The 144179-nt window shown below is 32.4% G+C and overlaps 3 protein-coding genes across 4 annotated transcripts; 1 reads left to right on the forward strand and 2 right to left on the reverse strand.

Annotated features, from left to right (window-relative positions):
• Positions 1–17656: 17656 nt before the first annotated feature.
• LOC143065309 (transient receptor potential cation channel subfamily V member 5-like) lies at positions 17657–80193 on the reverse strand. Of its 2 annotated transcripts, none has more exons than XM_076238817.1 (16): positions 80068–80193; positions 72908–73373; positions 67435–67678; positions 64322–64477; positions 54187–54341; positions 53479–53622; positions 47223–47304; positions 44523–44638; positions 43700–43816; positions 43164–43271; positions 40458–40609; positions 37747–37856; positions 37101–37207; positions 33339–33500; positions 26076–26288; positions 17657–22518 (listed from the first exon to the last, which is right to left on the reverse strand). In XM_076238817.1, the coding sequence occupies exons 2-16, from the start codon at positions 73184–73186 to the stop codon at positions 21670–21672; spliced, it is 2994 nt and encodes a 997-aa protein (XP_076094932.1). In that variant the 5' UTR covers positions 73187–73373; positions 80068–80193; the 3' UTR covers positions 17657–21669. The 2 variants fall into 2 exon arrangements, with proteins under 2 accessions (XP_076094932.1, XP_076094939.1); XM_076238824.1 differs by lacking the exon at positions 37747–37856 and adding an exon at positions 39823–39932.
• Positions 80194–80422: 229 nt separating this feature from the next.
• Positions 80423–100485, forward strand: LOC143065368 (cysteine-rich DPF motif domain-containing protein 1-like). Its single transcript, XM_076238904.1, has 4 exons — positions 80423–80542; positions 93152–93260; positions 94858–94941; positions 96348–100485. The coding sequence occupies exons 1-4, from the start codon at positions 80448–80450 to the stop codon at positions 96366–96368; spliced, it is 309 nt and encodes a 102-aa protein (XP_076095019.1). The 5' UTR covers positions 80423–80447; the 3' UTR covers positions 96369–100485.
• A 13266-nt stretch (positions 100486–113751) lies between these two features.
• Positions 113752–117400, reverse strand: LOC143065324 (thromboxane A2 receptor-like). The gene is made up of 2 exons (XM_076238837.1): positions 116450–117400; positions 113752–114209 (listed from the first exon to the last, which is right to left on the reverse strand). The coding sequence occupies exons 1-2, from the start codon at positions 117389–117391 to the stop codon at positions 113868–113870; spliced, it is 1284 nt and encodes a 427-aa protein (XP_076094952.1). The 5' UTR covers positions 117392–117400; the 3' UTR covers positions 113752–113867.
• Between the last annotated feature and the right edge of the window lie 26779 nt (positions 117401–144179).

A 144179-nucleotide genomic window follows, 5' to 3' on the forward strand; every position in this document is an offset into this window, starting at 1 on the left:
TACCCTCTACAATTCATAAATATTTAAAAATATCTTGCTATGGAATTTTCTTGAGTCTTAATTCTTGAAAGATGGTTTTAACAATAAAAACTTTCCCAGTAAGATTTAATAAACGTCTCCAAGTTGTTTTTTTTTATCGCTAAAATACTTTTTTTAACAGTCTATGGTAGAGACCAGAATCTTTTTTTAGTTGAAAATGAAAATTTGGACAAATACTGCAAAACAACATGTATTTTCAAATCTCTATGGCACAATTCATAAATCTGGAAGAATAGCTAATCGGAATAATGGCTTTTACTAGTATTTACCAGAATCAATAAGGCTGTCAATATTTCAATGTTATTACACAAAAAAAGCTTAATCATTGCTTAAATGTCAACAGTTTAAAAAAAAACGTCATTAAGAAGTTACAATGTTTTGATTTAAATTTTTTTGAATGGCAAACTGCATTAAAACTGGATTAACAAAACACTTAATCAGTTCTGCTTTATTCCAATAAACATTACTTTACCTTGCAAAAAAAAGGAGAAATGACCATGCTGTCGGAGTTGCTACAATTAGCAATATATCTTCTACATATCGTAACCTCAGAAAGCGGAATGGTATACACGCCAGCAGCAGAACACATGACAATAAATATAACGTAAGAGCTGGAGCATGTCTCTGTAATACAAAATGTTACATCATTAAAACGTAAGTTGAAAACCTTTAAATGAATCTTACTGCAATATGAGAATTATTAAAAATGACACTAACTCTGAGGCAACAGGTTATATACATATATATATAGATGCTTCTTCTGCCAGATAAAATTACTTCTCTAGTTCAATGTATCAACCCCAAAAGGAATAAACTGTTTAGGATAAGAAATGTGTATATATAGAAAAAAAAAATTACATTTGTACAAGACTAAAATACTGAGCAAGATTTTTAATGTGGTAGTACACAGTCCATGGGATAACAAATCCCCCCACTGAAACACATTATTCTTACTCAGAGCAATTTTTAAGTCCTAGATTTGACAGAGCCAGGAATCTTAACTACAGACCTACTTTTTTTTACTTGTGACCATTGACCTACACAAATAAAGTCTGTCCAAAACTATAATTAACTTTAAACTATAATGTGTATACAGTTGAACAATACTTACACAATTATTTACAAAACTCCAGAATCCCTGAGCTCCTATTTCAAAGCAATCTACAACTAATGTTACTATACATCCTAAAACGGTTAATATTTCAGCTACAAATCGAATCTGAAATAAAGAAAAAATTAAATTGTGAAAAAAAGTCATCAATAAAAATGTGATTTATTTTCTTACAAACTAAATTAAGTTTTTTTTAATTTATAATAGTTCAAAAGAAAAAATACAAAAATGTTAGGTTTTTTTCAAAAATATGTAAAAATTCTCAAAAATGAATTGTGACTTTTTGTCCTGTAACTTTTAGTCCTACATTATTGCAATACTGGAATATAATTTGGTTACAGTCTTGTAAAAAAAATAATATTCATAGATATTACAATACTGATAAGATATTATACTCGGCTGGACAATACTCTCAGAAATCGTTTATACTGGACAATATTATTTAAAAGTTTTTTTTACATAAAATAGTTTTATTATAGTTTCATAGAATTATAATTGCCAAATACATACATATTATTGAGTATTTTTTTCGGGGGAGAGGGGGGGGGTATTTATTGAAATACTTCTATATGGAGTGAAAGGTTACACATTTTGGGATTTTCTAGCTTTACATTGAGTCAATCAATAGTTTAAAAAAAGAAATTTTATTTTAGTTCTGACTAAACCATCAGTGAAAACAGTTTCTAGTTTAAATTGAATAAATATTTCATGTTAATAATTCGTGACGAAAAACAATAACTCACCAATTAGCTTTTCCTTCTGAACTTGTAGATATCAATTATGAATCTGATGAAGAAATTAATTTTGAAGGTTTTAAGTACTTATTTTGTTCTTTCAAAATTATGTTATGGCATTACACTTCCTACGTGCATTTGACACCTTTTGTTTTTGTTTATTGCAATAACAATAGGTGTCAATTATGATTGTTTATTGAAGTCTTTTACCTATCTCTATCTATGGTAACAGTATAGGACTACCATTAATTAACTGAAGCCATAATGTGCCCTATGTAATGATTTCACCTTGTGTCAATCAGAATGCAAGTAGCCCATAAGTCCCACCCTTGTTTACACAAAAAGAAATATTTAGTCAGTTTGTGATTTTACTTTTCCCTAAACAAATTAAGCGAAATATCCTTAAAATGACAAATATGATTTTTTTTCCTAATTGGAAACCGAGTTTAGATTAGCCCGGACAAGGATATTCCCATTTGTTTACAAATTTCAAACATTAAATATGAAAATCTTGTAAATTTGAAAGCCGATACAAAATCTATTTATCAAAAGTTATCTATTATCTACTAGTTCTACCAACATTTAGAACACTCGAAATACGATTCAATTCAATTCAACATTCTATTCAAGTGTAATCTCTCAGTAATATCAAAGACATATATACACATATGTGTATATATGTCTCTGGTAATATATAATACAACATTTCTTTTAGTGTAAAAAGATACATATAGATAAAAAATAAAATAAAAAAAAGAGCCATTCTGTACAGAATTATAAGAGACTATAACATATATAAAAACATTATACAGAATTCGTTTATTATAAAACATATGTATAAGAACATTATTTAACGTATAATACATTTCTGCGTCTATATAAAATAAGACAACAGGCTTTAGCTTAGCTATACGAATCATAATTATTAATATCTGAAAATTATCATCAAAATACATAAAATCACTATAATTATAATATGTTACTTCATCATTTTTTTTTTCTAAAATCGTCATATAAAGGACACGCTAAAATAACATGGGCTTCATCTTCTAAAATATCCTTACAATTATCACAGACTCGATCCTTTAAAAGTAACTTTTCAAATCTCCCCGATTCGATTCTTTGGATCTACACCACATTTACTATGATTTACAGCTTAGCAGTTACATTATGATCTAAAGATTCACTTAAAACGAAATCTGAATATGTATAAGTAGTAGAATATTCAATACGTCACTTGAATATAAAGAAATAAATAACAATATGGAGAGAACCATATTTTTTCATTCGATTGAAAAATTCGTGGAATATATAGTAACTTGAAACCATCAAATGTTCACGATTCTAAAAGTCAAAGGACAGAACGTCACAAAACGTTTGGGTCAAAAGGTGATCATCCTTTAATTAACATCTTTAACATAAACCAGGGAAATTAAGCTGAATAAAATACAAACCCTGACAGGAGTGTGTCAAAAGTTTGCTGAACACACTCCGTTCTACTTTGTGGTTTAATGGGCTTCAAAAGCTTCAAAAGCTTAGCCACGTGATCTGTATTTTGATCAGTTTGGGTTTAACACTTTGTCATATGACATAGGGACATAGGGAACTACCTGATAGCATTATAAATTGAACATCAGTAGACTCTTTCAAATCTTCAATTTCAAAGCATCAATATTAACTCAACTATTACATCAAGCTTATTATACATACATATCATTTTCATTTTTCCTTAATTTTTTAATTTGTAAATACATTTGTATATATCAATCTATGTATTTTTGTAAGTTTCCTCCCGTGACATAATCTACAATTTGTCAGTGAACGCGGTCACTCTACAGTAGAAGTAAAAGTAGAAGATATTAAAACCAACCCGAGTTAAAATTCGTTTAAAACAGAGTTGATATTTTGAAATTCTACATGCTGATTTTTTATAATTTTATTTCAGGTATCAAATAGTTGTGCTAATCATAGCTATAGAGATTTCTTTTTAAGTCAACCCATTATCTCTCATCCGGATTAATTGCTTATTCCTTTTACTCATACTCAAATTGTGTATATTATTTGTAAAAATAAAATCTTTGCACTATTGATCTGAAAAAGAATGTTGGAATCTTGATAAAGTTCTTCTTCTTCCCAGCTGCTTTACCCTACCACAAAAGAAAACAAGTGTTTTGCTATAAATTGGGCCGTTAGTTTTCTCTTTTGAATAGGTTCGAATTATTCTTTTATAACCAACAACACCATAGGACTTTTCTCATTGTTGGACTGATGTTAATAGTTCTCTAGTAATAGTTATTAGTACAGCTTACATATATGAAGCTCAGTGAGGATTCCCAATATAAAACTCAGTACAGCTTACTGATACAGTACAGTTTACCAATATGAAATTCAGCACAGCTTACCAATATGAAGTTTAGTACAGCTTGCTGATATGAAGCGCAGTACAGCTTACCAATATAAAGCTCAGGACATCTTACCAATATAAAGCACAGTACAGGTTACCAATATAAAGCTCAGTACAGCTAACCAATATGAAGTTCAGTACAGCTTACCAGTATAAAGCTCAGTACAGCTTACCAATATACAGCTCAGTACAGCTTACCAATTTAAAGCTCAGTACAACTTTCCAATATAAAGCTCAGTACAGCTTACCAATATGAAGCTCAGTACAGATTACAAATATAAAGCTCAGTACAGCTTACCAATATAAAGTTCAGTACAGCTTACCAATATGAAGCTCAGTACAGCTTACCAATTTAAAGCTCAGTACAACTTTCCAATATAAAGCTCAGTATATATATATACAGCTAACCAATATGAAGTTCAGTACAGCTTACCAGTATAAAGCTCAGTACAGCTTACCAATATACAGCTCAGTACAGCTTATCAATTTAAAGCTCAGTACAACTTTCCAATATAAAGCTCAGTACAGCTAACCAATATGAAGTTCAGTACAGCTTACCAGTATAAAGCTCAGTACAGCTTACCAATATACAGCTCAGTACAACTTACCAATTTAAAGCTCAGTACAACTTTCCAATATAAAGCTCAGTACAGCTTACCAATATGAAACGCAGTAGAGCTTACCAGTATAAAGCTCAGTACAGCTTACCAATATGAAGTTCAGTACAGCTTACCAATATGAAACGCAGTAGAGCTTACCAATATAAAGCTCAGTACAGCTTACCAATATGACGCTCAGTACAGCTTACCAATATGAAGCTCAGTCCAGATTACCAATCTGAAACGCAGTACAGCTTACCAATATAAAGCTCAGTACAGCTTACCAAAATAAAGCTCAGTACAGCTTACCAATATGAAGCTCAGTCCAGATTACCAATATGAAACGCAGTACAGCTTACCAATATAAAGCTCAGTACAGCTAACAAATATGAAGTTCAGTACAGCTTACCAATATTTAACGCAGTAGAGCTTACCAATTTAAAGCTCAGTACAACTTTCCAATATAAAGCTCAGTACAGATTACCAATATGAAGCTCAGTACAGCTTACTAATATAAAGCTCAGTACAGCTTACCAATATAAAACTCAGTACAGCTTACCAATATGAAGCTCAGTAAAGATAACCAATATTAAGCTGAGGACATCTTACCAATATAAAGCTCAGTACAACTTTCCAATATTAAGCTCAGTACAGCTTACCAATATAAAGCTCAGTACAGATTACCAATATAAAGCTCAGGACATCTTACCAATATAAAGCTCAGTACAACTTTCCAACATAAAGCTCAGTACAGCCTACCAATATGAAGCTCAGTCCAGATTACCAATATGAAACGCAGTACAGCTTACTAATATAAAGCTCAGTACAGCTAACAAATATGACGTTCAGTACAGCTTACCAATATTAAACGCAGTAGAGCTTACCAATATGAAGCTCAGTACATCTTACCAATATAAAGCATAGTACATCTTACCAATATAAAACTCAGTACATCTTACCAATATAAAGCTCAGTACAGCTTACCAATATAAAGCTCAGTACAGCTTACCAATATGAAGCTCAGTACAGATTATCAATATAAAGCTCAGTACAGATTACCAATATGAAGCTCAGTACAGCTTACTAATATAAAGCTCAGTACAGCTTACCAATATAAAACTCAGTACAGCTTACCAATATGAAGCTCAGTAAAGATAACCAATATTAAGCTGAGGACATCTTACCAATATAAAGCTCAGTACAACTTTCCAATATAAAGCTCAGTACAGCTTACCAATATAAAGCTCAGTACAGATTACCAATTTAAAGCTCATGACATCTTACCAATATAAAGCTCAGTACAACTTTCCAAAATAAAGCTCAGTACAGCTTACCAATATGAAGCTCAGTCCAGATTACCAATATGAAACGCAGTACAGCTTACCAATATAAAGCTCAGTACAGCTAACAAATATGAAGTTCAGTACAGCTTACCAATATAAAGCTCAGTACAGCTTACCAATATAAAGCTCAGTACAGCTTACCAATATAAAGCTCAGTACAGCTTACCAATATGAAACGCAGTAGAGCTTACCAACATAAAGCTCAGTACAGCTTACTAATATGAAGCTCAGTACAGATTACCAATATAAAGCTCAGCACATCTAACCAATATAAAGCTCAGTACAGCTTTCCAATATAAAGCTCAGTACAGCTTACCAATATGAAACGCAGTAGAGCTTACCAGTATAAAGCTCAGTACAGCTTACCAATATGAAGTTCAGTACAGATTACCAATATGAAACGCAGTACAGCTTACCATAAGAAGCTCAGTTCATCTTACAAGCTTACCAATATGAAGCTCAGTACATCTTACCAATATGGAGCCCAGTACACTTGCCATTATGCTTAGTACCGATTACCAATATCAAGCTAAGTCTTATTGCCAAAATGAAACCAAGTTCACTTTACTGATATAAAGCTCGGTACAGCTTAAAAATATAGAGCTTAGTGCAGCTTAACAATATTAAGCTCAGTACACCCATCAATATGAAGCTTAGTACAGCTTGCCAGTATGAATCTAAGTACAGCTTACTAATATGGTTTTTGGTATATAGCTGTTTCATTGCCATATACCCAACATTTCCATGTATTGATACTTTCGAAGTCATAATGGTTGAATGTTTTGGTATGTTGCTGTTTTGCTACATGTAGTTGAATTGATAAAACAAAAAGATGTTCGCTTATAATGATTTGCCCGATATTTGGAATCCTCTTGTTTAACCCTTGCAGTAAAATTTTAAAAATGGCTGATAACCCCTTTTTCATAATTTTATTGCATATAGTTTAAATGCCATTTTTGAAAATCTTTCTGTAGACCCTCTCTGTAACCAATTGAATAGTATAATTCTACATCGCTAGTAATAGTAATCATTTAGTAATTCCTCTCAGTGTGTCAGTATTGTGAGAGGCATATAATACAATATTATTATACTTTATGTCTCTGGTATTGCACATGATTGCTAGGTGAAGTATTTGGAAAACTTGGAACACTTGCTTTATCTTGATTAACGCCAGAAAGACATTTCTTTAATTTAATTTATTTTTTTCTTCCCTACACTTAAAAAAAATAGTTTGACAAATTAAGTATACAAATTCATATTTACAATATACACATAAGTTTATACAATACACATTTCATGTCCTGCACAGCTTATTTCACAATATTTACAGTAGGTGTTCAATTCTCTTTTATTGGCTGAAAACAATTTTATTACCGCCACTTACATTCAATTTGTATGAATGCAACTTAGTTGTATGTACTTTGCAACCATAACTATATTTTCTAGCGTTTGTTGTTGTAATTTGTGCGAAATTGAAAAATAAAAACTATTTAAGGATGTTCGCTCATCTTGTTTTCTAGTTTTTGCCATATTTTCGGAATCATATTTAAATTGAAGTTTTAATAACAAAAATTGTCTACTAACCCTTACTTTTTTTTTATAATTTTATTACATCTAGTTTAAAAAGCCATATTTGAAAATCCTGTAAAACTTTTGTGATTTTTTTCATAATTTTGTAAAGTGAAATGATGCGATGTAAATGTATGAATAGTCTAGATAGAATAATTTCCCAACAAATTTTCAATGGCTTATATCTCGAAAACAAGCCCACGGACTCTTCTTTTTTTCTGCGTTTTTACTTCCCTTATTCATATACTATCAATTCATAACAGGCTTGATATTTTGAAACAGAGTAGCAAAAATGTTATCAATTGATAGAAATATGTTATATAGATACAATGGGTAAGCGTTGATTCGTGAAAGAGGAACATAAGTCCGGAGGGCGAATTATTTGTTTTTCATGTATCAACTTTTATTCATTTAACAATTTATCACACAAGGAAATTAATAGTTATACAGTTAATAATTCTTTCCACAAATTGTGCTGTGGATGTATTTGATCTTTAAACTAGTGTCGCTATCTCATATATTACTTAGGGGATAAATGAAATCAGAAAAACAGATGAATTGACAACGAAACAATCTAGTATGATGCTAGGAGGAGACGAAGTATAAATGTCTTAATTGCAACATTATCCCAATTTTTGTTGTTGATTTTATTACAGGTAGAACTACAAATTGTAGGAACATATTGCAATCAACATACAGTTTCATTGGATGTGATGTCCCAATCTAAATTATATTCTATTCATATTTACACATGTTGTGATCATGCTTTACTTATACGTTGTACACGATACTAAAATCTGTTTTTTTCTTTTCTTCTAAAAATATACAAAGATGGCTTGTATACCTATGGTCCTTCTATAATTTTAATAAAATTGAAATAGGTAGGTTCCCATATTAGGTCAGTGACTATACAGTGCAAAAATCATAATACAAGGGTTAAGTTCTCGTTAATTCAACACTATGTGATATCTTAATAGGCATGTCAGTGTGGTCAGTGACAGATGACATTTGATAATCTCGATACTGCACCAGTTATATTATGATCATCAAGCTGAGCAATACGTTGAAACATTTGTCTGGCTAAGTCTGGTTTGTCCATTAAGTTGTACGCTATGCCACAAAATATTGGGAAACTCATTAAGTCATACGAATCAATTATTATGCCTCTCGTTATTGATTCAAGTTGCTGTAAAGAATTGCTACATGATGTTGTGTCGTGTAGATGGTAGTTACATAAAAAGTTAAGGAAATGTCCAAATGCTAAAGGATTATAGATGTGTATGACGAATGTAGCTTTCATTTGTAATTCTAGTGGAATTATATATGAGTTCATGTAAAAATGAACAGGATTAATTGATAACGTTTTTAATACTGTGTACAGTTTTTCTTTTTTCATCAGATTCAGCTTATGTTTTTGGATAAGTGTGAATTCAGATCTTGTTGAATCAGTGAAAATTTTCTCATCTGTATATTTTTGCAATGCATAATGTATTACACTTAATGAGGCAAAGTATTGTTTGTGAACATAGAAGAAAGAAGCCAGCTTCAGCCATCCTGATACTGCATCTGCTTGTAAACCTATCAATAAATGGCTGAGATCATATTTGTACTTGAAGTATTGTTGTTTGTTTTCTAAGTTATAGATATAAGATGCAACATCTGGAGCAAACCGACATATCTTTGATAAATATGAAGCAAACAGGGCCTTAGATAAACCAGTTTTGGAACGACGTAGATTAGTATGTAGAAGATGACAAAGAAGATGTATATCTGTACCGTGAGGCATCAAAGGAGGTGATTGTTGTAGTACTAAATTGACATTCACGTTTAAAGATTCAGTGATTTTGTATGATTGTTTTTTACAATACTGCAGTGTATCAGAAAATATGAAACAAGCAATTCCTTGCTCATATAAGTTCTGGAGTATGGTAGTTAATTTTTCTTTTTTCTTGACATTGAACCTTAATTTGAACAAGTTGTTATCCGGAATAAAATAATGTGACAAGATTGAATATCTTACACAGTACAACAGTCTTTGTAAGCATGCTTTGAAACAAGGTATAATATTATCTGGTTGCCATAAATGTGGCTCTGTTTCTTCTGAAATCCAAAACATCAGAGATTTTAAGAAGTATGAACACAGTAGTCCTTTTAAATCTTCATGTTTGTCTACTAATTCCTTCATTAAGATCTTTAAAAGAGCATAACATAATAATTGTGTATGGCTGAAGGAAAAAACAAGAAACTTTTCTGGAATAGAAAATGAAATTCTCCATTCTAGATTTTCATTTCTTGATCCTTTGCAGCCAACTGGAACAATTAACACCCCACAAGATATTATTTTGGAAACGATTTCACTTGTAGGCCATGCGTTACGTGGTCTACAAACCCAAGGCTGTGCTTGTGACACCCATTGGTCACATTTAAGGCAATATGCTAGATCGAGTCTATCTTGTGTATCAGATATACAGGGACCATGAATTTTCAAACCATGAACTTTCAAGAGCTTGGCTGGAACGTTAAGAGGAAGCCTCTGGCGATGGAAATGTTTATACTGTTCACTCGAAAGCATATATCCGAGATGAGTTTTTATCACCAGATTTTTCATCACTCTATGATGATTTATGATACATAATTGTGTATATCATGATGGGGTCTCCTCAGTATTCAAAATTAAGTGAGTTGTTCGTTTATCATGAACAACTTCCTCTTGTGATTGATACACTTTTGGAAAAGTGCCCACAAACATTAAATCCAAATCACTGCTTTTAAAATTAAGCCCTTCGCCTTTACTTCCGCTAGTTACCTTGACATCTCCAATATCCTTAATAGTTGATTCCAATCTTCTAATTTTCACGACTTCCTCAGATCCTATCTTTTGGCATAGATAATTGTAAAAATTCAGCGATTCACTTTTCTCTATGGACATTCCCGCCATTTTTGGTATGTCAGGCTACAAAAAAGGTTAATGATTCATTAATTATATTTAACAGTAGAATCAATTTATTTATTTTGCAATATCAGTAAAAAATAATAAAGAGCAGTTTTTTAAGTGGTACATAGTGTTGACTGATAAGAGGGACTGAACATAGAATTCCCACAAGAGTGTTGACTGCTGAAAAGAACTGGAAATAGTGTTCCCACAAGAGTGTTAACTACTAAGAGGAACTGAACATAGAATTCTCACAAGAGTGTTGACTGCTAAGAGGGACTGAACATAGAATTCTCACAAGAGTGTTGACTGCTAAGAGGGACTGAACATAGAATTCCCATAAGAGCGTTGACTGCTAAGAGGAACTAAACATAGAATCCCCACAAGAGTGCTGACTGCTAAGAGGAACTGAACATATGATTCCAAAAAGAGTGTTGACTGCTGAGAAGAACTGAACATAGAATCCCCACAAGCGTTTTGACTGCTAAGAGGAACTGAACATAGAATTACCACAAGAGCGTTGACTGCTAAGAGAAACTGAAAAGAGAATTCCCAAAAGAGTGTTGACTGCTAAGAGGAACTGAACATATAATTTCCACAAGAGCGTTGACTGCTAAAAGGAACTGAACATAGAATTCCCCCAAGAGCAATGACTGCTGAGAAGAACTGGACATATAATTCTCACAAGCGTCTTGACTGCTAAAAGGAACTGAACATAGAATTCCCACAAGAGTGTTGACTGCTAAGAGGAACTGAACATAGAATTCCCACACAAGCTTGTTGACTGCTAAGAGGAACTGAACATAGAATTCACACAAGAGAGGTGACTGCTAAGAGGAACTGAACATAGAATTCAAACAAGAGCGTAGACTGCTAAGAGGAACTGAACATAGAATTCCCACAAGAGTGTTGACTGCTAAGAGGAACTTAACATAGAATTCCCACACAGGCGTGTTGACTGCTAAGAGGAACTGAACATAGAAATCCCACAGGAGCGATGACTGCTGAGAGGAACTGAACATAGAATTCCCACTAGAGAGTTGATTGCTTAGAGGAACTAAACATAGAATTCCCACAAGAGTGTTGACTGCTAAGAGGAACTAAACACAGAATTCCCACAAGAGTGTTGACTGCTAAGAATAGGGATTTTATTAAGAGAAGAAAGGCGGTGACTGTTCGATACTTTGATTTGGTCAGATCACCTGGTAAAATAAAAACTGTTTTCTTTTTTTCTTATATAATAAGAAAAGCTGTTCAGATTAAAATGTATCCCGGTGACCAACACTTATTGAAACCCATGACCAGAAGTCTCTTCTCTGTAGGAAGTTTTCCTTTTGTGTAGTTAAGTTGTTTCTCGTTGGAGCCTTTCGTCTCAAGCCAAAGGACAAACTGGTAGATTCATTCATGTGACCATAGAGGTAATATTACTTCCATGATTTGACCAACCAAGTGTTATTACCTCAACTTGTGGTACATTTGGTATGCCAATCTGATTTTTCTTTCCATTTTCAAAATATCCCATGTTTTAAATATATCTTTTGAACTTAATAAGAAAATAAATGAGTTGAGATATTTACAAAAACTGATAGGATATCTTATATATAAAGTAAAATATCTAATATGAAACCGTTTATAAATATATCTTATATAGTTTGTAAGATATATTATTTAGTTTATAAGATATCTTAGCTAATCTATGCAAACATAGGCATATTCATGTTGTGATTTGATTTCAAAGATCTGAAGGGTATCTTATAATCTTATAATTACACAAAACATCTTATAAACTCATATGGATATCATCTGAACTTTTAAGGTCATATAAAACCTGCCATATAGATGTTTACACATTACAACCATTCCATACATCAAATATAGTTGACCTATTACTTATGGTATCTGAGAGTGACCCAACTACGGTTACTTAGCATTGACCAGTGAATCATGAAAATCATGTTAAGGACATATGTGATAATAGGCAAAAACACACAAACAAAAACAGTAGACCAATGAACACTTAAAATGAGGTCAAGATCAGATGAAACCTACTAAACTGACATGAACACCTTAAAATAATTCCACACATGCTTATAGGTTTTAGAAACGGACCTATTCACCCTGATCACCAATTCCATAAATTGCATCTAGAAGGTTGCATACACTATTTGTAATAGATCTTCATGATTGATGAACTCTACAATGCTGAAACTAACGAAATGAAAATTGTTCAGATTTTCCCTTTTTTCTAAAATCTATCTTATGGAATAAATGAAGGTATCCTCCAATATGGTGGTGAGGGGGAATAAATAGTTATCAAAGGTACCAGGATTATAATTCAATACGCCAGACGCGCGTTTCGTTTACATAAGACTCACCAGTGACGCTCAGATCAAAAAAATTGCAAAGCCAAACAAGTACAAAGTTGAAGAACATTGAGGACACAAAATTTCCAAAAAAAGTTGTGCCAAGTACGGCTAAGGTAATCTATTCCTGGGATAAGAAAATCCTTAGTTGTGGAAAAAATTCAAAGTTTTGTAACAGGAAATTTATAAAAATGACCATATAATTGATATTCATGTCAACACCGAAGTGCGGACTACTGGGCTGGTGATACCCTCTGGGACGAAACGTCCACCAGCAGTGGCATCGACACAGTGGTTTAAATAGTTATCAAAGGTACCAGGATTATAATTGAGTACGCCATTATTTGATAACCTTTCCTCTATGTTTTTTTTAAAAGAAATGCTGTCTTTAGAACCCAGATTGCATATGTCACTGAACAAGGATACGGGAGTACCGGTAGATAAGTTGAGCAGGACATGGTGTACTATTGACAACATTTTACTTTCTGTCATGATAAGGGAATGCATCAAATATCTTTGGAAAAGTGAAAACTAACAAGCAAGATTGAGCATAAAATAAGTTTAAAGTTCTAAGCTGCTTACCTGTAATTTTTTCTTTTCAATTATCTAAGATATTATTGTCTTCTTCCAATTTTGATTTCCAGGCTCTACAATGTCATTGAAGGTTAAGTCAGTTTTTGTATTGTTTTCTCTGACTGTATTGTATTCCATGTTTCAATGATTTAAAGTAAAGGACTATTTTACTTCGTGTGACTTTATATAATTATGAACATGCGAGATGAACAGATAAGGCAAAAATAAAAAATAATATGTGTTTCCTATAACATCTGAAAAAATATAGTAGGAAAGGATTTTTTTTTTATTCTACCATTTATTTTACATTGAGTATATGAAAGCGACATTCTGACTTTAACAGTGCTTAGAATCATACTCAAAATAGTGTGGTTGTGGTCATTGATTGACGACCTAAATTATCCCATTGACTGGGATAGATTATGTGAACGTTTGTCTGTAAATTACTACTGACCACTGCTCACTACTTACTTATTATAAAATTTTGTCTGTAATGACCATTGTTCACGACGTACCTACGATAGACATTTAAACTGTGGGGTCACCAAAGGTTCTTAACGCCTTTAATATTAAAATAATTCGAAAAATTAATCAGGAATAACTTTATGTTTTGATTTATATTATTGATATAAATCAAAACATCGTGTTATTCCTGATTAATTTTTCGAATTACTTTATTTAGGTGTTGAGAACCTTTGGTGACCCCAAAGTTTAAGTGTCTTTAACAAGTACAGAGTGAGCAGTGGTCATTACAGACAAACGTTCACATAATCTGTCCCGGTCAATGGGATAATTTAGGTCGTCAATCAATAGCCACAGCAACACTGTTTTGAATGTGATTCTATTGGAAAATTACCATTTTTTGTTAGTGTTGGCTATTTTTAAGATTAAAAAATAGATAGGGTAGTGTAAAAGGAAACACACATGTTTTTTTTATTTAGCCTAAGTATGTACATGTATTCCTAATGCAGATGAAGGAGATAAGTGTAAGTGTAAAAGGAAACACACATCTTTTTTATTTAGCCTAAGTATGTACATGTATTCCTAATGCAGATGAAGGAGATAAGTGTAAGTGTTATAGGAAACACACATCTTTTTTATTTAGCCTAAGTATGTACATGTATTCCTAATGCAGGTGAAGGAGATAAGTGTATGTGCCGGAAACAAGAATTCTTTACAACAATGGAAAGTTTGAAGTATATGTCAGAAACTGAAACAAACAATTCAGAATTTTATTTTAATCTATCTAGCACTCTCAAGGAAAGAGGAAAGTCGCAAAACTTCTTGAGGAAATAATTTTCTTTTCTTTTGTTTAGTTTCTAATGGGTATTTCCTTTTCCTTTAAACGTTATTGCTAATTTTAAACTGAAATCTTCACTAATCTTTCTTTGAAATTGTCATTATCAATTTATCAGTTAATCGGGCCCTAAGTACAACTAGATATCATTGAGATGGGAGCCATCTCTGTGGGCCCCGCTGTGAATAATGTGCATTAAAAAATTGTATCTTTACCATAGGACATGGGTTTGTCAACTGAAATCAAAGTTTTTGACCTTGACCTTTGACCTAGGAAGTTGTAAATAAATTATGACACACCCTTTGGTGTTGGTTTATAAACATGTCAAGTATAAACTTTGAAATGATAACGGTTCTCAAGATATAGAGCGGACACGATCTTTACCATAGGACATGGGGTTGTCAACTGAAACCAAAGTTTTTGACCTTGACCTTTGACCTAGGAAGTTGCACATAAATTATGACACACCCTTTGGTGTTGGTTTATATACATGTCAAGTATAAACTTTGAAATGATAACGGTTCTCAAGATATAGAGCGGACACAATCTTTACCATAGGACATGGGGTTGTCAACTGAAACCAAAGTTTTTGACCTTGAACTTTGCCCTAGGCAGTCGTTCATAAATTATGACACACCCTCTGGTGTTGGTTCATATACATGTCAAGTATAAACTTTGAAATCATAACGGTTCTCAAGATATAGAGCGGACACGATCTTCACCACAGGACACAGGGTTGTCAACTGAAACCAAAGTTTTTGACCTTGACCTTTGACCTAGGAAGTTTTACATACATCATGACACACCCTCTGGTGTTGGTTAAAATGGATGTCAAGTATAAACTTTGAAATCATAACGGTTCTCAAGATATAGAGCGGACACAAAGTTAAAGTGTTACGGACGGACGGACAGACGGACGGACGGACAGACGGACGGACAGACAGACGGACGGACAGACGGACGGACGGACAGACTGATCACTATAGGGCGACCCGCCTCAGGCGGGGCCCTAATAATATTTGGACTCTTTAAGTAAGTTTCCAGTTTCAGTTTAATCATCTTCAAGTGTTTTGGGTAAAGAATAAAATAAAGAGAAAAATTTATCCATGATATTTTTTTTAAATACAGCTGTATATTTTTAAGGATCAATCAAATAAAAGAAAGAAATAGTTTGTCCATCGAGCAATGAATGTTGTGAGAGCCACTTAACATAACACACATATAGGTTACTTTAAACATCATTAATGCATTTTTGATACCCAGTATAATTCATTAGATTAAGTAAAAAAAAAAAAATGCAAAAAGAAATGATAGGATCCAGCTGATTAGTATAATAAATACCACAAATGATTTTTTTTAATATATGTTGCTGCTGTCAGCCAACACAATTATTATCTTTCATATAGAGAATATAGAGCTTAGACAAGAAAAGCACATATGTTGATTATTTTTCTACATTTAATAAAAACAAAATACTGCAAAAATTTAATAGCTTTTTTTACTCTACCTCAAGATGACCGAATGCCAGTTTTAATAGCTTTTTTTACTCTACCTCAAGATGACCGAGTGCCAGTTTTATTCTGAATGATATAATTTTTATCATCAAGGATATGTACGTGTTTTTATGCATTATGGTTCATTGACCACATTTTTGTGATAAAATTGAAGCTTTTGAAGAAACGAGTTACCGTGACTAATAGTAGCCGCATTGTGAAACAGCAACCCTCTATTAAAAGTGTCCTGTAATCCATTATAACTCTGTTATCCCCCCCTCTTTTTTATAACTGTTTTGTCATCTGAATTATAATGTGACGATATAATGCAGTGAAATGAAAAGGGACTGTTTTAAGTTTTAACCTGCATTGTGTATGTGTAAGACTGTCATACAAGTGCTAGCTGTAAAACTATTTTTATCCACCATTTTTTACATAAGAAAATGCCTGTACCATGTCAAAAATACAACATTTTTTTTCTTTGGTTTGATGTGTTTGAGCTTAAGATTTTGCCATTTGAAAGACTTCCCATTCTGAATTTTCCTTGGAGTTCCAATATTTTCTGTTATTTTAATTACCACTATTGTGATTATGTTTGACATACAGTAAATAAATTTAAATGCATTAAAAAAGACGGAAATCAGGATTTAAATTCTGGTTAAAAGAGCATTCATAGTTTCTGCAAGAGAAGCAAAATTGATAAAAACCTTCTTTCTAGAGCAGTAATTTCTACAAAAGTCATTTGATTCATTAGACCATGATGAGGTACTAGTAAGATTTACTTTGGAGAACTATTTTGCTAATTACAATTTCTCTTTAAGTTTCATTATATTTGGCTGTGGCAAAGTAAAGTTAGAGAATTTAAAGATGTGGAAATAATTCTAGAATTGAAAATGTTTTTTGTCACATTCCCTTGCCCCTTATAAATTCTGTCTCTCTTATCATTTAAATGTCTAAAAATACAGGAGCCTCTGGCATTTGTTAGTCTTGTAATTTTTTTTAATTAAGTTTATTTATATGTTTTGATGTTAAGTATGACATCTATTTTCACTGAAATAGTACACGCTTTTTATAGGACAGCTTAACCTGTATTCCAGGTGCGGAATTTTCTTGCTGTGTGTGGGTTGGGTTGTTGTTTCTTTGACATATTCAACATTTCCATTCTCAATTTTTAAGTAGGCAAAGAAAGTTAAAACATGTTGTTCCTTATTTTTTTATTAGTTGGTTAATAGACAATATATACAGGGTACTTGTCACTGAATGACATGGTTGGGTGATTATATTTACTACAACTGGAAGATTCTGGGATTTATGTGCTGAAAACTATACCTTCAGATAAAACAACCAATATATCTACATATAGTCCAGTTTTTGAACTCTGACCTAAATAACATACTATGATAAAGAGAAAAGGCAATGGACATTGTCAGATATTTTAAACACTATACTGTTTTCTCTTCATTTCTGACAAATAAATGATTTCTTCTTATTTTCATTCTCAACCTTATTGATCATAATATCAATAATTGTTGCTTAAGGAGACATTCAGTAATATAAGGAAAACTACTTTCAAACTAAAAAATATAAGTATGGTTCTTCATGAAAAATAAAAAAAAAAATTTTGTATTAAATTTATGAACCAATTGTTATAACAGTTTATTTTGTAAAGGTTACTTGACAAAAATTGAAGGCTAAGGCATTCACTATCTGGTTTTATTAGAACCATAAAAATAATGCCATTCCTCTAATAAAATTTCAGCCATACTGTTTTCTCTTTATTTCTTACTTATTTAAAAGGTATTTAATAATTGCTTGATAGATTTGAACACAGAATAAAAGGTATAATTTGACAGCACATATCAACATGAAGAATATAAATGTTATAACTTATTTCAACAACAATTCTACAAACAAAATTGTTTTCTATAAAGAACTGAAACTTCTTCACTAGACACAGTTCTCAACATTAAAAAAACAATTTCTCATTCAAATTGCAAACAATATGATGACAAAGAACTGCATATTGATTGAAAATGTGTACATGATTTTACACAGTGATTTGCCTTTTCTGCTTTACAATAAAACTCAAGACAACAATTTGATGGTTTTTTATATTATATCACATTTCTTAACTATTCCAGAAAGAAATTAAACAAAAAAGAATGGGACTGAAAAGGTGAGAAAAACATTTATTAAAACAGGAAATTTCAAGTTTAAATTCTTTTTTTAGATTAACTCCAAGGGAGATAATTCATTCCTCTCATAAACTGTTTTGAAAATAAATATATACATAAAGCTAGTTTTGGTGGATTTTGAGGCTAAAAGTGATATGTGAAATTAAAATTGCAAAATACTGCAGATGTTGAGCCAGAATTTATAAAAACCACTATCAACTAAAAAAATTAATTAAAAAAATCTTGAGAATCCAGGAAAATTGGAAACACCATAACTAACAAACTCTTCAAATATTCATTTGTGCCCCATGGTTTGTGGGCTACATAATGGTGTTATGAGGTATATTTTTAAGAATAACTGTTATGGCCCTCTAAATAAGCAGAATGAAATACTCTAGTAGAAAGTGTCAGGATAAGTCTTTTCCAACCCCAAACCCTATTTTTTCTGGAATAGTTAAATTGTAAATTCTTTTAAAATATCAATTTCTCATCCTAAGTAATAAAGACCATAAGCAAGCTAAAATTATATAAATTAAAAAACTAAAAATACAAAATTTTATTTGTAATTTGTATTTGTTCGACCTTATGCTTTTTAACTTGCTCAAGACCTTTTTATTGTAAAATCATGATTCATGCTAAATGCCACATTGCAACTTCACTCTTTTGTTATTACAGATAAAAGATTATCACAGTTGCTTTTATGTAAAAAATATTTACACTTATAATTCTAACATAAGACAGATGAATATTAAACTGAAATAAATGGAGAAAAAAAACAATGATATGTCATGCTTTCACTCTCAATATTACTTAATGATACAATCTATCTTTTACCCATATACATCAGCTGTACAATACAATCATTCTTTTATTCAAACAAAATTTACAGTGAAAATTAACTGTGACATTTTAACATCTGATATTGCAATGGGGACTACTTTCTTGGCACAAACAGACTAGTTTATCATGTTTATACAAAAATTAAATTGACATATTGCACGAGACATCAAAACCACTGAAATCAACTAAAACATCACAACACGAAAAATTTGTAATTTTGATTTTTGAAACATTTTTATTTTTACAATAAGAATTTCTTAGCTAAGAATCTAATAATTTGAAAGTACAATATAGATTCATCATTTCTTTCCTTTAACATAAAAAGTAAATAAAATGCTATAACAGGTTCTAAAGACTTTGATATCTTAAACTTAAGCAATTATTGTGATAGGTTTTATACATCAAAATCAATTGAAAATACATGAATTAAGATGACCTAGCAATGAAAGACAAACAAAAACATTAAACCAAAATATATGTTAGACAGCTAATAACCAGAATGACTGAGAATTAAACAACTTGAAATTAGTTTTATTCATAAAAAAAATTGTAAGGGTTATGTGAACCTCGTGTCTTGCCTACTTTTGCTGTTAGTTGAAGGATCAACAAAAATGGGGAAAGAATCATTTTTATTTTTTTTTCTCTGGATACTATCTTTTGATTGTAAGATGCTTCTGACCAAGTTTGGTAAAAATACAGGATGGTTTATGAATCTAATAATGTTTTAAAAACTTTAACTGCAGACTGTATGTATTGCTAATTGGAAGAAAAATTAAGTTCATATAGTAATAAAACTAAAAGAAACATGATACTCTCCTTGTAATTGTGTTAAAAATACATTTTGTACTGTAAATTCACAATTTTTTTAAGTGTTTTTATTTTTTGGAAAAATTGTGATGGAACAGGCTTTTGAAGAAAAAATATACTTATTTTAAATTTTGATAGCATGAATTCTAAGCAGAATTTCCAGAAATTGCAATCATTATTCTCAAATTAGTGTACTTATTCATCAATTGCAATAATAACAAATATGTGCCACAATTTATGAATTTACAATACAAGTTTTTGAAATGACTACTGTTATGTTACTGGTCTGTATCAGGAGTCCATAGCTTACTCATAATGGAACTAAATGAATAAAATTGTCTCCCATGCATGAAATTAGTATAAACCAAAATATTAGTCATTCAGTATTAAAACACATTGAAATGTTAAGCTTTTGTTTGTGTACACATACCCCATAAAATGTAAAGATAACAAAAACATATTATTACCCTTTGAAAAAAAATGTTAAAACAGTCATTTAAAAATAAAACTATCTAAAATATAAGTAAATAAATGCAACTCTATAAACATGTATAAAAATAAATAGTATTAACAAATAGATATAAAATAGATTTTTAAACTAGACTATGGAAATCAATGGACGGAATGAATCATTAATCAATTTGTAATATAACAGGACACAGGACATGTCTGTACATACATTTTGTACACTACAGGAAACAGTTAATCAAATACAAGCCGTTCATATATAAATATTCAGCAGTATTTTTTTTTTGTTCAAACACCTAAATTTTGGCAAAAAATAAAATGCAGGTCATTAGCCAAAGATGTTATCCTACCAATTACTCAGGATTTATGTATACATTTGGTAAATACATCTGATTCTGAAGTGGTCCAGTTTCTAATATACATGTATAATGACTTTGTTGGTAATGACTTATATCTTAAGAGTTATTTAAAGGAATTGAGATATAAAGAAATACAATGTATGTGGTCACTTCACAATGCTCTGAAAAGGCTTTTTTCCAATGATGATAATGGTTTTGAAAGGCACACATAATTAATCACTTATTAAATTGTTTCTTATGGCATTTTTCTCAAAAGTATTGAATAATTTTCATAGCCTTTTCTTAAAACTATTGATTTATTTTTGAATGGCTTTTCTTAGAATATATTTTTTTATGGGTTTTGCAAAAAATTATAACTATATGCCAAAAAAGAATAATGTAAATTCCACAGGAATGGCTAAAAATTCAAAATATTGAATATATATGACGAAGTTATCACTGGGTAAAATATTGTCAATGTACAAATGTTAATAATAACTTTTTAAACATAAACTTAGTTTATCAACAATTAAATCAACAAATTTAAAAAAAAAAACAAGAAAACAATATCACAATTTTGAATCATCATCCTTCACTTTCTTTACTAGAATATTCGGCTAATTGTAACAAGGATGTTGTTGATGAGGATCTAGGTGGGTCTTTCTTTTTGCCCGGTGACCCATGACGTTTATGGTGTTTTTTGGACTTTTTAGGCGATTTTTTCTGTGACTTTACAGGACTTTCTGCTCCTTTAGAGTCTGAGTCATGACTAGCAATTTCCTCTTCTCTCTCTAATTTTGGCACAATCCATGATTTTTTCGGTCCCTCCCCTACACTAAAAAGATCTGAATGGTCACTACCTGAAGCATCCTTATCCTCTTTATCACTATCACTTTTGACTAAAATCACTTTATCCTCCCTGGCAGTACTTTTTGATACATCTAAATCCGTACTTTTAGAGAGATCGTCCTCCATGTTAGTACTCTTTTTCTTGGTGTCCAAATCACTATTACTTGATTCATCAGTAGATTTCACCTCGTACAACGGTGATATTTTATTGACTGTTAAAGTACGTAACGATGGTTTTGGGCTAGATTTTGGAGTACCAGGTGGTTTTTTGACAAATTTTTGAAATGTTCGAGGTTTGCCATTAGGTATGGCTGCACCGTTACTTTTTACGTTATTTTCTTTGTCAGTGTGACCTGACTTTTCTATAACATTAGCGTCTGTCACTAATGCTTTGCCCTTTGTCAAATCTATGTCTTTTGTCCATGCTAACTGTTGGATTGCTGCAGCAAATGACTGATTGTTATCATCATCACTAGAATCTCCGTCATCATGAGATCTTTTTGGCGCTGGTTTAAGTATGATTGGACCAATAGAGCCTTTAGCTCTCTGTACCTTCATCTGTCTGACCACTTCCTTACCAACTCTCTGTAAAACAGAAGATAATTTCATTTAAATATAAAATTTAACTACAACTAAACAATTTTTTTCTTCAATTCTATTTTTTATGCGCTTGGGTCGCAAAACAGCATTAAAATATAGGTCAAATGATAAAAAAAAATCAGGACACGAAAATGTCTAGGTCAAATGAAGGTCATAATGAAAGACAAGTTTGCTGACCATTTAAAACATTCTTGGTATAAAATCAATCCTAAGTTTCAGAGAAGGGGTTGCATGAAAGAAATGTTAAAGAAACCAAATTGATAAAATGATGAAGAAAACATACCTATTTTGGGAAGCTAATGAAAAGTCTTACATAAACATGTACTTTGTAGGCTAGTTGACACAAAAGTTTAGTAATCCATAGGACACATACAATACTCTGCAACACTGGTAATTAAAAGTTCTATCAAGAATTCTACTGAAATATTTGACATCACAATCCATATGAATAAAAGGATAATTAATTGATTCTTGTTTATTTAATATCCAGTGGCAAATATTTCAAGCTTTTCAGGACAAAGAACAAAAGGAAATGAGTGTTATCTGCAAAACAAGACTGCAACCCAGCAACAAAAAACAAAAAAGGACATCTAGAGACATAAATAATTGAAGATGCAGAATTATTTCAGCCTCCATCAAGATGGGTATCTGTATAATATTCAAACTCTGAATCAACCAAAGTCAATACTTGGTAGATATAATGAATAAAGCTCTAAATTGTCTTAAAAAAGTAGTTTGCACATCAAAAACCATGTATACTGTATCATTCATTCTGACAAAGACCATGTGCTGTATATGCATATTTCAACAATATATATATATATTTTTAAATCAGACTTAATTCTAACAATCTTTACCTACTTTTGTAAAAAAAAATATTATCAGGATATCTTTTAATTAAGTACATGAACAAATATCTTTAGGAATGAAAAACTTTCTATTTGAAAACAAACCATGGGCAAACTAACTAAACAGGCATAGGACTAAAAAACTAAATATGTTAGTGTAAAGGCCTGTCAATCAATGCTTTACAGATATTGCATTTTTCTATGTAAGATAAAAAAAAAATGGGCATTTTGTTAAGCTATCTATGTTTTAAAGATAAACATGCATTCTGAAATGATTTTTTCCCGTGTTTTCTAGTAATGTTAAACTACAATACTTTTACTCTGTTTTAACTTTGATTACCTAGCAACTGTAAGCCATTACTTGGTGAAATTGTTACATTAAAAAAAAAAAATTCTTCAGGTGTTGTAGTCTCTTAGACACATTCCACGATTCCATTCTCAATTTAAAGATTCTTAACAATTATTATCTGGCATAGTGGTAAATAAACTCATGGAATTCATAGCATAATTTGAGACATGGAATGGTTCAAAGAAGCTTATACCAGAGAATGAAACAATTAATCTAACAGTGAACCAAAATCTTATAACTACAGATGCGTTTGACATAGATTTATACTCATAATGTTTTCTAACACTCCAATTTCTCTTCTATAAAAACATAATATAAAATCCTATGCACCATAAATTCACAAACATAGAAAAAATAATAATTGAAATAGATATGAAGCAGTATTTTTGTATTTTTTAAACAGTTCAGCACAAAACTTACATAATATTAAAAAAAAAAAAAAAAAGGGAGGATAAATTTGATCAAGCATAAAATGTAGGTTTCATCAGTTAGCCAATAGAATTTTAAAGTGAAATATTGCTTATATTTTTTTACAAGTTTAAAAATAAACCCAGACTTTAATAGAAAATACACATTAAAAACAAGAGAGAATTAAAAACAAGAATAGATTAATTCGTGTCTTAGACACCCGTGCTTGAAATCCAATGAAAGCAATCAATCAAATCTACTGAAAAAAATTGTGCATTTGAAAAAATATCTATTGCTTAGAAATCAAGTTTTCTATGGCCAACTGTAAGCTAAAAAATCCACTAAGATAAAAAATCAAAATCTCCTAAAAATCTTTAGAATCATACCATGATGTGGATTACAACAAATATTTATATATTGTTTAAAAAATTCTTATCCATTTACTAGAATGGGTGAATATCTTAAATAGACTTTTTTGGGTTTGTGTGAATGTTTGTAAACTTAAGTATATATATTTATATTTAATCAACCTAATTAAAATATAGATTATGTGTCTTAAGCTCTGCTTACAAGGATCTAAAAACACTATATTCTTTTTTCTGTTTTACTGACTTTTGGGATATTCAGGTTTTTTCGTAGTAATATACGACCCCATAAATTTGGAGGTAGACATTTCATTGGTTGATATAAAATTTATCAGAACAGAAAGTAGGAAGGAGTATTGTCAGATCCTTAGCAAAGCGTAAACATGGAATCGGAATTTTAATCAGATTGATAATTAAATGGAGAGAGATTGTGCTTATATAAGTACATATAAGTGACTGCTTTATAAGTATGTATATCAACAACAAATGGAGGTTCAATAATAAAGAAAATGAAATGAAAATTTTTGAGTAGATCCAAAGTATATATTGGCCCATCCAAATACTCTATCATGTCTAAAAATAATGACGGAGTGAAAATCTTGCTTTAAGAAGGCTGTACCATTCACATGGAATATATGGCAGGTTTTACAGAAAAGTTTTCAATTATGTTTCAAATGAAACACTGTTTTCTACTTAGCACCAAAGCTATACTTGCGTTTTCCAAAAAAGTAGGCTTCTATCTTGGTTAAAAACAAATTCTGTAATAACTTGCCTTCTTCCTCCCCTTTTGTTTATTAAGCTAAGTATACATCTGTTAAACAGTCTATTGATTACATCAGAAAGAATTTGGTAAAATTGGTATATGACAAATACCAATTGATGGCTCACACTAATCTTATGAAAGAGATTAGAGCCCTGGTCTGTAAATACTTATTCCACAAAGCAATTTCATGGATAATGAGTATCAATCCGAGAAATAAGTTGAAAAGAAAGTTTACAATCAAATATAACAGATAACATAAAAACTCCTATACAGTGATATATCACTCTTTTTGCCTTAGGAGAATGTATCGAAAGAGAGAAAATATTTATCAGTAATACATTACAACTAGTTAAATGCTATTGTTGTTTTCATTGTCAACATATCAGCCAACCTCATTAAGGGATATCTATATACATTCAAGAGTACAAAAATAGTTACCTTTACTGCTCTCTGCAATAAGTCACAGTTTACAAATATAATATAATGTCAATATTTACAAAATCTCAACTCCTAAGTTCTACGATTGGTTCAAGAACATAAGTTAACATTTTTTAATTTTTTTTATTGATCTCTAAGTATATTTAGGTACCAATTTCAGTGTGCATCCTTCCTATGTAATATATCGGTATGGTATGGCATTACCTTTATCTGGAACTCTTTAGATCAAAAGTTAAGGCAGCCAAATGAAATATTGAATCCAAGTTTTGAATGTCATTTCCCTGTATGACATTAAAACACAGGGTATTTCTTTTCAACTTTATTTGAAAATCTTGACTATGATTAATAACGAGACAATGAACGTTACTAACCTTCCATGCACTTATAGCCCCTTTACGTTGGCTAGCTTTTGTTTTATTGGATGTTTTGATAACCATTAAGCCTCTTGTTTCTGATACTTTGCCTTTTCCTTCACCAAGATCACAGTCTTCAGTATTAGTTAATTTAATGGAATACTCTTGTTGAAATTTCAGTAGCTGTTTCCTAGTAAATGACCTCTCTAGAACCACAACAATTTTAGCCCACTGAAAATATACATAATATGGTTCAATATGAGCAATAGAGAATTAGTGATTGTTAAAGGTTTCAAATTACATATATATACAAAGTCAATTTCAAATTTGAGATTATACATAAAATTGTCAATTCTATTAACTTTATGTTATGATAAGAAGGGAAAAATCTTACGAGTTATCTTATTTATCCAGGATGAGAAATTGACACAGTTTAGAGCTTTTAGTGTTATGATATTGTAATTATTATGTTTATTTATGTTGGCCTAATTTGTGTTGTATGGCCTGATAGTTGTTTACCAAATAATCTTATAATTGTGCAGTTTAGGAATCACTGGAACAATTACAGAATGATTGGAACTTTCTAGAATGATCCTTATAAAAGATGCGTAATTTAAACTTCTACGTTATTCCAGAAACTTCCGTTGTAACTTTCCAGGATTTTCCACAATGTTCCATTATAGAGTGTTCCAGAATTTTCCATGACAACACTATATATACAGACACTAAAGTTAAACTCTCATAATTAAACTTGGACATAGACATTGATAGACATTAGTATTCACAGCATTTGGATTGACACTTTTATTCTACAAACAACATCATACTGGATTGTGACATTAGTAGTGAACGTAATATTCAAATTGGATTCCGAAAGATTTCCGGATACAGATAAAGATAACAGATTGGACTCATATTTTGACAGTTAAGTTAACAGTAATATTTGTGTAATACCTTTTGTAAACTTTTGTATAATAAATATTGTTAAATTTTATTATTGATTTGTGTCTTTTGTTGGCTACAATTTAAAGGCGATTTCTGGCCGTAACAGAAATTGGGGGCTCGTCCGGGAGACTGAATTATATTATTCAAAATTTGTTTAGTAATTTTTATTATAACTAGCCAACAAAATTCTACAAAATGGCATTTGATGCCGGTAATTTTTTGAAAACGCCAGACCTGGAGAGTTTTGATAATTTAAAGAAAGAGGAATTAGTGTTGCTTGCTAAACATCTGAAATTAGATTTTAGAGTATCTATGAGAAAACAAATTATAAAAAATTTGGTTATAGACAAATTAGTGGACGCAGAAATTTTAGGTGAAGAGGCTCTTGATCTTAAGGTCGAAAATATTGACGCCTTTAAATTAAAACAGCTTGAATTGGAACATAAACTTAAATTAAAAGAACTGGAAATGAAGGAGATGGAGAAAATAAAAGAACTTGAAATGAAGGAAAGATTGGAAATGGATAAAAAAGAAAAAGAAGATGAATTTAAATTAAAAGAACTGGAAATGAAGGAAAGGTTAGAAATGGAGAAAAAAGAAAAAGAAGATGAATTTAAATTAAAAGAACTTGAAATGAGAGAAAAGCTAGAGATGGAAAAACTGAAAATTGAAATGGTCAAAGAAGAAAGCAACACTAAAGTCCAGTCGAAATCAGATTATTTTGATGCAGCAAAAAATATACGTTTGGTTCCGAAATTTTGTGAAAAAACAGTTGATAAATATTTTCCACAGTTTGAGAAAATTGCTAATAATCTGAAATGGCCAATGCCGTATTGGACTACGATGCTGCAAAGTGTTTTTGAGGGTAAGGCAGCTGAAATATACTCCGCACTTCCATCAGAAAAAAGTTCTGATTATGACACTGTGAAACAGGAAATTTTGAAAGCCTATGAGCTAGTACCAGAAGCATATAGACAGAAATTTAGATCTTATAAAAAGTTTGATTCGCAAACCTATGTGGAATTTGCTCGGGAAAAAGAAGATCTATTTGATAAATGGCTTACTTCAAAGAAAACAAAAAACAATTTTGATCAACTAAGGCAATTGATGTTATTAGAAGAGTTTAAACAATGTGTTCATTCAGAATTAAAAACACATTTAGACGACAAAACTGTTGAGTCAATACATGATGCAGCTGTAATTTCAGATAATTATACCCTTTCACATAAAAGAAGTTTCAAGGGTCAAAATGTTAATACTCCAAGTGGAAATTACAAAAACCAAAGCACTGAGCGTACTGATAGTAAGCCTGTTCCACAGAATAAGAGTCAGTCCAGTTATAATATGTCTAGTCCAAAATTTGATACTTTTGAGAAGAAGTCACTGACTTGTGCTTATTGTAAGAAGATTGGTCACCTGATGGCTGATTGTTTTAGACTCCAGAAGAAGAATGAACGAGATAATAAGCCGAAGACCAGTGCTTGTACGACACCTTATATTACCAGTACATTGGAATGTCCTGCGAGTCAGGCTTTTAAGTCCAGTTTTTGTGATTATATGGAGGAATATAAACCCTTTATGTCTGATGGGTTTGTTTCTATTGTTGATGATACCACTCTTCAGCCTATTAAGATTTTACGGGACACTGGAGCTTCTCAGACTTTATTGTTAGAAGGTGTGTTGCCTTTGTCTGAGAATACTTCTGTTGGTGCCTCCGTTTTGTTACAAGGTGTAGAGTTAGGTTGTATAGATGTTCCTCTCCATCGTATTTATCTGAAGTCAGATTTGATAACTGGACCAGTTGTTGTAGGTGTTCGTCCTAATCTCCCTGTTGAGGGTGTTACCTTATTGCTAGGAAATGATCTAGCTAGGAACAAAGTGGTTGCTGAACCAATTGTTACCAGTGAACCGGTGGTGGATGTTAAATCACCTGAAGATGATGCTGAATTGTATCCAGCTTGTGTTGTTACTAGGGCGATGGCTAGAAAACAACAAAATGAGAATTTGCAAGAAGACAAGTTTGATTACATGGACCTTTCTGACACTTTTATAGCTGATATTGAAGATCCTGGTAACTCAGAAAAGGCTATTATAAAACCACCTAGTGTTAACAAAAATGTTATTATGCCATGGCCAGATGTAAACAGCCATTCATTAGACCGAAATAATTTACTCGAAGAACAACATAAAGATCCTGAGGTTCTTCAGCTCAGCCAGAGGGCTCAACCACAGGAGGAAGCAGACAAAGTGGCCGAATGCTATTACCATCAGGACAGTATTTTAATGAGGAAGTGGAGGCCTCCTGATGCTACCCCAGAGGAGGAATGGAGAGTGCTATACCAAGTGGTGGTGCCTAAAGTTTATAGACAAGAAATTATTGGTCTTGCCCATGACACCCCCTTGGCTGGACACTTAGGTATAAGGAAGACTTGCCTTAAGATCTTGCAGCATTTTTACTGGCCTAAACTTAGAAATGATGTTGCAGAATACTGCAAATCATGTCATATATGCCAGGTTGTTGGTAAACCTAACCAGAAAATACCACCAGCACCACTTCTGCCTATTCCAGCCTTTGACGAACCCTTCAGCAGAGTTCTAATTGACTGCGTTGGACCTTTACCAAAGACCAAAACTGGAAATGCGTATTTATTGACAATCATGTGTACATCCACACGCTTTCCTGAGGCTATTCCGCTAAGAAATATCAAGACACCTACTATTGTCAAAGCTCTTATCAAATTTTTCACGTTAGTAGGACTTCCTAAGTCTATACAGTCCGACCAGGGATCAAATTTCATGTCAGGTCTATTTCAGCAAGTCGTGTACCAGTTAGGGATTGCTCAGTATAGATCAAGTGCTTATCATCCAGAATCTCAAGGTGCCTTAGAACGTTTTCATCAAACATTGAAGAACATGATTAGAACTTTTTGTCTTCAATTTGACAGAGACTGGGATGATGGAGTTCACTTTCTACTTTTTGCAGTTCGAGAGGCTGTTCAAGAATCCCTTGGATTTAGTCCCTTTGAATTGGTATTTGGCCATACTGTAAGGGGACCGTTAAAATTGATTAAGGAAAAATGGCTAACTGAACATACTGACTTGAATCTTTTAGACTATGTATCTAGATTTAAAGAAAAATTGTATACTGCTTGTCAAATTGCTCAGAAAAACTTAAAAAATGTACAGAACAAGATGAAAATATGGTATGATAAAGATGCCAGGGACAGAGTTTTTGAGCCTGGTGATAGGGTACTTGTATTTTTGCCAGTCCCTGGACATCCTTTACAGGCTAAATATTGTGGTCCTTATACAATAGAGAGTAAATTCAATGATTTGAATTATATTGTAAAAACTCCAGGTCGGCGTAAACAAAACAGAGTGTGTCATATTAATATGTTAAAACCATATTTTGAGCGTACTAATGAATGTGAGAGTAAACCAGTTGCCACTTTAGGCATGGTTAAATTTGAGAACAATCATGGCAAACCAGATGTAATTGAACCACCTTTTAGTTCTAAAACTATGGAAGAGACAGTTAGATTGAAAAATTCAGAAATTTTGTCAAATTTAGACTCAAAACTTGCACATCTGTCTTTTGATCGTAGAGAAGAAATAAAAACTTTGGTATTTTCTTTTGCAAATCTTTTTCCAGATGTGCCCAACAAAACCAATGCTGTTTGTCATGATGTTGATGTAGGAGATGCTTCTCCAATTAAGCAACATCCTTACCGGCTTAATCCACTCAAACTTGAAGCTATGAGAAAAGAAATTAAATATATGCTTGACAATGATATTATTGAGCCGAGTAACAGTGAATGGAGCTCTCCTTGTCTCCTTGTGCCAAAACCAGATAAAACCTTTCGTTTCGTGACTGATTTCAGAAAAGTAAATTCAGTCTCAAAATCTGATTCCTATCCGATTCCAAGGATAGACAATTGTATTGACAACATTGGTCAAGCAAAATTTGTGAGCAAATTTGATTTGTTGAAAGGTTATTGGCAAGTTCCACTGACACAGAGAGCTCGTGAAATATCAGCTTTTGTTACACCAGATGGCTTATTTCAATATACTGTAATGCCATTTGGCATGAAAAGTGCTCCAGCTACATTTCAAAGAATGATCAATAATGTTATAAAAGATTTAGACTGTTGTTATGCTTATATTGATGATCTTATTGTATGTAGTGATAGCTGGGAACAGCATTTAACACATTTGTATGATACTTTTGATAGATTGTCATATTCAAATTTGACTGTTAATCTTGGTAAAAGTGAATTTTGTCAGGCCACTGTTGATTATTTAGGGCATACAGTTGGCCAAGGTCAAGTAAAACCTATTATGGCTAAAGTGGAAGCTATTTCCAAATTTCCTCCTCCTACAAATAGAAAACAACTTATGAGATATTTAGGCATGATTGGATTTTACAGAAAATTTTGTTCAAATTTTGCTACTGTGGTTCAACCATTGACTCATCTTTTACGAAAAGATTCTAAATTTATCTGGAGTGAAAATTGTCAAAAAGCTTTTGAAAATAGCAAATCACTTTTAATTAATAGTCCAGTTCTGATTACTCCAGACTTTGAAAAACAATTTAAACTTGCCGTTGATGTAAGCGATGTAGGAATAGGAGCTGTTTTATATCAAGAGACAGATGATAATGTTGAAAAACCTATATCATATTTTTCTAAGAAATTAGATAAACATCAGAAAAATTATTCAACTATTGAAAAAGAGTGTTTTGCAATGTTGTCAGCACTTCAACATTTTGATGTATATTTGAATCCCACTGTATATCCTATTCTTGTTTATACTGATCATAATCCTCTCACCTTCATGCATAAAATGAGAAACAAGAATCAGAGGTTGACTAGGTGGGGTTTATTGTTACAGGAATATGATGTAATTGTAAAACATATTAAGGGTAAAGATAATGTAATAGCTGATGCTTTATCTAGAGCTTATTAAATCACTTTGTATATATAATGTATTTTTGTTCATATTATTCATGATAAGTTTTTGTTACACTAAAACTTCTTTTAAGGGGGGAGGTGTTATGATATTGTAATTATTATGTTTATTTATGTTGGCCTAATTTGTGTTGTATGGCCTGATAGTTGTTTACCAAATAATCTTATAATTGTGCAGTTTAGGAATCACTGGAACAATTACAGAATGATTGGAACTTTCTAGAATGATCCTTATAAAAGATGCGTAATTTAAACTTCTACGTTATTCCAGAAACTTCCGTTGTAACTTTCCAGGATTTTCCACAATGTTCCATTATAGAGTGTTCCAGAATTTTCCATGACAACACTATATATACAGACACTAAAGTTAAACTCTCATAATTAAACTTGGACATAGACATTGATAGACATTAGTATTCACAGCATTTGGATTGACACTTTTATTCTACAAACAACATCATACTGGATTGTGACATTAGTAGTGAACGTAATATTCAAATTGGATTCCGAAAGATTTCCGGATACAGATAAAGATAACAGATTGGACTCATATTTTGACAGTTAAGTTAACAGTAATATTTGTGTAATACCTTTTGTAAACTTTTGTATAATAAATATTGTTAAATTTTATTATTGATTTGTGTCTTTTGTTGGCTACAATTTAAAGGCGATTTCTGGCCGTAACATTAGTGACAATATTTATAAGTGTATTTTGCTTTGTGATGAACAATTCACAAGCAAACTTTACATAATATTTATGCATCTTCACATAAAATTTGAATATGACACCTGAAAGACTTGATTCAATGAATCTAAATCTGAACCTGTACAAAATAAAATCATTTTTTTCAGCTGCTTTCCTTAGGTCAAACATAAATTTTCATTGACAATGAAGAGCTAATGGAAATAACAAATCGGTATATGTGTAACAGTATTGTGTTGGTTTTTTTTTTACTTTTCCATATAATTTAATTCCATTCTTTCTTTTGTTAAGCTAAACACTTTTAGTATTTTTTTTATTTTTATTTTTTTATTAAACTTATTATGCTTTGCATAGACAGCAGCTTATTTTGTTCAGTATGGCACCAGTCTACAATTAGCAATGGGGGACAACTTATTTTGAATTTGTGAAATAATAAAATCAAATTAGTTATTGGCAATTATAGACTTTCAATGTTTTTCATACATGTCTTAAGTTAAGCCATTTCAATTGATATTTATATAGTGTGTCTTTTTATATGTTGTAATGTTACACTATTATCTCAGGTTAGGATGAAGGTTGGCACCTGTTAAAACCGCTGCATTTGTATGCACCTGTCCTAAGTAAAAAAAATATATATACAAATCCTGACTGTGTACAAGAACATACCTGTTTTCTCCACTCTTTTTCTGATTTATTTATAACTTGTGTATAAGTATTGCCCATCATAGCTATCAACATGTTTAACAGCAATATTGGTACTAATATCATAAAAACAGCAAATACCACTTTAGTCAAACCTGGATACTTTGTATAGTTAAAATCTTGGTACTGAAATAAATGATTAACATGTAAAATTTACTCTCTGTTACAAATAATATTCCAAAATTATATTTTTTTTTTCAAGCAAAGGTACAATTTCATTTTTAACTTCATTGTTTACCGTATTTTCATCTCCAAATAACATTGATGTTAATGATAAACTAAACTATATTTTACTGTACTTAAAACTTGTTGACAGTTGAAATGTATTCAATTAGTGCGTAAGAAAATTCAATAGGTACATTGCTGTCTCATTTGTGAATGCTTTATATTTACTGGTATTCACTTGTATTGCATACTATTTTAAAATTCCAGGGTTTAAATTTATATAAACAGTAAAAGGTTTCAAACTTCGTCTGACATATCAATAGTTTGTAAAAGATGAACTATTCACAAATTTAAAAATAAACAAAATAGGAAATGATAAAATGTGTTTTCATGGTTATAAAAGACAATGAACTTAAACAATAAAGATGAGCTGTCTTTATACATTTTTAATGAATTGGAATGGTTACTAAAATATGTTTTTTTAATGGAAACCTTTAGAAATCATGAAATATCTTGACAGTTACAATATGAATAAATCTTTGCATTGACCTGACTTTGAAGTGGATCTCAAATGATCAGCACAAGAGATGCATCAAATACACTCTAAAACAATGTACAATAACTGTGGATTCAGTATTATTCGTTGGATACCAACTTTCGTGGATTTTGTTGGTCAAGGTGAACCACGAAATTAACTGTTCAAAGAATAACAAATTTCGGCAAAACAACAAAAATAACATGTAAGTTTTCCTAAATCAACGAAAATTGGTTCCCACGAAAATAAGTTAATCCACAGTATAGAATATTGGTTTTTCAGTAATAAGGTAAACAATCTTTATAAAATTAGAAACAATAACAACAAAAATACAACTATTATTTGTACATTACTCAAGCTAACAAGATATTTTTAAAAGATTTCCTCTACTGCTAATATAAAATACAGACAGTTTCTCAACATTCAAATGTCCGAGAATTACGATAGAATCAATCTAAGTATGTTAAACTGCATCATATCTTTCCCTGCTTCATAGCTATCTGAAGGTTTCTATTGGGAATGAGCTATAGCTCATTTTTGAATGCCGTACTTTGATCTTAGGTTGTTTACATCAATATCGGGGATTTGTTCAATTAGGTTGTCTCATTGGCAATCATACTACATCTTATATATGTCTTACTGTTGTAGGTAAAAACAAAATGAAATTTTCTAGGATATCAAGTTAGCTGCAAGAACATATCCAAACAAGAATGTGTCCCCAGTACAGGGATGCCCCATGAAGGAACGAATGAACGGACGGACGAACGAACGCACAGGCCAGAAAACATTGGGCACAAAAAGAAATCTGTCCTGAAACCATTAAATTTTACACTTATTTCACTGGTCCATTTTTGAAATATGCAAGCCTCTTGTAAACAGCCTGTTATTTGTTTTTGATGGTCAAGGGTCAAGGGCATTACTCTCTCATCCAACTTCCTCTTATGTACGACAGCATACATAACACTTTACTATGGGTTTTGAACCCTCTTTTTTAATCTATTTGAATGTTTGTCATGATATATATAGAATTAAATAAGTGCAAGAAAACAAGACTCTGAAATCTCCAACTTAAAGACTTTCAAATCATGTACACTTTTGAATATATTTTACTCAAAATGCATTATATTTTGAAACGGCAAATCTCTATTATCTTTGACTTTGAAAACCATTGTCACTAGAAATCTTATCCCTGGGTGTCTTGAGATTTCTTTGTTTTTGTTCTATCCCAAGTTTAAATTTCAACATTTATCTTTATTCTATAACCCTAATTAACTACTCATTCCAGTTAAAAGATTTCTTTTTAAAAACTTTTATTTCGAAGACCTTTTACAGCTACCATTGTCTAACATCTAAAGCATCAATAAAAAAACAGCAAATAATGACTTTACTCATTTTGCTCTTTAGGAAAGCATATAAATAAAAAAAAGTAGTAAAGTCAATTTATATTTTATAACTATAAAGATTACTTACCAATTAGAAATATTTCTAAGCACATGTAACAATGGGTAACATATACACATACATTAAACAATACAAAAAGTGAGAAAATAATCTAAAATGTGCTAAAAGAACTACATATGATATTCAAAGATACCTGAGAAGTATTTCTCCTGCTTAACTATAGCATGCATGTGTGAAGAAACATAGGTATCAAAACATTGGTATAAAGTGTTGGTTTCATGTGAAAGGGTTAACAATTGGGACATTCTTTACACAGACAAAGACATTGTCATGCAAACAAGTTTATATAAATAGTGTTTCTTGGCAGTGAAGATTTTAAAATGCTACCTTAAAAAAACCAAAGTAACTGGCAAAAAAGAAGTTTTAAAAGGTACTCTTTACAAAAAAGGTTAACAAATCAGGATGAAGCATTTTCAGCATCATATACCTAAACCAAAGATACATGCTAATGCATTCCCGTAATTTTTAATTTGTTTGAAAGATTTCATGACATAAAATTTTCCTATCCCAAATCACTACTATAACTACTAAATACTATCCCAATAAATTGGGTCTCAGCAGTAATATTTGTTCATAAGAATCAATTATTTTTGCCACTTTTAGATAATATATTTGCAAAATCTGTTTAAAACTAAAAATGTATTCCTGAAAAGAAAGCATAGAGTTCTTCTGATTAAAAATATTTTCTTTTATTGTAGAGGTTATATTTCATGATATTTTCCACAATGACAGCACACAAAACAATTACAAACACAGTAATGTATTTGCATGCAATAAACAGTCATTCACATGAATCAGTATGCTGTTTTCACATGCAATCAAGTTACTTTGAAATTTCATGCAGAACAGGTACTGTGCACCATAAAACACATGGTCTCCTTAATTTTTGTGCTTTGTTCTCTCTATTTCACATATTGTTCTATTTGTTTAATTTGCTTTAATTTGTCAATTAAAAGACATGATATGGTTCTAAATTAAGATTTGATTAATTTGTGTCAATATTTGTTTATTTGTAGTTTTCTAAAAATAAATCTGTCAAGAACTCCATTCACCATAGATAATTATCAGGATCAATATATAGGAAGGTCTCAAAATATTACTAAAAATGTACCCACTTTGTCCCCCCCCCTGAAACCAATGCATGTGATTTAGATGTGAATTAAAGGGATGGCAATGACTTTTTAAAAACTTAGTTTCCCTGTTAAATGGCAATTACAAAAAATGCTTTTTCTTTACTTTACTACTTCGTCAAGGAGTAACCAAGCACACATTTTAAGTGGTACTGAATGATAAGGACAGTGAAAAATCCCTAAACCCCTGCTCTTAGTGAATTATCTGGTCAAAAATCAAATGTTTGCTTCCCTTTTTTCTGTATGTCAACATGTCCATAACAGATGATTTTGCATGCTTCATGCTTGGTTTGTGAAGGAAAACGCAAGGATGTGACTTTTTGTAATCAATACTCATACAAGGATGTTATTAGTATAATATATGATGGTTTTCAGTACAAATATACCATACAGGGAGTGTGTATATCATGATTATTATATGGTTGTTATACTGACCTTGAATTCACCCAAGGTCATCTGAAACAAAGTCATGATGGTATCCCCTATAGTGAGGAAACCTTGAGATTGATTATCTGTTGATCCTTGGAACAGGAAGTAAAAAGCTGAAAAATATTAAATCGTAAAGTTATGATACCTCAATAAAGAAACTGAAAGTTCAATTCATATTGTACTTACACAATCGAATATTAAATTGACTAATGAATTATAAGATTTTATGCTGCCCTTTAGAGGCCTTCTGCTTATTTGTAATGTTGGGTTGCTGTTTAATTGACATACACTCTCCACATGTATTCATTTCTTATCAATACAAAATCTGGTCAAGGTCAGGTGACAATGTCTTGCTGACCAGTTCTGTTCATGAACTAATACGTCCATTTTCAGGCAGATGAGTCTTTGTTTGATTTCTTATTTATCATTTTCATCCACAAATGTTTTTTTATTTATTTGTCAACTACCTGTAACTACAATAGTATGAGACAACTTGATATAGATATAAAAAGATTTGGTACGAGTGCCAATGAGAGAACTCTCCTTCCAAGTCACAGTATGTAAAAGTAAACTATTATAAGCCTAAGTACTGCCTTTAGCACATAGCCATTTTTCGGTAACTACATAACATTTTAATCAGTGTACTTCCTACCTTGTGTAAATCCAGCTAAAAATATGACATATATAACACCAAATCTGACCAGGTCTCCCATACACATTTTATAGATCATTGATACAAATGGCCCTGTCAGCTTGACACTTCTGTAAACAAATCATTGTTATGTAGTGCATGGTTCAAACAGTGAGGTTACTCAAAGCATGGTAGGACTAAGGAGTGTATTTGTTAATATTAATTTATTCTGCATGAAAGATTGTATAACTGTATAGATGCACTTTATAACAAAGAGGAAAGAAACATGGACTCCATGGCCAAGAAGATTGATCTAACACATAGTACACTCCATGGCCAAGAAAATTGATCTAACACATAGTACACTCCATGACCAAGAAGATTGATCATAGTACACTAAGTAAAAAACTTTCTTATTATACCTTGGATTATCCTATTTAGAAGGAAATACATTTTGGGAATGATAATAAACTCTTTATTCAAATAAACAAAATCAAAATACAATGTTCTAAAATTATTGAAAAAGAAAGCCGAATACAGGGGCGGATGCAGGAATTTTCGAAAGGGGGGGGTGCAGGGGGGGTGCAAAACATATGTCCCGATACAAATGCATTGATCGGCAAAAATAAAGGGGGGGTGCGCACCCCCGGAACCCCCCCCCCTGGATCCGCCACTGGAATACTACACATGCTATATGTGTAAGATTTATTTTATATCTTATCTTAACAATCATTTTTATTTCAAAAATATAGGAAAAATTGACTATCCAAATTTTCAAAAACCAAAAAAATCTTTCTTTTTATTTGAATGCTGACATCAATTCTAAAATAATGACCTTGGAAAACACTCTTTTTTTAGCAGAGTCTGCTTATTCATCATTAATTTTGTTTGAAAGAGGATTTACAATGTATTCACAACATATCTGTTTTATGGGGCACAACATGATAAAGGCTGTTTTAACAAAGAATTATTTGAACAAGAGTGCACACGCTGAAATTTCTCGCCTTCTTTACTTATCATTGATAATATTTTGAAAATGAGGTCAAAGTCAGATGAACCATGCCAGGCAGGCATGTACAGCTAACAATTCTTCCATACAACAAATATAGTTGACCTATTGCTTATAGTTTAAGAAAAACAGACCAAAAACAAAAACTTAACACTGAGCAATGAACCGTGAAAATGAGGTCAAGGTCAAATAAAACCTGGTCACTATCCCTGTCAAGCTTTCTGCAACAAAAAATGCAGGCTCGACAAAAACTGGTACCCTATTATTTATGCTATACTGGTTACATAATAAATAACTATATTGTAAAGCACAAGCTTCTTCCCTCCATTTTCAGCTGTGATTATAACATGTAAACCTTTCATGCATAATAAAACTATTACAATATACAATATACTCAAATCTTGCATAAAAAGTGACCACACCAAATAGATTAACCTTTGGCAAATGTTTTTGATGAACTTAATCACAACTGGTTTCTTGATTCAAACAGATGGACAATTAACCTTTTCACTATCTAAAGGACTATGAGTTATCTCATTTTTTGCACACCAAAATGATAATTGTCCTATGTCATTGGTTGAATTTTCATTGTTTAGGACGTTTAGAATGCATTAGATTCTGAAATAGCCAATTCTAACTTTCATTTAAAAGCAACACTTATAACTGAAAATTTCTATTAAATTCAGCAGGTCCATATTTGAAAAACACAGTGGTATTCTGTTGTATTTTCTAAAACCCTTAAAGAAACTTACATATATATGTATTATTTCATAACTTGAATAGGTATGATATCCAATGTTTTTTTGGTATTTTTATTGCTATGGGACTGACCAAAAACGTCCTTTATCTGATCTTAGCAAATGAATGTACAAGTTAAAGATAATGATTACACCACTTGAATCATATGACAGTCATGATTGTGTTTACACACTATTGGGGAGAGAACAAATGTTCATCTAAAAATCAACATTAAGTTATTAACTATCTGGTGTGTTTCACACTTTGATGTGATGCAATATTAGATAACACGCTTGAAGGATTAAACAATCATGGATATCAAATATGCAATGCAATCTATACACAAATACCTCCAGAAAATTGGGCAATAAATATAGCAAATATGATGCTAAATTTGAGAAAATCTGTTCTGAGCATAAGATACATCATAACAACCATAGCTCCTGTCCCTGGATACCCTCTACAATTCATAAATATTTAAAAATATCTTGCTATGGAATTTTCTTGAGTCTTAATTCTTGAAAGATGGTTTTAACAATAAAAACTTTCCCAGTAAGATTTAATAAACGTCTCCAAGTTTTTTTTATCGCTAAAATACTTTTTTAACAGTCTATGGTAGAGACCAGAATCTTTTTTTAGTTGAAAATGAAAATTTGGACAAATACTGCAAAACAACATGTATTTTCAAATCTCTATGGCACAATTCATAAATCTGGAAGAATAGCTAATCGGAATAATGGCTTTTACTAGTATTTACCAGAATCAATAAGGCTGTCAATATTTCAATGTTATTACACAAAAAAGCTCATTCTTCGCTTAAATGTCAACAGTTTAAAAAAAACGTCATTAAGAAGTTACAATGTTTTGATTTAAATTGATAGAATTTCAAAAAAATTGTTGTTTTTTTTGAATGGCAAACTGCATTAAAACTGGATTAACAAAACACTAAATCAGTTCTGCTTTATTCCAATAAACATTACTTTACCTTGCAAAAAAAAGAAGAAATGACCATGCTGTCGGAGTTGCTACAATTAGCAGTATATCTTCTACATATCGTAACCTCAGAAAGCGGAATGGTATACACGCCAGCAGCAGAACACATGACAATAAATATAACGTAAGAGCTGGAGCATGTCTCTGTAATACAAAAGGGTACAGAATTAAACGTAAAGTTGAAAACCTTTAAATGAATCTTACTGCAGTATGAGAATTATTAAAAATGACACTAACTCTGAGGCAACAGGTTATATACATATATATATATGTATAGATGCTTCTTCTGCCAGATAAAATTACTTCTCTAGTTCAATGTATCAACCCCAAAAGGAATAAACTGTTTAACCCTTTCGCGGCGAGTGTATCCTTGAAAAACACCAAACCTTTGAAAAAAAGACCAACTACAAAAATACTTGTATATTTATATATAATGGTTGACCCTGATAAATAATTAATCCATTTTGTTTATCTACTTATAAAAGATAATCATGACCAACTATATTCTGCTTTTTTATTCTTCTAAGATATGCAGCATGGACTAATTGAACCAGAGACGTATATGTCTGATTGAACCAAAAATATTTTTTTTTTAAGCAGATTTTTTTTTTTTTTTATAAAGTATTGTTATGTTTACCATGGAAAATGAAACAACAAACATATCTTGTTTGTTAAATAACACTCTTTAATACCAGTGTTTACAATATCAACAACGTATCCGTGGTATCCGTACAGTATATGAGTATATGATCGTATCATGATCTATCACTTTGAAAACGAGTAGTCGTTCGTCGATTGACAGAGTTGTCTTTTCATCAATACAAATGGCGGTCGGAAACGAAAAGTCAAACGGTTAATTTAGGAGAGATAAAAAGCTTCGGTTTTGCTATAAACGATGTTTAAATGACAAAATTGAGTGATAAGAGAAATAAGAAGACTCGGTTATAATGATTTGCTGAATTATATCCGTTTAAACACATTTGTAACGTAAAAAAGTACATCCGAATGTCGACATTTTGGCAGCATTGAGCTAAAAAGGTAACAAAAATCGATCTTTCAAGCATTGTAAGGCCAATTAAAATTAATTGATAGATTTTCATCCCCGCCCGCCCCTATGAAATTGGCCCGCCCCGAATTTTTTTATTTTATAAAATTTACAATTTCAGGATTTTGTTCATTTCCGTTACCGGTAACCGTTTAAATTTCGTTTTAATCGAAGCTTCCTGTTTCAAATTTCGGTTTTGTACCTCGAGTAAATCTAACCAAAATGATTAAGTCGACATATTCTGCTGCTCTCATGATGACAACATCATCTTCCGAGAGTAAATATTGATTACGAGAATGACGTAAAAATATTCGTGTTACGAGAAACACTCTGTTTCCAAGACCGCAAATCAGGGTATGTCACAAATTTCTGAGATTTATAGAAAACTGTGGATTTTTTTATTTATGCAATGGCTTTGTGTCAGGAAATTTAAACTGTGAATGATACCCAAAGCACAAGAATCGTGGAAACCATTGATACAGAAAACATGACTGGATTAAAGATATTGAAACACAAGCACGAACTTGTTAGATTTATGACCGTATTTTGAATTTAAAAAGTCGACAAACATACGCATTTTATTTTTATGTTGACAAACAGCAAATGTCCCAATACACACAAAAGAGTCATTAAACAATACTTTTTTTTTTATTAAGTTCATGTTTTACATGATAATTATAATTTCAGCTTGCATAAGTACCAACCCTATTATTTCAACACTATTCGAGTTTTCATTTTATTATGTACTCATAATAGATAATAAATGTATTGCATACCATTGCATTTGCTTCATTTTAAGGGAATACAAACCATCGTTTAGAAACCCAAATACATTTTGTGAAGGTAGTCCAACTGAAGAGAGCATTTCTCACACGTTTTCGTTGTTTAGTTATTAAAGCCGCAATTAGATAGTATAATTTATTTATGGATTTGAAAAATTATGTAAGATTCCTCATACTTGAGTAAACATGATATAAGCTTATCATTAAACTTGCATATATAAATAACTCGTCACAAAAGGGTTTCATATGAAATAAAATTTTAAAAATAAAATCCTCCCACCCGCCCATTATTTTTTAAAAATTTGGATGAAAATCTACTAATTAATTTTAGTTGGCCTAAAGACATTATTTTTTGTTTTAATTTTAATTCACTGGGAAAATCTTTTACAGAGCAACCTTTTGAACTTCTGTATCAGTTGTTTAGGCGATCTGAGACTGCGTTCTCGAGTTACAGCACGTTTTTCAATTTGCAACTTTTCTTGAAGCACCGGTCACGAAATTAATTCAGGCTGGGGAATCTGAGCGTGCAAATTTGCCTCGGCCACAGAAACTAGCGGAAAAAATAAAATCAGTAGTGAAAGTGTTAAGATAAGAAATGTGTTATTTTTATAGAAAAAAAAATTTCTTTGTACAAGACTAAAATACTGAGCAAGATTTTTAATGTGGTAGTACACAGTCCATGGGATAACAAATCCCCCCACTGAAACACATTATTCTTACTCAGAGCAATTTTTAAGTCCTAGATTTGACAGAATCTAACTACAGACCTACTTTTTTTTACTTGTGACCATTGACCTACTCAAATAAAGTCAGTGTCCAAAACTATAATTAACTTTAAACTATAATGTGTATACAGTTGAACAATACTTACACAATTATTTACAAAACTCCAGAATCCCTGAGCTCCTATTTCAAAGCAATCTACAACTAATGTTACTATACATCCTAAAACAGTTAATATTTCAGCTACAAATCGAATCTGAAATAAAGAAAAAATAAAATTGTGAAAAAAAGTCATTAATAAAAATGTGATTTATTTTCTTACAAACTATATACATTGTTTTATTATAAATTAGGCTGTTGGTTTTCTCATTGGAATTGTTTCATATATATCATGTCAGGGCCTTTTAAAGCTGACTATACAATATGGGTATTTTTCATTATTGAAGGTTGTATATAATTGCTTACATCCACTTCATTTGAACTTTGGGGGAAATTTGTCTCATTGGCAATCATACCACAAATCCTTATTTTTACACAAAATGTAATGGTGATTTAAGAAAGACATTTATGTTCTTAGTGCAATATGCCAACTCTGGACAAATGATGAAAAAAAAAGGTTGGACGAGAAATTGAAACACAAAAAATATTACCTCTAACACAGGCTCTCAAAATATATATACTTACAATATCAGAGGAACTATGTACGGCAAGTAGGTCATCTTCAGGAGGTCTGGTATATACAGATGTACTGATTAATGCAAGATGGAGGAAGGCTAACACCAATCGTATAAAGAATCGTTTCTGTAAAATATAAAATTCATATATGTAAAATGTCATTGTTGGTATCAAATAACATGAATAAGTAAAGGGAATAATATCAGATAATTTCAAATGAACAGACTTGATCATCAATTTATCAAAATTCCCTTCTGGAGCCTCACAGGTCTAAATAAAAGTTGACATTTATGCTTCTTTAACTAATGATAACTACTTTCCATAAAAATTCAAAAAATAACACAACATTTTCATTCACATGAAAAATGTGACAAGATGAACATCGTGATAATTAAAAACTGACCTTCTCAGATTTTCGCTTTCAGTTTCTTAATACTATTTTACTACATGTAAAAGAAATTTGCATTTTAACAACTAAAGAAGGTAATATCATATGCATGCATTGGGCATCAAAAGTAAACACAGAGCAAATTCAAACTTCTTGTACACCTCATTTAACGCATGTTTGAATGAAAACAAATCTGCCATAAATTATTCTTAAATATTTAATACCCCTCCTTCCTCCCCTCATCAATAACTGAGAAACATCATCAAAAATATAAAACTAACTGTAACATCTGAGCACATACATTTAAATTCTTAATAATATATATGTATTGAAAATCATGACGTTGTGGGTTTTTTTTTTTTGGCATCATCATATATGATGAAATAAACATGATTTTTGCCAATATTATAATTAGTATGTTTTTTTCTTGTATAACATTTATACCCTAGCAAATGTTTTCCATTTCTCGTCCAGTAACTGTCTCATTACACCACCTTCTAGCATCTCTAAATGTTCATCTGTTTCGCCGTTGATAATTATCATTAATGCAGAATTAAAATCTGAAAAAAAACAATTCTAATAGTTTTAATTTCTTTTACAAAATGCATACATTATCCTTACGTCTTACAATGAGAGTAAAATTTTAGCTAATTAAAATGGAACTAATCACTTAACTACTATATCATGTATATTATTAATTTATGTTACCAATGATTAAAAACAAAAGAAATATCTCTGCCAATGTAGACTGATGCTATATATCCAGAAAAAGAAAGAATTTGACATCTTGCATAGAAAAATGTTTGAAGCACTTTTCTGGATGAAAAATATGAAAATAACATGTTATAAATTGCATGCGTCAGAAGCGTTCTGGATTTCCCTTTACCAGGAACGCTCAAAGCTGAATATTTGTAAGCCAAGCTAAGAACCATAAAATTCAAAGAGCTATGTAACCAAAAAGGATGAACCTTCATTTAAAACCATCAGTGTCAAAAGTTTTGGGATTTTTGTTTCTCTAAAGTCAATTGTACATTTTTTGTTGGAGAAAAAAACAACAAGAAAAATATACAAATATCATTTAATTGCCATTACGTCAAAATGAATATTGTAATTATCACACAATACATTCATTTGGCAGCATTTTGTTCAATTTTGGGTTTCTGAAATTGTTTAACATATAACCCCTTATTTTATTGATTTTGTATTTACATTGTGTCATATTTTAGATCAAATTTATTCGTTCAGAGTATGTTCACATGTGTTAATATGTCTTTCGATTGAGGAAAGCCATTTCAATGGATATTTTAAAGTGTGTCTTTATTATGTTGTGTTTCCAGATAAGTGGGAAGGTTGGTACTAAAATTTTAAAACTTGCTGCATTCGTTTGCACCTGTCTTAAGTCATGAGTCTGATTTTCAGTAGTTGTTATTTGTTGATGTGATTCCTAAGTGTTTCTCATTTTAATATATAGATTAAAACATTGGTTTTTCAGTTTAAATTGTTTTACACATGCCATTTTTGGTGCCCTTTGTAGTTTGCTATTCAGTGCAAGCCAAGGCTCTGTGTTGAAGACCGTACTTTGACCTATAATAGTTTACTTCTACAGATTGTGATTTGGATGAGAGTTGTCTCATTGGCACTCATACCACATCTTCTTATATCTATAGAGCAGACCACGTTAGCATTATTTTTTTAATGAAATTCTCTTATATTTGGAAATCAGAAAAGGCAAGCTCTCCAAGGATAATAATTATCATACATTTGTACAATGATAATATTACCTTGATCCTATTGATCAATATAATTAATGCTCAATTAAGATTTTGTCTTCAGATAATAATTCATGGGTCAACTAACAACAAAAATGCAAAGGACAAATTAGCTAATGTGGTAAAAATGCATTAAAATGAATAATTCAAAGAAACTGGCTTACATTCAATGAGGAACAAAATGCATGCTTGATGGTAATCCATAATGTAAATCAATCTAATTAATTCAATATTCTAAGTATTCAAATAGAAACTTTCATAAGTTTTAGGGTCCCTTTTTAAACCTATAAACAGGAATGATGTTCTAATATGGTGCTAAAAAAAACGTAATAAAAAAAATAATAATAATAATTAAAAAAAAATTAATCAAATTCTCCTAACCATTGTGGAAAACAAAACAATTGAATGGGATAAAATGATATCATTGGTAAAAGGTATTCTGGGAAAACTTCAATCTAATGGCAAATCAACTGTTTGCAAGCATTTATGAAAACTGCCCATACTTTTACCTGTCCAATTTCCTGTTTGCAAATAATATTAACAATGATTAATAGGTGGTTCATTTTTTGTCTTTTAAATAAAAATGAATGGTCAAATAAAAATACCTTTGCCTAGCAGTACCTGCATATAGTTATCTTCTAAGCATTTATTAAAACTGTCAAAACTTTTACCTGTCCAATTTCCTGTTTGCAAATAATATTGACAATGATTCAAAATATGTGGTACATTTTTTCAAAAAAAATGCTGACTGGTCTTACATATACCTTTTCCCAACAAAACCTGACTATATGTTCATCTGTTAACAGTTTTAATAAATTCTCATTTATTAAAACTGTAAATGGTCAATAGTAATTACTTTGGAAAAAATCCACTCCTTCCATGACATAAATGACGGTAGTAATTGTTGTCCATAAACACTCAATGATTTCATTTCTGCAATAATAGCATTATTTACCATATTTTGCAGTGGTGAATGGTAGATCCCTTTAAGTTACTATAATTTGAAATTGATCTACTGGGTGCCAGTCAAAAGAAATAAGCTCTTTTATAAGTAATTTTAGAGCATGTTAAAAGATGACTTCCACAAGTAAATGCTATAGTTTTCTTCTTCTAAAGAACTTTGCCAGTATTGTATCATATTTTTTTTATGTGTGAATATAACAAATATCTTGTGAAATAATTTGTTGGGCATTCTCCAATTTGTAACATTGTTTGTGTATGCCAATACAAGGTTGTAGTGTGTGTCAATTCATGGACCTTTTTATACACCAATGTGAGTTTAATATGAATATAACTGGTATTTTATTTCAATTAATTGACCTATCTTTCTCTACCGGTGTTAGTTATGAATATTACTGGTACCAGGCTGACTTACTTGAATCTCCTGTTGGCCCTATAGAATCTATTGAGTGAAGAGGGTAAACAGAACAAGTTATATTGCTGTATCTCCAAAGTTCCTGAAAAACAAATACAACATTACAAGTATCAGATGATATAATGTTTACAGACAATATACAATTAAGATATTATTTCTTTTCACTCATGCAGAGTTTTTTTGATACTCACCTATCTATTTGAATCTGTTTATATAGCAATAATTACTGTGGATTCATTATTATTTGTTGAAAACGGATTTTCATTAGTACAGACGAACAACAAAATCAAATGTTCCACGAATAACACATGTTTAACAGGTTTTTGTGCAGACCTTGGAAAACCATCAAATCAATTTAAATATCCAGGAACATGTTAGTTTTCCTTAATCCACGAAAATTGATACCCACGAAAATAAATGAATCCCCAGTAGGTAGAAATAGATAAAGTCCATGGCAATAATTAGGTCAACAGCAGATCAAACTTAAGACAAAATCACACAGATTTTTTATCTACATTACAATCATCAACCAAATCATAATTCAATATCTGTAAATTATGGTTGACAACTGAATTTTCCCACCCTCTCCATTTATCCATGAAATTGTCTTACTCAAAAGGCAATAATCATCTCAAAAGTATGTCACAGGGGATCGATCTCCAAATACTAATGACACAGCTATTAGTTAAAATTGACTAAATTTTTACATGGAAAGACATAATTTTTTTTTAACTTTCTTCTTTTAACTACACATTCTAATTTTTTTAACCTCAGCAGTCATGGTCTTTGATCAGAGTGAACAGTGGACAAAGGCTTGAAATATAGATGATTGTGACCAAGTTTTGGTTTATATAGCTTTCTAAGTAGCTATTGAGAATAAAAGTTTACAAATGGTAGATAGATGGGCAACAGGTCAAGTAGCTAAAATGAATTCCCTTGACAAGGTGCGCTGAATAAATACAAAGTTCATATTAGTCACTTTTGCCTGAGTTGTCCTGAAAAAAAAGTGTTGAACTAAAATAAAGTTTGATTGAAGGTATTGTAGATTTATATAATGAATGATATAAAAATGGTAATAGACATATTTGCTATTGTAAAGAGAAACCCCAAAATCATTGTTATCATCAAAAGGATGTGCTTGACTGAATATATATTGTGTACTGAAATATCTTACAAGGTTAAAATTCAATAGGGTTGAAGTTGCAGATAATTTATGGTATTTTTCATACCTTTATAGTTAGATATAGAAAGATGTGGTATGAGTGCCAATGAGACAACTCTCCATACAAGTCACAATTTATAAAAGTAAAGTGACCATTATAGGTTAAGGTACGTAGAACATGTAAAGAGTAATGGAAAAGTATGTTTTACTATTGGAAGCCCTGAAGATACATCTGTTAAAAAAAAGGAAACAGCAGATGCTCAATGTCTTTATGAATTGTTTAATGTGTAATCAGTCCATTGATCTATTTTTGCTGTTGATGGAATGCTGACACACCCCTACATTATATGTCCCCTTTATTGTTAATTCACTTCTTTAGTACAGAGTAGTTATTTACTTAAGAACTTGATTACAATAGATCATTTGTTTAAAGTTTATTTGAAGAATAACATTTAAATCTCTATTAAATATTTGAAAGGATCATCACATTTTCAATTGTCTAATTAAGCCTGTCACAAGTAGTGACCTCTTTGATCTCCTATTTACACATGTAGTCAAAATCTTCTGCTTTTCTGTTGCTTGGTAATTCCATGTTTTTAATCAATACACCCTTTCTAAACATGGAGCTTTAAATGCTACTAGATAAATGGAAGACAAGTGCTTTACCTATCATTTAATGTTGACATTGATTACCTCTGGATTCCAAACTGGAAATTGATTTATTTATAATTCATATCATTTCTTTAAAGGGACAACAAGATACAAAATACACACTCAGTGTATTTCAATTTAAGAGTTTTTATGTAAAATTCAATTCAATCAAAAGAAGAAGATCTTGGATGAGAGTGCTGCATTTCCTGTTTAAAAATCAAAGCAAGGGTAGCGCTGGAAAGGCAGTATCTATCTTAGAAAGGAAATCAATGCTTTTGCAACTTCCTGTTTTAAAATTTCTTTTTTAAAAATAAATATCTGTATTCGTTCCTAGTAAACAAACTCCCTTTTCCATGTTAAATGTTGAGCTGTAATTACATTCCTATTATTAGATTTGGTAATAGCATTAAGTCCAGGTTGGGATTAACTTCTCAATTCTGGCGCCAAAAATTGGTAACATTTACTACCATTTTGTATTTAAAATTAACTAATTAAGGCATGATAAATACAACTAAAAGAATCTTATTACTGATTCTGGAAAATGGTAATGTTGTGATTCTGGACCTTAGAATATGGATCATATACCTTTTGTACCCAAACAACAGGCCAAGTTTGATGTACATTGTATGTAAGAAAGAACTCTATGACATACCCTTATTGATACTAAGTCAGGCTAGCTGGATCATGTGTTGTTCACTGTACTCTACGACATACCCTAATTGATACTAAGTCAGGCTAGCTGATCATGTGTTGTTTACTGTACTCTATGACATACCCTTATTGATACTAAGTCAGGCTTTCTAGATCATGTGTTGTTTACTGTAGTTTGTATGTCTATTTTTTCATAGGAATGGTTTGGTCTATTGTACTGTTTAATATTTTTGTTAAATATCCTGCAATTATACTGAAATCCCAAATGCTTTTAAGCATTTTCTATCAATTTCATTATACAAATTACAATTATCTATTTGAAAGACTCAGCAGTTAATACCAGATTTGTTTTGAGGCAAATGATAAAGTATTTTCCAGTTTTTATCATATTTACAGAAAATTGACATTGTGTTATAATATATGTCATTTTGTCCTTTGTTCCTATATTTATAAAAAATTTACTAATTCAAGTCTGAATTTACTTTGCCAAATCTAATTAAAAGTATTTTCATTTCACCGTGACACTTAATACTGGCTTTAACAAGTTGAAAAGGTCAACGCTGGACAAGAAATTGATTATGTTGTTTTTTAATGATCAACTTTCAGAATTTTTATTTGCACTTTTATAAGTCTTCATCAAATTTCTGGGTATTGTTTCAAATTAACTAGTCATTTTCATAAACAAAATTGAAAACTATTATAAATAATGGACCAAAAACCTGCTGAAAACCCTGTTCAAACATTATTTATCAATAAAGTTCTGTTGAATTTTCATTAGAAAGTCATTTACAAAGAAGCAATGCCATAATACAGAACTGATATCAACGTTCTAACATTGACATAATCTTTATTAATTTTTAAGTACTCGGACTTGCACTGGTTATGGATATTGAATTGTGTTTGTTGCATGTAGTTTTCAATCCATCTTTAAAAGCACATTAGTTACAAAATAACAGGATTTTCTGCACAGTTTATTTCTATATCAATTTTTAAAGCTAACAAGGATTAATTGAAATCTGATTAAGAAACAATTATTCAAATAATTTCTATTGAAACCACATAAACAATGAAAATATTAAATGAATGAATACAGTAATCCTCAATCCAGTAATCTGATTAATTAAGCACTAAGTGCAGAAATCACTGATATTTATTAATTAATCCAATATGCTTTAATTTATTCACATTGTCAAAGTTTACCAAAATTCTAAATTTTCATTTTTTCAACAATCTATTTACAACAGTACTTGCACAAAATGTGTAATGCTTAACACCCCCATTGTCTCTATTTGGCAAAAACCTTTCGTCAGGTTACCCTCTTTTTGTAGTTATATCTTTACATTTTGAACATCAATTTCTAAAATACCCTCTCTAAACCCAAAGGTGAATATATTAAATCCATTGGTCATGGCAGAATAAAGGCATTTATGCTGACTTTTCATTGTGTGTAAGTGTGTGGTTGGGTGGGGGTGTTTCTTTGTAAAGAGAGATAAGGGAGCTGCTGGATGACCTTTTCCAAAATTTCAAGCTTTCAAGCATCATAATTATACATACATCAAAGGTTGCTGATTATATATCGTAAGTAGATGAAACTACTGAACATACACAGTCTAATTGAAATAGAATAATTAAAGCTTGTTATACAGCTTTAGTTATATATAGTTTGTATGTTATAAAACACCTCAGTGCCAGGTATAAATAAATAATGGTAATGGAAAAAGAAGTAATAAATTTAAACTATAAAAATCAAATCTGGTATGCTCTTTTACCTAGTTAAACAATTATATAATATGTCTATACAGTGAAATATAAAAACCAATTGTAATTAAAGAAAAAAAAAACTGACAAAAAACAAAAATAAAAATTTTGAAATTTAGAAATTTTAAATTACCTTAAGGATCATCCATTTAATAGACCAAAGAATAAAACATCTATGTACTTTTGGCTTAATGAATAATCCAGAAGGGATACTTAATATTGGTTTTATTTACAATTTGTTTACACAATGTGTAGGCAAAAACAATTATAAGTTTATTTTTAATATGACCATACCATCACAAAACCGAAGAATCAATAGAGTAAGCCTGACATTAATTAAACACGACTGATAAATGGGTCAATTCATTTTTTATCTATATTACACTAGGGATAGTTAAACAATGTATTGATTTGACCTCCTCAATGACTATAAAATTGATCTGATTCATAACAAGAGGCTGTCACAACGACAGCAAACCGGATTTATTTACATTTATTTGTGTCCTGGCAATATCAGATGATATCATTACTGATGAATGGTGAAAGTGAAAATCATCAATATCAAATTTGACCTCTATTTTGTCATCAGTATCAACATTTTGAAATAATAATATTTGAAAAGCTTAGATTGAATGGTTCATGAGTAAATGCAACAACGTGAATGGAAACGCCATTTTACGATCTTTATAGAAACCATAACTCCTGAACAGTAAAAGTCAAAATCGTCATTATGGAACTTGACCTCTATTTTGTCATCAGTAACAACATATTAAAATTTCAAAAGCTTTGGTTGAATGGTTCATGAGAAAATGCACGGACACAACGGGAAACACCATTTTTCAATCTTTCAAGAACCATAACTCCTGAACGGTAAAAGTCAAAATCGTCATTATTGAACTTGACCTCCATTTTGTCATCAGTAACAGCATATTAAAATTTCGGAAGCTTTGGTAGAACAGTTCATGCATAAATGCACGGACACGACTGGAAACTCCATTTTTCAATCTTTCAAGAACCATAACTCCTGAACGGTAAAAGTCAAAATCGTCATTATTAAACTTGACCTCCATTCTGTCATCAGTAACAACATATTAAAATTTGGGAAGCTTTGGTAGAACAGTTCATGAGTAAATGCACGGACACGACTGAAAACTCCATTTTTCAATCTTTCAAGAACCATAACTCCTGAACGGTAAAAGTCAAAATCGCAATTATTGAACTTGACCTCCGTATAGTTGTCAGTAATAACATATTAAAATTTTAAAAGCTTTGGTTGAACGGTTCATGAGTTAATGCATGGACAACATTTGATTGCCGCCTTTCAAGAACCATAACTCCTGAACGGTAAAAGTCAAAATCGCCATTATTGAACTTGACCTTCGTATAGTTGTCAGTAATAACATATTAAAATTTTAAAAGCTTTGGTTGAACGGTTCATGAGTTAATGCACGGACAACATTTGATTGCCGCCCGACCGCCCGACCGCCCGGCCGCCCGGCCGCCCGGCCGCCCGCCGTACATCCCCAAATTAATAACCGACATTTTTGTCACAAAAATCCGGTTAAAAATTACAATAGAGAAGCAAACCACATATTTAAATAGTCCTCATACTGCTTTAACACAAGCACTTTTTATGTGTTTTGAGAAAGACTCTTCTATTTTTCTGTGAATTCAAAAATATAATGTAAACAGTATTCCATGAGACAAAATGGATGATTTTGATCACATTTGTTACCTGCTGATCATTTAGTTTTATTGTCATGATAAATAACGGCTGTCAACAGATTTTCATCCATATAACCTGAATTATGGGTTTTCTACTATTAAAGTTTATAAAGTGCTGGTTGACCAAATGATGTTTGCAAAAGGTGTTTACTGGGAGAAAAAAAAACAGATTTTTTTTCGTAATTACTTCAATGGTGGACAACTCCAGAGTGGTTTTGGCTCAAACAAGCAGCTGATGATAGTTTTGCATATGTTGTAGACTCTAATTTTTAACTCCATCTTTTAATTCTTTTTTTTAGGTTTACTCACCAAACTATTTAATTCAAGCATTTCTTTGAATATCTTTTGCCGCCCTAATTTACTGGCAAGTGTCAAAGGAGTAAGATTGGCTTTATTTCTGATGTCTGTTTTGGCAGGTTTTTTGTGGTGTTTTACAAGGTATTTGTACATTTCCTGAAATTCAAAAATATAACATAAATCATGCCTCATTATACAGAAACTTCTGCATGTACACATGATCTGATATCATGTAAAGAAATACTATTTATTGTACTGTATGAACAGGATTTTCTACTTCAGTCAAAAGTTTTAGTCATTGCAAATTTTTAATTTCAATGTAAGCCAAAGTAAGCAGTTTTTAATTCATTTATTGACACAGCTTTTGTCTATAATTTATTGCAACAATGCAATATTTGTTATTTTTGGTTCTTTTAAGATTATCATTTCTGGATTGGATAGTGTGTTACAAATGCTAAGATATTTTTAGACAATAATTAACAACTTCGGAACAGTACACTTTCAGAGCACTTAAAGCACACCCGGTTTTTGGAAAAGTTTCATGTAGCTAAGTCTTGTTTTATATGTATAATGTTTTGTAGACTCTTGTTGATCTTTTCATTGTTTTGTATTTTGCCATGTGATTGTTGTTTTTATGTTTATTATAGAAAAATGATCTTTTGTATTTTGATCTTCCTGTTATTCATACCCTGTCATATCTAAATAATCATAGTCACTTACAACTTGATCATGAATCACAGCCATATGAAGGCACGTGTTTCCAAAAGAGTCTTGAAGATTAGGATCAGCTCCATTATTAATGAGGTAGTCATAGATTTCTTGATTTCCAATACATGTAGCAAAAGACAAAGGGTATTCTCCATAGTAAGCATAACCTGCAAATAGAAATTAAAATTTGGTTTATAGTGCAATCTTCTTTATAAACTAATATATTATATCAACTGGTATTATCATAAAGCTGCTTGTGACTGTCTCGTTGACACTCATACCACATCTTCTTATACCTATTGGATTACAATTACAAAGTAAGAATCAAAACTAAAGTAATGGTAAACCATTATTAGTGGCTTACCTGAATGCTAACATGCGAAAAGAAGTTTCCATTTATGTTTTGGGTTCCAAGAAAAATGTGTTTATGTCAGCTATGCATGAGCATGAAAAAAGCAAAGATTCTCCAGGTCTAACTTTTACAAGATTTATACTACATTTGAACTAAAATTTGATATAACCAAAACATTATCTAAAATTCAAAACTGATTTTTAAATGTGAACCATTCTTTGAAAAGGATATATATTTTTATTACTCTCATATACATATCTGTTCCCAGTCTCATGGGGCAAAGTTTAAATAATTAATATATTTATCTTGTCATACTTCCTAATTTTTATGCTTAATTTTTTTTTTAGTACATAATGAACTTCTATTTAACAGTATTTTTTTTTAATGCATAATGAATTACTATCTAACAGTATTTTTTTCACAAGATCAAGCATGATGTTTATTTTGTTATTTAAATAAACCATTTATTATTAATTCTCAAAAAAAACAATCAATATAGCTGAGGCTTAAATTAAAATATTGTTTGTTTGCCCTTTACCGACCGACCCTGTCAATTCGTTCCGCCTGAAAATCTTTTATTTGTATTTACCAGCAAGATTTTATTTTATTTTATCTTTTCGTTCCTACCAAAAATCTTATATTTGTATTTCCCGCTCAAAACTTTTTTACCGGAATCCTCGGGTTTTATCTTTACCGTATAAAGTCTAGTCCGTTTGGTATCTCGTGAGCGTTTGACATGAACACTTGCATATAGAGTTTCAAAGCATTTGTTTGAAATCGAATGTTGAACGCTTTGAGAAAACATGATGATATGACGTTAGCTGCGAAAACGTAGCTCTTAAGGTCCTTTTGATGATTTTTGATATTTGCGGACCATAGATATATGGCAAAAAAAAAATCAAAGGACAATAGAGCTACGTTTTCGCAGCTAGATATGACGTACGTTACTCTGTATCTTTATACTTGGAGAGCAGGGTTCACTTACAAAAAAGTTCGTTTAATACAAAATTATCAACGTGTGTACAAACTTTTATGTAAACAGACGTTTTATTCTATGTACAGTAGGGATGGCCTTTTGTGATCCGTAGATCAGGATGATTATGTAAAAGATGCCTTCGACCAGCATTGCTGTATTATTTATATCTGACATGAACCAAAGGTGGCAAAAGCCTGTAAAGTGGAGAATATTTGGCAGTAAAAGCTCCCAAGTTTTCCAAACAGATCATTTATAAATTGCGATGTAGAATACGTACCCGAATGGAATAGACTACCAGACAATCTCGTGTGTGTTAAGACAATTGAGAGCTTTAAACTTCGGTTGCTCTCACAATGTTGGATTAATTTTCCAGCGCCTCTCTCCCGTTGCCACTGATGCCATATATACTGGCCCTGCAACGTACTTATTCAGATTCAGAATTGAGTTCAAGTCTTGTAGCATTTTTATTGGAAACCCAGACACACACGAAAATTTAAACACTCTAGGGACTTTTTCTACTAGTAATGTATCTCTGCCCAGACATATTTTACCAGGACAAAGTAATCGCTTATAATATACAGAAAACCTTTAGGTAGAGGTCAGCGTACAAGGTACGTAGTACAGAATATTAGTGCAAGTTAAAACTCTTCAAAGTTTCAGGCATATACACGTTGAAAATATGCGGAACAGCTCTATATTTTGATATTTGAAAACAAAGTAGTCTTGCATATGAATTAACTTCACATTCTACATGATATTTTTTTTTCAAAACTTCCTGGGACTATTATACTACTAGTCCCATCAACTTATTAGCAAAAGCAAAACAGACAAAAATGACATTATGCAGATTTTGTATATTATGTTTCTTGTCACTTGTGTATACAATGTACTATGTTTGCATTTTAACCCGTCAGGGTTTCATGTTTTTTTTGCAATATAAAATAAAATATTATACCTACCTGCCTACCCATGACAAAAAATATACCGAGCCAAATTATTTTTTTGGGAAAAAAATAAAATATTTTACCTACCTACCTACCCTGTTTCAAAACATAGGGTCAGAAAAGGGCAAACAAACAATATTTTAATTTAGGCCTGAATACAAGGTATCATAAGGTATAATTCTTATAAACAAGAATGTGTCCAAAGTACACGGATGCCCCACTCGCACTATCATTTTCCATGTTCAATGGACCGTGAAAATGGGTAAAAAATATAATTAGGTATTAAAATTAGAAAGATCATATCATAGGGAACATTTGTACTAAGTTTCAAGTTGATTGGACTTCAACTTCATCAAAAACTACCTTGACCAAAAACTTTAACCTGAAACTCGCAATTTCATTTTCTATGTTCAGTGGACCGTGAAATAGGGGTCAAAAGTTTAATTTGTCTTTAAAATTAGAAAGATCATATCATAAGGAACATATGTACTAAGTTTCAAGTTGATTGGACTTCAGCTTAATCAAAAACTACCTTGACCAAAAACTTTAACCTGAAGCGGGACAGACGGACGAACGAACGAACAGACGAACGAACAGACAGACGGACGTACGCAAAGACCAGAAAACATAATGCCCCTCTACTATTGTAGGTGGGGCATAAAAACAAATCAGTCTGGTATAATATAATGAAACTTGTCCTTATCAAACAATTCTTACCACACATGGTATAGATAGAAGAAGGGGAGGTTTATAGGCTTGACCTTTAAATGTTTTACTTTTATAAATTGTGACTTGGATGGAGAGTTGACTCTTAGCACATACCACATCTTCCTATATATCTAATGATAAACTGGTTTCACCTAAAAACATTTTGTGTCTGTACAAACATATGGTCTAGATAGAAATAGAGGAGGTTTATGGGATTGATTAACTGGTTTAACTTCATTATAACTGCCATGTCAGGCTATCTCAACCATGTGTTGTTCAGTTTTGTTTGTACAGTGCAACCTGTGTTATTTGACACACTGGGGGACCAGAAAAAAATGTCGTAATACCCAGGTTTCAGATTAGGCAGGTTACACTATATTTGCCAATTATTTTTTTTTTAGAGAAGACAGGTGTTGGTGGTTTATCTTTGAAAGTCACATGAAACGAATGACTGGTAAAAAATAATGTTTATCCAATTCTTAAACCAAAGGAAGACGGACGAACAAACCAATGAACAACACTTTTACTATGATCAAGCTCTTGCATGATGGCTCGATTCCCGTTTGGGATGAAAATTTCAGGAACTCAATTTCAGCTCTCCCTTGACACCATCTGCGAGTACGGTCTTGAGGAAACGATGATAGTCCTTCGGAAGGGGACGATAAATGGCTGACATGTGTTAAGAGAGAGCCATATCTCTTGCACGTTAAAGACATCCTTGTAGATTTAAAAAAAAGAGTGGATACCGCTACAAGGCAGCACTCGCACCCGCAAAGTGGAAAGGGATTATAAAATATAAGTTGCAAAATTTGTTTCCCAATCCACTATAAATAAATATGTTTAAACTATGAGGGCATAGAAATGAAAATGAAGATGAATTTGACATTTTTTGTATTAAGTTCTGAAGTCATTCATGAAAACCCTACATGTTCTTTTATTCCTATTCTGAATGATTTAACCAAATCTAACTTCATACTTCTATCTTATACAAACACAATTTTAGCCCAAAGAGTTTGGTATTGACAGTTTTCGCTGTATTTAATGCTATTACAACCACAAAGTAGATTAGACTAGTATACTTGAATTTAAATACCAATTAACTTGAACTTAAATACTGGACCACAGCCTGTAGAATTTCCTAACAGTCAGAATTTATTTTTCATTTCAGACCAAATAATTAGCTGAAAGGGTGCATATCAGCTGGAAAAAATGTATAATATTTTTAAATACCGCTATGTCACATCTCTCCTTTTCTGTGAATAAAAATATACATGGGTGAAGTCAGAAGTAAAAAGGCCCATCTATATCACTAAACCAAGTGTTCAAAACTCTGTGAACAGATTCTAGTCTTTTGACAATAAATGTTTATATAAAATCATCAAACTTTTCATTCCATTATTATATGTAATACCATAGGAAGGAATGTGTTGAATAACCTTTTAAAACCTTTGATAAAAGCCTTCTCTAATAGGAGTAGAACACATTTAATTTTAATGTCATAAGTGTAAAAAAGTTTTAACGTTATTCAGCGATACTTATATATATAAATGTGCTTTACATAAACTTCCAAAACATCAAACAAAATTTCTTCTTGAATACAAAATCAATTATCACAAACTTTAAAGAAAGCTATGTTCGTGTTAAGATATAATTATCTCTTGACTGTGACAATGCATTTTCAAATTTCTAAAGATACAAATTGTAATTTTGATTTTATGTATGTAGTTACAAAATATACCGGAGATGTTTAGTAAGCAACAGTAGAGGACTAGAGGGTTATACAATCAAGATAGCAGTCAACTAGAATAGAATTTGGAAATAATATATTTATTCTCAAAATAAATATTTTAAATTAAGTTAATAAAATTGAGGATGAAAATGGGGACAACAACCCGACCAAAGAGAAGATTACAGCCAAAAGGCCACCAATGGGTCTTCATCACAGTGAGGACTTGTACTTCCAGAGGTGGGCCTCAGCTTGTCCCTGATAGACTAGACAATTACTTTTATCCTTGATGACATGCTATTTTAGAAAAGGTAAAAAGATTGTGTTGCCCCCATGTGAGGATTTTATTCTCTTACTGTTATATCTTATGCATATAGTATTGAATAAATGTAGTATAAAACCATCTTAGTAAGTAACTGATAACTCATTCATAATATTTGTGAGAAAGCATAAGAGACAGTGATCTCAGTCATAAAACATTGATCACGGTAAACAGGAAATTCTGATTGGATATTTTTTCAAGAAATTATAGCAGTATCACATCCATAACAGAATCTTAAGAAAGTCATTTCAAATATAATCACATTGCCATGATATGGCCATGGGGAGAACACTGGGAGAGCTGTTATTTCATTACTTAATATTGTCATCCCTGTTAGATTACAAAGAGAGACAAATCACATAAGTAACTCCTTTCAGATTACAATTTCAAATATAGAAGAAAAAAAAAGTTTTTTAAAGCTTAAGAAACTTTAACCTCAGGAGTGAATATTTGTGGAAGCTGTTGCCTCCACCAACAACAGAATGTAGGATTGCTTTGTCTTGCTTTTGCATATACATTACAATGCTGGATTGTTATATCTTTGGCTTTCAGAGAAGGACATAGCAATGAAAATATCTAGTTCTTTGCTTTCTGTTTTGAAAAGTTTTGAAGATCATCGCAGCACTGCACGTTGGGATTTTGTGTCATGAATTTTAAACACGGTATCCCTTCTTATGTCCTCAAGAATCTAAGAATCTATTAAAATCTTGACTTTTTTTTATACATCTATGATGAAAATTCTATTGATGCTATTTATAAGAAAGATTGATATGTTGTAACTTTGTCACATCATATTGTGTCTTAGTCCCATGTTACATTATCATGTTATCTGTTGAATATTGAACCACTGAAACTAATTGGATAATTCACTTGACAACAAAAGTCACTTGTATTCTCCAGAGTCAAAACGGCAACCTATTTTAAAAGAAATCTTGATCAATTAATTGCACCTATCAATATTCCACCCATTAAAATGAAACAATCCCCTAGACAGATTGTGGGCAATGTTTGATATTACGCAATATGTTATTGTTGATATAAACAATTCTCATATCACTTTCAGTATTGGCTTTTGTATGAATTGAAAGATACTGTATTAGCAAGAAATTTGTCAATACCATTTTACCCAAAAAAAGATATGTAGGTCACCATACAAGGACATCCCCCCTCCTAATAAATCTCAAACTCAAGCAAGCCTTGCCATGTTGTGATACATTCCACAAGGACAACATCGAATCATGTGATGTATTGCGCACTTATAATATACCTTGTTTTAGTATCGTTTAACAATAATGAGTGTAGATGAGAAAGGGTTATCACACCATATGTATATTCCTCACACAGAGCTTGTTACCAAATTTAGGAACATCTAATTTGTAGTTCCTTATGAACATACAATAAGATATTTCCTACACGGCCATTGTGTGTAAGACTATATAAGTATGGGGGAAACAGGAACTAAATGAAGGAATTGGTGTGAAAATTCATCTCATGGTAAAGCATGCTCACAAGAAGCTTGCTAGCAAATATAAGGATAGTCTGACAAGTAATTCCTGAAATGAATGTGACAAAAATGCAGTGGAGAGAAAGTTTAGAAAAACAGTAAGAGAGGGAAAAAACAACTGATGCGATAGATAACACAGATCATAAATAACATGTTCATAAGATAGATAAGCATTCTTGATCAGTAAGTTAAAAAAAAAACATAACAAGAATTTGTCTATAGTACAAGGATGCCCACTCACACTTTCATTTTCTATGTTTAGTGGACTGTGAAATTGGGGTAAAAACTCAAAATTGGCAATAAAAAGTAAGATCATATCATAGGGAAAATGTGTTCTAAATTTCAAACTTTAACCTGAAGCAGAACGAATGGGCAAAAGGACAGACAAACAAAGAACAAATGCACTGACAGAAAAACAAAATGGCCCTAGGTGGTGCATAAAAACAAAACTAACTAAAAACTCTTAATTTATTTGCATTTACGAATATTTAATAGAAACATAAAACACTATAATGAACTAAAGATATTTAACCTTACAAGAAAGTCACCAGTTTTATATTTTTCCAAAACCAATTACAATGTATTTCCATTCAGTCAAGACATTGTGACTTAGGGATGACATCAAAAGATCGATGTAGGATAAAAACTTAAATCAAATAGTTTGAGGGTGGGGGTGAAATTCTGCAAGTTTTGTAGATCTAAAATCGATTTTTACATATATCCCTATTGGCAACTCAATTGTTCCCAAATTAAGTTAAGAGAGGGGTGGGTGGGGGGTGGGGGTCAGTGAAAAAACTATGTGAATTAAGTTTTTTATCCTACATTGAACTTTTGATGTCATCCCTTAAATTGACCAAAATTACCAACGTAGTGGTCTTTAAAAAAAATAATTCAAAATTCACATTTCAAAGACGTCATTCATATGATTTGTTCAGATTAATTTAGATTGCCAAATTTGCATTTAATAGTAAAAAAAAGCCTTTCATTTATGAGTTGTGGAAGAAAAATGAGCTCCATGGTTAATGCCTCTGATAATGTCTGCATTGATTGGTATTGAAAATTGAGGAAATTTAAACTTAATCAAATCACTGTAATGTTGTGAATGTTAACGGGACAATCTGTACGTCAATCGAAGCTAAGAATAGTCACATAGATTGCAATTGAAGGCTTTTCTGTATTTGTATAGAAGAAAAATATTGTTGATTTCTCTTCAGAATTAAATCTCATTGCTCAATTAAAAGAGAAATTTCATAACTGAACATAATTATTATCCAATGTAAAATATTTAATCCATGAAATGGATCTTTTTCATATTGAAATCAAGGTGTTTAAATCCAACAAAGTGATTTCTATTATTGGTACATATGACCTTTTTCATGAGAAATTTAAGTCGATTTCAAACCCAGACATTATAATCCAAAGATTCTATCCTGTAATTCTTGATCCATATGTTTTAATGTCTAAGTTAAATTAAACCTAGCATAGTATTATACTTTCTACAAACATGCAAAGCCTAATACAATTCTCCATTGTTTAGAATCTGTTTAATAGAAGAACAAAAAAATAACAAAAACTGGATCTAGTGTCTAACAGATCTAAAAAAAAAATAAACACACTTATCGCTGTTAAAAGCGTTAAAGCATTTATTAAAAAAGAAGGTCATTCTGTTCAGAAAATATTAGGTTAATCTAACATACTCTGCTTGTTAATTAGCAAAAACTCTATATATGGTACCAAAAAATTGTCATGAAAGTGCCATAACTCCTGTAAGAAGTCTGATGATTTTGATAATAATAAAAGGTAGAACTAAACATTTCAAACATTTTGACCATTTGGTCCTCCAAAGATAAAGAAAACTATCTGGTTTAAGTCTATCATGTAAGGATGAGTGATTGATTGATTTTTGTTTTAAAGCCACATTTCAGCACCACTTTTGTGCTATTTCGGCGGCCAATTTTTATTGCTGAAGGAAGCAGGAGTGCCCAGTGAGAGCCACCGAGCTTTAAATATATAGGAAAAATGACAATTTAGATTGTAATCGAGTACACCCCCATGAGTGGGGTTCGAACTGACAACCTCAGTGTTGACACCTGGCTACAGTAGTAGAACAAGTATAGATGAAAAGACTCAAGCAAGTAATCATGTAAAGTACTTTGTGTCTCTGAAGTACTACAAATAAATATTCTTATTCATATAAAACTATTTACTATTTATAAGGTAATTAATAAGAGTTAGGCAATAAAATATTAATAAGTATAAAATATAACATATAATCATCGTCGTAAAACTAATATATTGAACAATTTCAGATTGAATTTGACGTTATAAAGCTTGTTGCAACTAAAAAACATACATTTGAGAAACTGCAGATTACAGAAAGGTATTTCAAATGGTCACTTATATTTTTTGCATATATGCTCAGATGATTGTTTTTAATTTTTCTCAAGATTATGACAATACCATGGCATAAAGTATACTATACTTATGTAAATACAATCTGTTCTTTTTCCTGAATGTGACCAACAGAATTAGATGTATTACCAGGTTTGTAATAACATGAACAACATGATGGATGCCACATGTGGAGCAGGATCTTCTTATCCATCTGGAGCAACTGAGATACCCCCCCCCCCCCCCCAGTTTTTTGTGGGGTTTATTTAACTCAGTCTTAAGTTTTCTATGTTGTGTTTAGTGTATCTGTTTGTCTGATTTCTTGTTAAGCCATGGCATTGTCAGACATTTTTGACTTATTTTAATGTTCCTTTGGTATTTTTGGCTTTACTTTAATTTTAGTTTAATCACATCTTCTATCATGTCTTTTTTCAAATGTTTACATTGGCCTTCAAGACCTTGCAATCAGTTATCAAGTGCCAAAAACCCTATATCTACTAACACATCTTTTATTTCATCAAATTGCTTCTTGTTTTTATGATAAATCAATCACAGGAGTTTGAAATCCTATCAATAAGGGGGTAAAAATATACCGAAGTCGACTATCACAGTAGAGCTTCTCTCTTCGATCATAATGAAGTTCTTGTACAGAACAGATTGAGATTTACTATAGCATTTCACAACTTACTACAATGTACAGAGTATTAATTGGTTTCTGCATAAAAAGAATATTAGGTAGACAATTTAATAAATTATAAAGGTCAATATAAGAATAATATCATCTTTTTTTAATGAAGCTTAAAAACATGGGAAGGGCAAGGTTTACCAAGCTCTTCAACAACTTTGTATCAATACAAAATAATCAATATTTTTCTGACATTGACACATTGTTTATATACTTTAGCTAAAAATTACATTTATTAAATTGTTTACACAAAAATTATTATTTCACATCCCTTAACAAGCCAAATGATTGTGATAAAACATGATTTGACATGAAATTGGCATTGCTCAAAATATCCCTATGTTACTATGGTAAATAAAATTGGCATTGCTCAAAATATCCCTATGTTACTATGGTAAATAAATAGGTATTCTAGCTGCAATATAAAACAGCATAAATCTTAACTCTTGCAATATAACATTCCTACTTAGTGAAAATTATACATCTCTGGACATCTTTTTAGGAACTAATACAGCATATGGAAATTGTTAAATACAAACCTTCATAATCTGTATCTTTCGTTCTTCCCTTTTTCTGATCCTCAGGAAGAAAGAAACGACCGCTGGCCCTTTCATTGATATTAGCACCATTTTCAATTAGGACCTTCACAGCTTCAACACTTCCAAAAATAATAGCTATATGCAAGGCACTTTCACCTATAAAATTAAGAAATCGGTTTATGATTTGCAGCATAAATTGTGTGAATACATAGAAACAAAAGGGCACATTCTGGAATGTCTCACCTGTTTTACTGATTGTGATTGAATTTTATGTATTTTGAAATTTTTCAAGATAAAATTAAGAATGGAAATAGGGAATGTTTCAGAGACAACAACCCGATCAAACAGCAGAAGACCACCAATGGGTCTTCAACAGAGCCAAAAACTCTGGCAACCAAGGCTTCTTTAACAGGCTCCTTAACAAAATTGATTTTACTTCAGGCATCACATTTACTTTATATTATAAATAACTAATGAACAAGAGGTCAAGGTGACCAGGTCAGATCATCCTGTCAGACAAATATGAACACATAACATTCATATACATGTCACATGATAGTATCGATCTGAGACCATGAGTAAGCCACCAAATATAACCTTGACCAATGCACCATATTTAATTACCAGCAAGTCAAGGACAGACAAACCCTGTAAGATGGACAAATACATCTTAAAATCTAACATTGAAACAAATGTAGTTGATTTGAATTATTCCTTATATATCATGAATGCCATAGAAAGTTACGATCAGTCTACTGTCAAGGTCATTTCATTTTACAATTTTGTAACACTCACTCAGACAAAACAATTATTCTAATTTCAGTTTACTTTAAACATATTTTTTTGTTCAAAAATGAATCAACTCCTGTCTTATTAGTATGGTAGTACATCTTATAATATATGATACCATTATGTATTACACTTAGGAACACAACTAAATGCAGTTAAGAAAGTAAAGGAAAAATAACTACTTGAAAATCACAGTCATCAAGATCTCTATTTCTGCAAGTACTGTTAAATTTTTGAACAAAAAATAGACAGAATCTAAAAGCCTTTAATTGCTGGGTTGCTAATGCTTTTACATAATACTAAGAATTATTTACTTTTTACTTTGTATTATTTATACAATAGGGCATAAAACATTTTACACATGAAGTATTGAAAGTAACAGTCCATATGAAATATGCTGTATCACGAACTTTATTGCTTTTAGCTTCAAAAACATCATTGAATTTTACAATGGAGGCCATAAATGTGATTATTAAATCAGGATGATAACTAATACTTTCTTTGCCCCTGATTACACCCTCTTATTAATTTACCAAACATGGTGTTAAAAAGACATTTCTGATGTGAATTTAATTGGTAAAAGCTACACAAATGTTTACCTTAATTAAATATGGGATGTTAGTTTATACCTCGTTTATCGATTTCAATACAACGATTTTTGCTAAACACTGTTTTGAATATGATTTAGTGATTTAATCATTCCAGAGTCATCAGATAATATCCAAGGAAACTGAAATTGATTTCAAATGAAAAACACATTTTGGTCTCATACAAGAATACAGCCCTCCTCAATAACTCTTGAAACTGTCTAAAAGTTTGAAATTTATTCATTCTCAGCTTTTGGTACATGTTTAATGAAATAGTTTTCAATATCAACGCAGTTTGTACCACCAAGATTTGATCCATAAACAAATTCAACATTTTTGCCAAATTATTCGAGGGTTACCAATTTTCATGGATTTTGTGGGTACAGATGAACCACAAATTAAATATTCAACAAAAATACAAGTTTCCTTAACACCAGTATGAAAACTATTGTAAAACCATGAAATCAAATATATCCAAGAGAGAAATCATTTTTTTCCTTAATCCATGTATATCCATGAAAATAAAACAAATTTTATTCCCGCTGACCCTAACAAATATATTATCCTTGAAAAATAAATAAAATATTCTTTTTTATAAAGTGAAATGCATTAAACACAGAGTTGATGATAACACTTTGTGTTTTGAAAAATAAAACTTCAAAAATAATCCGTATTCTGTATATTTACGTATCTAAAAATAGACAAATCAATAAATACTGCCCTTGAAATATCGTATACGCAAATAATTTTGCTGAATGAAACCTATGTTTAAAACCTATTACACAATAAGTTTGTTTCCCATATTTGTCATCATTGCGTAAGATGCATTATCTCATCATGCTCATAGAAAAATGGAAAATGGACTTGTCCAAACGTGAAAGACGTCACGTAAAAGTACTAAATATAAACAAATCATTTGGATTTTTCTTGTTTCATAGATAATAAAAAAAAATTCGTCAAATTGGATATAATAAACAGGAATGCATGACAACTGATGAAACCTTACAAGTTTTTCCTTTGGACGAGTCTCTATCTTCTTGACACGAATGTTGAAACTTTAATATTTTCCTACAATGTTTTTGCAATGTTTTTTTTAAATTCTTTTTTAGTTTTTGTCCTTGATGATTATTATTCATCAAGTTTCCTGAAATTGATAAAGACCTTCGTAGATCTGTTTTTTTCTTGTTTGTGAATTGAAGATTTAATTTCGTCTTTGTCCATGGACACAATTTTAATTAACCCCCCTTTTTGGAAATCGGTAGACGATGTCATGCTATGTTTATTACAACTGAGCAATAATATTTCATCAAACTAAAATTTAAGAAATCATTACAAAATAGCATACCAAACATATTATTAGAAAGGTCAAAGATATTTTTTTTGCATATATTTCTGTCTTGAAAGATTCAAAAAAAAAAAAAAATTCCCGACCAACCGACATCACTTTTTCATGAGAAAAATCTGTAAACCAACAAATTAAAAAATCCTGGCCCTACTGCACAAAGTACAATATCTCATATTAGTTCGACAAAAGGTCCAAATTCTCAGAGTCAAAAGGGAGCAGTCTTCATGATATCTTAATACTGGTCAAAGCAAACTTGAGTTTTTCCAAATCATTATGCTTAATCAGACTGAAACACAACTTCAGTCATTCATGGGTGAATGATAAAATGTTTTTGCCAGAATAAATAGACTTTTAAATGATTTCTCATGCCATTCTTTTTAACTCCCACTTACCATAATATTCTTCTCCTTCATAACGATCCAAAGCCATTTTTGGAAAGTGTTTCATGAGAATTTTAGCAACTTCCAAATGTATAGGTGTTGACACAAGATAAAGAAGATGAAATGGGGTTTCCCCCACACCCCCACGATTATCCATGTCCCAACACACTTCATGATCGTATAATTTGTTAAACTCGTCTTCCTGATATTCTGCTTGCAGATCAGCATCTGATTTTGTTTCAAAAACAGTTGATCCCTGGAAAAAAAATAAAATTTATTATGATTAAACATGTATAAGTTTATTTATATAACACTTCCTAAAAATAATAAAATTAGAAAAGGATTTCCTGTAGCCCTGTGGCTGGTCAGTAAATGTTGCTAGCTTTCAGTGTAGTCGGCCATAAACTAGAAAAATACAAGTTTTTTTTTTATTTCAGATGCTTCAATGTATTTCCTTATCTTGAAAAAACTTATGTCTCATACAAGTCCATGAAGATTTAACAAAGTTATCATGACTATTGATGTCTTAAAACTTAAACCAAAGATTGTATCTAAAAGTTTACTAGAAGAAATAAGTATTTATAAGTAAGGGACAGAAAACTGAAATAAAATTTCATGACTTTCACTCTAGATACTGTCTTTTGATCATAAAAAAGCTTTTGTCCAAGTTTTATAAAAGGCCATTGATAAAAATTTTAAGAAAATATGCCAGATTAGGGAACAGGTTTAGCACCAACAAACTAGTTTTACCCCTCCATATTCTGTAAGTGTCTGTCCCAAGTCAGGAGACCTTTGATCAGTGGTTATACATTGTTTCACATTTGTCATCTTGGGTACTTTTAAAGCTGACTATGAGGTATGGGCTTGCTCATTGTTGAAGGCCATACTTTGAACCATAGTTGCTAATTTTGTGTCATTTGGTCTCTTATGGAGAGTTGTCTCATTGGCAATCATATATACCACATCTGCTTATATGAATATTAATTCACTTCCGATTTCCTTTGTTGTGTTTAAGCTCTTATTATTTGAAACAGTTTTTTTCATGTCTTCATTAAGTGGAGAATATATGCATTCCACATTCCTTTGAAATTGCACCTTTCAAGATTCACTAAAGAGACAGTGTTGGTTGCTATGGTCAAGGGTTTGTATATGTCATTAAAGACTATACAAATACTTGATATGTTACATCAAAATTGATATTATTTCAATAATGTTTCTATTTACTCTTCAAATCATTACAATAAAAAATTTTGGTTTCAGTAAATCACATGAACATGTTTATTGAATATTTACAATGTGTTGTTTATTATTACAACCATTTGACAACTGTTTTCTTGGTGTCTGTTGTATTTCCATAATAAACAATTGCCAATCAATGAAACTGACCAATCAAAACCATCATGACAGATTAAATGTAATCATTTTGTTATAACTTAATTAACAGCAGATGAATAGCCAGGTGATAATGACTATGTCTAATTCAATATTCTATAGACATTAAATCATTTCAGATTTATAGTCAGTGTATATTGCATGTTGTATTCTGGAATTGATTTTCTCACTATAAGATGACTCTATTAGATGTTACTTCCACAGTGGGTACTCTCTTTCCATAGGAGATATAATTGCCTTTCACAGGGATGTGAATAGTTTTATTAACTACACAGCTATCCTCAAGACAACTATTATTGGAAACCAAAATATCAATACTTAACAAACTAGTTAAAACTACCATGTACAATTAGATACTCCAACTCAATATCATCATTTTAATGACGTATTTTAAATGTTAAAAGAAGATTTTTTCACGAATCTATAAATAATTTTCCAATGAAATGAATTTTCAACTTATGGGTTTCTAATATTTTATACCACTTTCATGCAAGACTAAGAACAAAACTGCACAAGTTTCAGAAAACATACATCTTTAAACAAGAGTGCACATGCTGAAATGTCTCGCCTTCTTTGCTCACCATTAATTTTTTGTTGAGTCTAAATATAAAGCTTTACTACAAGCATCACTTGAATTTAACATAATCAAAGAAAATGAGGTCAAGGTCATACAAAAACAAACAAGAAATTAATGTACATCATTCAAAACATCAAATATAGTTGATCTATTGCTAATAGTTTCTAAGAATATACATTGTACTTAACCAAGAAAACTAAACATGAAAATGAGGTCAAGGTCAAATGAACCATGACAGAAAAACATTTACACCTTACAAGCAATCTATGAATTAAATATAAATCCTATTGCTTATAGTATCTAAGAAACAAACTTAACCATGAAAACTTAACATTGACCAATATTCCATGAAAATAAGGTCAAGGTCAAATGAAACCCACCAAACAAACATATATATATTCACCTAAAGAGATGGTCAATCCTTCCATACAACAAATATAAATGACCTATTGCTTATAGTTTAAGAAAAACAGACCAAAACACAAAAAAACTTAACACTGAGCAATTAATCGTGAAAATGAGGTCAAGGTCAAATAAAACCTGCAAGACTGACATGAACATCATAAAATATTTATTTCAGAGGACAACTGCCAGTCGGACATGTACACCTTACAATAATTCCTCACACCAAATGAAGTAGACCTATTGCTTTATAGTATCTTATATATGGATTTGACCATGAAAACATAACCTTGTTGTAAAATGTAAACTACAAAAAATGTATCTGACGGGCATGTGGACCCTGCAAGTGCGCACATACTAAATATAGTTATCCTATTACTCATATTAATAAGAAAATTAACTCTACATTTTTTTTTTCTTTTAAGTAGTCAGGTCACAGAACCATGAAAATGAGGTCAAGGACAATGGACATATGACAGACAGAAACTTGCCCTTGGTAACATAAGGCATCTATATACAATGTATGAATCATCCAGGTCTTCAAGCTTCTAAAGTATAAAGCTTTTCAGAAATTAGCTAACACAGTTGCCACCAGATCTATCCCTGTGTCAAGCAACAAAAATGCACATTTTTTATTTCACCATACACTGTATTTACAAAACAAATATTATTGATGGTTTATATATCTTATCCACAAATCTTCTCTAACTTGAAAATAATAGAGCTCTTCAGTTTCAAGATATATGTTCTTTTATTATGACCTTTAATTTTATATTTAAAAAATAAGTATAACATAATCCCTTTAAGGATGTTTGCTGCTTTGTTTCAAAATATTAAACAGAGAAAAAAAAAACAGCAAAAAATGATTTTTTTTTACACAAACTTAACTAATTTCATAAAAATTAATAAAGGGTCCATGTACTTGATTTCAAAGTAATGTTTAAAATCAGTACAAAAATGCATCTCTTCCAGAATATGTCACGATTTGATGTCTTCTTTTTTTTATGTTAGCAACATCAACACCTCCCCTGTAACTGAATCATTTGCCCTAAAGGTAGAAATGTACAGGTGATCCAAATTTTTAGCTGCAAATTATCAGCCTAGATTGTATCTTGGGAGATAAATGGTACATCATTGTAACATGAAACATGATCAAAAATATATCTTTCATTTTTCTTCAACTTTACAAAACAAAAAAATTTCAATGTATATTTTCAAAATTGGAAATTTTTGTATAACCTGTACAATGTAGCTTGGAAAAAAGCTTTGTGATTTATTCTTTTTTGGAAGCACATATAACCATGATTTTGTCATAAACTACATTTTGGCGAAGTTTAAACAAACTCTGTTGTTTTTTTGTATTTAGACCCCTGAACCAATCTATCTACAGTTATGGCTTAATTTAGACGTCCTTATCCACAGAGTGTGTCTCTGAAAAGTTAGTTACAAAACTTTATTCCTCCCTCCAAAAGTTAAAACTGTGAGAAAACTATGGTCCAGATTACTATTAACTCAAAGGTTCCGAGAATTTAAATCTTTCAATTTTTGTAAGGAATAGTATTTTACTTGATGTAATAAAAATAACGATTACATTTTAGAGAACAGCATTTACATGCTTATCAACTTGTATGCAATATATGGTCTGCATATATAAAACTTTCCAACCTCATATTTACATCACATCTCACACTTTTTGTAGTTCAAACATTGTGCTAATTTGTCATTAGTGTGACGTACAGTAATCCAATACTGAAGTCCCAGCAACCAACAAATCGTTCCCCAACAGTACCCAATATAGGTACAGTGTAAATAGATCAATGTGTAATGAACTGAGCTTTACTACTGAACAGGAGTATTGATCAGCACTGAGGGATGTATTTAATTATATGATCATCCTCTAGTGAAGTCAAAGGTACATGTCATTTGTATACAGATAGGATACTACACTAGTATTTTCAATAGAAGCACTAGTTCTGCACTGGTAATGCACATCTAAACATCCATTTCTAAAGTAGATGTTATTAAATTAACTGTTTGGTTATAGATCACATGTTGTTCAATTGTGTATGTACCTGCAGATGGCACTATCAAATTGACATTTAAAAAAAACTAAAGGACTGCTGGTTCATTTTGCTGTTCCTACACAATTATAAGATTTAAATGGAACTGGGGAATGTGTCAAAGAGACAACAACAGGACCAAACAGCAACACAGTGAGAAAATCCCATAGACGGAGGTGAGCTTGAGCTGGCCCTGAATTACTAAAAAGTGTTGTTTATGAAAATAATGTATCTTAAGAATGTTTGCTGACATTTTGGGGATTTTTGTCAGATTTTCAGAATCCTCTGGTTTTATCCATTTGAATGCCTTAAAAAATCTTTCCCACTGACCCCCATTTTTCTTTTTATAAATCTTTTATATGTATAATTATAAACCATCTGTCAAAGTTTTATAAAATCTTTATTTTTTAATAGTTTTTGAGAACTTTAACTTGTCAATGATAAAGCTATGAAAAGTCAAGAGAGAACATTTTCCTGCCAAAATTTCAATGGCTAATATCTCGAAAACAAGCACATTCACTGCTTATTTTTTTTGCTTCTTTTTGTTTCTTTATTAAATCCCTATCAATATATAATAGTGTTATGAAAAGCTTGTTATTTTGAAACTGAGTAGCCAACTTCCTTAAATCTATATCTAAGTTCTGATCAGATATTTGTGTCTATACTCTGTCCGTTTGGTGTTCATATCACTTTGCAAAATCCATGTTTACATGTGTTAGTAAAAAATTTAATAACCCTACTTTAAGGTAACCTTGGCCTGGAGTATGGATTTTTAACTGATAGATAATGATAGTTTTGACAATAATTTTCCAATTAATTTCTTTTTTCTCAGGTCAATCTCAGAATTCTGAGAAAAAATAATGATTTAATCACCTAAATATTAATGGAAAGTTTTGAGTATTTAATAAGGGCCTTTGAACAGTGGTTTATATTTGACAGTTCGCCAATTACAGACTAAACCATAATATTAAAACACTGACTGTTTTTTATGTTGCCATATATAACGCCATAAAATCTAATTTTCATTTCTCATCTACAGAGTGTCAAAACCTACTTGTCTTTTTGCTATACATCTCCTTTGCCATTTGATGTGGTCCAATGATGTTAACATTTTCCCCTGTCCATTGTTATATAAATAGTCCACAACTTCAGTTTTGATTATTTTTTCAACTGCAAAAACACCACCATTTTTGTATGCATCTATTAGCCTGCCACCGCCACTAAAGTTAACAAATTTGTAAATGGGATTTCTCGCCATTTCTTTGTTTTGTTGCCGCCATGCTGAGTCTGGATCCTCATTATTCTTACGAAAACAGAGATTTCCCATTTTCATTTGGAGAAACTTTTTTCTTCTCAGTTTTTAAGGAATAAATGCATAAGAAAGATACAGATGTGATAAAATATGGCAGAAAGTAAATCCTTCTATACTATTTAATGTTTTTAAAGTTATGATATCCATTGTTGCTCAGCATTGAAATCACATGTTCTTGTCCTGCTCACTCCATGTCTTATTTTATAATCTGAAAAAATTAAATCAGAAAATTAATCAATAACAATCTGGTGATATGTGAACCCACTTCAGCTACTGTTTGAAAACATATTGAGCTACTGAACCAAACAAATGCTGAATATTACATATGTGCAGTTAAACTCAGTTTACAAGAAACATGGTAATTCATTGGCCAATATTCTGCCTTGTACTCGACATTTCAAACAGTCTTTTTACATTAGGTTAAGTTGCTAGCAGTGAAGATGATCGTAAATCTATACCATTTGAGTTTTCCGGCTATAAGTATGATTATTAATACATAACAATAATTAAATTATTATCCTTTTTGAGTTTTTCATCTACATATTACATGTACAATATTTTGTGAAAGTACCTGATGAAGTTTATAGCATAAATATAATTCACGTTCACTAAATTTTTGAGTGCCTATATCAAAACAATACACATTTCTATCATCCTTAGCACCCACACTTGAAAATTAAATAAGTATACAACAAATGTCTATAGCAAAGACAACAACATTGGTATATCAAGCACAATGCTTGTAAATTCAATTATATTTCAAGTGTTATTTCCTTTTAATTCAAGGAGTTGCAAGCATACTTGATTAATGGTAAAGTATTAATGGCTTTATAAGTCGAAGGCCAAAGAAAAACAATGTTATCAGAAGGTCTTCTAGTATAAAGCACTTTTTTATTTTGATACTTTAAAATTTGTTTACATTTAATTTATTACCTTTCTAATTCTTTAACAATGTTGATTTCACTATGTACAAACATTATATATATGTAATCTCTTGGTCTGTATGCGATATGTCATTAAATTCACCTTAACTGTTTAATCCTTGATGGTAAATCCACAATGAAATTGTTTGAAGTATACAAGGATCATGTAAGGAAACCTAAACACAAAAGCCCACATGCCTGAAACTCTATACCAAATTAGAAAATAGGAAATAAATGGAGATAATAATATTTTCAGAACAGAAATTGATTCAGCTTTACTAATATATTCCAAACAGGAATCTATACATTAAATTATTCAATTAGACCATCTTATACATGTATATATATGTACATGTACTTAGGCCATTTTTCAGAATAAAGAAAATGTTTGATCTTCACATCGAATTTTAAAATCATGTACATATGTACATTTTGAACACTGTCAAATATATATATTTCACATGTAAACCTCATACATTTATCTATACTATTAAACGAGAAGACCTCATTTTGTGTGTCGCTTCTCTTCTTTCCACAATAAAATAATCAACACACCTCTGTGTCCTATAGGTACAGTTCATAGTCGCATTTGTCATCCATTCATATGATTATTCAGATTGAGTTATTTTGGGAGAAAAACTAGAAAAAAAGCATCCGGATATTGTCCCGTCATTGGACCAAATTTTAAGTCAGATTAGACTTCCGGTTTGCATTTTTCTGTATACTTTGAACATACATATACAAAGAATAAAGTGTATTTTCAGAATTCTATCTGCTACGTTTCAAGTTTACTATCCACGGCGGTCACAGAGTTTATTAAATAGAGAGGGTCTGTATATTATATCAATGACCACCATGGATCGATTAGTAAACTTAGAATTGAAAGTAAATACACTATATTTATATATACTTAATGAATGTTCATAATATACAGATAAGCGCTAAAAATATTCATGTGAACTTTTGATACCTTTTCTGAAATTCTCCAGTAATTAAATCTTTTACAAAATTCATTGATTACAAAAAAAAAGAAGATGTGGTATGATTGCCATGTTGAGACAACTCTCCACAAGAGACCAATATGACACAGAAATTAACAACTATAGGTCACCGTACGACATTCAACAACGAGCAATGCCCATACCGCATACTCAGCTTTAAAAGGCCCCGAACTGACAATGTAAAACAATTCAAACGAGAAAACTAGCGGCCTTATTTATGTACAAAAAATGAACAAAAACAAATATGTAACACATAAACGAAAGACAACCACAGAATTACAGGCTCCTTACTTAAATGTTCATAACATACTAAATGTATGTTCATATTGAAATTGATAGAAAACCAAAAATTGGGAATTTTGGAAATAAAGGACTGGAGGAGGGATAAAAAAAAAACATTTTCCTGTCCCCAATAACCTATAGATGACTTATGATACTTTTGCTGAAATTCTCCAGTCATTCAATATTTTACAAAATTCTTCCAACAACACTTTACATCCTTCAAACTACGCTCTGAATGCCCGCGATTTCGCGGGTGTGTTCTAGTAAGTATATATGGTATCACATATTTTTTGCAATCTGACATCCAGCCACTGCTGTCTGAATTCTTTTATGATTAATCATGTTTATATGATAAGACAATTTTGTAAGAATTTTATTGGCTTTATCAATAATTCTTAGAGGCCCAATTCAATTTGAAATGTATGGTTTGATAGGCTTGTGGCATTTGACGCTGAATCTACAGAACGAACAAAATTAAATGTGCCACTGCTACAAAAAATTTTATCTATATAATTGAGAAAAGAAGAACTACTGTGCTAGACTGACAACCTACATGTATAGCTAACTTTCCTGATTTAAAGAAGATTTCCAACAAGCAGTTTTGACTTTGTACATCCCTATCATATAAGTTAGACACATAGAAACAGACACACAAAGGTGTTAAAATACATTTAATCTCTAATAAACTTATTCAATACCATATATTATTAGAGTAAATACACTTATGACATCTATGTCTATTAGAGATGCATTTAATAGGACTCCTCTGGCTAAAATCCCCCCTAGGAGATTTTGAAGCATGTATGCATGTCTGACAAGTATCATGACTTTATGAGATATGATCAGACTGTTGCATTATTGAACAGATTGATAAAAGTATTCCTTACAAATTGATGTCTATAAAAAAAAACTTGACACCATTTCAAAAGAGGTTCAAGCGTACATTTTTAAATGCTCTTTATATAATTAAATATCCATATACCACCAAAAAAATTGATGTCAGTTTTTCGTCTTACAAGGTATTATATTAGAAGTTAACAATTTACCAATAACAATGTAGTTAAAATACAATACATGTACTATATATTTTATGGTCTGTTACCCGTCCCCCACCCAATCTATAGAGGGTCACATCCCCTATACCCCAAATTCCTATAAAATATAATTTTGGGCCTACCATGCCTACAGTAAAAATATCTTTTTACTATATTAAGTGGTTTGATTATAAGTTGACATAAGTGGTTGGGATACAGTCAAAAATTTTCCGCAAAATTCATCACTCACATTTGCAAGTTAATGCAGATCTAAAACTTTTAATTAAGCAAAGTTTCTTAATCTGCTTCATAAAATTACAAGTCAAGAAAACACTTTTATTTCACAAAACATACAATTTTCAATAGACAGATATTTAGATTCAAAAATTTTAATAAACTCTCCCAAAAGTATTTTTCCTTACCACTTTTCATTAAGCAATTTTAAAAGACGTCATTATAAATACATGTAATCAATAATACATCTAAATAATGACGACTTCAGTATGTATATTAAAGAAATTTATCCTGTTGAACTTACTTTAAATAAAGCTAATACTAACAATGACCACTGCCCTTTCCTCGATCTTGATATCTATATCACTAACGGAAAGCTGAATACTAAAATTTATGATAAAAGAGATTTTCCTATCGTTAATTATCCATTTTTAGATGGTGACGTTCCCTTGTCACCATCTTACGGTGTTTATATATCTCAACTTGTACGATTCGCTCGTGTATGTAACAATGTTTTAGATTTTAACGAGAGAAATTTATGTATTACTGAAAAATTATTACACCAGGGTTTTCGATATCACAAACTAGTCAAAACATTTACTAAATTTTATCATCGGTATAAGGACATCATTCGTAAATATAGCTCAACATGCAGACTTCTTATACGTTCAGGTATTTCACATCCAATTTTTTATGGAAATATTCTTTATAAAGCAAAAAGTTGTCAGTATTCACCTCAAAAACTAACAAAACCTTTGAATAGACTTATTAAGAAGGGATATAGTTACGATACTGTTGTCAGGTCATTAAAGATTGCATATTTTGGCGTTAATATTGATTCACTTATGGGGTCTTTGCATCGGAACTAAACACATTTTTTCAAAAACCAGTTGTTGGCATGACACGGGTTATGTTCTTCTCATATATGTTATGATGGTATGATACTAAACCCCTAACATTGCCTAAGGGGAAGGATTGTGCCTGATGTTCATATGATGAAATCATAATCTTTCAGTCAGTTTAATTGAAGTCTGGAGCTGGCATGTCAGTTAACTGCTAGTAGTCTGCTGTTATTTATGTATTATTGTCATTTTGTTTATTTTCTTTGGTTACATCTTCTGACATCAGACTCGGACTTTTCTTAAACTAAATTTTAATGTGCGTATTGTTATGCGTTTACTTTTCTACATTGGCTAGAGGTATAGGGGGAGGGTTGAGATCTCACAAACATGTTTAACCCTGTCGCATTTTTGCGCCTGTCCCAAGTCAGGAGCCTCTGGCCTTTGTTAGTCTTGTATTATTTTAATTTTAGTTTCTTGTGTACAATTTGGAAATTAGTATGGCGTTCATTATCACTGAACTAGTATATATTTCTGCTGCTGTTGTTTTTTTTTCTATGGTCGGGTTGTTGTCTCTTTGGCACATTCCCCATTTCCATTCTCAATTTTATTTAAGGTCAAGAACAAAATAATCCGGCAGGTCTCGAATGGAATGAACAGTATTTTAAACTATTTTCTTCATAATAGCTTAGTCCATGTAAGAAAATAAATCTATACCTATACATGTATCTAAAGGTTAGGACTAAGGCATACTAAACTTTTAATGGATAATGAAAGGAAAACATTTCAAACTTTCATTTCCGTTTTTCAGAATACATGTTACATGCTGGTACATGCAATATATATACATGTACTATGTGGAAAATGCAGTATTTGAGAAGTCACAACTTGTTGAAAAACACCACATCGAATAAATATATTTACAAAATAAGTAGAAAAGATTGTACCAAGGAACTATTTAGTTCAGATCAAGTGGAAAAATAGACAATTTAATTTGAAAAAGACAAGACCCTAAAATGGGCTGTGCAACTAAAAATCTATGTGTTGCTATGCCATTGCACCAATTAGAATATCATTTGTGCCAAAATTATACATTTCATTTGCACCAATAAAACATTGTAAATAGTATAAAATTTCTGTATCAAATAGCTGTGTTTTCTTCATTTTGACTAATCAATTTCTCAGACAATCTTTCGGCCAATTATCTGGTTAACAGTCTGATAGTCAAATCAATGTTTTATAAATCTTCTGTACTTTACAAAAGTTTAATTTCAGATCTTGCCTCAAGCTGTTATAAAAATTGTGTCTTTGTGTTAATTATTTTTGTAAAATTAGAGTGTTTAAAAGGTTAACCATATATACAATGTAGTAATCAAAATACCAGATAATTGATCAGACAAATTAATTAGCAATACAATCTTTTTTTATAAATTTATTTAATGAAATTTTCAATGGAATATATATTTAGAGTACAGTACCGAGCATAAAGTAAAACAGGTTTTAAATGAAGTTGTTAGTTATCATGAGGAATATTCAGTCAACATTATAAATGATTTGTTTTTTTTTATTTTGTACATTTTTTTCAAGGATGTACATGTATAACTAACATGACTAACAATCTAATATACGTCCTTGATTTTTTGTATGTTATAACTTTAACCTTTTTGGGATATTTTAATTTATATTAACCGGCAAGGAATATAAATTTTCAGTATAATAAATGTTTAAAAGAAAAACATTTTTAAAAGTGCATTTTTATTATGGCATTTATTAATGCCAATACATGTATATATAAGAAAATTCAGTAAGCTACATGTACATGTACTTCCCTGATGCTAAATTGATCCCTCGAATACCAATGAATACAATCCAATATTCAGAGCATTTGCTAACTAAAAGTTGTTGCCCTTAGTTTTAAGGAATGTGCAATATTTTCTCCTGAAGTGATTTTTTTTTTGGACAGTAAAATGATATTCCAATTGATAATAACCAATTTGGGAGATAATCCCCAACCTATTAAAACTAATTCGAAAAAAGAATTCCTAGATCCTGAAATCCCGAGCTTAAAACTACCCGATCCAAAAGATAAAGGTCCTATCCTCTTTCACTAATAATTTAATAAATATGACTGTAACCTGATTTTTTGGGGCACATAATTACTCAATAAAGAGTCGTTCAGAATTCAAAATAATCTGTGGCAGTATAATCAGTTTATTGTGTATAAAAGCCTAAATAGGATTCTACATGTATAGTTTGATGATTGTGGCCATTATAAGTTGACAGCAGAAAAAGAAATAAGAACCTATAGCCGTTTATGGGACAACTTGACCAGATTATGGCAGATATTCTAAAACCTACAATCTGGTCAATTGAAATTTATCATTTAAAATATTTGAAAATCACCAAATGTTCCTTCCCATGAACTGTCATTGTAATTACTTTTTTTCGTTTAAAAAAACGAGGGATTTATGCGTTTCCATGACATTTTGTAAACAGTTTTTTTCTATTTTTAAACGACTGTCGATTTCTACATTGGAAGCACGTTCTTCCGAGTGACAGATTTATTATGATATGTAAAACATGGCTTACCTATGACAATAGAAGAAGTTATTTAATGCACACTTTACACTTAACAAAAGTGTTTTTCACTTGTCAATAAATTATTTTGCTCCATTTTATGTCAACACCACGTGATCATTTACGTAACAGGAAATGAACGTAATTTTGATTAAAAGCTACTTTGGGTATGCTAAACCCGAGACCAATCTCAAAGTGATTTTATTGCCCATATTTTCTATACAAAAATATTTTTTTTAAGAATAAAAGAGAAATTTTGATTAAGTAGGAAATGGCGATTTAGATTTATTGACTTGTTATCTTTAAAAGTCTTAAAAGTGTATTTCTCCAAAAAGTTATCCACAGCCCGTATTTGTGTAAAATTACAATCATTTTGAATTTTCCGGTAAAGCATGGAAGAAAACAAGCGATTTTTGTGTCATGCATGTAAATTTTCAAGCACTTATCAATATTTTGGGACAAAACCAAATTTTGCAAAGAATATCATGTAAGAAGTCTTAATCCTTATGTCAACTTTCATCTAGTGTTTTGTATGAAACTGGCTATTTTATATAAATTCAAGCTGCTAATTTTGCCTCAAATTATAAAATATTAGCCTACCAATCACAGGGGCTTGTTTAGTTGGTCAGACGAGTTTTTACATGGAATAGCGACCACCATTGACAGTAAAACCACGTGAACCCACTAAACAAGCTCCTGAGTACCATTATACAGAGAACAAACTCCGCCTCTGATGTGTAGATTGTGTTTTCTCTGGGGTTTTTTTCTAAAGTTATTTTTAAAAAAAACTGCTTTATAGACGTGTTGGCCAGCAACTAGTTTTGTCACAGGTCATTTCGGCCACAGCTGTTTAGGCTATAGTTTAGACAATTTGTTCACACGATTCGGCCTCACTATTTCAAAAGTGGGACAATTCGGTTGAGCTCTGACCTTTTAAAATCAGAATGACTAATAAGATAACACAAACTGTCTATATATTATATACATTTGTACATTATCTGTTGTAGAGTTGTCACTGGCTCAGACGTACATTTTTGTACTTATATATATTATATATATATGTAATAGATGTGCTTTGATGTGCCTGATTAATTCCCCTTAATTCCGATTGAATTATTATTTAGTATTTAAATGCTTATTTTAAGTTAAGTTTGATTTAAATATAGTAAGATAAAAGTAAGGATTGTTAATTTTACTGTTTTAGTATATAACTTTTGATGTTTCTGTAATGTTTTAAGAATATTCATTTATTTAACTTTTCTTCAGTACCTTTTCTGTTAAAGTTCTCCTGATTAATGACAAGTTTAGGATATCATTTGATATTCAGTCGGAGTCGGCCTTGCACAGGCCTCCAAATACTCGCCGGAACTAATATTAGTACTAATCGAGTCTAGAGTTAGCCACCACTTCGATGCAGTACGCCAGAGTTAGTCACCCCTTTTTGGTGCAATTTTACTACTTTAAAACACAACGCGAAGCAAATTTACTTTACTTTTAAGACTAACTGTGGGAACACTCTATTTTTCGTTTTACATTTGAAATTACTTTATTTTTGAACTCCATTTAAGAAAGTTTTCTGACTCCTGTTTTATCCGACTTTGTTTAATGCAATTATTGTACATTTGTGAATAAAATATTGTTTCATTTGATTTATTGTCTGTTGTTCAGCCATAATCTGATATCAGGTATCCCGATGGTCGAATAGGGGCGAAGTACTGGCCACTACACGTCCCGGGAGGTGTCGTCACCGACCCCCTCCGTTACAAATGGTGCAGTGACCAGGATACCTGATCCCTCAGTTTTGGTTTGAATATTTTTATTACATTTATTTTTGATTTTGTTCAATTTTTGATTTTAAAAATGATAAAGTTTGAACAGAAATCTTGTACTTTTGACGGTGTTAGTGCTGATGTACAAGATTATTTTATTCAATTTGAAGCAGTTAGTCTGTGGAATAACTGGAATTTTTCTGAAATGGCTCTTCAGTTAGTAATAAACTTAAGAGAAGAAGCACGAACTATTTTACATCTTCTTACTCCAACTCAGTTGCAAAGCTATGATTTTTTGAAAAGTTTACTTTTTCAATGCTTTAATCCTAAGGAAAGGATAGCTTTTTATAAATTTCAACTGAATAATTGTACAATTTTGCCAGATGAATCTGTGTTTGATTTTGGACATAGATTCAATCTTTTATGTCATCGTGCATATCCAGATAATTTTCAAAGTATGGAATCTTATTTTATGGATCTTTTTATTGGAAAGTTACAGAAGGAAATGGGAAAGTTTGTCCATTTTAAGCATCCTGAAACTTTTGATGATGCTATATTTTTGGCTACAGAGTTTGAATGTTTTAATTTTACAATTGAATCTGTTGAATGTGAAATTGAGGAAAGTGAAGAAAGTTTAGATTTTAGTTGTTTGAAGTCTAGTTTTGATCAAATTGTCAAAGTTCTTAAAAAGCTGGTTTATAAGAAGTTTAAAGTTAGAAAATGTTTTAATTGTTCGGTAGTTGGACATATCAGAGCTAATTGTCCCAATAAAGTTTGTAAAAGTGTCAATTCTGTTCATGTTGTTGAACCAGAAAAACCAGTTTCTACTGCAGTTCATAAGAAAGTGAAAAAAATCATGCAAAGTTGTCAACAGAGTTCAGAATTTATTTCCATCTGACTTGGTTAGATTTTTATCTGTTTATTTTGGGGATGATAATGTGCAAACTTCTTGTTGCAAGACAGGAAAAGTTAAAGTTTTCATATAGTATGTTTTATTCGTTTTAATTTGTATATTTAGTATTTTACTTATTTTGTCAGTTTATATTATTGTTTAGTAGGTATGGTTTCAAAGTTTACATTGGATTTGTTGTTTTTCTTGGTCACGTTAATGAGCCAGTTTTGCCATCGAAACCACCCTCAAAAACGTTGTTTGATTTGATTGCGTTTTTCCTTTGATGTTGGTTTGTTTAGATTGTGGCTAAGTTTCTTGTTTGAATAGGTTTATTTATGAGTTTGCTCATTTATTTGGATTTTTAACCTTTCTGAACCAGTTTTATTGTTTTAAATTTGTTTAGTTTGGTTATGGTTTTCCTTTTGTGACTTTTATAAGTCATGGCAGAAATCTATTGAGTGGCAGGAAGTTTATGTGTGAAGACAACCACCTGATAAAGTAAGCAGTTCTTGTTATCAAGAACACCTTTCTTACTTTTTGTACAACGTTTCAACTTTGATCATCTTGAACCCGGAATTACATGTCATACGTGATTCCGTAAGATCTACAATGGTGGACTAAACCTGGTACAACGATGGACTTTTTAGAACCCGAAAAGACACGTTTAAAGTGTTTTCGTGAGAACAACAATTGGTGGACTATACCTGGTACAACTTGGACCATGCAGATTATCCGTATTAACATTTCCGTTTCCGTTTGAATCTAGAACTGTGTTTTATTGAATGCTGTATAACTGTGTCCGTTTACATTTATATTCTATGGACCATACTTTATAATTTGTGCCGTTTACCGACTATTCATGGACATTTATACCGTGTGGAACTTTTCCGATGGTTGGACCGTGTGTTATTTGACATTTTTGTGACATTTATTGACATTTTATTTGCATTGATTTATATTTTTGTTAATTGTTTTGAACACATCTATTTTAAATAGTTCTTTTCCCAAATATTAATTTCTTTAATATTTGTCCTAAGGGGGGAGGATTGTAATAGATGTGCTTTGATGTGCCTGATTAATTCCCCTTAATTCGGATGGATTAATTATTTAGTATTTAAATGCTTATTTTAAGTTAAGTTTGATTTAAATATAGTAAGATAAAAGTAAGGATTGTTAATTTTACTGTTTTAGTATATAACTTTTGATGTTTCTGTAATGTTTTAAGAATATTCATTTATTTAACTTTTCTTCAGTACCTTTTCTGTTAAAGTTCTCCTGATTAATGACAAGTTTAGGATATCATTTGATATTCAGTCGGAGTCGGCCTTGCACAGGCCTCCAAATACTCGCCGGAACTAATATTAGTACTAATCGAGTCTAGAGTTAGCCACCACTTCGGTGCAGTTCGCCAGAGTTAGTCACCCCTTTTTGGTGCAATTTTACTACTTTAAAACACAACGCGAAGCAAATTTACTTTACTTTTAAGACTAACTGTGGGAACACTCTATTTTTCGTTTTACATTTGAAATTACTTTATTTTTGAACTCCATTTAAGAAAGTCTTCTGACTCCTGTTTTATCCGACTTTGTTTAATGCAATTATTGTACATTTGTGAATAAAATATTGTTTCATTTGATTTATTGTCTGTTGTTCAGCCATAATCTGATATCAGGTATCCCGACGGTGGAATAGGGGCGAAGTACTGGCCACTACACGTCCCGGGAGGTGTCGTCACCGACCCCCTCCGTTACATATATATATATGTAAGCCTCAAATCTATGTCCGGCCTCAAATCTATGTCCTTTCACCAAATCTGTGACTGTGTCCTTTTTAATATTGCGTCAAATCTATGTCCTTTCCGCAAATCTATGTCCTTTTTAATATTGCGTCATAGACATTCCAAATCTATGTCCTTTATTGTCTCAAATCTTTGTCCTGTATTGTCTCACATCTATGTCCTTTATTATACCCCCGCTTTAAAAAAGGGGGGGGTATACTGTTTTACCTCTGTCTGTCAGTCCGTCCGTCAGTCCATCAGTCCGTCAGTCAGTCCGTCCCATGAAACTTTCGTCACATTTTTCTCAGGAACTACACATCCACCCTTTCTGTAATTTGGTATCAACATTTATATATGTCAGCTATACCGTGTGATGCGTTTTCAGATTCATCACTTGACAACTTCCTGTTTACCGAACACTTGTCTGATTTTACACATGATAGCCAAGTTGAAAATTTTCTCAGGAACTACAATACAAGGATTTCTGAAATTTGGTTTCAGGATTTATATAAGTCAGCTATACCGTGTGATGCGTTTTCAGATTCATCACTCGACAACTTCCTGTTTACACATGATAGCCAAGTTGAAAATTTTCATCACATTTTTCTCAGGAACTACAATACAAGGATTTCTGAAATTTGGTTTCAGGATTTATATAAGTCAGCTATACCGTGTGATGCGTTTTCAGATTCATCACTCGACAACTTCCTGTTTACCGAACACTTGCATATTTTTACACTATTAATATTATCCACTTGCAGCGGGGGTATCATCAGTGAGCAGTAGCTCGCAGTTTCACTTGTTTACTCAAATCTATGTCCTTTCATTGACGTAAAACATAACAAAACGTCATCAAGTAAACAATGAAAAGCACACCGAACAAACATTATTATGCGTTTACTTTTCTACATTGGTTAGAGGTATAGGGGGAGGGTTGAGATCTCACAAACATGTTTAACCCCGCCGCATTTATGCGCCTGTCCCAAGTCAGGAGCCTCTGGCCTTTGTTAGTCTTGTATTATTTTAATTTTAGTTTCTTGTGTACAATTTGGAAATTAGTATGGCGTTCATTATCACTGGACTAGTATATATTTGTTTAGGGCCCAGCTGAAGGACGCCTCCGGGTGCGGGAATTTCTCGCTACATTGAAGACCTGTTGGTGACCCTCTGCTGTTGTTTTTTATTTGGTCGGGTTGTTGTCTCTTTGACACATTCCCCATTTCCATTCTCAATTTTATTGAACAAGTGGTTTATATGACAAAAGCAAGGTTAACATTTTATCTGTTAATACACATGGTTTAAAATTGCTTTATATATTTTTTTTTTTAAACTGGAGGAAAATCTGTTATGAAAAGTGGACTGATGGAATATTTTCAAATACGTCAACTAGAGATTTATCCTCTTGAAAATATTTTCTGACAATTATCGGGATATCTTTACTTACTCCTACTTTTGGGGAATATTTATAATTCAAAACAAATCCAGCCATGAACAAAGGGACTGCAGTTGTTACATCTGGTTTCTGGAGCGAAGGAATGTGCCGAAACATAAAGAATGATTCTTTTCGGGGAAAGATTTTTGTTATTAAAGACATAATTACAAGTTTTACATTTGAACTAAATAGATATCAGCTAACACCAAACAATTGATATATGCTTTATCATGTTTATTGTGATTTACAAATATTTTAATTAAAAATATAGAGCATGAAACGTTTATTTTTAGCAATTCAGAATGATTTTATTGATATTTAAAGTAACATATGATTGATAAAGTGGTATGAATGTCAATTTAACAGCAATATGAAAAAATTTAGAGACAATTGGAAGTACCCTGAAGTTGCATACAAATAGTCATTCTTTACTGTCTTTTTACTAAAAAAAGTATGTGTAGTTTAATTATTGAAGACGGCATACAATAATAACACACACATGTAAAGATTTTAACTACAAATATGGAGAAATTACTTTATGAAACAAAAATCATACAAGACCGTTCTTAAAAAACAATATTTTAAATCAGGGACTTTCTTAGTCCCTGTTTAAATACAAGCGAAATAATCTAGCTAGATTTACTTATACTTTAGCTCTTGTACACACAGGGAGAACCCATACCAATAAATTAATATAGAACTATGGGAAATGACTTAATAAAAAAGAAAACCTATAAGTCCGAAATTATTAGACGGGCATACATTTGCGCATGGCTGAAAAAGAATTAAAACATTACACAGTTTTAAAGCCTTATCTTTTATAACGGACATAGATTTGAGAAAAAACGTCACAATTAAAAATTGGCCACAAATTTGAGGCCAAATTATTTTTTAAGGACATAGATTTGTTAATGATGTCATGATAAAAAAGCGGCCACAGATTTGAGGCCAAATATTTTTTTATGGACATAGATTAGCGATTGACGTCACGCTGGGGCATAGATTTGAGAAACGGACACAGATTTGAGGTCGTACACAGATCTGAGGTTTACATTTATATATATATAGCCTCCCAAACGAAGAGCAGTTTAATAATGTGGCAAAATAAGTAAGGCCAAATAAAAAAGTATGTGTGGTTCCATTTACATCTGAAATAAAGTTAGGGTAGGTAGGAAGGTTTTCTTTTTTTTCTTTTTTTCTTTTTTTTTTACATTGAGTCTATGGGAGCAACATTCTGACTTTAACATTGCTTAATGAAAAATGACAATAAAATCTTTAGGGTAGGCTATTTTTAAGCCAAAAAAGTATACACATGGAAAAAAGTATTTGCAACACCTTGATTTTTTAAAACTTGAAAAATCAGCCTCTTATTTTGGATGGAATATGATAAAATAATTGTAAAATAATATTGAAACATAGTTAAGGATAACATTGGCATTAAAACGAAGAAAAAAATGTATAAACATTTTTTTTTATCTAACCACAATTTTGATAACAAAATGAAGTGTTTTTTGTACAAAAAAATGCATTTTACAACTTTTACTGTTGTTGAACTTTACAATGTCAGACATTTCAAAATTAATCTAAGATGATTGTTCACATCAGGGTTGATTGCTATACGCCAAAGAATAAGTACTTTGTCTGATTTTTATTCTCAAAACGACTTATAGTGGAATGGTGATGACCAATAATACGTGCAATTGTCACAGCAACATACCTGCTTCTCTAATGCTGATAATCTGCCATCTTGCTGCAGTTAAGAGTTGTGGATGACCAATTACAAGGTGTCAATAACATAACTTTATAAACTTGGTTATTTAAAGTGTTAAAAACAATGAGGATAAAAACCTCTGTTTTACTATTTACGGTTACAGTAGCTGCATGTGCAGATAAGAACTTATCCAGTCGATATTTATTTATTAAACTCAGGTGATATTTAAATAAAGTTTAACTAGTTCTATTTCAACAAATTATATCACAAAAAAATAAAGAGTGTTTTTTTAATTTGAATTTCAATTTGGTGTTTATCTAACCACAATTTTGATAACAAAATGAAGTGTTTTTTGTACAAAAAAATGCATTTTACAACTTTTACTGTTGTTGAACTTTACAATGTCAGACATTTCAAAATTAATCTAAGATGATTGTTCACATCAGGGTTGATTGCTATACGCCAAAGAATAAGTACTTTGTGCACAGCCTCCATTAAAACTGATAACTGTCTCTTAACGTCTTCTGATTCCTGCCATATTAAAGTCGACTAATTTGTTGCTTAGGTAGCAGCAACCATTCCTGATGAAGGGCATTGTTTATGTCATGACTTGTTTGAACTGGCACTTTACGCTCAATAGTGTCACATATATGCTCAATATGGTTTGATTCCGGCCTACAACTGAGCCAAGGAAGATACACAGAACTCCATTGGAACAATGGATCTTCCTCCACGATGCTAATTTTCAACTTTGGTGAGCTCTGCACTACATTGGATACAGGCAACAGTGTGTCTGTTCGTAAGCATAGGTCCCTGAAATGGTCTTATCGCACGATAAATAGTAGTGAAGAGTCGATCTCCAACAGTCTTGTTTAAAGGCTCCTGTATGGCCACCACTCTCTTTTTAGGATTGTATTGTTTGCAATGGATTTCCTTCTGACCAACCTTCATTATGCTTGATTTTCCCTAGCAGATGTTATAGGGGTCTCTGATCTGGGAAGGTCTTTAACATCGATTTTTGTCTGATTTTTATTCTCAAAACGACTTATAGTGGAATGGTGATGACCAATAATACGTGCAATTGTCACAGCAACATACCTGCTTCTCTAATGCTGATAATCTGCCATCTTGCTGCAGTTAAGAGTTGTGGATGACCAATTACAAGGTGTCAATAACATAACTTTATAAACTTGGTTATTTAAAGTGTTAAAAACAATGAGGATAAAAACCTCTGTTTTACTATTTACGGTTACAGTAGCTGCATGTGCAGATAAGAACTTATCCAGTCGATATTTATTTATTAAACTCAGGTGATATTTAAATAAAGTTTAACTAGTTCTATTTCAACAAATTATATCACAAAAAAATAAAGAGTGTTTTTTTAATTTGAATTTCAATTTGGTGTTGCAATAATTTAAACATTTTCAAAAATTTATCAATGTAGTTGCTCAATTATTCAAGTCATAAACTATTGCTACAATTTTTAAGAAAATTATGTAACTTTTGCAAGGTGCAGGAATCTAATATCTGTTCTAAAAATATGAATGATGTCATTTTTAAATTCATCTTTAAAAATTGGAGTTATCTCCCATTGTCCAGAATTGTAATGATTATGGTATAATCAACTACAACCACTGCTTTATTCAATGCAATATTTATTAATTTTACTTCACACTGATACATTTGTACATTAAAGCAATCTTTACTCTTCAGTGCTTACAGATAATTTGATTATTACCAATTAAGTGCCCACAAGGGGCAAATGGAGAACAAATGTATAAGGAAAAAGAACATTAATTAGCATAGATACATAGAATTTGTAAAAAAAAAACCTTTGGTTTATAGTATATGATACATGTATTTATATGAAATGAAGTTAAAAAAATGAATTTCATCTTAAACATAGCCAGAGAAGCATTTTTGGCAAATTCTTTCATTCATCATCTTTCTGGTTGGGATTGCTTTTTCATTTTGGGGCATGACCCCAACTGTTTTGGAATATTGGAATTATGGACAAAAAACAAGGATTTTCATGTTTTCAGACTATAACTTGAGTATAAGTCTATAGATCTCTTAGAAATTGAACCACAAGGTTCCATATTAAAAATGGAAAGATGGGGCTGATTTTTTTTTTTTTGGGGGGGGGGGGGGGGTATTATTTATGTATAGGAAAAATATAAATTGCCTATTTTTTTTACTTCAATTTTAATAGGATTTATTTCAGTCTGAAATTCTGAAATTCTTGGGTTTAATTTTTTGATTTTGATTTTGGGCCTGATTTTTAAATTGGTTCGCCATTATCAATGATTACGGTCCAAATTGTTTAAGATTAAACTTAGTTTGAATTTAACAAAAAAGCAATTGTTGATGTACTGTACTTCTATATGCTGATTCTAACCATTTATTTCGATTTTTTATTTCTAAAGACTATAAAAGGTAAAAGTCCAATTCAAATTTTTCAGTTCTTTGACCACATTCCTTCTGTGTCAGAAATCTACATGACCTATGCTGTGCTAATTAATTAACCACAATCTTAAATAAATTCAGAAGTGAATGTTGTGTCCATACTTGCCTGAATGTTCTGGGTTTCTCTGTTTTTTATTGCATTAGTATTTGTATGTGAGGGCCTCAGGGAAGCTTGCCACTCCCGGGACTCTACCATACATCTGATTTATAAGACTTCAGTTCACTTTCATTTGTAATTTATTGTCGAGCCTGCAACTTTTGTTGCAGAAAGATCGACATAGGGATAGTGATCCGGCGGCTACGGCGACGGCGGCGTTAGCTAACTTCTTAAAAGCTTTATATTTTAGAAGGTGGAAGACCTGGATGCTTCATACTTTGTAAATAGATACCTCATGTTACGAAGTTTCCGTCAGTCACATGTCCAATGTCCTTGACCTCATTTTCATGGTTCAGTGACCACTGGAAAAAAAATTCAGATTTTTTGTAATGTTGAATTCTCTCTTATTATAAGTAATAGGATAACTATATTTGATATGTGCATACCTTACAAGGTCCTCATGTCTGTCAGACAGTTTTCACTTGACCTCGACCTCATTTCATGGATCAGTGAACAAGGTTAAGTTTTGGTGGTCAAGTCCATATCTCAGATACTATAAGCAATAGGGCTAGTATATTCGGTGTATGGAAGGACTGTAAGGTGTACATGTCCAACTGGCAGGTGTCATCTGACCTTGACCTCATTTCATGGTTCAGTGGTTATAGTTAAATTTTTGTGTTTTGGTCTGTTTTTTTCATACTATATGCAATGGGTCTACCATATTTGTTGTATGGAATGATTGTAAGGTGTACATGTCTAGCTGGCAGATGTCATGTGACCTTGACCTCATTTTCATGGTTCAGTAGTTAAATTTTGTGTTTTGGTCTGTTTTTTTCATACTATATGCAATAGGTCTACTATATTTGTTGTATGGAATGATTGTAAGGTGTACATGTCTAGCGGGCAGATGTCATGTGACCTTGACCTCATTTTCAGTGGTCAAAGTTAAGTTTTTTGAGTTTTGGTCTTTTTATCTAATACTATATGCCATAGTTCAACTATATTTGGTGTATGGAAATATTTTATGATCTTTATGTCAGTAGCGCAGGTTTTTTTTTACCATGACCTCTTTTTCACGGTTCATTGCACAGTGTTAAGTTTTTGTGTTTTGGTCTATTTTTCTTAAACTATAGGTAATAGGTCAACTATATATGTTGTATAGAAGCATTGTTTGCTGTACATGTCTGCCTGGCATGGTTCATCTGACCTTGACCTCATTTTCAAGGTTCATTGGTCTTTGTTTAGTTATCTTGGTTAATGTTAAGTTTATGAGACAGTTGTAATAAAGCTTTAGGACTATCAACATAATATCAATGATTAGTATAGAAGGCGAGACATTTCAGCGTGTGCACTCTTGTTATTATTATTATTGTACCTTATTTTACTAAAGACAACTTTAATTAATACTTCATTACTAGAGACTAACACTAATGAGTGTCTTGACAGAAATCAACACACTCCAGTTTATTATACTGTGGATTCATTTATTTTCGTGGGTACCAATTTTCGTGGATTGTGGATAACTTGCATTTTTCGGGGATATTAATTTTCGTGGACTTGGCATTCCTTTAGGCAATTTGTACGGTATTTCATTGAAAATTTAAATCAATGGTTCTCCTGTTTCCACTAATTCCACGAAAACTGGTATCAACGAATATTACTGAATCCACATTAATTGTTATTAAGCCTTTACAGCTCATTAGATCTAAAACACTGGTAGGGAATGTCAGCTAATATCCATTGTGAAAATCCTAAAATAACATATAATAGGTTTTGAATATTATCCATATACCTGTTTTTATATGTTTAATCGTCCCATAAAGTTTTTAAAAGCAAATAAAGATTTATCCTGTCCTAAATTTTAATCCAATTATAATGAAATAATCAGTTAATCTATGATTAATTAAAATTTTAAAGTACATGTACTCTGTGATTTAAAGTACACACATCCTGGATCAAATTTTCTCTAAATTCAGTGGCCAGTCAGTAGATGTAAATGAGTTTTGTAAAAGACTCTAAATGTAATAAACATGATAACAATTGCATGTACATGTATGTATGTGTTAGTTGAAAATGGATTGGTGATTTGAAGTCATGTTCCTGCTTTTTGAATGAAAGGAATTATTTGGTATATATCAATGTGCAGCAATCTATCAAAAATTAGGACCAGCAAAAAAAATGTGTTCTTTGATGTCATTTATACTTTGTAATATGTATACATAAGTGCCAAATGATATACTGTGGATTTATTATTTTTCGTTGGATATCAATTTTCGTGGATTTCGTGGGAACAGGTAAACAATGAAATTAAATGTTCAACGAATAGCAAATTTTCAATAGGCTTGTAAACAGATTTCAGCAAAACCACGAAATTAAATATCCACGAACATGCAAGTATTTCTTAATCCACGAAAATTGGTACCCACGAAAATAAATGAATCCACAATATACATGTTTGTATCTCAAAGAAGGTTTTTTTGGGGGGTGGAGATTGCCTGAAATGCAATCAAAACCCTATGTTACTGACTTAATATCAAAATCTTCTAAGGCTTATCACTACCTTTTCGATACACAAAATATAGTGCATTGCTCATAACATTCTTTACATCCTATCCATGAACATTTCAAGAAATTTATCAAAAATGTAATATATATTATATGCTCAGATATTCAAGTCACAAAACAATGTTACACCTGTCAAGAAAATTACATAACTATTGCAAAGTGCAGTAATCTAATATCTGTTCTAAAAATATAGATGATGTCACTGTTAAAGTCATCTTTAAAAATTGGAGTTATCTCCCATTGTCCAGAATGTAGTTGAATCAATTTATTGACAATGTAATGTTTAATTTTACTTCCCACTCATAAATAAACACAATCTTTTACCCTTCTGTGCTTACAAGCAATTTGATATTTAATATAGATGAATATTTTCTTTTTGTTCTCTAGTTTAATGGAAGACTCATATTTGTGCAAGGATCCATTTAGTGCTGAAGGAGGCTTTATTACCCTTGGCTCACACTGTTCCATGTGTCAGCTGTCTGTCTGCTGTTCTACGGTAACATCATTAATCATTACTACGCTAGCTGTTTGTTATGGAATATAGGGTGAAATTTATTGTAGAAGTAACTTAAAAAATGTGGTGCACACTGATTGACCAGTGTAGCAGGTAAGTCAGAGCACCACAGTTTTGAGGTTATTTCGAATAGACAGAAAAATATTAGTCATTCCTAATAATTTAGTTCTATATTCTATTTTTCTGGAGTTAATCATGAAAAAACAATGATGAATCACAGTCACATGACATATTATGTTTATCCCGATTGCATTCAATATCGTAGCTGCTACATAGAGCTACCTAGATTTTGGCTATTAAACATAAAGTTAGCCGACATGTACCTGCTTAATAGATCTATATAGCCCAAAAAATCATGCTATCTATATATGCACATAGACCAAGGTGAGAGACACAGGTTCTTGAGAGCCTCTAGTTTATTTTATCCAAGCTGGGACATAAAATATTTCATCATATTTTGTGTACTACGTAAATCTTAAATCAGTGTTTGAAAGTCAGAAAGATAGTTAAAACAATTTTTGGTAATTTCTGCCAAAAAAGAAATGTATCTAAGAATATCCGAATAACAGAAATCTTATTTGGATTAGTTTTAGACTCCATGGAATTTATAACGTCTTTTTGAATATCTATTCCAATAAAGTAGCTATTTTTGGATCGAATGTAATGAGGATCATATTTAAGTTTGTTTCAAAACAGGGGGATTAGCTGGCGATCAATCAGACTTCATTTAGATGGATGTGTCTTAAGAATGAATACAATAGATGAAAAGAAATTTATGGGGTTGGGGAGCAAAAGATTGGAAAGAGAAAAGTATTCATAGTTTGCAGTGGCGGATTCAGGGGGGAGGGGTGGACGATCAATGCATTTGAATGGGAACATATAGTTACTCTGGGTTGGGACCCCTTTTAAATTGGCTGGATCCGCCCCTGTTATAAATTTTGTCAAAGTCTTAATCGCCACTAGTTGATAAAACTTGTGAATAAATTTAACAGAAACGATAAAAAAAATCTAAAAATTTTAAAAAGTTTTTAATTTAAAACTTACCAAAGTCGTTTTTTCCCCCTTTCTTTACCCTACAAGAAACTTTCCTAGGATTCTTCTTCATTTCTAAAACGTTCACGTAAATTGATTGCGTCATATATTAAAACAGATATTGGCCAATCAAATCGGAATATTGGATTTAATTTGCACGGCTCGTGTGACCCTTTAATCCAAACTCCTACATCGTTCTGGTTAATTAGGGTCACACGAGCTGTGCAGATTGAATCCCATATACCGGCTTGCTTCGTCAATAACTCTAACATAATAAACTTTTTGAAAGTGAACTTGGTATGAGTGAAAATTACAAATTTCACACTCTGTGCATACTTGTTAGTATTTATCAATTCTTGCGTTTTTAACTAAATTATAACTTTTGATTTATTCAAAAATTGTGAAAACTCTGCCCTCAAGTGACATATATTATAAAATTAGAGTTCTGTGCTTTCTCTGTATATTTATTGATGGTCTGTATAAAAAATAAAAACATAAATAATTCTGTATGACAGATAGTTGAAATATTATATTTTATGTTTCACAGGATTGCAGCTTGTTCTATACAAAGAGATTTTGTATAGATTGTGTTAAATCAAAGATTGAACAGTTTCCTCAAGAAATTCAACAGGTAAGAACTACATTGTTATTCATAACTATTATTACCTTCTAACTATATGACACTTTAAGTACACTTTCGTGGTTGATAAATGTATGGTCTAAACTAGCATGTACAGTACTAGTCTTTCAATACTCAAAGCCACTTTCCAGAAACTTAGCAATATACATTTGTTTTCAGTTGCAGCTCTGATACACTGGTTGTATAAAATAAGATGAAAGTTTTAACCCCCGCCGCATTTTTGCGCCTGTCCCAAATCAGGAGCCTCTGGCCTTTGTTAGTCTTGTATTATTTTTAATTTTAGTTTCTTGTGTACAATTTGGAGTTTAGTATGGCGTTCATTATCACTGAACTAGTATATATATTGTTTAGGGGACAGCTGAAGGACGCCTCTGGGTGCGGGAATTTTTCGCTGAATTGAAGACCTGTTGGTGACCTTCTGCTGTTGTCTGTTCTTCTATGGTCGGGTTGTTGTCTCTTTGACACATTCCCCATTTTCATTCTCAATTTTATCCTTGACCCACTTTTCACTTTTCACTCAGTGGCTTTTTATTTTTAAAAAGTTTAAATAGTGATTCAACATTCATGTAATTTTGTGAAAGGATTTGACCAATTCTTAAATGCCTACGATTTATCATTCTCAAGAGCTGGATCTATGTGAGCATAACTGTCCTTCTTTTTTTTTATGAAGGTCACTTTTACAAACTTTAATAAGATATTATATGCACATGTTGGGTTTACAACACAGACAGTTTCAACATGTAATAATTATACCCCCGCTTTAAAAAAGGGGGGGTATACTGTTTTATTATACCCCCGCTTTAAAAAAGGGGGGGTATACTGTTTTACCTCTGTCTGTCAGTCCGTCCATCAGTCCGTCCGTCCATCAGTCCGTCAGTCCATCAGTCCGTCAGTCAGTCCGTCCCATGAAACTTTCGTCACATTTTTCTCAGGAACTACACATCAACATTTATATATGTCAGCCATACCGTGTGATGCGTTTTCAGATTCATCACTTGACAACTTCCTGTTTACCGAACACTTGTCTGATTTTACACATGATAGCCAAGTTGAAAATTTTCGTCACATTTTTCTCAGGAACTACAATACAAGGATTTCTGAAATTTGGTTTCAGGATTTATATAAGTCAGCTACACCGTGTGATGCGTTTTCAGATTCATCACTCGACAACTTCCTGTTTACCGAACACTTGCATATTTTTACACTATTAATATTATCCACTTGCGGCGGGGGTATCATCGATCAGTGAGCAGTAGCTCGCAGTTTCACTTGTTTGAAACAATATGCTATGTAATCATTTAATGATATACATGTATAGTAATGAATTCATTAATTCATTAACTATTCAAATAATATTCTGATTATTACTTACAAAATATTTTTTGTTTTATCTTCAGGAAATTTTACGTAAAACTTGACAGAAATAAGATCATTTTCAACATGGTTGTCAAAAGCCATCACAGAACTTGCGACTCAGAGCTTTTTATGTTCCAGCAAGATATAAGATCATTTTCAACATGGTTGTCAAAAGCCATCACAGAACTTGCGACTCCGAGCTTTTTATGTTCCAGCAAGATATAAGATCATTTTCAACATGGTTGTCAAAAGCCACCACAGAACTTGCGACTCAGAGCTTATTATGTTCCAGCAAAGATCAACTAAGTTTTAAAGACATTATTATTAATACAAATTCCTGAAGAATAAGCAGAGACGATGGGAACAAAAAATTCATATTAATGTTATCAACAATATGATGTATAAATCTTTCTAAAATTAAATTGGACTGAATATTAGAATAAAAAAATCAATTATAATTACTTTCTATTGAAAAATGTTGAAAATAAATTGCCATTATGTACCGGTATATTGCCCAGATTTGCATAAGTATTCATAAAAAAAACCATTTGTGTGAATAAAAAGAAATCTATAAGATAGAGTTTGAAATAAAATATGAGAAGATAGATTTCATAATATGTGTTAAGAAGATAAAAAGGAAAAATGGTGTCACTTGGCTTGTTTTCTTGCTGCAAGTAATACATGAAATTTTCACTTTCATTCTAGTATAAAAAAAAAAATACATTAAGAGATGTAGACCGTTGGTTTTCCCGTTTGAATGGTTTTACACTAGTAATTTTGGGGCCCTTTATAGCTTGTTGTTCGGTGTGAGCCAAGGCTCCGTGTTGAAGGTCGTACATTGACCTATAATGGTTTTCTTTTATAAATTGTTATTTGGATGGAGAGTTGTCTCATTGGCACTCACACCACATCTTCCTATATATATTGTCTCCCCTTAGATGGATGAGTTTTAAAAAATAATTCTGAAAAACACAAATATTTGGTATTTATTAAAACATTTTGGATAATGCAATAAATCACTTATTTTTCTTTATACAAATAAACAATTTATTTGTCATATTAATCTGCAGTTCATTGATTTAACCTTAAATGAATAATTGCACATACTGCACAAAGTAAAGTTTTAAAGAATTTATGGTTTGGTCATCTCTGTTATTGAATGTAAATGTACAGAATTTGCCATTTGGTTGCACTAAATCAACATGTATAAATGTTTGTAATATGAACATTGTTTTCTATTCAGGTAGATAGATTAATAGCAATTAAGATCTTTACATTTGTATTTTTCCGAAACTCCATATCCATCCCACTTGAGTTCTAAGATGTCCCCTGATGTGATTTGAGTCACAAAATCAAGGTGTCCATTCATCTTGGTTTCCATCTATCTGCTTGTCCAGCTTAATGCCACTCTCAGGCTAACAATTCTTGCCATATATTTGCTACAGATTTATTTCAGCAATGTTTGAAATTAGTGCTGATCAATTTTTTTGACCGAGTTATGCACCTTGGAAATTTCAAATTTATTAAAAAAAAATGCATTCTAAGCACTCTTAAGCCTACATTTTCATAAGATTTTAATGAAATTTTAATCAAAGATATATATAAAAAATATTTTGGAATTGTTTAATAATCAGTTTTGATTAATTAACTTTTACCTGAATTATGTCCCTTTGGCAAGTTAATTTGAACGAAGTTGCATAATAGGTGGTTCAGGGCTTCAGGTAACATTTCTAGTCAGATTTTTTAATGAAATTTATGTTAAAAGGATTATATCTGCAATGTCAACTACAAATTAGAAAATTAACACTTATCGATTATTTTAATAGGAGTTATGTCCCTTTAAAATGTAAATCTTAAGGAAACTCCATTGTAAGTGCTCATCATCAATTGTAAAATTTAAATTAAACTTATACCATAGGTATATATTAGCAATGTCAAGGATCAGTTGAGAAATCAGAGATAACCAATATTTTTACAAGAGTTATCATGGTTATGTCGCTTCAAAATATTAATTCTTTGAAAAATTGCATTGTTAGCACACTCAATTCTACATTTGTTAATCATTTTTATGATATCTATATGAATGGTTTATATCCATAAGGTCTTAGACAAGTTTATATATACTCTTAAATATATTTATTTATATTATAGTTAACATTGTAAGCAGTGTATCCTTTAAAGGGAAAATATTGTATATGGTTGGTTTTTTTAATGACATAGAATAACTAGGTGCACTTGGAATACTGCAAGTAAAGGGAGCAGAATCTTTGTTTTAGGTCTTCATCTCAAAATTACAGTGGGTTTCTGCCCCCAGCAGAGCAAATGCTTGCTCCAAACTGCATACCCATGACAGCTTCTAGCACCTGTTCTACATCTGTCTGTTGAGTCAGGGGTATACAGGAATTATGATGTCTGTCATATCCATTGTCTGTCACACTGTAGGTTTCCAGAGAACTGCTTTTTGAAATAAATTGAATTTTGAATAGAATGTTGGACCATTGGAGATACCTTTTTTGAAATTGATTGAACTTTTAATGGAATGTGAAATACCATTCAAGACAGGTTTAGTTTGATTTTTTCCTCATTTTTCACTTCTATATTCCAGAGTTATGGTACTTAATTATTGAAAACAATTTTGTGGTTTGTGAATTATAAATGGAGAGCACTTTTGTGAAATAGATTGAAATTTTAATGGAATGTATTGGGCCACTGAAGACAGCGTAATTTGATTTTCATCATTTTAACTTAAACCATTCAAGAGTTATGGTACTTGATTGTTGGAAAAATTCAAAATTGTGTTATCTCTGGATGATGAATAAAAATGACCTAATTTGAAACTGAAAGACAGTTTATATTTGATTTTCTTTATATGCACTCAATTCCAGAGTTATGGTACTTGATTTTTGTCGAGCCTGCAACTTTTGTTGCAGAAAGCTCGACATAGGGATAGTGATCCGGCGGCGGCGGCGGCGGTGTTAGCTCACTTCTTAAAAGCTATATATTTTAGAAAGAAGAAGACCTGGATGCTTCATATTTTGTATATAGATGCCTCATGTTACGAAGTTTCTGTCAGTCAGTCACTTGTCCATTGTCCTTGACCTCATTTTCATGGTTCAGTGACCACTTGAAAAAAAAGTTCAGGTTTTTTGTAATGTTAAATTCTCTCTTACTGTAAGTAATAGGATAACTATATTTAGTATGTGCGTACCTTGCAAGGTCCTCATGCCCGTCAGACAGTTTTCACTTGACCTCGACCTCATTTCATGGATCAGTGAACAAGGTTAAGTTTTGGTGGTCAAGTCCATATCTCAGATACTATAAGCAATAGGTCTAGTATATTCGGTGTATGGAAGGACTGTAAGGTGTACATGTCCAACTGGCAGGTGTCATCTGACCTTGACCTCATTTTCATGGTTCAGTGGTTATAGTTAAGTTTTTGTGTTTTGGTCTGTTTTTCTCATACTTTATGCAATAGGTTTACTATATTTGTTGTATGGAATGATTGTAAGGTGTACATGTCTAGCGGGCAGATGTCATCTGACCTTGACCTCATTTTCATTTTCATGGTTCAGTGGTTATAGTTAAGTTTTTGTGTTTTGGTCTGTTTTTCTCATACTTTATGCAATAGGTTTACTATATTTGTTGTATGGAATGATTGTAAGGTGAACATGTCTAGCGGGCTGATGTCATCTGACCTTGACCTCATTTTCATGGTTGAGTGGTCAAAGTTAAGTTTTTGAGTTTTGGTCTTTTTATCTAATACTATATGTCATAGGTCAACTATATTTGGTGTATGGAAATATTTTATGATCTATATGTCAGTCGTGTAGGTTTTATTTAACCTTGACCTGGTTTTCACGGTTCATTGCTCAGTGTTAAGTTTTTGTGTTTTGGTCTATTTTCTTAAACTATAAGCAATAGGTCAACTATATTTGTTGTATGGAAGCATTGTTAGCTGTACATGTCTGCCTGGCATATGGTTCAACTGACCTTGACCTCATTTTCATGGTTCATGTTAAGTTTATATGACAGTCGTAATAAAGCTTTATATTTAGGAGTATCAACATAATATCAATGATTAGTAAAGAAGGCGAGACATTTCAGTGTGTGCACTCTTGTTGGAAAAATTCAACATTTTGTAGTTTCTGTATTATTTTAATAAAGAATTTCTTTTTGAAACTTGTTGAAATTTTTATTAAATGGTTTGTACCCTTTATCACATGCAAAGTTTTGATTTGCATTGTTTTCACTTATATGTCGAAGTGTTTTGGTAATTGATTGTTTGATTTTTTAAAAAACTTCAATAAAAGGAGATGTGGTAGGTTTTCCGATGAGACAACTATCCACCAAAGTTCAAAGTTTGCTTCCAGATAATTAATGGAGACACCCTTTTTCATTGTGGCATCATTTACTTAGATTTGATCAGAGTATCTCTAGTTTTTTGGCTAATGATTGTATATACTGCAAATAAATCTAGATTGTCACTGGCATGATAGCTAAATTTCCAGGCTATACTGACAGAGATCTGTACCTTGAGAAAGGAGGTGTTCAACATGTAATTCATATAAACAGGAGGTTCCAACCTTATGTCCTCATATAAAAGCATAAGTGGTCAAATATAAAAGGGGGTTACAAACCACCCTAGAACCGCCACCACATCATTTTGTTTTTCAGAATAGCTTTAACTGCAGTTATTGAGAAAGGAAGATAATTCAAAATATTGTCTAGATGTGTTTCTAACTAAATGCGTGCAATTTTAATCTTTCACATATCAAAAAGAAATCAATCTTTTTAGCACATTTGAAAAATAAGATTTTGCAGCCTATTTGTTTCTCATTGTTAATCTGCCTCTTCCAATACACTACAGTCCTCTGAGTATTATCGCTCTATTGCCTATGCTGGGTGTTGCAACAAAGGTGAATGAAAATATTTACAGATGCAAGTTAAAAACAGTTTAATTGTGTTATTAAAGGATACTAAAGTTCTTTATCTTACCTCGTATACATTTCCAGGAATATGATTGATTGGTTAATAGCGTCCGCGTGGAGACCGTGTATATCTCATATTAGGTTAGTAGGGCGGCGGGGCTTATTTCATACACGGTTAGTAGTGGTGTTACGTCCCTTAATATTCCATATTAGGTAAGAAGTGAGGCGGGGCTTATTTCAAACACCGTTATTAGTGATGTTACGTCCCTTTATAAAAACAAAACAGAAAAAATCTTAAAGGTTTCAACAGACAAAGAAATTGATGATCAAGATTGGAATAATTTCATAAAACACATTTAAACCTTACAAGTTGTTATTGTTGGCATCTTTTTTTGTAGGATCAATGGAAGTAGTTTCTTAATGCTAACAGTAATGAAGACTTGCTCATTTTGATAGGTATCTAGTCTAAATTTCACACGTTAAGATAGTCGGTAAGATAAATTCGTTACATAGTATGCTAGTGACGTAATACGGTATATATCGGGTCAGTTAATTCCATATGGGGATTCGAGCATACCTCATATGGAATTTACTGACCCGATATATACCGTATTACGTCACTAGCACACTATGTAACTAATAATACCCCCTACTTGAACCGCTAGTGAGGAACTATCCACCATAGAATTGGTGCATCTGTTTCATAGGTTCCATATCATTAACTCTCTTGGAATAAGGAATGTTTGTATGTTGATGTTATGGCACAAAAATCATGTTGTGTCTTCTCTACATACTAATGTAGTACTAGTATGCAGCTCTTGTGTTTTATTCTGACCATCGTAGCCTTAAATCCGACTACTCTCGGCTACAGCTTGGTACTTTAAAATTTTTAGCATTGATGTTACACTTCTGGTTTCTTGATAGTAGTTCATTAAAAACCGGGCTGATCTTCTTTGAACACTCTAGTTTCTGTATATTTAGGTTGGTTAAAGGGTTCAAAACTAAGAATGCATAATCAAGCAATGCTCTAACAAGAGTTGTGAAGTATACAACTTTTGTTAGTTGTTGACTGTGATGCAGGTTTCTTTGGATTAAGGCTATAGTTAAATTTTTGTATTTTTAGATATATGCTTTCTATGAGTGTTCGAATAATTGGTTTTAGAAATTGTTACACTGCTGAATCAACCAATCAATTCTAAATGATGTTCCTGGATATTATAAATTTTGGGGTGCAGTTTACGCATTTTGGTTACGCGAAGAAGTTGGCTGGGTTGAAATTCAATTTGACAATCATATTCCAATCTTAACAAGATGTTCTTGTCTTCTTGTGTCATTTTTAGCTCACCTGGCCCGAAGGGCCAAGTGAGCTTTTCCCATCACTTTGCGTCCGGCGTCCGTCGTCCGTCGTCGTCCGTCGTCGTCGTCCGTCGTCGTTAACTTTTACAAAAATCTTCTCCTCTGAAACTACTGGGAAAAATTAAACCAAACTTGGCCACAATCATCATTGGGGTATCTAGTTTAAAAAATGTGTGGCGTGACCCGGCCAATCAACCAAGATGGCCGCCATGGCTAAAAATAGAACATAGGGGTAAAATGCAGTTTTTGGCTTATAACTCAAAAACCAAAGCATTTAGAGCAAATCTGACGGGCTAAAATTGTTTATCAGGTCAAGATCTATCTGCCCTGAAATTTTCAGATGAATCGGACAACCTGTTGTTGGGTTGCTGCCCCTGAATTGATAATTTTAAGGAAATTTTGCTGTTTTTGGTTATTATCTTGAATATTATTATAGATAGAGATAAACTGTAAACAGCAATAATGTTCAGCAAAGTAAGATTTACAAATAAGTTAACATGACCGAAATGGTCAGTTGACCCCTTTAGGAGTTATTGCCCTTTTTAGTCCATTTTTAACCATTTTTCGTAAATCTTAGTTATCCTTTACAAAAATCTTCTCCTCTGAAACTACTGAGACAAATTAATCCAAACTTGGCCACAATCATCATTGGGGTATCTAGTTTAAAAAATGTGTGGCGTGACCCGGCCAACCAACCAAGATGGCCGCCATGGCTAAAAATAGAACATAGGGGTAAAATGCAGTTTTTTGGCTTATAACTCAAAAACCAAAGCATTTAGAGCAAATCTGACGGGGTAAAATTGTTCATCAGGTCAAGATCTATCTGCCCTGAAATTTTCAGATGAATCAAACAACCTGTTGTTGGGTTGCTGCCCCTGAATTGATAATTTTAAGGAAATTTTGCTGTTTTTGGTTATTATCTTGAATATTATTATAGATAGAGATAAACTGTAAACAGCAATAATGTTCAGCAAAGTAAGATTTACAAATAAGTCAACGTGACCGAAATGGTCAGTTGACCCCTTTAGGAGTTATTGCCCTTTTTAGTCCATTTTTAACCATTTTTCGTAAATCTTAGTTATCTTTTACAAAAATCTTCTCCTCTGAAACTACTGGGACAAATTAATCCAAACTTGGCCACAATCATCATTGGGGTATCTAGTTTAAAAAATGTGTGGCGTGACCCGGCCAACCAACCAAGATGGCCGCCATGGCTAAAAATAGAACATAGGGGTAAACTGCAGTTTTTGGCTTATAACTCAAAAACCAAAGCATTTAGAGCAAATCTGACATGGGGGTCAAGTTGTTCATCAGGTTCAAGATCTATCTGCCCTGAAATTTTCAGATGAATCGAACAACCCGTTGTTGGGTTGTTGCCCCTGAATTGATAATTTTAAGGAAATTTTGCTGTTTTTGGTTATTATTTTGAATATTATTATAGATAGAGATAAACTGTAAACAGCAATAATGTTCAGCAAAGTACCATGAAGTAAGATCTACAAATAAGTGAACATGACCAAGATGGTCAGTTGACCACTTTAGGAGTTATTGTCCTTTATAGTCAATTTTTAACCATTTTTCGTAAATCTTAGTAATCTTTTAGAAAAATCTTCTCCTCTGAAACTACTGGGCCAAATTTAACCAAACTTAGCCATAATCATCATTGGGGTATCTAGTTAAAAAAATGTGTCAGGTAACTCGGCCAACAAACCAAGATGGCGGCCATGGCTAAAAATAAAACATGGGGGTAAAATGCAGTTTTTGGCTTATTACTCAAAAACCAAAGCATTAAGAGCAAATCTGACAGGAAATAAAATTGTTGATCAGGTCACGATCTATCTGCCCTGAAATTTTCAGATGAATCGGATAATCGGTTGTTAGGTTGCTGCCCCTGAATTGGTAATTTTGAGGAAATTTTGCTGGTTGTTTTTGTTATCTTGAATATTATTATAGATAGAGATAAACTGTAAACAGCAATAATGTTCAGCAAAGTAAGAACTAAAAATAAGTCACTTTGACGAAAATAGTCGATTGACCCCCTAAGGAGTTATTGCCCTTCATAGTAAATTTTTAACAATTTTCTTAAAATTTGAAGATTTTCAATAACATTTTCCACAGAAAGTACTGTTATAGATAGAGATAATTGTAAGCAGCAAGAATGTTTAGTAAAGTAAGATCTACAAACACATCACCATCACCAAAACACAATTTTGTCATGAATCCATCTGTGTCCATTGTTTAATATTCACATAGACCAAGGTGAGCGACACAGGCTCTTTAGAGCCTCTAGTTTTATCCGTCTTTACAGAACACAGCCATCTGCAAATAAATGAACTGTTAATGACTGTACATAGACAAGTAGGTCGTTGATAAAAAGTAGGAACATGATAACCCATTAGTACGCTGCTCTGTGGTTCTCCTGGTTGCACAGACACAGTGTTAGATGTTTTCTTATTATTATTCATTTATAGTACAGGCCTCACAAGGGAGTATTATCCTACTGTTGTATGTTCATGTTCGATTTGAGAACAATAAATGTGGGAATTATAGTGAAACAGTGCTTCTTTCAAATAACGTCAAAACCAGTTTGAACATCTGTCGAAGATGTACCACTAGCACACCCTTTTAAATGATTCAATGGTTGTTCAGCTTACTAGTCATGCTAGTTGTTTTGACATTGATTTCAAGAATATGCTGGTGTCTAGGAAAAAGGAATATCGATATACTTTAGTCCTGGCATAAGGACTGAGAAATCGTGTTTTGTGTTCTCTTACTGATTGTCAATTTGTATGCCCATGCTACGTCAATCTTTAAAGACCCAAATGTTGCAAAACCCCTATCCTACCTCCATGACAAATATGTTGTTGTCCCCGCAGATAAAGCCCCAAACAACATCGTTTTTGTGTGTAAAACTCATTACATTAACTGCTTGATAAACGAATTAGGTATTGACAATTCACTTGGAAACTCAACATATACCCTCACGACACTTACCAAAGAGGAAATCCTGGATAATCATAGGTCTGTTCTGTGTTCCTTTGGAATTTCAACCAAAGATGAAGAACTGGATCTGCCATCACTGTATTGGATACCTAAACTACATAAGTGTCCTTACAAACAACGGTATATTGCTGGGTCTTCCAAGTGTTCCACGAAACCTCTTTCTAAATTATTAACATCTATTTTATCAGCAATCAAAGACGGGCTTCAAAGTTATTGTGAAACTGCCTATTCTAGAGGGGGCGTGAATCAGATGTGGATACTTAAAAATTCCAAAGATCTTTTAGAGTACATACAATCTATCTCTCTTTCATCTTGTAACAGTATTAAAACATTTGACTTTTCTACTCTTTATACTAGTATTCCACATTCCAAACTAAAAGACAAATTGAAAGAGTTGGTATTGCTTTGCTTCGTAAAAAAGAATGGCCAACGTAGATACAAGTATCTTGTTTTAGGGAGGGATAAATCCTACTTTGTAAAAAATCACTCTGATTCCAACAAAAACTTTGAAACTGATATTATCAAGATGTTTGATTTCTTGATTGACAACATATTTGTTACGTTCGGAGGACGTGTATTTCAACAGACTGTCGGCATTCCAATGGGAACAAACTGTGCCCCTAGCTCTACTTGCCGACTTGTTTCTTTATTATTATGAGGCTGACTTCATGCAAGAACTTCTTAGGAAGAAAGATAAGAAGTTAGCAATATCCTTTAACTCCACTTTTCGCTATATAGATGATGTTCTTTCACTAAATAATTCAAAATTTGGTGACTTTGTGGAACGCATCTATCCAATCCAGCTAGAGATAAAGGATACTACAGATACAGTTAAGTCGGCCTCATATCTTGACTTTCATCTAGAAATTGACACTGAGGGTCGGTTGAAAACAAAACTTTACGACAAAAGAGATGATTTCAGTTTTCCAATTGTGAACTTTCCATTTCTAAGTAGCAACATTCCAGCAGCACCTGCATACGGGGTATATATCTCCCAATTGATACGATATTCCCGTGCTTGCATTTCCTATCATGATTTTCTTGATAGAGGGTTGCTGCTCACAAGGAAGCTATTAAACCAAGAGTTCCAAATGGTGAAGTTGAAATCATCCCTTCGTAAATTTTACGGACGCCATCACGAGTTGGTTGACCGTTATGGAATAACCGTTTCACAAGTGATATCGGACATGTTCCTTACGTCGTAACTACAATCCCCTTCCCTTTCATGAATGTGACCTACCGAATTAGACTATTTACCGGATTTGTTATCACATAAGCAACACGACGGGTGCCACATGTGGAGCAGGATCTGCTTACCCTTCCGGAGCACCTGAGATCACCCCTAGTTTTTTGGTGGGGTTCGTGTTGTTTATTCTTTGGTTTTCTATGTTGTGTCGTGTGTGCTGTTGTTTGTTTGTCTTTTTCGTTTTTAACCATGGCGTTGTCAGTTGTTTTGGATTTATGAGTTTGACTGTCCCTTTGGTATCTTTCGTCCCTCTGGTAGATGTTAGTGTACTATATAAACATGATTACTTCACATTGAGCTCTCCTTATCTTCCAATTTAGTGTCTGTAGCATTGTTAGTTTTTCTACAATCATTTAATACAAATAATGCACAACAGCGTTGTGTAGCTTCTAATTTGTTTATGTTGTCCTTAGTAATCGGATCCAATATGGTGCTAGAGTATTCCATAAGGCATAGTAATACTAGGACAGTTTTTTTTATGTTTTGTTTGAAGATAAGCTCCGGTGGAGTTGTTTCAGTCATTGCAATATTATCAATTTATTGAGGGTATGGATGGGGTTAAATGATTAAAGAATAATGCCCTTAAAAAATGAAGATTAGAGAATAACGGGCAAAAAATTAGAGAAATGCGTGGTCTAATTTTTTGAAGATTAGAGAAAAAGGGGTTATTTTTTTGAAGATTAGAGAAAAAGGGGTGAAAATTAAATGTTCATACAGAATAACAGACCCCCTTTCAGACCCTCATGATATCTCTAATAACTTTATCTAATATAACGATTTTTGAGACAGGTAGGTAGTTGTATGCATGCTTGGCTACGACCCCCGTTCTTTAGTATTGGAACTTCATATGCATTTTTCCAATCAGATTGTATAAATGTACCTTGGTCGACGGAGTTTTGAAAATTGGTGCAAGTATGTATTTCAGGAGGTTTTTTTCTTCAATAATTTTGTAGAGATTTTCATCTGGTCCTGATGCTTTATGTATGTTAAGATTTAACAGCAGTTTGTGTATTCCATTTTCCCATGTTACGATGTAGTGTTTTATTTTCATACGTTGGTATGTATCTGATTTCATTTCTATGCGATAGTCTCTTCTTTTGCTGTTAAATGCTGAGGAAAACTAAGTATATTTGCCTTCATTTTATAATCCGAATATGTGAGCCTGTATGTGTTTCTTAGTAGCGCAACCCCTCCATTTCGCATCTTTTATTCTTTATGAAGCTATAGAACTTCTTAGCATTAGATTTCTGCTCTGGGCTTATGATGACATGGATCTTTGGTGTATGTAGAATACTTTTTATTGTATTCTTTTGTTGGATTTTTTTTTGGCTAGTTTTGTATCTCTTGATGTATTTGTTGTTTTGTTTTTGTGTGTTTTGAAAAACTGTTTTTCCTTCGTGTGATTCGTTTTATTGTACCATTAATCAAAGGTCAATGATTGAAGGAACCCTGTTGAAGACATTTTCGATGGTAAATTTTGGTCCTGGACATTCTTGTGAATTTCGATTTCATGAACTCCCACATCTTTGATATTGAGCTCTGTTGTACAGGCCATATAATATTTTGGATAGTTAGTGTACATCATATTTCATTTTTTCTATGTATGTAAACTTTTGTTTAAGTTGGTTTTTGGGTGCATAACTAAGTCATTACTATCATATCGCTCTATAGAGTAGCTTTTGAATATTACAACTCGCTCACCACAGTTACCATTTTGGCATTTTGGCCACGAGCATCACTGAAGAGACATGTATTGTCGAAATGCGCATCTGGTGCAAGAAAATTGGTACCGTTAATTTTATTACTACCACTGGGTCGATGCCTCTGCTGATGGACTATTAGTCCCCGAGGGTATCACCAGCCCAGTAGCCAGTACTTCGGTACTGGCATGAAAATACGGATTTTTGTGTTATTAAAATTTGCTGTTACAAAATATTAGAAATTATTTTAAATTATGGAATGTATCTCCCTCATGCAAAGCTCTGATTCCTTTCACGGATTTGGCTACACTTTTTGGACCTTTTGGATTATAGCTCTTCATCTTTTATATAAGCTTTGGATTTCAAACATTTTGGCCACGAGCATCACTGAAGAGACATGTATTGTCGAAATGCGCATCTGGTGCAAGAAAATTGGTACCGTTAATTTTATTATCAGACTCCCATGTCTGCATCGCACCGTTTTACGGTGTTTATATATTCCACTAAAAACAAAAAATTAAGAAAATGTGTGGCAAATACGTCTTAGGCATAGAATTCTTGGGAAGAAAAACCTTAGTGTAAATTTCCAATATTTCAACATTTTACATATGGTGAATTTACAGAAAAATAATTTATCAATTATACTTCATGTCAACACTTTTACTCGGGGACGACATTCCACTTACATCATCATCAACACAGTGGTTCTAGATTCAGATTCAAATTCAATATTTTATAAGAGCCTCGCCACTTTTAATACATAAACGTGCAGTACTTATAAGTATATTTTCACTATAAAGTAAACTAAATAGTTAAAGTACTTGCATGCCATTCTATAAATAAAAAATGTATTAGTTATTCAAAAGGGTTGTCAAACATCATTTGATTGCAGCAGCATTAGTTATTATTAGCCGTCAAAAGTATTAACAGTAGATTAAGTAAGTTTGACCATTAGTACCTAATGAGAGTTGGACATGCAACCTTTATTAAAGAAAATATGATATTCGAGTTGACGACTGTGAAGAGAACAGAGAGAGGCGACCTGGAGAGACCGACGGCAGCCAGGAGAGAATGGTACTTGCGGTATTAGGCTTGGCAGGACAAAGTGCATCTCCTGTGAAGAGGAACTTTCACTACACGCAATAAACCGATATATATATATTAAGACACACTTGAGGCTGTGCGAGTGCGAGGAATGATGAACAGCCTATAGGACAGACTCATGATACGAATAAAGAACGGGAAAGGATAGCGAGCACGGACATGAATGTACATGTTTTTTGTGGGAAAGTCTGCAAGAATGCTAGAGGTTTGAAGATCCATCAATGTATAATAAAATGTGAGCCAACCCATTCCGGCAATCAACGCACAGAGAGATCTGGTCAGACGGAGGAGGAGACCATCCAGGAAGCAAAACACAGTGATGATAACCTCCATGTGAACCAGGTTGAGGAGTGAACACATAGCAGTGGCGGATCCAGGGGGGGGGGGGTCCGGGGGTGCGCACCCCCCCTTTATTTTTGCCGATCAATGCATTTGTATCGGGACATATGTTTTGCACCCCCCCCCCCTTTTGCCCTGGGTGCCCTGGGTTAGCACCCTCCTTTCGAAAATTCCTGCATCCGCCCCTGCATAGATCAGCTTAGAGAGATAAAACAACTTATATAAGGAGAAGAGCTGTGATAGAACCAACAGTCAGATGATAAATATCAATGTCAAGGAAGGAAAGCATCAAGTGGACAACAAGTGAAGGCAAAACGATGTGGAAAGCTTTCGATGAAGATCTCGAAAACATCTTAGAATCAACACTAGCAGGAAATTTATATAGAAAGATAAGAGCAATGACGCCCACTACTTACAGCGTAGGAAAGGACATAATTGCGTTGAATACCTCTGGAAAAGAGAGAGAACACAAGGTCATAGTAACCGTAGACAGGGGAAGATCAAGGAACTGAGGTCCCCTCTGAAGGTTAAAGAAGAGGTATATAGATGCTATGGAGGAGACAAGTTTCCTTTACAACAGTTAAAGAAAAAAAACCGGGAAAATTGAAAACACTTAAAAGAGCATAAACACATAGAAGAGACCGAAAGAAAAGGGCAAAGGAAAGAGTTCAAGTCACAGTACACCCTTTACAGTATATGAAGAGATTATTTGGAGCAAGAAGATCTGGTAAATTAGAAAACTCAAAGGAAGAAGTACAAGAACATCTCAGAAAGATTCATAGTGATGAAAGGCGAGAGAAAAAACTGGAAGAATGTGATAAATTGGTACCTCCAGAGGAACCGAAAAAACAATTTGATGAGTCAGAACTGAAATTCAAAGAAGTGCATGATGTTCTGAATAAAACAAGAGTAACGTCAGCACCAGGTGCACACGGGATTCAGTATCGGGTATACAAGAACTGTCCGAAGCTGACCAGACGATTGTGGAAGCTTTTTAGTTTGGAGAAGAAAGGCGATAGATGCATGGTATAAAGTGGGAGGATATTGTATTCCTAAGGATGAGAACTCTAGGAAAGTTGAGCAGTTTAGAATCATCTCTCTATTGAACATAGCTGTTTTAGGGCAACAAGGTTCCTGCTAAGCAACCAATACATAGAATTATCAGTTAAGAAAGGAGGCATGACAAAGGCATGCCAGAGGTATCCGGATGTATTGAACATACTAGTGTTTTGACACAGATCTTAAGAGAAGCAAAGGAGAAGAAAAGCGACTTAGCCGTACTTTGGCTAGATCTTGCAAATACCTACGGATCCATCCCTCACAAACTGTTAGATTTGTTATTGCAGAGGTACCACCATCAGGACAATGTTGCAAGAATACGTTGATCACATTGAGATGAGATTTACAGCAGGAGATTCCCCACAGCATGGCCGAGACTAGAAGTAGGAATATAAACGGTTGGAAGGAATGATTAGCTGGACCAGAATGAAATTCAAACCTAATAAGTTGGCTTGGCGTACCAAAGTGAGAGATGAAACATTCCAACTAGCAGGGAAAAGATACAAACAGTTGGTGATAAACCCGTGAAATATTGGGGGATAGTTTGACGCTAGTACACTAGCAGACAGTGGAAACACCAAAATGCACACGCAGTTAGTAGGCTGGCTGCCGAAGATAAGCAAGAGTGGCCTGCCAGGAAGATACAAAGTTTGTCTGTATCAACATGGGGTCTTGCCAAGGAAACATGGTCGTTATTGGTACTCGAGTTTCCAGTGTCCAAAATCGAGGTTTTAGAAAGAAAGATCGGTGCGTGCCTCAGACGTTGGCTTGGCGTACCAAGAAGTTTCAGCAGCGTAGGCTTGCATAGTACTGGGACTAAACTGCAATTATTACTCAAGGCGTTGACTGACGAGTTTAAAGTAACAAAAACACGACTGGTCATGATGAAAGATGCCAAGGTTAGAGGAGCTAAAGTGACGATCCGGACAGGAAGAAAGTGGAAAGCAGAGGAAGCAATGAAAGAATCAGAGACAATTCTTTGACACAGTGTCATTGTCGGTGTCACAGCAGTAGGGAGACAAAGTTTTGGTATGACAACTAAACCAAGATGGGATACAGCAGATGAGAAGGGAAAGAGATATTTGGTACAGAAGGAAGTACGACAGATAGAAGAAGAGAACAGGAACATCAAGGCGGTAGGCATGAAGCAGCAAGGTAGTTAGTTAAATTGGTAAGGTGCTAAAAGCAGGGCCTCATCCTGGAATGACATTTGGAGTTTGAACGGGTATTGTTTAAGCTTCCTATTGAGATCAGTGTATGATGTACTACCACGTCTATCAAATTTCTATACATGGGGGTTGATAGAAGATCCAATGTGCACCTTATGCAAATAAAAAAACAGCATCTCTACAACATTTGTCATCATGTCAAGTGGAACTTAAATAAAGTATGTATACATAGAACTTAAAACAATAGCAGCGAGTTTTGACATCATCAGGAGGAAGAAAAAGGCAAAAAACTTTGTGAAGGCTTGAGAGAGCAAGAACAGCACACCTGAATTGGTGATTGGGATTCTTGCAACAGCAACATACTGGCAATGTACTGCATATATATTCAGCAACGTATGAGCTTCCCTGCAGGAATAGCAGCAACATCGCTAAGACCAAATATGGTACTATGGTCACAGGGAACTAGACACACAATATTGCTGGAATTGACAGTCCCTTGGGAAGAAAGGATGGATAAGGCACATGAATGGAAGATGACAAAATACCAACAGCTTGTAGAAGATTGGGAACAGAGGGTTGGAGGACTTGGTGCTTTGCTATTGAAGTAGGGTGCAGGGACTTTTCGGGACATACAGTATGGTAAGCTCTAGGGACTTTATGAGTGATAGGAGCAGAGAGGAATAAGGCTAATTTCCGAAGTGTGTAGACAAGCAGAAGTGTCATCACAGTGGATATGGAGGGAGAGAGGTGAGATCTGGAAAAGTGGCAATAAGAGATATGTGAAAAATGACATTTTGTGTAAATAATGGACTTATGAAAGAAGAGACTTTTTATTAGCTCAGATGAAAACACCAATCAGTGACAGTGCAGCAGTTACATATCGGGAGAAATGTAAGTCACCCATTATAGGTTCAGACTGTTAAACTGAGCCGGCGCACATCTGGAGGTTGCTGTGGAATAGCGCCGAAACAGCCGAGGAAGGAGGACTCCATTTGAATGATAATTGAACTGGATCAGAATTATAACGATGTTCAAAAGGTAATGTAAATGATACAGAAGGCCCGAATAGCATGATTTATTTCAAGGACAGATACAAGGTCAATATGTATAAGTGTAAGTTACTATAATTTTTATACTTCACTAGAATGAAATTCAAAACAGTGTGGCTGTGGCCATTGATTGACACATTAAATTCATTCATTGACTGGGACAATTTAGGTGAACGTTTGTATGTAAAGACCACTGCTCACTATGTACTTTTTAAAGACACTTAAACTATGGGGTCACCAAAGGTTCTCAACACCTTAATAAAGTAATTCGAAAAATTAATCAGAAATAACACGACGTTTTGATTTATATCAATTATATAAATCAAAACATAAAGGTTATTCCTGATTGATTTTTCGAATTATTTTATAATTAAAGGCGTTAAGAAACCTTTGGTGACCCCACAGTTTAAATGTCTATCGTAGGTACGTCGTGAACAGTGGTCGTTACAGACAAACGTTCACGTAAATTGTCCCAGTCAATGGATGAATTTAATGTGTCAATCAATGGCCACAGCCACACTGTTTTGAATTTCATTCTATATTAAATGACATATTCATGACCCTGTATGTATATAGTATTAGTAAGTGTTGAATCTGTTAAAACAAACTTAAATTGATGTTCTGCCACTGCGGCACTTTTCACTATAATCATTATATTTATGTCTCTGTTTACATTCGGTTACCATCGACGTCAAAGGAATAGCACCTAACTGCAGTGCTGTTGCATCATGTTTACCAACTTCTCTAGAGGAACAATTAAATCTTCCAAACGTCTTACAGATGATACTGGATTTTTTAATGTAATGTATTAAACGAGTCAGCGTGTTTCCTCTGAACAAAAGATACACCCATGGGTCAAGAACTTGATTCCAGCTGGCAAGAATAAGTGATAAAATGTCAGCTTTTTCATTTCTTGGGAAACTATGGCTTTGGTTGATAATTATCCTGATCTGAAATAAAAACAGATTTTTGCTATTCATTTATTTGTTATTTCATGTTGGTTGTAGGGACTTCATCATCGAACCTGCAGAACCGTTAAACACCATTGTGAAAGGGGAAAAATCTGAATGGCAAAATGTAATTAGTGGAGTGCCCCAAGGCAGTGTACTTGGACCTGTTCTTTTCATTATATTCATAAATGATTTACCAGATGTTGTGGAGTCTATAGTAAAAATTTTCGCAGACGATACTAAAATTTATGCACCTACTTCTAAATCTGATGTCTTACAGAATGATCTAGATGCCCTCTACGATTGGTCCAAGTTATCGGACATGAAATTTAATGTGAACAAATGTAAACAAATCCATTATGGAAGAAATAATCCTGAAAATGTTTATACCATGAACAATATTGATATCATTAAAGATGAACAAGAAAAGGATCTTGGAATTATTTTTCAAAATGATCTTAAATTTTCTCAACATATATCAAGTAAAATAAATAAAGCCAATAGTATACTTGGGCTGATTAACCGAACTTTTATCTTAAAAGATCAATATACATTTTTAAGACTATACGTTGCGTTGGTACGACCACACGTGGAATATGGAAATACAATATGGTATCCGCATTTAAAGAAAGATATTAATGCTGTAGAAAAAGTGCAGATGAGAGCAACTAAATTAATTCCTGATATACGACATTTAAGCTATGAAGACAGATTAAAAGTACTTAAACTACCTTCCCTAACTCACAGAAGGCGAAGAGGTGATATGATACAAGCTTTCAAAATATTAAAAGGATTCGAAGATATATCTTATGGAAGATTTTTTACTGTCATCAGTACAAATACCCGTGGGCATAATTGGAAATTAGCAAAACCTAGATGTAACACTTCTTTTCGATTAAGACATTTCTCACAACGAATTATTAATGATTGGAATAACCTACCAGTTGAAGTTATTTCATCAAAAACTGTGGAAGCCTTTAAAATTAGTATAGACCGTCATTGGGAGTCAGTCATGTATCAGTTAAGAAATTGATGAGGACACAAATAGTTTTCTATATAACTTTTTAATTGTGTGAAATATTGCACCAAATCATGCAGGATTGATGATTGTATCAGTTTTGAAAGTGTACCAAAATATGGTGGGCTAAAAAGGATAGGATCCTTCCATATGAGCCCCACAACGATCTTACGGGTATCATGTTCAAATAATTCCTTTTGTTTTCAATATGATATAGTTCTACACAAGGGATGATACATTTGGAGACTATGAGACTTTTCGTCACTTTTTGTCTGGCGTTGTTTAAGGTTCGTTTCAAAGTTACAGAAGAATATGTCTCTGTTGACAGTTTTTTGAAATTAAGTGTTGTTTGCTCTGACGTGCTCGTGTCATTTCATTTTGGACCCCCTTTGATAAGGTTGTTACAGTTTTCGTGACCCTTCCTACTTCAAATTTAAGTAGGGAGTAACCGATGTGTTTTAAACAAAATATCAATTTTCTTTTCACCTTTGCTACCGATGACAAAATGTATATCCTGTTTCTTAAAATCATATACATTGTTCACTTCTAAGTGCCCCATCTTTAACCAGGACATGAACTTAATAGCTTAATGATCATGGTGTTTATGTTTTGGCTATATAAGCTTCCTGCACTTCCTTGCATGGTGATATACTAATCATAATATCTTAAAAATACAATATTAGGAAGCTTGTACTTGAGTATAGTAAGGTTCGCCAAACAAAAATGTCAACTATTTTGTCCAAAAAAATGTTGAAGTAAACTATTATTTCTTGTGATTATGGTGAAAATTAAATAGTAAAATACTGATTAAAACCAATATGACACTTTAAAATCATCGGTTAAACCCCAAATGAGACAAAAACCAAACAACAAATCCACCAAAGTAGTTTTCTACAACTAACTTATATATCTAGCAAACTTTTACCCATCCGATCACCTGAATTGACTTTTATTTTCTTGTGGTGAGATCTGATCATGGTGTTTATGTTTTGGCTATATAATGGCTTTAAACGTTATTTGCTGCGAAACTGCAATACTTTCAATTCATAGATCCCGTTACCCCAAATTATCAAATATTAAAGTATCACAAGGACCATATGATTTACGGTTCCGCAGAAAATCTTTTGTCAACCGTGCAAAGGCTGTATAGCCAGTAAGGTCGTTTAAATTTCCACCATCAAACTTTACCCCTGACATGTATCATGAATACAACATTACTTACCATAAATGGTGCCCAGCAGACAGTAAACACAATAACTATCATGATGAGAAATATTGCAATAGAAATGTCTTTCTTTGATCTTGCTCTCCTGTTTGTTCTGTTTGATATACTTTCACGTCTGACATGACTCTTACTCTCGGAAATAAGCCTTGCAATCACACGCAGGTTTAGCACTATCGTTAAAAAAATACTCCCTAACCCTAGGAAGGAATAAATGAATCCAGATATTTTATCTTCTGTTTTGTCGCCAAAGTAATTGAAAAAGCACCATGAATATGGATAGTGTGCTACATTTTCACCCAAACCAATTAAGGGCAGAATAGCAATTAATAAAGAAAAAACCCATACTCCAATTATCAAACTGTTCGCAAAAGTTCGTGTACCAATCGCATAATATGTCAATGGAAGAAGAATAGCTAAAGCCCTATCCACAGCCATCGCACTGACCAAAAGCACGGTCGCTAATCCTGCAAAGATCATCATGACTGCCATGTAATGACATAGCAATACATTTTCTGACAAGTTAACTTTTCTTGCAAAAACTGCAAAAACGACTGGTGACGTTGTTATAATCCCGAACAGATCGGTCAAAGCTAATGCTATTACAAATCTAGAAAATATGCCCCATTTGTGCTTTTTCTTGAAACGGACAAGAACTATAATTGCCAGAATGTTTCCAAGTACTCCAAGTGTGAATGATACCACGGATGTAATCGGAACCGTTGCTTTTTGGTTTGTGGTAGTGTTCACAGTAGGCCAGGTTATGTTATCTGTTTTTGTTAGTCCGTCCATATTCTTCGAAAAGGAATGAAAGTCAGGAAAAATTGCAGTAGTCAAGTTATTATTTGTTATTTCCATAACTTTGACGTTCGTCCCAAAATACTGAATGTCTTCAATTCCTCTTCCCTTTCGGTAACTAGCCACTATTTTATACATGTGCATGTCATTAAACTTCCCTTTATAAACTCACGTGACTTTATTTTCCCTGGGTTTTTTTTAAGTATGCATACTTAGTTATTAATTTCTGTGTCATTTGGTCTCTTGTTGATTGCTGTCTCATTAATTATTTATTTTTTATGATGATATATTTATGACGAATAAATATTTTAAAACTAATTGGCAATAATACCACATCTTCTTTATTATATATTTAATTGGTTGTTGAAATCGTGCAATTATATTTCTCTTCAATTTTGTTTTGGTTCTGTATCTTTCCTGTCAGGGGACCACCCATTATACGCTGTCGTTCACACGCATGACCACTCTTTTCCATCCCGCCAAATTCATTTGACAGTATTTACGAAGTTGCATCAACAGAAAATAACAAATATTTTTTTAGAATTGATCCTACGCAAGTTTTCATATTTAAAAAAGAATGAACTACGCTTCATCCAGGGGAAAATATAAAAACATATCAATAAGTAGCCTTATTTTTGCTGGCGAATCCGTGATATGTCCAGAATCCCAGAGTGGTTTACATCTTACATTAAATAGATTACAAAAATATTGCAACGAAAATCAGATTTCCTATGGATACTAATATGATATCAAAGTATTTTTTTCATGGAAACAATAAATGACATCCAATATAAAAATGAGCAGATGCTGTATGATTGCAGTCAACGAGACAACACTCCACAGAGACCATAGAAGGTCAGCAAAAAATCATTACTTAAATGAGTCTGGTTTTAAAAGAATAATAAAAGGGGATTGGAAAAAAGTTACAGGTGTCTAGTAACCGTCGTATGTTAATCATCTATGCTATTCGTTTGGATTTTCAGCTTTCTGGAAATTTCATTTAGGATTTTCATGGAATAATATCTTTTCTAATGTTGGTAACTATTATGAAATGGTAACATAAAACTGAATTCCTGGAGGATAGATTAACGAAGTAACGATAAACCTTAGTGTGATCAATTGAGTGTGGCAATTCGACGGAGGGATCGGCTGCGAAAATATGCATTGCAATCTACATCATGGACGTCAAGTTGGTTACCTATTCCCTATTCCCTATTCGTTACCTATTCGTTACTTATTCCCTATTCCCTATTCGTTACCTATTCTTATTCCCTATTCCCTATTCGTTACTTATTCCCTATTCCCTATTCGTTACTTATTCCTTATTCGTTTCCTATTCGTTACTTATTCCTTATTCCTTATTCGTTACTTATTCGATTTTTGATATCCTTCCCCCTTTTTAATTGTTTATATTCTTATCTCTGGTTATAGTTCTAAATTTGTTGAGGTAAAATGACCTTTTTATGGCCTATTTATATGTGTTTGTGCTCAACCGATCCTATTGCTTTATGTTCGATACTAATTTGTTTCTTATTTGATTTTTATACGTTCTACCTTTTAAATGTTTTATATTCGTATGTTTGAAGATCTGGTTCTTGGTTCGAAGAGGTGAAATCACCTTTTAGCGCTTTTATAAAAATGAAGATGTGGTATGATCGCCAATGAGACAACTCCCCACAATAGACCAAAATGACAGAGAAATTAACAACTATAGGTCACTGTTATGATATTGTAATTATTATGTTTATTTATGTTGGCCTAATTTGTGTTGTATGGCCTGATAGTTGTTTACCAAATAATCTTATAATTGTGCAGTTTAGGAATCACTGGAACAATCACAGAATGATTGGAACTTTCTAGAATGATCCTTATAAAAGATGCGTAATTTAAACTTCTACGTTATTCCAGAAACTTCCGTTGTAACTTTCCAGGATTTTCCACAATGTTCCATTATAGAGTGTTCTAGAATTTTCCATTGACAACACTATATATACAGACACTAAAGTTAAACTCTCATAATTAAAACTTGGACATAGACATTGATAGACATTAGTATTCACAGCATTTGGATTGACACTTTTATTCTACAAACAACATCATACTGGATTGTGACATTAGTAGTGAACGTAATATTCAAATTGGATTCCGAAAGATTTCCGGATACAGATAAAGATAACTGATTGGACTCATATTTTGACAGTTAAGTTAACAGTAATATTTGTGTAATACCTTTTGTAAACTTTTGTATATTAAATATTGTTAAATTTTATTATTGATTTGTGTCTTTTGTTGGCTACAATTTAAAGGCGATTTCTGGCCGTAACAGAAATTGGGGGCTCGTCCGGGATCTTAAACATATTTTATTCAAAATTTGTTTAATATTTTTATTATAACTAGCCAACAAAATTCTACAAAATGGCATTTGATGCCGGTAAATTTTTGAAAACGCCAGACCTGGAGAGTTTTGATAATTTAAAGAAAGACGAATTAGTGTTGCTTGCTAAACATCTGCAGTTAAATTTTAAAGTATCTATGAGAAAACAAATTATAAAAAATTTGGTTATAGACAAATTAGTTGACGCAGAAATTTTAGGTGAAGAGGCTCTTGAACTTAAGGTCGAAAATGTAGATGCCTTTAAATTAAAACAGCTTGAATTAGAACATGAATTTAAATTAAAACAAGCAGAACTGGAAATGAAGGAAAGGTTGGAAATAGAGAGAAAAGAAAAAGAAGATGAATTTAAATTAAAAGAACTGGAAATGAAGGAGAGGGAGAAAATAAAAGAAGATGAATTAAAATTAAAAGAACTTGAAATGAGAGAAAGGCTAGAGATGGAAAAACTGAAAATTGAAATGGTCAAAGAAGAAAGCAACACTAAAGTCCAGTCGAAATCAGATTATTTTGATGCAGCAAAAAATATACGTTTGGTCCCAAAATTTTGTGAAAAAACAGTCGATAAATATTTTCCACAGTTTGAGAAAATTGCTAATAATTTGAAATGGCCAAAGCCATATTGGACTACAATGCTACAAAGTGTTTTTGAAGGAAAGGCCGCTGAAATATACTCTGCACTTCCATCAGAAAAAAGTTCCGATTATGACACCGTGAAACAGGAAATTTTGAAAGCCTATGAGCTAGTACCAGAAGCATATAGACAGAAATTTAGATCTTATAAAAAGTTTGATTCGCAAACCTATGTGGAATTTGCTCGGGAAAAAGAAGATCTATTTGATAAATGGCTTACTTCAAAGAAAACAAAAAACAATTTTGATCAACTAAGACAATTGATGTTATTAGAAGAGTTTAAACAATGTGTTCATTCAGAATTAAAAACACATTTAGACGACAAAACTGTTGAGTCAATACATGATGCGGCTGTAATTTCAGATAATTATACTCTTTCACATAAAAGAAGTTTCAAGAGTCAAAATGTTAATACTTCCAGTGGAAATTACAAAAATCAAAGCACTGAGCGTACTGATAGTAAGCCTGTTCCACAGAATAAGAGTCAGTCCAGTTATAATATGTCTAGTCCAAAATTTGATACTTTTGAGAAGAAGTCACTGACTTGTGCTTATTGTAAGAAGATTGGTCACCTGATGGCTGATTGTTTTAGACTCCAGAAGAAGAATGAACGAGATAATAAGCCGAAGACCAGTGCTTGTACGACACCTTATATTACCAGTACATTGGAATGTCCTGCGAGTCAGGCTTTTAAGTCCAGTTTTTGTGATTACATGGAGGAATACAAACCCTTTATGTCTGATGGGTTTGTTTCTATTGTTGATGATACCACTCTTCAGCCTATTAAGATTTTACGGGACACTGGAGCTTCTCAGTCTTTATTGTTAGAAGGTGTGTTGCCTTTGTCTGAGAAGACTTCTGTTGGTGCCTCCGTTTTGTTACAAGGTGTAGAGTTAGGTTGTATAGATGTTCCTCTCCATCGTATTTATCTGAAGTCAGATTTGATAACTGGACCAGTTGTTGTAGGTGTTCGTCCTAATCTCCCTGTTGAGGGTGTTACCTTATTGCTAGGAAATGATCTAGCTAGGAACAAAGTGGTTGCTGAACCAATTGTTACCAGTGAACCGGTGGTGGATGTTAAATCACCTGAAGATGATGCTGAATTGTATCCAGCTTGTGTTGTTACTAGGGCGATGGCTAGAAAACAACAAAATGAGAATTTGCAAGAAGACAAGTTTGATTACATGGACCTTTCTGACACTTTTATAGCTGATATTGAAGATCCTGGTAACTCAGAAAAGGCTATTATAAAACCACCTAGTGTTAACAAAAATGTTATTATGCCATGGCCAGATGTAAACAGCCATTCATTAGACCGAAATAATTTACTTGAAGAACAACATAAAGACCCTGAGGTTCTTCAGCTCAACCAGCGGGCTCAACCACAGGAGGAAGCAGACAAAGTGGCCGAATGCTTTTACCATCAGGACGGCATTTTAATGAGGAAGTGGAGGCCTCCTTATGCTACCCCAGAGGAGGAATGGAGAGTGGTGTACCAAGTGGTGGTGCCTAAAGTTTATAGGCAAGAAATTATTGGTCTTGCCCATGACACCCCCTTGGCTGGACACTTAGGTATAAGGAAGACTTGGCTTAAGATCTTGCAGCATTTCTACTGGCCCAGACTTCGAAATGATGTCGCAGAATACTGCAAATCATGCCATATATGCCAGGTTGTTGGTAAGCCTAACCAGAAAATACCACCAGCACCACTTCTGCCTATTCCAGCCTTTGACGAACCTTTCAGCAGAATTCTAATTGACTGCGTTGGACCTTTACCAAAGACCAAAACTGGAAATGCATATTTATTGACAATCATGTGTACATCTACCCGCTTTCCTGAAGCTATTCCGCTCAGAAATATCAAGACACCTACTATCGTCAAAGCTTTGATCAAATTTTTCACATTAGTAGGACTTCCTAAGTCTATACAGTCCGACCAGGGATCAAATTTCATGTCAGGTTTATTTCAGCAAGTCGTATACCAGTTAGGGATTGCTCAGTACAGATCAAGTGCTTATCATCCAGAATCTCAAGGTGCCTTAGAACGTTTTCATCAAACATTGAAGAACATGATTAGAACTTTTTGTCTTCAATTTGACAGAGACTGGGATGATGGAGTTCACTTTCTACTTTTTGCGGTTCGAGAGGCTGTTCAAGAATCCCTTGGATTTAGTCCCTTTGAGTTGGTATTTGGTCATACTGTAAGGGGACCGTTAAAATTGATTAAGGAAAAGTGGCTTACTGAACATACTGACTTGAATCTTTTAGACTTTGTATCTAGATTTAAAGAAAAATTGTATACTGCTTGTCAAATTGCTCAGAAAAACTTGAAAAATGTACAGAACAAGATGAAAATATGGTATGATAAAGATGCCAGGGACAGAGTTTTTGAGCCTGGTGATAAGGTACTTGTATTTCTGCCTGTCCCTGGACATCCTTTACAGGCTAAATATTGTGGTCCTTATACAATAGAGAATAAAATTAATGATTTGAATTATATTGTAAAAACTCCAGGTCGGCGCAAACAAAATAGAGTGTGTCATATTAATATGTTAAAACCATATTTTGAGCGTACTAATGTACTATGTGATAGTAAACCAGTTGCCACTTTAGGCATGGTTAACTTTGAGAACAATCATGACAAACCAGATGTAATTGAACCAACTTTTAGTTGTAAAACTATGGAAGAGACAGTTAGATTGAAAAATTCAGAAATTTTGTCAAATTTAGATTCAAAACTTGCACATCTGTCTTTTGATCGTAGAGAAGAAATAAAAACTTTGGTATTTTCTTTTAAAAATCTTTTTCCAGATGTGCCAAACAAAACTACTGCTGTTTGTCATGATGTTGATGTAGGAAATGCTTCTCCAATTAAGCAACATCCTTACCGGCTCAATCCACTCAAACTTGAAGCTATGAGAAAAGAAATTAAATATATGCTTGACAATGATATTATTGAGCCGAGTAACAGTGAATGGAGCTCTCCTTGTCTCCTTGTGCCAAAACCAGATAAAACTTTTCGTTTCGTGACTGATTTCAGAAAAGTAAATTCAGTCTCAAAATCTGATTCCTATCCGATTCCAAGGATAGACGATTGTATTGACAATATTGGTCAAGCAAAATTTGTGAGCAAATTTGATTTATTGAAAGGTTATTGGCAAGTTCCATTGACACAGAGAGCTCGTGAAATATCAGCTTTTGTTACACCAGATGGCTTATTTCAATATACTGTAATGCCATTTGGCATGAAAAGTGCTCCAGCTACATTTCAAAGAATGATCAATAATGTTATAAAAGATTTAGACTGTTGTTATGCTTATATTGATGATCTTATTGTATGTAGTGATAGCTGGGAACAGCATTTAACACATTTATATGATACTTTTGATAGATTGTCAAAATCAAATTTGACTGTTAATCTTGGTAAAAGTGAATTTTGTCAGGCCACTGTTGATTATTTAGGGCATACAGTTGGCCAAGGTCAAGTAAAACCTATTATGGCTAAAGTGGAAGCTATTTCCAAATTCCAACCTCCTACAAATAGAAAACAACTTATGAGATATTTAGGCATGATTGGATTTTACAGAAAATTTTGTTCAAATTTTGCTACTGTTGTTCAACCATTGACTCATCTTTTACGGAAAGATTCTAAATTTATCTGGAGCGGAAATTGTCAAAAAGCTTTTGAAAATAGCAAATCACTTTTAATTAATAGTCCAGTTCTGATTACTCCAGACTTTGAAAAACAATTTAAACTTGCCGTTGATGCAAGCGATGTAGGAATAGGAGCTGTTTTATATCAAGAGACAGATGATAATGTTGAAAAACCTATATCATATTTTTCTAAGAAATTGGATAAACATCAGAAAAATTATTCAACTATTGAAAAAGAGTGTTTTGCAATGTTGTCAGCACTTCAACATTTTGATGTATATTTGAATCCCACTGTATATCCTATTCTTGTTTATACTGATCATAATCCTCTCACCTTCATGCATAAAATGAGAAACAAGAATCAGAGGTTGACTAGGTGGAGTTTATTGTTACAGGAATATGATGTAATTGTAAAACATATTAAGGGTAAAGATAATGTAATAGCTGATGCTTTATCTAGAGCTTATTAAATCACTTTGTATATATTATGTATTTTTGTTCATATTATTCATGATAAGTTTTTGTTACACAAAAACTTCTTTTAAGGGGGGAGGTGTTATGATATTGTAATTATTATGTTTATTTATGTTGGCCTAATTTGTGTTGTATGGCCTGATAGTTGTTTACCAAATAATCTTATAATTGTGCAGTTTAGGAATCACTGGAACAATCACAGAATGATTGGAACTTTCTAGAATGATCCTTATAAAAGATGCGTAATTTAAACTTCTACGTTATTCCAGAAACTTCCGTTGTAACTTTCCAGGATTTTCCACAATGTTCCATTATAGAGTGTTCTAGAATTTTCCATTGACAACACTATATATACAGACACTAAAGTTAAACTCTCATAATTAAAACTTGGACATAGACATTGATAGACATTAGTATTCACAGCATTTGGATTGACACTTTTATTCTACAAACAACATCATACTGGATTGTGACATTAGTAGTGAACGTAATATTCAAATTGGATTCCGAAAGATTTCCGGATACAGATAAAGATAACTGATTGGACTCATATTTTGACAGTTAAGTTAACAGTAATATTTGTGTAATACCTTTTGTAAACTTTTGTATATTAAATATTGTTAAATTTTATTATTGATTTGTGTCTTTTGTTGGCTACAATTTAAAGGCGATTTCTGGCCGTAACAGTCACGATACGGCCTTCAACAATAAGCAAAGCCCATACCGCATGGTCAGCTATAAAACATGTTAGCGGGGTGTACATCGTGCTTGACTAATACTTCTTTATAACACGCGTATTATACGTTGCACCTTTTAGAAAATGATTTTCAATTGTGTTCTTGTCACTGGTGGTAAATTTGGGTTCTAAGGGGTGATTTAACTCTATAAGCGCGTATGTACCTGTTTTAGCGCTCGACTGTAACCCTGTTACTTATTCGTTTCTTATTCGCGTCTCATACGTTTGTTATACGTTGCACCTTTTAGAAAAAGATTTTCAATGGTTTTCTCGTCTCTGGTGGTACCTATGTGTTCTAAGAGGGGAAAAAACCCAATTAGCGCCTATGTACCCGTTTCATCGCTACACTGTTATCCTGTTACTTTTTCGTTCCTTATTCGCTTATAAAACGTGTGTTATACGTTCCAATTTTAAAAAGAAATAATTTCTTGTCTCTGGTGGTTACTGTCGGTTCTTAGAGGTGAAATAACCCTAATAGAACATATGTACCCGTTCCAGCGCTCGACTGATACCCTGTTACTTATTCGTTCCTTATTCGCTTTTAATACACGTGGTATACGTTGCACCTTGATATAAATCGATTATCAATTGCTTACATGTCTCTGGTGGTAATTATGTGTTCTCTGAGGTGAAAAAAACCCTATTAGCGCATATGAACCCGTTTCAGCGCTACACTGATACCCTGTTACTTATTCGTTCCTTATTCGCTTATAAAACGTGTGTTATGCGTTGCACTTCAAAAAAGAAATATTTTTGTGTCTCTGGTGGTAACTGTCGGTTCTTAAAAGGTGAAATAACCCTAATCGAACATATGTACCCGTTTCAGCGCTCGACTGATACCTGTTACTTATTCGTTTCTTATTCGTTTTTAATACGCATGGTATACGTTGTACCTTGAAATAAATCGATTATCGATTGCTTTCATGTCTCTCATGTTCTCTGTGGTGAAAAAAAACTCTATTAGCGCATATGTACCGTTTCAGCGCTACACTGATACCTGTTACTTATTCGTTCCTTATTCGCTTATAAAATGTGTGTTATGCGTTGCACTTTAAAAAAGAAATATTTTTGTATCTCTGGTAGTAACTTACGGTTCTTAGAGGTGAAATAACCCAAATAGAACATATGTACCCGTTTCAGCGTTCGACTGATACCCTGTTACTTATTCGCTCTTAATACGCGTGGTATACGTTGCACCTTGAAATAAATCGATTATCGATTGCTTTCATGTCTCTGGCGGTAATTATGGGTTCTCTGAGGTTAAATAACCATATTAGCGCATATGTACCCGTTCCAGCGCTCGGTTAATACCCTGTTACTTATTCGTTCCTTATTCGCTTTTAATACGCAGGGCTTACGTTGCACCTTGAAATAAAATGATTTTGAATTGTATTCATGTCTCTGGTGGTAACCATGTGTTCTTAGAGATGAAATAACCCTATTCGCGTGTATGTATCCGTTCCAGCGCTCGGTTACTAGAGGTTTCTCAATATCTTACGAACGGACGAAACTCTACGAACGTATCGCTAAGGTGCAGTAATTTTGCTAAAATAAAACCAACAATAAACTTCTACCGATTTTGCAGTGTGTTTAAAGACAACAGTTATCAATTTCATAGTCTTTTTGCAACCTTTCATTTTATTTTTGTACTAAAACATTAGTGTTCCAATTTTTTTGTTTGTTAAATGTTACGTATTCTTATACGTTGAGTTTCGTTTGTTTACATGTCATATATATATGCGTTTGATTTATCTCCCTTATCCATTGTAAAAGAACATTGTTTACACAATCGGCACGTCTGGTTTGTATTTCATTGAATGATTGTTGAAATGTTAAACGTCCAGTGGCAAGTATTCCATGAATTTCAATACGAGATTGGCGTTTGATAAAGGTTTGAAAAGTGATTGAGTTGAGTAGTTTTCATTTATTATATCGACATATTCTTTACATGTATTAATATGGAACGGATAAAGGAGGAGTGTTTGGGTAAATACTGTCTCATTGAATAAAGCACCCAACAGGATAGTCTTAACATGCAATAGGTCCAAGTATTCCGACTTGCTGTTACGCATGAGCGTCATTTACGTGTTCGAAAGTATCTTGAATAAATATGTCGTGAACACCACTATTTATTTAAAAGAATATTATCTATTGGGAAAATGTTACAGAAAAATAAAGGATCACTTGATCAATCGTAAAGTAATAGAGTTTGTGTATTCTTGTAAAAAGTATGAGTGCTACAGCACTGATAGTTACATTTTTTTAAAGGCAATTTTTTTCTTAAATTTCATTGCTCAAGTGAAAAAAATATGAAAATAATAACAGGAGAAAATATATAAACAACATTCCATAAAAACTCGACAAAAATAGGAAAAGAAAATTGTTTATAAATATACTAAACTTTGTACAATAATAAAACATACACAAAAAGAAAAAGAACGGCCAAGGACTTTTTTCAAATATTTATTTCAATGTTTCCCGTTAGTTATCATCTTGAGTTTACCGGTTTAGCTAGAATATAAATCATAATTTTTAATACTTTAATGTGTTTCATTTTAAAATTGTATCCACACGTCTTTTTGATAATTCAGCACCAAATTCTACAAACCAAGAAAATACCATCTTAGGTGACAGTACAACGAACCAATGACTCTAAATGTTTTTCGTTTTGAATTTTCCTCGGAGTTCAGTTTTTTGTGATTTTACTTTTTTCCATTCTTTTATAACATGTTGTGCAGTCTGTTATAATTTCTCATCCTCCTTTTTTGTCTTGCATATGTCTAAAACATTTCAGCGGCCTTATATGGAACGATTAGAGGATGAGTGTTTGGGTAAATGATGTCTCATAAAAAAAAGCACACAGCAAGATTATAAGTTGCTATCACCACTATTTATTTATTCGTTTCAAAAAGTTTTTGGGAAATCAGTTCCAGGCATATAAACATGTACTCGATATATTGTAAAGTAATAGAGGAGTTCTGTGTATTTTTATTGAAAGCATGGGTGCTATAGCACCAACAAAACTGATAGTCACATAGCTATTAACATGTAAAACATTTTAAATTACATGCCTTCAAAAGACAGAAACAAAATAGGAAATAAAACAGAAGAAAATTTAACATGAAAAAAAAGATACTTAGTAGTCCTCGCAGTCAATATAATATGTCTGCAACTCAAAATGGTTTTAACTTAAGTCTTAGAAAAACCTGCATGTATATTTTATGTGAACATGCACTATTTCTATCGAAAGTGCACAGCCCGGCGATAGTTTAAATTATAAATGAATGCTCCCTCTTTTTTCGTTACGGCAAGTTAGGTCAAGTTACGGCGAATTTCGTCCGTTCGTAAGATGTTGAGAAACCTCTAGTAGAGGTTCGATTTGCTACGTATCAGGTACGGTTGGTACGTAACACAACCGTTGGTGCTGTTTTGGAGGTATCTTTTAATGCATGAGATTATTGTATTCATCATGATAAAAATAAAGAAATCGAATTGCATATCAGCGGTAAAAACCTTAATCTTTTATTTTATTACGATTTCACTGCTTCTAGAAAACCTTGCTCGTGATTTTATACGATACCATTTATTTTGTGCAGAAGAGAATGAATCAAACCGTCCTTTTTGGAACTGAGTTGCCTCGACCTTCCTATTCTAAATATAGATTTGCATTTCTGTTAGGCTATGTTTTTGTTTTGTGAATATTTAGAAAAAGATTAGAATGAAAAATGTTTTCTAAAACTTAAATATAAATGGGAATAATTAGAAATTATTCATTAATAATATCTCAGGGGCGGATCCAGCCATTTTAAAAAGGGGGGTTCCCAACTTAGGTAAAAAAGGTTCCAACTATATGTCCCCAATACAAATGCATTGATTGGCAAAAAAGCGGGGTTTCAACCCCCTCCCCCCCCTCCCCCTCCCCCCCCCCGGATCCGCCAATGTATCTTACTGGTGTTTGTATAACCATGGAAGTATTATATTGACAGGAACTCCAACGAAAAATTAGCACATTCCCATCCCACTGATTACTATACTATATATAAAAATATTAATTTTCGCGAACCATTTAGGTCACGGAAATTCCAAAATATGGCATCAGTAAGGAGAGTTGTGCAAATAATGTAAATACACAGAACCCCATCCAAACTTTCTTTAGCTAAAAGTATTCATCATTTTCTATTTTATATGTACTAACAACATTCCATTTTTCTATAATTTTGATTAAAAAATTCCAAAATCTGAGTTAAAATAGGTCGAATGCCCAAAATAAACATTTTCTGATTGGTTGAAGTACTGTGGCGTCGATGATAAGCATAGCAAGCCTCGATATAAAGCACACGCTTCAGAGGAATAAGGAGAGTTTTACAAATAACGTGAATACACAGATCCTCCATCCTATTTATGTTTTGCTGAAAATGTTGCAGTGTTCATCATTTCTGTTTTGATTCTGCTAACAACATTCCATTTTTCTATAATTCTGATTTAAAGATGTGGAAACCCGTAATAAAAATAGATGGCCTCAATGATTTAAAAGCAACGCAAAAAATTCCGTTAATATAAACATGTTGAACTTCGACCCTGAGTTCAACCGGGGTTTATAAACCGATTCACAAATAAAGATATCCTTGCGCTCAAATGTAATTCTTAGTGAAGTATACGGGTAAATTCGTTTACGGAAATTTATACACAATTTATCATTAATATATTACCAGGCTTTTGCATATTCACGTTTTTTTATGTTCAACTTTAGTCAAATTCAATTCTATACATTTCTTTTTACGTAAAGCAATAGGAGTAAGAATATTATTTCGCGCCAATTTAAACAGCATCATCTACATCATCAAAATTATTTACCGTTATCTTTGTGAAATTTCAGTTAATTGGAGAAATTTTGGTAAGTATTACTTATTAATGCTAAGGTTCTACTGATGTGCTTCTCTAGACCTTTTTGACGGTCAGTTTTATCCCATTTATCTCAATATTATCCCCAATGACAGAAATGTCAACCCGAGTTATTCGTGTCAAAAGTGAAAATCGATCTATTTGATTTCTTCATAAACTGTACATGTGCATTATTTCTGTATTATTTGATAACCAATCACATTCACGTTGCATGTTTGCATGATAATGGGTTATGTATTTATAGTGGATTGTAAGGGCGATGCAACATGTGAGGTCTGCGCGATCACGTGACATTATTATTTGTAAACAAACATGCTCCCCGTGTAACACGTGTCTGAATTAGGCCAATTAAAATTAAGTGATAGATTTTCATCCCCGCCCGCCCCTCTGAAATCTTCCCGCCCCGATTTTTTTTATTGTTGAAAAAATTACGATTTCCGGATTTTGTTCATTTCCGTTACCGGTAACCGTCGATATTTCGTTTCGTGTAAAACTTCCTGTTTTAAATTTCGGTTTTCGTATTACTTAGAGTATTCTAATTGGATGATTAAGTCGATATATTCTGCTGATCTATGATCACAACATCATTTACCGAGAATAAATTAAAAGATTTATTATGAGAAGGGCGTGAAATATTCGCTGTGTCCAAGAACGCAAATCGCCGTACACTCATGATGTCACAAATGACAAATGTTTGCGAGTAAAACACCTTGGATTTATTTTATTTATACAATGGCTTTCAAGAAATTTGGACTGTGAAGGAAACCCAAAAGCGTCAGAATCGTGGAACACATTTGACTGGAATAAAGAAATTGACACAAGCATGAACTTTTTAGATTAATGACCGTATATTGAGTTCAGAAAATCGACAAACATACGCATTTTTAATTTTTTAATTTACAGCAAGCTCTTAGAAATTTTATCCATGCCTTTCGTTTTTTTTTTTTGGCAAAAAAAAAACCCAGCAAACATCCTCTGTCACAATACCCACGATAGAGTCATTAAACAACTCTGTTTTACATTGTAATTATACATTGTATTTGCATCTTGCATATTAAGGACCAACACTATTATTTCAACAGTTTGCGTTTTCATTTTATTCTGTACTTATCGTACTCGTGTTGCATACCAACGGATTTACTTCATTTTATTCGGACAACAAAACATAGCTTAGAAAGCAAAATATATTTCATGTAGGTAGTCCAACTGAAGAGAGCATTTCCTCACATTTCTGCTGTTTACTATAAAATTGGTTTCTAAAGCGGCAATTACATGTAGAACAGTGGTGGCCAATCAGAGATATATACTTGAATACGAATTTGAAAAAGCGACACCAGCATATGGAGTAAATGTGTCTCAATATTGATACGTTACTATAGAGCTAGCTCAAAGTACATGTACGCTGATTTTGCTGAACGAGGAATACTGCTTTCTCAAAAGTTGCTATAAAGACAGGGCTATGAATCATCAAATTAAGGTCATCACTCAATTGTATGGTTGTCATCATGAGCTGATTGGCCATTATGACAAAAGTGTGTCAGAAATCATATCTCAGTGATATGAATTCTTCCTCAGTCATAACATGGAAGTAATATTTAGAAGGAATAACAACGACTAATTAGCATGTATTTATAGCATGCTGAGCTCTGTACTAAAGTCATACGATTTCATCCAATTATAGTCTCAGCGGTAAGACGCCTTTGGTTACTATCTGCGTTACCGCGGTTGTAAAAGGCATCTGGAATTTCTTATCAGTCACGTGGTTTTATCGAGTCCCGTAATTATAGCGCACCTGTGGGAAATCCCTAGTTTATTAATAACAAGGTAGCGCTGTATCACATAGAATATCTACCTTTAGAAAGAAATCGAATGGTGAAAAAAACTTGAAAAACGGACGAGAATTGTTCAAACTACAGCAGTTTAACATGGAAAATTGTATTTAATTTAGCATATTTTTGCTTTTTACCGTTTGTTTTAAACTGTTCTAAAAGTATTTTCCGGTTAAAAGCGGATAACGAGTTAAACAGTTAAATACCGATGAATCGATCAGGTTTCACATGATGTTTAACAAAATAATGTAGGCAAATGTAGGCATAGATTTTTTTACTGTTGAAATGTGCAAAGTTTATCGAGATTGAATGAAATAATATTTACTTTCAAGTATTCTAAATTTATGTATATGTCATAAATGTCATTGATTGCATTATTGAAACTGGACAACTAAAACGGGGATAATATTTTCGTAAATATATATTTAAAAAGTGTTTATTGTGGAATGCTTGTATTAATATAATAAGCTATACAGCAAAATATATAACAAACCGACGAAATGGGCTTGCATCTATCTGTCTTACGGTAAATTCATTTTTACACAAATTAGTTTATGTATCAAGAACTTAAATTGAAGGATAGAACCGTTTAGAATTGTTAATAATTTAATTGACTATAAATACACGAGAGATTTAGATTTTTCGTATTTAATAAAGGGTGTCCAAACGTATTTTTTGTACAGTCATCTTCTTAACTTTATACGGAAATGGTTTTTTAATTGTCTGTAAATTTTAAAATTGAAATGACACAACTTTGTTCTCCAATTTCGTATGTGATAGCTGTCGGTTTTAACTATTAAGTTCAAACTAACCAAAAATAGGGAAAAATTGGACTAAAATAAAAATTGAACGAATGACTCTTTTCGGCAGCGTACATCAACGGAATGTAACGAATGGACTATTCGGGTTACTTCGTATGTATATTCGACAAAAACTTGTCTGTTCGTAGTTCTCCGTGAACACGAAAATGACCGATAAGTGTCAGTGATTTGATCGATCACATGCGGAGAATAAACTTCCATGCCAGATATTGAACCAATTAACGAGTTATTGAAAGATGGGCGGTAACGCAGATGAAACCTTTGAAGTGACGACGATGTTATTCCTTCCAATATTACTTCCATGGTCATAACAACCTTCCATCTTTACCGAACTGAACAAACAAATAACATGACAGGTGCCATATACGGTACAGGAAATGCTTACCTTTCCGGAGCACCTGATTTCATTCCTGGTTTTTAGTGGAGTTTGTGTTGTTTCCTACTTATTATTTGTAACTGTTGGTGCAAATGTCTTTTGGTTTTATGAGTCTTTGGTTACTCCTTGGTTTTGATTGTTATTGTCTTATACACGATACCTAATGGATGTATTTACATGATATAAGCTTATTATTACACCTGCATATATGATCGAATAACACGTGACAAGAAGATTTCATATGAAATAAAATTTAAAAAATAAAATCCTCCCACCCACCCCATTTTTTTCAAAAATTTGGATGAAAATCTACTAATTAATTTTAGTTGGCCTTATCGTAATCATTTTATTTGCAATGTTTGTCCGTCAAAGTAATTTCATTATGATGTAACGATATTTTCCTTATAAAGCTTTTTGTATTATACATAATAATTAAGTGTCAAGTATATTTTCTTAAAGTCAGAAATTTGTTTGAAGATAATTCTTTTTGAAATAATAGATAAAGTCACAGCTTTACATACATGTAGTTCTTAAGTTTTCTTATGTAAAGATTAATTAATACGTTATAGTCATTTCAATTACGGCGCTATTTAGCCTAAGGCTCAAACGACAGAATTTGTTATATTATTTTGTTAATCCTTATCGTATTATTTCATTGTCATTCTGTAATCTCGTTTCTATTAAGTAATTGTTACCATGTAAATTCGAGATTTAAATATGTTTCCTGAAGTTTTAACTTCAGTGAGAGTCGGGCATTCGTACTGACAACATCCGCTCAATTTGTATCAATGTGTATCAATTTGTAAAAGTACATCAATTTGTAAAACTACATGTATTCCATCCTGAATCATTAAATTGTTAACTACTGCACAGCACTTGTGTATAATTCTAAAAGTGGAGTTAAATCGAGTATTCACATGGAAGTGACTAGATCCTAGTCATTATCTAATGTTGGCATCGCCAACATCTGCAACCAGTCGTGGGTTGCAGCTCGTTCTCAACTTCAAATCAGTAGCCAGTCTCCCGGTTACAGTAACATCAACATAACACTTTATCTACTTATCTACAGAACTTGGTTTTAAAAATCGTTAGCACGGGACAATTTGCATCCCCTGCGCTATATTTACATAATCAGTGCTTAACTGTGAAACAATCGACCTTTATTGTGACAGCCTCATATCGTGGTATGTGATTCCTTCTTTATAAAGAATACATAGACGTGCCACAGGAATGGGTCTCTTTTTCATTGTCAAATTATATATCAACGGGTAGCAATTTCACCAAAGTAAATGTCAGTTGTCAGTTATTTTCTATAACGTTTTTTCTATGTTTATAATCAATATGAACAGGAGTAAAACTGCAAAGATTGTAGTATTGGTGTTTGAATGAGTCATTAACGCCCATTGTCTAACTACATGCATATTCAAGACGAGTACAAGAAAATGTTGCACGAATATAAACCCTCCTATGTACTAGATTGACACGTGTGTGCTTTTGAAATGAAATTGATATATACGTCCACTTGTATTTGTGTACTTCTGATGAGTTGCCTTTTTCAACTGATTTTTTTTATTCGTTCTTATGTTGTACTGTTATTTCAATGTCCCAGGTTAGGGGGGGGGGGGGGCGATCCCGCTATAACATGTTTAACCTCGCCACATTATGTATGTATGTGCCTGTCCTAAGTTAGGACCATGTATTTCAGTGGTTGTCGTTTGTTTATGTGTTACATATTTGTTTTCGTTCATATTTTTTTCTTAAATAAATAAGGCCGTAAGTTTTCTCGCTACAATTGTTTTACATTGTCATTATAGGGCCTTAACTATGTTAAAGGTAAATTGAAAACTTATGCAAATGGTGTTTTTAAAATAAAACACTTTGTAATAGAGAAGAAAATTGTCATTTTAATTGTTTCTATTAACAATTTTTTTGTTACTATAGTAAACAATTCAGTAAGCATATATCGCATTCTCTAACAAAGACCTTCAATGCTTTTGTTCTATTTCAACCGGGTTTCCGCCTGATACTGCGATCTACACGATTGCACTACGATCGTCAACAGCATTATTTTTTTAGAGATCGTGGTGCGATCTTGGCCTAGTGTGATAGAGTCCGGGGTATAATATTAATGTTGCTGAATATTACCAAATATTAAGGATGTGCCCTGAATGCAGTTGTGAACAATCAATCTAAGTTATAATTATTTCAATACAACACGTGTGATTACACTAAGTTGGACGTCACTAATAGTACTTGCATTTAGCAGTTTTAAAATCGACTCATATCTAAGGCTTGTTTTTTGTGATCAGTATTATAATGACAAAAATAACATCTTTTGCTCACAAATAAATGATCACCACCTTTTAGAGTGAGAACTCATCCTGAAATAATGTGCACGAAAAAACAAATCTAGAGAAGGGGGTCCTGTTCGGTTGTTTAGTTTTTAATAATTTTATTTCTTTATAAAGGTACGCATTTTCGGCATTGAAAAATGTCTGTGAGAAATCGAATTCTTCCAAATCATATTAATATTTATATATTATAAACTAATCTTATTTATACTTGAAAGGCATGCATGTTTCTATCGGCAATTCTTAAAATTGTATCTGTATTCAGATTTTAACTTACCACAGACAGAAAACATAAATAAAGTTAATCGTTAAAAAGGTTAACTCGAATAGTACCGCGCACTGATAAAGTTTCTTTGTTCATTTTGGGAAATAACTATATTTTTACAATAGAAATTACATTTTGATTAGTTGAAATAAACTCTAGCATAGCTATTTTAATAGTTTTTATCTTTATATAATAATAATGCACGCGTGTTGGGTTGCCAGTCATAGTTAATTTAAACTTTGAAACCTAAGTGCCAATGTTTTTAACAGTAATATATTTCATGACACAAAGTAACCAGAAAGTCTCAACATTGTGACAGAAAGACTCAACCAATACCTTTATATCTCAACCATTTAGAATTTTTCATTTCTGTGCTAAGACTAGGCTTGACAATCAAATAGTCTTGCAATTTACAGAAGTGGTTATCGTAAAGCATTAAAAAAACACAAATAATCGACATATTTTCTTGCTAAATCATTAATATCATAGCAGTTCTATCGGATTTAAAGAAAGTAAACATGATTATCCGTAGGAGAAAGTGATTGTGACTTCAATTTCAGAAATTTTGAACCATGAAGAGACATATTAGTTACAATTATCATTTATCTATGGCATGACATTCTCCTATTTTACAAAACAATCATTGATTTTCAGTAAATTGACGAAAAGTCGACCTACCCTATGTTTATTTTTGGATATTTTGAACCAGAAAAGCTCAACTTTTTACCGTCTCAACATTTGGTTGAGATTAGATGGTTTACCAGGCGTGAAAGACTTCAATGAGACTAACTACTGTAATACTTCGCCTTCGCTTCTTTTATTTAATTATAACTGTGGACACGAACTGTGTCTTCTATAAGTGGTAATTCCTCACTTTAGGTACGTAATTGGCAGAATTGACGAGGCCATAACTTCAGGAAGAAAAAAGGATTAGTACCATGCTTTAGCATACGTATCGGGAAATAAAAAAAAGCCATTTATAAATTTACGGTTTCGGGTTAGTTTGGTTAGTTTGCGGAGGCTTGACGTCCTACACAACAACTTGTTTTTGTACGACTTTCTTTTGGACCCCTTCATCCACATGAGGGTCTAGATGGGATGTACAGAATAGCTAGAGATTTAAAGGCAACAGTAGTATACCGATGTTCAAAACTCATAAATGATAAATCGATAGAAAAAAAACAAATCCGGGTCACAAACCAAAACCGAGGGAAACGCATTTAATATAAGAGGAGAATGACGACACAACACTTAAATTTAACACAAACAGAAACGAACTAAGCATTAGACAAAATCCGAAATCATTCATATAGAAATTATGGGGACACAAAAAAAAAACAGGAAAAAAAATGATGAAAAAATATAGAAAACTGTGCGAAATAATTATGAGGACAATGGAAGGGTTCCAAAATGAAATCTATCTCTAATTGCACTAACTTGAAGTTGGACAGTGAAATCTCTGGTCAAATAATCATAGAATTACATATCTCTATATATACTAATTCTTACACGCTATGAAAAGATTTCTTCTAATAATATCGATTTTATGATACCGACGTAGAACACAAACCTAACACTTTTAGAGAATTAAAACAACGATATTGTTTAAAACAGGGATGATCGTTAACGTCCAGTGTCAAATAGTTCATGATGTTCATGTCAACTTTAGAAATTTACGAGAAACTTGTGAATGAATGTAATGTAGACAAGTAAACAAATCTGATCAACTTGTCATTCATTTTTTTCTGTTACTTTTTAATCTTTAAACTGAAGTATCAAGTCGTGCATTTACTGAATTAATTAGTCACGTGACTGGGGAGATTTTCAGATTTTACTCAGTAATAAAGGAAGTACCAATTTCACAGATCTGGGATAGGTTTACAACTTTGAAGGAAAGGCTCCATGTTTACATAATATCTTTTGCGTGATTCATTTTCTAGGAAACGGATAGCACAGGTCATACAGTACATTTTACAATTACTAATTACAATTGTATAATGTGAGCATCAATCAATATTATTTCAAAATGCATGTGGCCATTATCAGTCTTTCCTGGCAAAGTGAATATGTTATATGGATACAATGGATAAGCGTTGAATCTAGAAAAAGAAAACATGAGCCCGGAGCGACAGATTTAGAAAGCTTTGATTCTAGAAAAAAGAATCCACGGTAAATGAATAGGCTGACGTCACGACAATGGTTTAACAGTTATTAGTATATAGCACTTTATAAACCTCCTGATTGCACTTGTGCTAGTTCCCAATTCACATATAATCCGGCTGACCACGTTATTACCGGTGACCTCAACATTCTTAATAACACTTCCCTACGAAAAGTGTTATCGAAAGGTCCAAAATATCGTGAGCCGAAATCCATCAATTGGAAATACAACTCAGTCGAGGATTATACCAGGCAATGGACTTAGCGTGAGAAGGAAGACGCAGACACTCTTTCCGAATGGACTAAGGCAGTGATGTCGTTGATAGAATTAAGAAACTGAATCACAGGCGCTTGGGTCTAGGATACAGATTTTTTTTTTTTTTTTTTTTTTTTTTTTATTAAAATATTCAATTTTCTATATTTATAATACATATCTATCACTTCTGTGCATGTCTCACCTAGTTTCGAGTGATTTAAACGACCCAGAGAAAATACCCAATTTTACTATCCATACTAAGAAACAAAAAGGCAACTAACTCGACGCCATTTTTCTGCTATCTATAAATAAATAGATTGACCTACCTGGATTCCCCAACGATTTCTCTGGGAAAACGTGCCTTCCTTGCCGTCAGATCGCACACATCGTTGATATTTATCAAATTGGTATTGTTCGCAACATTTTTAGTCCATCTCCAGCATATAATAAAAAGATTTTAACTATTTTGACTAATTTCAAATTTACGTGCCCGGAAGTTGACTGTTTTTCCCGAACTTTTGTTAAAGGGAAGTAATAATTTCCCGGACTTTCTCGGAACATCTCTCCAAGTACGTATGAAAATAACAAAGTGATACGATGATTTCCGAACTTTTACAAGAAAGGCGCAACTTATTGCCGGAAAAGAATCTGTCATCATATTCAGTCTGAAATGATGACAATTCAACCAAAGGAAGTTACTCATAAAAACATTGATTCAAGATTATTTATAAATATACAAATACTCACACAAAATTGACTTATGAGAGGAATTAACCAAAATTAAGCCATTGACCATTTGATCTGATATTTATTTGGTGGAAAAAGGGGGGGGGAGTGCAAGGAAATTTACTAATTTTTTCTTTCCACGAAAATGTTAATTACTTTGTTTTAATTATTACAAAACATGGGTCATGTTAATTGAAGTAAAAAAAAAAGGGGGGACAATATTTCCAAATTTTGCAGTTCCCTTTCTAACATAAAATCAAAACTGTGTGTTTTTTGAAAATTAAAAGATTATGACCACTAACAATCAAATTAGGGGCTTGATCTTGTTCTATGTTCATCATATCTGTTTGTTAACATATAGTATTAGTTCGGAAGTCATCGTATCACTTTGTTATTTTCATACGTACTTGGACAGATGTTCCGAGAAAGTCCGGGAAATTATTACTTCCCTTTAACAAAAGTTCGGGAAAAACAGTCAACTTCCGGGCACGTAAATTTGAAATTAGTCAAAATAGTTAAAATCTTTTTATTATATGCTGGAGATGGACTAAAAATGTTACGAACAATACCAATTTGATTAATATCAACGATGTGTGCGATCTGACGGCAAGGAAGGCACGTTTTCCCAGAGAAATCGTTGGGGAATCCAGGTAGGTCAATCTATTTATTTATAGATAGCAGAAAAATGGCGTCGAGTTAGTTGCCTTTTTGTTTCTTAGTATGGATAGTAAAATTGGGTATTTTCTCTGGGTCGTTTAAATCACTCGAAACTAGGTGAGACATGCACAGAAGTGATAGATATGTATTATAAATATAGAAAATTGAATATTTTGATAAAAAAAAAAAAAAAAAAAATCTGTATCCTAGACCCAAGCGCCTGTGAACTGAATAAGTCTATCAATACCATGCTACGTCAATCTTTAAAGACCCTAATGTTGCAAAACACTTATCCTACCTTCATGACAAATATGTTGTTGTCCCCGCAGATAAAGCCCCAAACAACATCGTTTTTGTGTGTAAAACTCATTACATTAACTGATTGATAAACGAATTAGGTATTAGGGCCCCTCATGGGGGGGTCCTAGTAATCACATAATCACCATTTTTTGCCAATATAATCACATAATCATTAAATATTTGCTTATCTTTAGTAATCAAATAATCATGAAATATTTGGCTTAATAATCAAATAATCATTAAAAAACGGCCAAGTAATCACATAATCAAAAACCCCATGAGGGCCCTCGGTATTGACAATTCACTTGGAAACCCAACATATACCCTCAGGACACTTACCAAAGAGGAAATTCTGGATAATCATAGGTCTGTGCTATGTTCCTTTGGAATTTCAACCAAAGATGATGAACTGGATCTTCCATCACTGTATTGGATACCTAAACTGCATAAGTGTCCTTACAAACAACGGTATATTGCTGGGTCTTCCAAGTGCTCCACGAAACCTCTTTCTTAATTATCAACATCTATTTTATCAGCAATCAAAGACGGGCTTCAAAGTTATTGTGAAACTGCCTATTCTAGAGGTGGCGTGAATCAGATGTGGATACTTAAAAATTCCAAAGATCTTTTAGAGTACATACAATCTAACTCTCTTTCATCTTGTAATATAGTATTAAAACATTTGACTTTTCTACACTTTATACAAGTATTCCACATTCCAAACTAAAAGACAAATTGAAATTGTTGGTATTGCTTTGTTTCATTAAAAAGAATGGCCATCGAAGATACAAGTATCTTGTCTTAGGAAGGGATAAATTCTACTTTGTAAAAGATCACTCTGATTCAAACAAAAAATTCTCTGAAACTGACATTATCAAGATGCTTGATTTCTTGATTGACAACATATTTGTTACGTTCGGAGGACGTGTTTTTCAACAGACTATCGGCATTCCAATGGGAATGAATTGTGCCACTCTTCTTACCGACTTGTTTCTTTATTATTATTATGCTGAGTTCATACAGGAACTTCTTAGGAAGAAAGATAAGAAGTTAGCAATATCCTTTAACTATACTTTCCGCTATATAGATAATGTTCTTTCACTAAATAATTCAAAATTTGGTGACTATGTCGAACGCATCTATCCCATTGAACTAGAGATAAAGGATACAACAGATACAGTTAAGTCGGCCTCATATCTTGACTTACATCTAGAAATTGACAATGGGGGTCGATTGAAAACAAAACTTTACGACAAAAGAGACGATTTCAGCTTTCCAATTGTGAACTTTCCATTTCTAAGTAGCAACATTACAGCAGCACCTGCATACGGTGTATATATCTCCCAATTGATACGATATTCCCGTGCTTGCATTTCCTATCACGATTTTCTTGATAGAGGGTTGTTGCTCACAAGGAAGCTATTAAATCAAGAGTTCCAAATGGTGAAGTTGAAATCATCTCTTCGTAAATTTTAAGGACGCCATCACGAGTTGGTTGACCGTTATTGAATAACCGTTTCACAAATGATATCGGATATGTTCTTTACGTCTTAACTACAACCCCCTTCCCTTTCATAAATGGGACCTAACGAATTATAATATTTACCGGATTTGTTATCTCATAAGCAACACGACGGGTGCCACATGTGGAGCAGGATCTGCTTATCCTACCGGAGCACCTGAGATCACCCTTTTTTTTTTTGGTGGGGTTCGTGTTGTTTATTCTTTAGTTGTCTATGTTGTGTCATGTGTACTATTGTTTGTCTGTTTGTCCTTTTTATTTTTAGCCATGGCGTTGTCAGTTTATTTTCGATTTATGAGTTTGACTGTCCCTCTTAGTAACTTTCGTCTCTCTTTTATATATATAAGATAGGTTTATGAAGTATTATTGGTCTATTTGAGATTTATGGTAATCAATTTACGTCAATGAAGTTCACTTAATCTCGAAAATCTCTAACAAGAGGCTCACAAGAGCCTGATTGAATAACTCATCTGGTAAAAAATATGTCATTTTGATATTTATTTTTTCCTTTATTGTCATTTATTTTTGCTGATTTGTAGATCGTATTTAGAAGCATTTTTGTATGTTTTGTACTTATCATCAGTTTAAATGTAATGTTTAAAGTTTATGCATTTGTCCGATTAAAGTATATAGGGATAATAAAAAAAAACGTGGATTTAACGACAATAAATCTTATAACTAGTGCCATTTTGACTTACATGTAGATTTCATCTGCATGCTGATCTTGTTTTTTTTAAGTTTCTCTATGACCCCTATAAAACTGAAATTTAGGTTAAAGCCAAATATAGATGAAAATCATCATAAAATTGAGAAAGGAAATGGGGAATGTGTCAAAGCGACAACAACCCGACCATAGAGCAGACAACAGCCGAAGGCCACCAATGGGTCTTCAATGTAGCGAGAAACTCCCGCACCCGTAGGCGTCCTTCAGCTGGTCCCTTAAAAAATATGTATACTAGTACAGTGATAATGGACGTCATACTAAACTCCGAATTATACCCAAGAAACTAAAATTAACCAGATGCTCCGCAGGGCGCAGCTTAATACGACCGCAGAGGTTGAACCCTGAATGGTTGGGGCAAGTATGGACACAACATTCAAGCTGGATTCAGCTCTAAATTTGGATTGTGATGAAATAGTTGACACAGCATAGGTTTCTGACATAGAATGAATGTGGTCAAATGAACTTAAAATATTTGTTTTGCCTTTGAGCAATTCACTATGCTGTTGAATATTAATCCTCTCAAAAAAATGTTTGAAGAAATTTTCTTTTTATTTATGAAATCTGAAATGAGAAAACTTTACCCCCCCCCCATTTTTTTTTCACATCCCCCTTTCCCTTTTTCTAAAACTGATCTCAATTCAAATTTCTAATGGAGTTTGCAACAATAACTACTTATTTAAATACATCATAAAATATTAAAATGTAAAATAAAGTGCTTGTTATCACTGAATGGTAAAGATTGTTTTAATTTATCAGTTGGTAGTAAAAGTGAATATACATTGTATATTGTATAAAACAATAACTTAAGTTGATTCAACTACTATTCTGGACAAAGAAAGATAACTCCAATTGAAAATTTCTTGCTATTGCACAATATTGAGCAATTAGATATTTCTTGCTATTGCGCAATACTGTGCAATTGAAAATATTTACTATTGCACAATACTGTGAAATTGAAGATTTCTTGCTATTGCGCAATACTGTGCAATTGAAAATTTCTTGTTATTGCACAATACTGTGCAATTGAAGATTTCTTGCTATTGCTGAATACTGTGCAATTGAAAATGTCTTGCTATTGCACAATACTTAATATAATAATTTTGAATCCTGATTTGAACCAACTTGAAAACTGGGCCCATAATCAAAAATCTAAGTACATGTTTAGATTCAGCATATCAAAGAACCCCAAGGATTCAATTTTTGTTAAAATCAAACTAAGTTTAATTTTGGACCCTTTGGACCTTAATGTAGACCAATTTGAAAACAGGACCAAAAATTAGGAATCTACATACACAGTTAGATTCGGCAAATCAAAGAACCCCAATTATTCAATTTTTGATGAAATCAAACAAAGTTCAATTTTGGACCCTTTGGGCCCCTTATTCCTAAACTGTTGGGACCAAAACTCCCAAAATCAAACCCAACCTTCCTTTTATGGTCACAAACCTTGTGTTTAAAATTTCATAGATTTCTATTTACTTATACTAAAGTTATGGTGCGAAAACCAAGAATAATGCTTATTTGGGCCCTTTTTTGGCCCCTTATTCCTAAATTGTTGGGACCTCAACTCCCAAAATCAATCCCAACCTTCCTTTTGTGGTCATAAACCTTGTGTTTTATTTTCATTGATTTCTATTCACTTATACTAAAGTTATTGTGCAAAAACCAAGAATAATGCTTATTTGGGCCCTTTTTTGGCATCCTAATTCCTAAACTATTGGAACCAAAACACCCAAAATCAATCCCAACCTTCCTTTTGTGGTCATAAACCTTGTGTCAAAATTTCATAGATTTCTATTTACTTAAACTAAAGTTATAGTGCGAAAACCAAGAAAATGCTTATTTGGGCCCTTTTTGGCCCCTAATTCCTAAAATGTTGGGACCAAAACTCCCAAAATCAATCCCAACCTTCCTTTTGTGGTCATAAACCTTGTGTTAAAATTTCATAGATTTCTATTCACTTAAATAAAGTTAGAGTGCGAAAACAAAAAGTATTCGGACGACAACGACGACGCAAGACGACGACGCAAGACGACGACGCAAGACGACAACGACGACGACGACGACGACGACGCCAACGTGATAGCAATATACGACGAAAAATTAAAATTTTTGCGGTCGTATAAAAATCATACAAGACTAACAAAGGCCAGA

This window comes from Mytilus galloprovincialis, chromosome 1 (genome assembly GCF_965363235.1).
Source record: "Mytilus galloprovincialis chromosome 1, xbMytGall1.hap1.1, whole genome shotgun sequence".
Classification (NCBI taxonomy): domain Eukaryota; kingdom Metazoa; phylum Mollusca; class Bivalvia; order Mytilida; family Mytilidae; genus Mytilus; species Mytilus galloprovincialis.

Coding starts and splice junctions, on each gene's coding strand:
- LOC143065324 (XM_076238837.1), bottom strand. CDS start 117,391: ATGCACATGTATAAAATAGTGGCTAGTTACCGAAAGGGAAGAGGAATT. Junction 114,210..116,449: donor TCTGCTGGGCACCATTTATG/GTAAGTAATGTT, acceptor TTTTTATTTCAG/ATCAGGATAATTATCAACCA.
- LOC143065309 (XM_076238817.1), bottom strand. CDS start 73,186: ATGAAAATGGGAAATCTCTGTTTTCGTAAGAATAATGAGGATCCAGAC. Junction 40,610..43,163: donor GGAGTTTTGTAAATAATTGT/GTAAGTATTGTT, acceptor TTTGTATTACAG/AGACATGCTCCAGCTCTTAC. Junction 26,289..33,338: donor AAAAAGAGTGGAGAAAACAG/GTATGTTCTTGT, acceptor GTATATTTTCAG/TGGGCTAAAATTGTTGTGGT.
- LOC143065368 (XM_076238904.1), top strand. CDS start 80,448: ATGGAAGAAAACAAGCGATTTTTGTGTCATGCATGTAAATTTTCAAGC. Junction 80,543..93,151: donor AATTTTGCAAAGAATATCAT/GTAAGAAGTCTT, acceptor TTTGTTCTCTAG/TTTAATGGAAGACTCATATT. Junction 93,261..94,857: donor TGTCTGTCTGCTGTTCTACG/GTAACATCATTA, acceptor TATGTTTCACAG/GATTGCAGCTTGTTCTATAC.